The 144179-nt window shown below is 37.9% G+C and overlaps 6 protein-coding genes, 2 long non-coding RNA genes, 1 other non-coding gene and 1 pseudogene across 21 annotated transcripts; 5 read left to right on the top strand and 5 right to left on the bottom strand.

Moving 5' to 3' along the window:
• Window positions 1-14539: 14539 nt before the first annotated feature.
• On the top strand, window positions 14540-15666 carry LOC104094267 (ethylene-responsive transcription factor ERF010-like). The gene has a single exon (XM_009600148.4). It carries the CDS (start codon window positions 14594-14596, stop codon window positions 15449-15451), a length of 858 nt encoding a protein of 285 aa, XP_009598443.1. The 5' UTR covers window positions 14540-14593; the 3' UTR covers window positions 15452-15666.
• Window positions 15667-29345: 13679 nt separating this feature from the next.
• Window positions 29346-33267, top strand: LOC104094268 (serine/arginine-rich splicing factor RS41-like). Of its 2 annotated transcripts, XM_070182861.1 has the most exons (8): window positions 29372-29508; window positions 29613-29669; window positions 30334-30456; window positions 30848-31159; window positions 31291-31403; window positions 31534-31772; window positions 32512-32775; window positions 32921-33267. In XM_070182861.1, exons 4-8 carry the CDS (start codon window positions 30961-30963, stop codon window positions 32955-32957), a joined length of 852 nt encoding a protein of 283 aa, XP_070038962.1. In that variant the 5' UTR covers window positions 29372-29508; window positions 29613-29669; window positions 30334-30456; window positions 30848-30960; the 3' UTR covers window positions 32958-33267. The 2 variants fall into 2 exon arrangements, with proteins under 2 accessions (XP_009598445.1, XP_070038962.1); XM_009600150.4 differs by lacking the exon at window positions 30848-31159 and having other exon boundaries at window positions 29346-29508.
• A 9588-nt stretch (window positions 33268-42855) lies between these two features.
• Window positions 42856-46730, top strand: LOC104094269 (protein ARABIDILLO 2). Of its 10 annotated transcripts, none has more exons than XM_009600151.3 (3): window positions 42856-43346; window positions 43565-43643; window positions 44784-46730. In XM_009600151.3, exon 3 carries the CDS (start codon window positions 44835-44837, stop codon window positions 46512-46514), a length of 1680 nt encoding a protein of 559 aa, XP_009598446.1. In that variant the 5' UTR covers window positions 42856-43346; window positions 43565-43643; window positions 44784-44834; the 3' UTR covers window positions 46515-46730. The 10 variants fall into 10 exon arrangements, with proteins under 10 accessions (XP_009598446.1, XP_009598447.1, XP_033511530.1 ...); XM_009600152.3 differs by having other exon boundaries at window positions 43571-43643; XM_033655639.2 differs by having other exon boundaries at window positions 42856-43027.
• A 3659-nt stretch (window positions 46731-50389) lies between these two features.
• LOC104094270 (peroxisomal membrane protein 11D) lies at window positions 50390-54240 on the top strand. 2 transcript variants are annotated; one of them, XM_009600158.4, is made up of 8 exons: window positions 50390-50530; window positions 52560-52763; window positions 52880-52954; window positions 53032-53106; window positions 53203-53283; window positions 53386-53460; window positions 53550-53723; window positions 53977-54240. In XM_009600158.4, exons 2-8 carry the CDS (start codon window positions 52575-52577, stop codon window positions 54010-54012), a joined length of 705 nt encoding a protein of 234 aa, XP_009598453.1. In that variant the 5' UTR covers window positions 50390-50530; window positions 52560-52574; the 3' UTR covers window positions 54013-54240. The 2 variants fall into 2 exon arrangements, with proteins under 2 accessions (XP_009598453.1, XP_009598454.1); XM_009600159.4 differs by having other exon boundaries at window positions 50505-50653.
• A 3370-nt stretch (window positions 54241-57610) lies between these two features.
• Window positions 57611-57717, bottom strand: LOC117276280 (small nucleolar RNA R71). Its single transcript, XR_004506535.1, has one exon. It is a non-coding gene; the product is annotated as a small nucleolar RNA R71 (small nucleolar RNA).
• Window positions 57718-65381: 7664 nt separating this feature from the next.
• LOC104120538 (F-box protein At4g00755-like) lies at window positions 65382-73924 on the bottom strand (annotated as a pseudogene).
• Window positions 73925-79217: 5293 nt separating this feature from the next.
• Window positions 79218-85830, bottom strand: LOC104103175 (F-box protein At4g00755-like). Of its 2 annotated transcripts, none has more exons than XM_009611061.4 (6): window positions 85552-85830; window positions 84830-85003; window positions 82269-82688; window positions 81982-82151; window positions 81628-81746; window positions 79218-79798 (listed from the first exon to the last, which is right to left on the bottom strand). In XM_009611061.4, exons 1-6 carry the CDS (start codon window positions 85670-85672, stop codon window positions 79486-79488), a joined length of 1317 nt encoding a protein of 438 aa, XP_009609356.1. In that variant the 5' UTR covers window positions 85673-85830; the 3' UTR covers window positions 79218-79485. The 2 variants fall into 2 exon arrangements, with proteins under 2 accessions (XP_009609356.1, XP_009609355.1); XM_009611060.4 differs by having other exon boundaries at window positions 84830-85009; window positions 85552-85793.
• LOC108946322 (uncharacterized) lies at window positions 81087-81621 on the bottom strand. The gene is made up of 2 exons (XR_001970644.2): window positions 81367-81621; window positions 81087-81326 (listed from the first exon to the last, which is right to left on the bottom strand). It is a non-coding gene; the product is annotated as an uncharacterized lncRNA (long non-coding RNA).
• A 5490-nt stretch (window positions 85831-91320) lies between the features above and the next one.
• On the bottom strand, window positions 91321-93677 carry LOC104103173 (F-box protein PP2-A13). Its single transcript, XM_009611059.4, has 3 exons — window positions 93234-93677; window positions 92976-93094; window positions 91321-91980 (listed from the first exon to the last, which is right to left on the bottom strand). The coding sequence occupies exons 1-3, from the start codon at window positions 93555-93557 to the stop codon at window positions 91560-91562; spliced, it is 864 nt and encodes a 287-aa protein (XP_009609354.1). The 5' UTR covers window positions 93558-93677; the 3' UTR covers window positions 91321-91559.
• A 3556-nt stretch (window positions 93678-97233) lies between these two features.
• On the top strand, window positions 97234-98820 carry LOC138896990 (uncharacterized). The gene is made up of 2 exons (XR_011410703.1): window positions 97234-97635; window positions 98353-98820. It is a non-coding gene; the product is annotated as an uncharacterized lncRNA (long non-coding RNA).
• Window positions 98821-144179: the final 45359 nt, after the last annotated feature.

A 144179-nucleotide genomic window follows, 5' to 3' on the forward strand; every position in this document is an offset into this window, starting at 1 on the left:
GGGTGAAATATGATATGATACGTGGTCATCTAAAGGTAGGACACATGGAACCCAAGAAAAGGATGGCCGAAGACCGAACGCAGCCATTTCGGTTGTCACCGGAAAGGATAATGTTCATAAAAGTGTGTTAAATGCTTTGCGCCCGGTAGCATTTAATAGGGAATATTCTGGAGGATTAAGAGCGACGGTTTGTTATAGAGAATTTGACATTTATGTTCACCGTTACGTCTTCATCAATGACCCTCATAATTGGAATTAAAGGAAGGCACGATCCTATGACCTCATTCCCTAGACATAACTATAAATAATAAGTTCAGTTATCATTGTAAAGGACACGAATTTTCTGGCAAAACTTATACTATATTCTATACGAAGTTTAATACAATCTTACTTTCTTGCTTTTTGATCTCATCATTGCTGTGCCCGGAGACCTTGTTCCCGGAATCGTTATCTCTCCTGTTTCGTCTATATTTCAAGGTTAAGTATTGTACATTTCTTCAATTATTGTATTATTTCAGGATCAAATTAGTTCACTTGTCTAGAAACCACGTACAAATTTAACTATATCGTTTTACGGGTAAACAGTTTGGCACCTACCGTGGGGCCTAGACAGTCATGCTATTAAATTGGTCCTTGCCTTTTTTACTAACGCGAATTGATTATGTTGTCTTAGAAAAAATATAAAAAATGGTAGATAATACTGTTAATGATACGCACAACCTTGAAATTCGATGGGATCAGCCTCATTTCGAGCATTCAATCAGTGACACCTCCAACGAGGAGAATGACGCCACGTCAGTGCATGACATGCAGTACCCTCGACAGGTTCAGGATATAACTCCCGATGATGTTGATGAGGAACATGTCATGGATGCGATGAGGGTCCTGCGAGAACAACAAGCAATTATTCTTGGCCATCTCATGCGACATGACCAGGTTATGACGGAACTGAATCAGGCACTATCGAGGGCTTCAAATAACGAGATCCAATTCCTCCCGGTGTTCCCGCAAATCAAACAATGCAGAGAGTCGACAACAACACTTCCAGGGTCAAAGTTGGCTCCGACGAGGCTGGGGGAGCAGATCCGGTCTGAACAACGAGAACGACCAGTTCAAGAATGAACTTTTACGGTTTATAAGAGAAGTAAACACTCGCATGGACCAAAATTGAAAGGCCCGGACTCGAAAAAGTATACTCAATTGTCGTACAAGCTCAGTGCGGCACGAGAACTAATTCTGAAGCAGTTCAAAATGCCTGAAATGCCAAAGTATGATGGGACTTCAGACCCATAGGAGCATATTACCACCTATATAATGATGGTAAAAGGAAACGATTTAGCGCCTCACGAAATTGAATCTATGCTGCTAAAGAAATTTGGAGAAACTCCCACAAGGGGAGCCCAAACGTGGTATTCATTATTACTGGAGCATTCCATAGATTCCTTTGAGATGCTCGCGGATTCTTTCATCAAGGCTCATGTTGGTGCCAGAAAAGTATAATCCTGGAAGGCCGACATATTCAGGATCGTGCAGGGAGAATCCAAATTACTACGAGAATTCTTTACTCGATTCCATAAAGAAAGAATGTTATTTCTGGTTGTCCTGGGTGAATGGGCAACTGAAGCATTCACCAAAGGATTGAATTAGAGAAGTTCAGACGCTTCCCGGAAGCTGAAGATGACCAGGGCGGTTCCATATCATCGGCCAAAGGACGGGAGAAGAGCAGAGAAAAATCAAAGGATGACTACGACGCCGACAAACGAACTTCAAGGGGCCTGTTTCTGCCCTATGAACAGACCGAAGGCCGTGGTAGAAACTTTCGGGCAGCAAATAAGTTCAACGCTGACAGAGGGACTGATCATGATCGAAACAATAGATCACTTCAGGATAAAGAGACGTTGGAGTTTCGGGATCCTTTTTACCCCAAGTTATCGGAATATAAATTCAACGTCAGTGTAGTGGAGTTGATTTTAGCCATGAGAAACATTAAAGATGCATGATTCCCGAGACCTATGAGATACAACTTCGGCCAGAGAGATCCTAGTTTATGGTGCGAGTACCATGGGACAAACGGTCACTGGACAGGGGATTGCCGACACCTCCGAGTGGAGGTGGCAACATTATTGAAGAATGGTCACCTCAGAGAATTCTTGAGGGACCGAGCTAAAAACAATTATGGTCGTAACAAAGACAATGCGAAACTTCCGAAAACAGGAGAAGAACCCCTACACCCAACGATCAATATGATCTTCGGGGGGAATGAGATCAACGGGGTCACCTTTTCGGCAACGAAGAAGACGAAAGTATAAATAACTCATAGTAAAAGAATCCGGGAAGACGATATCACTTTCACGGAAGAGGACACAGACGGATTGCTGTTACCATACAACCACGCACTGGTAATTTATTTAAATGTGTTAGATTTTAAGATTACACGTGTTCTAGTGGATCCAAGAAGTTCGGCTAATGTCATACAATAGAGAGTATAGGATCAAACTAAACTCACCGGAAGCATTTTTCCGGTGACAAAACTCCTAGCTGGATTCAACCTTGCAAGTGTGATGACCCGGGGAGAGATTTTGCTGCTCATAAATGGTGAAAGAGTAATGAAAACAACTCTCTTCGAAGTATTATAGGGTGGCATGGGATACAACATTATCTAGGGAAGGCCATGGTTACACGAGATGAAAGCTGTACCATCAACATATCAATAATTGCTGAAGTTTCAATGCCTGAAGGAATCAAGCAGATAAGAGGTGATCAACCGGCAGCAAGGGAGATGAATGCAATCTCAGTTTCTAGTAGCAAAGGGAAGGAACACATGGCATAGCAATTACAGAAACCGGCACCAATTCCCGAACTAGAAGGAGTTAGCCCGGAAGCAGAGTTAACAGAACAATATCAGGTGCCAAGATATTTCCAAGTTCCAGAAGAGACGGACGCAACGAAGTCCACGACGGAGGAACTGGAGCAAGTTGCATTGTTCGAGGAATTCCTAGAAAGAAAATTCCATTTGGGGACAAGAATGCACCCAGAGCTCAAGTCTGGTTTTATTGAATTCCTTAAATTTAATGCTAATTGTTTTGCATGCTCGCATGAGGATATGACAGGTATCCCGACGGAAATAGCTGTGCACAAGCTGAGTTTGGATCCCAATATACCTCTGGTAAGGCAGAAGAAACACCCTATTGCCGAGGCGATGAATAAATTTGTCAAAGAAGAGGTAAACCGGTTGCTTAAAATCGATTCGGTCCGAGAGGTAAGATATCCGGACTGGCTAGCCAATGTAGTAGTAGTAGTTCCTAAGAAGAACAATAAATTTTGCATGAGTGTAGGCTATAAAGACCTTAATAAGGCGTGCCCAAAAGATTTGTTCCCACTGCTAACTATCGATCAAATGATTGATGCCACGGCCAGACATGAGTTGATGAGTTTCCTCGATACTTATTCCGAGTACAACCAAATTAAGATGAACCCAAAAGATCAAGAAAAAAATTCATTTATAACGAATTTCGGTACATATTGTTACAATGTAATTCCCTTCGGGTTGAAACACGCCGGAGCCACTTATCAACAGCTCATTAATAAGATGTTCAAAAAGCAAATAGAAAAGACTATGGAAGTTTATATAAACAATATGCTCGTTAAGTCTTTGAATGTATGTGACCATCTTAAGCATCTACAAGAAATATTCGACATCTTAAGGAAGCATAACATAAAACTTAATCCCGAGAAGTGCGCGTTCGGTGTTAGTTCTGGTAAATTTCTGAGATTTTTGGTCTCACAAAGGGGAATTGAGGTAAACCCCGACAAAATTAAGGCCATAGAGGATATCCCGGATCAATTGTCGAACGTAAAGGAAGTCCAAAGGCTCACAGGAAGATTTGCAGCTTTGAGCAGGTTCATTTCTCGGTCATAGGAAAAATGTCATCGCTTCTTCACACTGCTAAAAAATAAGAATAATTTCGACGGGACACTGGAGTGCCATCAGGCTCCGAGGGATCTGAAGAAGTACTTATCGAGCCCTCCATTGCTCTCAAAACCCAAAAGAAGGTGAAACATTGCTAGTCTACCTCTCTGTTTCAGAAGTTGCAGTAAGTGCGATTTTATTCCGGGAGGATGAAGATATGCAATTTTTCATTTATTATGTTATCAAAATTTTAACGGGAGCAGAAACTCGCTACCCACATTTGGAAAAACTGGCCTTAGCTCTCGTAGTCGCTGCTCGGAAGCTGAGGCCCTACTTCTAATGTCACCCGATAGTTGTGGTGACTACTTTCCCTTTACGGAAAATCCTCCATAAACCCGAGCTCTCAGGCAGATTGGCCAAATGGGTCGTCAAAATGAGTGAGTTTGACATATAATATAAACCAAGGACTGCAATTAAGTCACAAGTCTTGGCTGACTTCGTGGCCGATTTCAGTCCGGGACTATTGCCTCTGGTAACCAAGGAGGCAGTAATGGTATCAGAATCGACATCGGGGGTCTGGACCTTATTTACGAACGGAGCTTCCAACGTAAAGGGGTCTGGGCTCGGAATAGACTTAAGCACGCCTTCGGGGGAAACCCTAAGGCAAGCCATCATAACGATCCATTTAACTAACAATGAAGCAGAGTATGAAGCTTTGATTGCAGCGCTCGAATTGGCACGGGGACTTGATTATGAGGTTATTGAAATTAAATATGACTCGCGGCTGGTGTTAAATCATATTTACGAGATCTTTGATACCAAAGAAGAACATATACAACAATACGTGGTAAAGGTCCAGGCTCTTTTGGCACGATTCCGGGAGTGGTCAATCACTCACATCCCGAGGGAGGATAACGCAGAAGCAGATGCATTAGCAAACTTAGGATCATCGACAAAAATAAAGGGAGCGAAATCCGGGACAGTAGTACAATTGATGAGCTCAGTCCTGGATACATATGGTTACTATGAGGTAAATTCGACTAGCTTGGTCTAGGACTGGAGAAATGAAATAATCAAATATCTCGAGCACGGGAAGTTTCCCGAAGACACCAAAGCATCACGGGCGTTACGCACCAAAGATGCATGTTATAACTTCAAGAGAGGCCAATTGTATAGAAAATCCTTCCAAGACCCGCTGGCCCGATGCTTAGGAGTGTTAGAAGATAATTATGTCATGAGAGAAGTCCACGAAGGGATATGCGGCAATCAATTGGGCGCAGATCCTTTGCTGCTGAAGTTGGTACGGGCAGGATATTACTAGCCTCACATGGAATAAGACGCCAAAGACTTCGTACGAAAATGTGATAAGTGCCAACGCTACGCACCACTAGTACACTAATCGGTAGAGCCCTTATATTCAGTTCTGTCCCCATGGCCGTTCATGAAATAGGGGATGGACATCGTCGGACCGCTGCCACCAGCTCCCGAAAAGGTAAGTTTTCTTTTGATTTTGATTGACTATTTTTCTAAATGGGTGGAGGTCGGTCCTTATCAGAAGATCATAGAACGTGAAGTGGTCAATTTTATGTGGGAAAATATAATTTTAGGTTCGGAATACCAAAAGAGATATCATGCGATAATGGACCATAGTTTATCGGTGCAAAAGTCACAAAATCCTCAAAGTTTTGAAGATAAAAAGGATCACGTCTTCTGCTTATTATCCAAGCGCAAACAGTCAAGCGGAGTCAACAAACAAGGTGATTATTCAAAACCTCAAGAAAATGTTAGAAGTAGCAAAAGGCAAATGGCCCAAAAAATTACCCGGAGTTTTATGGGCCTACCAAACAATGACCAAATCGAGTACAAGAGAAACTCCTTTTTCCTTTGTGTACGCTGCTGAAGCCCTAATCCCGGTGGAAGTAGGTGAACCCACTTTGAGATATTTTTGAGCAAATGAAAAATCGAATAACGAAGTAATATTAATCAACTTGGAGTTGCTCGAGGAACGCAGGGACTTGGCGTATGTACGAATGGTAGCTCAAAAGCAGAGAATGGAGTGATATTATAATCGAAGAGCCAACTTCTGTTATTTCAAAGTAGGAAACTTGGTTTTGAGTAAAGTAACCCAAAATACCCGGGAGCTCAACGCGGGAAAGCTAGGTCCAACGTGGGAAGGTCCCTACCGGATTTCAGCTATCACTGGAAAGGTTCATACGAGTTGGAGAACCAGAATGGAGACAAGTTGCCAAGCAACTGGAACGTGGCACACCTCAAAAGATATTATTGCTGATGAACATTATTTAAGCGGAAAGTATGTGCTACGCTCTTTTTCCTTTCGTTTAGTTTTTGTCCCAATTGGGTTTTTCTCGCAAGGTTTTTAATGAGGCAGCAACAGAAAGCATACTACGAAGACAACAACAATAAGACCTTTGATAGTAAGGCAAACAAGCAAATTTACACTCGGGGATGGTTAGATAATCTTTGGTTCGATAGCAAACTCCCACTGGGAAGTTAAGTTTGCTACCAAACAAAGGTTATCCAACCGTTCACGATCACAAACCACTAGAGGGTTGTTAGATATTCCTTCGCTCGATAGCATAAATTCCTGAGGGGGAGTAAAGTTGTGTTACCACATTGAGGATTATCTAGCAATTCATTAGTGGATTTTTCGAAGATACAAGATTTTCAGTGTTCCAATTCGCACTCTTCGCATTCAAACACTGGGGGGAATGATATGAGGATACAGCAACAACAACCGCCACATCAACCATGGAACGAAAATCAAGAAACTAAACGCATCATCGGGATTGGGGACTGCGCAGCGAGCCCGTAGAAACAAGTTGTACAAGATAGCCACAAGTAATGGCAATTTCTTTTCAGCATAGCAAATGCTTATGTATTTTTTTAAAATAGAAGGAATAAAATGAATTCCTTTCATTTTTATCTTGTTTCTTGTCTGAACGATGAAAAAACTTTGTCATTTGAAAGTTAAACAAGTACTTCAAATATTTATGCCGTAATAAACATGAGACGTCCTCTTCAAGAGCACCGTAAACATAAGAAGGCCCTCTCTTATAAAAACCCTCACGCTAAAGGGCTGGTTCTGGAAGAATCTATGCACAAAATCAAAAATGCCTTCGGAGAAAAATACACTTGAAGCCACATATGAAAAGGACGCAAAAAGTAAACTTGTGCAAATACTTATAAAAACCCTCACGTTAAAAGGGTTGGTTCCGAAAGAATCTATGCCCGGAATAAAAAATGCCTTCGAGAAACATACACCCGAAGCCACATATAAAATGGACGAAAATATATAATAGCTACTAGGGGAATAACCTAGTAGTATATTTAGTTTTTTTTTAAAAAGGACACGAAAAGTAAACTTGCGCAAATACTTATACAAACCCTCACGAAAAAGGGATAATGTGCGGAACCAATGTGCTTCGAGGAAAATACATTCGAGACTACACATAGTAAAGAGCGAACAGGAAAACGTGCGCAGAACTCTCGAGCAAATGCAAAGACTAAAGACTTGCATGGATATTCAAATGAAAATAAGACTCAAACGATACTTGAGCAAAAATATGTCTTTATTTACAAAAACGTGCCAAAACGATAAAGTCTCAAAATGGGAAAAAGAAAAGAAAAGCTAAACTACAGCGCCTCCAGAACCAGGGGAAGAGAAGTGTCCGCATTCCCGAGAGAAGCAAGTGGGTCCACCGATGGCTCGACGTTTTACCCAGTTTGATCTTCAGCATCATCACCTTCTGATCCCTCTTCAATTTTCGAAAACTCTGAATCGGAGCCAGAAGAACCAAGGGCATCAGACTGCGTCGGGAGTCCATTTTTAGCAGCTAACTCAAGGTCTCGGGCCTTAGCAATTTCGGCATCAAAGTCGATAATACCAACCTTCACCAAAGTTTTTTTCCTCATGTTGTACATAACATAAGTTTTTTCAAAAATGAGGGAAGCCGCTCGGCGCTTAAGTTCTTCTTTGAGTCGGGCAACCTCGGCAGAAAGGCTTTCCCGGGCGGACCTAGCAAATTTGAGGATGACGTCGAGATCGCGGACAATTGAACTAAAGAGCCTATTATGCTCGATAGTTTTCTTATATTTCTCTTCTAGCTGGGCGTGTTTCGCCCCCACAACAGTAAGCTCTTCAAGTTTGGAGTTCAGGGCTGCTTCTAAGTTAGTCATTTTTTCAGCAGTAGCAGCCTCGCGCTCGGTTGCAGCAAGAACGACGTCCTGGAATTCAGCCCATTTGGCCTTAGCTTCATCAAAACTAACCCTCAGCGGGCCAATTTCTTGTCTAAGGGTTACCACTTCTTGGTTGCTTTGCTACAAACGAGCCTCCAAAACAACGACCTTAGTAGCTTTGTTTTCCAGTTCCGAGAGGCGGAGAACAGTTTGGTCTCGTTCCATAAAAAGTTGATTCCGTTCAGAAGTGAGTTCTTCCTTTTTACGAATCAACCTTTGAAGGCCTTCAGAAGCAATAAAGTTGGCCTACAAGACAAGAAGAAGTAAAACTTATAATACATTCATACAAAAGTAGAAAAGGTAATGAAGGAAGAGAAGGACGTACCGCTGTACCGTTGTGCATGGCATTGTTCAACAAATACTCTCCCGAGAGTGCCTGAATCTTTTCTCAGTCTTTTTCTGAAATCAAAGGCTTCAGATAATTAGTAAGCTCCACCGACCGGGATAGCAAGTTGCATCCGGTAGAGACCGAAAGAGTAACGTTCTTCCTCCTTTGTGGATCTTCAGAAGGGGCAACATAATTTTGCCCCAAATTCACATAAACTAGGGACTGTGGAAGAGGAACACCTTCTTCATGATCATATGCGGATGATGGAGGAGATATAACAATTGTTGATGAAAGAGTGGATGAAGATGGAAGTGATGCAGCAGTTGCTGGTGTTGGTGAAGGTGGAGATGAAGTTAAAGAGTGAGAAGCAGCTGCATCAAATGCAGTGCTGGCTGTTGGATGCTCGCCAATCAAAGATGGCAAGGACCCGGTACTCATCCCCGCAGCACCGGTTACAGCAATTGTGGCCTGAAAATGGGAGTTGGGATTTTCTACCAAATTAGATTCTCCCCAAAGTGCCGAGATATCGTCTTCAGCTGGTGTAACTATCTCAACAGGTCGAGCATCCTGTTGAGATGATGAGGATCGCCGCTTTCTATGTAAAGAAGCTCCCTCATCAACAACTTCTTCATCATCATCAATCATCACGGTGTCTATGACCGGCCCGGAAGGAGGACCAGTTATCATCGCCACCAAAAATGACTCGGGGGAATCAATCTTTGCCCTCTTATTCTTTTCCCCGTTCGTGGAGGAACATCTTCTTTTTGTTGCTTATCCTCCGGCCGGGGACTCCGTAAAGAAGTGTTTGCGCCAGAAACATGCCCGAAGATACTTGTTTGAGTAAGTGCTTCCTGAATCAGCCTCGCTGCATCAGCAGGATCAACCAAAACGTCCTCCTTGGGTACAGCAACAGAGCCCGCAGGTAGACCTAATTTCGTAAACAAGTCAGAAGGGTTCAACCAAGTTCTCCATATACAAAAAAAATGGAAGTTAGGTAAATTAAAATTACCATAATTTTTAGCCTTCCACCCCATATTTAAGAGCCAGTTCTTTCCACAAACGAGTTTTGGGCGTCGTGACGTCCAAGATCTTCTGAACCCACCGGTCCAAACCTTTCACTACCGGTGGGATCCATCAAGTTGCTGAAACATGCAAAGGGTGAAGAGTTGATACGGCCATAAAAGAATATCTAGTAGAAAGAAATACTAAACAAAGAACATACGAGTGCGGTTCCAATCAATCGGAAAGGATGAAGCCGTTGTCTGAATGATGTCGTTGGTGGCGACTGTAACGAACCGTTTTATCTACCCACGGTTGTTGTCATCATCCATGCTAGACAACAAAGTATGGTGGCCACACTTTCAGAGATTTATCATTCCCCGCGGAAGATTTTGGGGAATAAATGTTCATCATATGAGCTAAGGTTAGCTCCTCTCCAGTTTCCTGGCACAAGCGTCGAAGGCAGGCGACCGTCCTCTACACTTAAGGACTTACCTGTGCCAAACACACTTGGTAGCAAAGGCAAAACTCCGCAATCACGTAATCAAGCTTTCCACTCAAAGAAAACGTACCTAGAGTAAAGGGATATGTGTAAAAGTATGTAAAACCTTCCTTGGGAAGGATCACTCGCTCCGATATATCAGGAGCAATGATATCCAACTAATGGCAGTGGCAATCTTCCTTCACAGCAGAAATACTGGAAGGACGAATGGAAGAAGGATACTTACTAACAGCCCATGTACGAGGGTTAGCAGTAGGGAATTTCTCTTCAAGGTCCTTTGTGGTACTGAGTTTTTTTGGGATGATGGAACCCACCGTTGGAGGAACAGAGTCCTCGGTTTTGTTCTTGTTCTTTGTAGAACCAGCACGTTTGGAGGAAGAATCCATTGAAAAAGAAGAAGGAAAAGGTTTTTGTGTTTGAAGAGAATTAGAGGAAGGATGGAAAACAAAGATACAAATCAGAAGCTCAAGAAATTATGAAACACAAAGGAAAAGAATGTTGCGTATAAGCAAAATTTTGGCGGCTAAATTCATGGCCATGTTTACCTCGATAATCAGCAAAAGCTGTACTGAATCATGGGATGACGCGTATTCGGGATATTAAATGCGGAGAGACGTGCGTCTAATCAACTGTCAGGGACCTTCAGAGGGAGTTATAATAATTCCCGCCAAAAAGGTATTTCTACCAACTTTCTGGTAACACAAGGTTTGTCATCGGTAAGCAGGGGAGCTATCTGTATATGGTGAAATATGATATGACATGTGGTCATCTAAAGGGAGAACACGTGGAACCCAAGACAGGGATGGCCGAAGACCGAACGTAGCCATTCCGCTTGTCACCGGAAAGGATAACGTTCATATAGGTGTGTTAAATGCTCTGCGCCCGATAGCATTTAATAGGGAATATTTTGCAGTATTAAGAGCGACAGTCCGTTACAGAGAATTCGACATTTATGTTCACTGTTACGTCTTCATCAATGATCCTCATAATTGGTATTAAAGGAGGGCACGATCCTAGGACCTCCTTCCCTAGACATAGCTATAAATAGTGAGTTCAGTTGTCATTGTAAAGGACACGAATTTTCTGGCAAAACTTATACTATATTCTATACGAAACTTAATACAATCTTACTTTCTTGCTTTTTGATCTCATCATTGTTGTGCCCGAAAACCTTGTTCCCGGAATCGCCATCTATGTTGTTTCGTCTATTTTCAAGGCTAAGTATTGTACATTTCTTCAATTATTGCATTATTTCAGGATCAAATTAGTTCACTTGTCTAAAAACTACATAAATTCAACTGTACCGTTTTACGGGTACATAGGGTTATACCACATCAGTGCACCATCCATCCTAGATGTCGCATATTACTCATGCTCATCCCATCAGAACTCAACATTCTCGCTGATGAGGTTTGCCCCCACCTTCATACTATGGGAATACGACTCCAATGTGATCGATCTTATTTGAAACAGAGAATCATGTCCACGACACATTTATCCGCTTTGGACCAACAGAGTTTACATAATTTTCCCTTGGGTTGCACCAAATTGAGCCCAAGGAGCGACCATATAAACTTGTGCTCTGCTCTGTATTATGTAACACTCACTTTTTTCTTTATTTTGATGTGGTATTTGTCTGAAATATATATATGTACCCTTTATTTAGAAATTTGTTAGCGTAAAAGCATGTCAGTTTCTCCTTGGTTTAGGATTCTCCATTGCTGATAATTCACCAGGCGTTGATACCTTCATCAATGACAAACTGTCCTTTTGTGATCAAAAGAAAGAACGAATAATGCAGACGGATTATTGATAATTGATAAGTCCAACGTTTGCTTTTTCATCAAACTGCAGTCAAGTGGTCTCCACATATGTGACATAATATCTAGTTATATAAGTACTTATTTTATGGTGGAATTGCCAACAAAAAGCAAGTCAATTTATGCTTTGATTATGGCAAACCATAATTATATATGCACTATATCCCAAATACAATGATTGAGGAACTCATGATGTATGATGATAGAGACTTTTTAGGTTGTAAGTGAATTTTAAATTCTGCTAAGTACACTAGAGTTATAAAAGTTGACTCTATTCAAATGTCCTCTGAGAACGGCCAATTAAGTGTTATTTTAAGCTAGTGATATTATCAAAGAGAACGTAGAAAGACTAGTGTGTGCTAACAAACACTGATTTAAAGAAATATTTTTACATTTACTATGTTTAGCCAAAATGATAATAAGTTGAAACAGTACTGTTACATTACTCGCAAGCCACAAAAGGGAAGTGGTGCTAATGGGATTTGGGAACCTTTTCATAGCCGGACGGCAGTGAAAAGGCTAATCTAATTAAGTTAAACTACTAGAGCTTTCCTATTTTACTGCATCCTGGTCATGTTGTTTATGAAACAGATATGTTGGGGTCAATTGATTTTTTGGCCTTTTACAAATTTGTTTTTAGTTTTATGACCCTACCTCTTTTTTTTTTTTACACATGAGAGATTTACTTTTACACGTAAAAGATCTTTCTTTTACACGTAAGAGATCTAAAAAAGATATTTTCTTAAATTTAACATTGTAAAAGGCCTTGTAGGCCTAAAACCACCATATATAGAAAGTGCTAACAAACAAACATCAGGTTTCCTCTTAATGTTGAGTACTATAGATTTGAAATGGAAGGAATCAATGGCCGGTTTTAAGTGACGAGTCCTAATTCGAGGCGAATGAGACAAAAATCAATGTTCACTAAATACCCCATAAATCTAATTAATGTGTAGTTTCATTACCCAAATTATACATTATTAATCAATGAAGGAATGGGAATTCTGATCAATGGAGAAAAGGCCAGAAGATAAAGGACAGAAGATTAGGACTGGGGAGGGGGGGGGGGGGGGGTTCACTAATCAATTGGTTCCGGATACAACGTTCGGAAAACGTTCTCTCCTTTACAAGTAATCCACTTGAGAGCTCTAAAACCGCCCTTAGTTTGTCTCCTCTCATTATTGGGGAAACAATTATCCATAGTTAGTGTTTATATTAAATCACGGTACAATTAAGTGATAAATTGATGAGGAATATCTCTAATTATCATGGCCCTATACGTAATAATGATATATCATGAACAAATAAAATGTATTCATTATTTTATTAATTAGTTTGATATAAACATCATGGGAGATTGGGAGTGCAAGTATTTTTCTTTGATATTCTATCTTGTTTAAGCATAACTACAGGAAATAAAATTAAAAGTAGAGCTATATGTCGTTGTTTGGAGTAGCCAAGTAGATTATTCTTTAAGGTATTACTTTTCTCACAAAAAATATGGGCTAATTGAAATTATTTTTATTTTTATTTTGCATATAACTTTTGTGAATAATTTCTGCCAAAGATTGAACCAATTTTCAGGTGCATCCGCCCATATTGCATTGTTATTATTGTTTTATTATTAGATTTTGCGGCGATTAAGCTTGCAACAAAAAATAAAACTTCGTCACAAAATGAATTTTAGGTAGATCGCCATTATAAAAAGCGACCTATAACACTATTTTTGGTGCGACTAAAAGGGTCGCCACCAGAATGTGGTCACTAAAAACTTTATTTATTTTTTCTTTAAATACTTGATACTCAAAACTTAGCGACTGATTAATTTGTATTCGTGTCAAATAGGGTACTAAGAGAGATCATAAAATACTCTTTAAAAAAAATAATAGTGAAATTGAAGTACGTAGAAGTAAAGAGCCCTAAAACAATATACATATGACTATTTTGACCCTAATACTTCTGAAGGGAATTGGTACAGACACAGACCTATTAGAAATAAATATGGATATTGGTTAAGTCCTTTAGGATGCAACAATTCAAAATTAAACAATATCAGGCATTAATAATTAAAGAAACTAAGAGAAACACCGTTGAAAGAAGACAACAGATAGAAAGGTAATAAATACTGCGGTCTGGAAGCTAGCTAGCTTGGAATAATATTTCAGTTCCAAGTGTGAGAAGCAAGTTGCATCATTAATTACCACTTCACATTCCCCTTTGTTTACCCTACGTACATCCCGGCCGTTTAAGGTTATACTATATATAATTTATTTAGCTTAGCCACTTTCATGGATACCCAATTGCACGTCAAGTTGGTGCTTATACATGGATATGCTTCATCTTAATTTAAGAGTTTAATATAAGACTACATCTTTTCATGTCAAGCCAAGATACTTAATTCTACTAAGTATAATATATACAATGCAAAAGATTGATCACTAAAACTAATAGCAAAACAACAAACAAATAATTGAGAGAAAGGGTATATGCCTTAGCCTTCGGGCCCTCAATAGTTTAATATATGGGTAATTATATATATCTTGTGCACACCTTGACTATTTTACCAAATATTCACTACTTTTTTCCGATAAATAAGAATAAATCACCTAATATATATATTTTTTAATTTGTATTAGAATTTGAATAGCGATACTATTTAATTGAGCGTTGGATTACACCAAGTGCCCTTATTTATAGTCCAGATTGACAATACTACTGATTATAGAAGTATACTTTCTTCTCATTGTCATCTATACTATTTTATAACTTTGCCCTAAATGGCTGGTACAGAAACCACGAAAACCACCACAATCACCAACAGCAACACCACCAAATCATCACCACAACTAAACAAATCAATTTCAAGAAAATTTGTGGGTGTAAGACAAAGACCATCTGGAAGATGGGTTGCTGAGATTAAGGACTCATCTCAACGTGTGAGATTATGGCTAGGAACATATGATACTCCTGAAGAAGCTGCTCGTGCCTACGATGAAGCTGCTCGAGCCTTACGTGGGGAAAATGCACGAACAAATTTTGCTTCTACTCTCTCAAATCCCAACTCAGATCATGATCAATCAATAAATATGTTGCAATCAAATGATAGCAAACATGGTCTCAGTTTTTCTTCGCTAAAAGCTAAGCTAAGCAAGAATTTACAAAGTATCATGGCTAGGAACTCAGAGAATAAGTCAACATCCAAGAGTAGAGTAAGTGACCATTTCACATTTGCTAGAATTTTCCACTTCAAAAACAATTATCACCAATACCAAAGTCATCATATGGACATGAAAAAAATAGAGAAAGTTGTGCAGCCAAGTATTAGAGTACTTCCACAGGTAACTGATAATAACAATAATAATGATCTATCATCTTGGGAAAATTTAAGTGTGTCGGATTGTAGCAGTGAATGGGCAGCTTTTAGGCAACATGGGCTGGACTCAGATAATGGATCATCTGATGCAAGTGAATATTTTCTTGGTTCAGATTCAATGGCAGGGACGTGGGTTAGTAGTCCAGATATTATGAGCAGTAGCAGTGAAGGATCAAGAAGCAAGAGGTTTAAGGTTTCTTCTTCTGTAATGGTTCCTCCTACTTTTAGTGAATCTCCCTTACATGGTGATAACTACTACTAGTAGGTTTGATTTTCTTGTCTTTTTGGTTTTTTGTTTTTGATGTGTTTGTAACCTAATCAAGGGTTGGATCTTTAAGAGATTCCCTGTAGAGAGAAGAAACCAAAATAGTTTTACTGTTTTCTAGTGATGCAGTTTTAATTTGAAAGCTTGTACAGTGAAGAAATTAGAAAAAAGGGAACCCCATAAATAAGACCATTAAAGAAAATGTTTGGGTACACGTATTTTCGTAATTTGGTAAGAGTATTTTTTTTTATATAGTAATTATCAAATTTTATTACCAAAGCGGATATTTACAGCACAAGTTAACAAAAATTGCACTAAGGCTGGACATTCTTCCGAGTCCTTAGTTAACATCCTATACTACCTGTACTAACAACTAACTATCAATCACGGAAGCAGGTGTAGTTTGGTACCCAAAAAAAAGCCTATTTTCAGCTTCTTTCTCGCTATAGAAAATCAATTTTTTGCTAATATTTAAAAGTACTTATCTTTTAAAAAAAAAAAAACTTACATTTTGAAGGTGGATAATAACATGCAGTTAATTTACATATGTTACCCCTTATTACCTATAATTATAGTAATTTCTTTCATATGAATTTTTCATTAAGTGTAATGTTTTCTTTCATTTGCATGTGGTTGCTTAGTTTGCAGTATAGATCAACTGCGGATTTTAATAATTTTTCATTTCTAAAAAATCATGCGTAAGCTCATTTAAAATCAGTTTTATCTCGTTTTGGCGACATCACTGATTGCGTTACTGATCCGACATTTATATGCTAAAAAGCTAACTATTTAACCCAAAATCTTGAAGGGGGGCGAAAACTTTTACAAACAATTCTCAGATTTTTAGTCGTTCTTGGTCCTTCAAAGTTCATCTTAATTAATGTCTCGTCAATTAATTGACGAGGCTCCTTTCCTCAAATTATTTGGAAGTCACATAGTATTGTGTTTAAATTGAATATTTAACCTCATTGATAGGAGTACAAAGAAACATTGACCTGTAATTGGGCATTCACTAATTATTATGATTACTCGAAGATTCCGAAAATGGTCTATATACATTTTAGTTATTTGTATACGGTCGAAATAGATTTTGGCATTCGTACGTTTAATTGAGTTCGAATGATAGGTGACCGAAATGAGACTTCGAGACGAATTCCGAAGATAGTACAAACAAGCTTCGAGCTCCAGGACCGATCGAGGAATCGACTCGGTATCATTATCGAGCCCATGACCAAATCGAACCGCATAACAACGTGAAGGTTGTCGGAGACGCACGGACTGATAATGGCGAACTCGTATCAAGGCCGAGGGCTCGACCCAATACCGAGCTCGATCCAGTATCGAGCTCGCAGACAAGAGCCGTTGCAACCGCACTAGGGGAGAGAATTTTGGCCGGAATCGAGGAAGAGACAATTCATCATGAGTTCTCCACTATATATTTTTTATTATAAATAAAGTAAGATCCCTCTACTATAAAAGGGGGAATCCTTGTAAGCACAGAGGAGGTTCACACATTGTAAGAAAAGACTACTTTTCTTATTGAAGAATAAATCTCTTGAGCTTGTTTTACTCAGCATACTCACTCTTCTTGTTTAATAATTTATCTCCCGTTTTTATAGCGAAGAATCTAAACATTTTCACTTCTACATACGATTTATGTCAAGCTATATCACATATCCTTAGAACTACTTATAAATTTAACTATATCCAATTTTCCGGGTAAACAGTTTGGCGCCCACCGTGGGGCTAAGGGTAACAGTGGTTGTTTGATACAAATCTGCAATACACACCAGTTTACAACTTCAAATCAGCAATGGAAAACCCTCGATTGATGGCTTAACCTATCGACCACGAAGCCGACCTTCAAGATGAAACCAACAACTTGATACCCAGGGCCGGAAGGCCACTTAACGATGTCACTGAAGCTCGAGTCGAAGAACCTGAAATCCGAGTCGAAGTACCGCTAGATGTCAATTCACAAGTGGCTCTTGAGGCGAACCAACGTTCCGAACTGGAAAAAAGCATTCAGGGCGGTACTCAATCCGTAGCTCGAGACACCCATAATGTGGAGGAGATCGGAGTCAGCTTACGGATGATCTTCGAGATGTTACAAGCCCAGCAAATAGCGATAGCTCAGTTGTAGAGACAAACTCAGGTACAAAGCAGGCCAGAGCCCAATCCGCTTCGAGAAATCACCCACAGAACGAAGCCAGCCATAGTGAAGTCAAACGAGCAAGAATTGGGGACTACTCCCGAAATTACTAAATTACTAGAGGAACTCACAAAACGAGTCGAAGCCAACGATAAAAAAGTAAAAACATATAATTCAGGGTCGATTAGATCCCGGGAGCTCCACCAATGATAAAAGGGCTGGATTCGAAAAAATTTATACAAAAGCCTTTTCCCTCGAGTGCAGCCCCAAAACCAATCCCCAAAAAATTTTGTATGCCCGAAATTCCCAAATATAACAGTACGACCAATCCCAACGAACACGTCACTTCTTACACGTGTGCCATCAAGGGTAACGATTTGGAAGACGATGAGATTGAATCCGTGTTATTGAAAAAATTCGGAGAGACCCTCTCGAAGGGAGCGATGATTTGGTATCATAATCTGCCACCAAATTCCATTGATTCTTTTGCCATGTTAGCGGATTTGTTTGTAAAGGCACATGCTGGTTCCATAAAGGTTGCAACAAGGAAATCAGACCTCTTCAAAGTAAAACAAATGGGTAATGAAATGCTGAAGGAGTCCGTGTCCCGATATCAAATGGAACGCATAGAATTGCCACCGGTCACAGATGACTGAGCCGTCCAAGCTTTCACCCAAGGGTTGAACGAGCAAAGTTCAATAGCATCACATCGGCTGAAGCAAAATTTGATCGAGTATCCAGCGATAACTTGGGCGGATGTACACAACCGATATCAGTCAAAAATTAGGGTCGAAGACGACCAGTTGGGAGCTCCTTCCGGATCCATGCATCAGAACAGGACAGTTATTAAAAACCAGAGGGACATCGACAGATAGCAAAGGCCGAATAGAGACCGATATCAACCATACGTTGCAGATCGAATGAACAACGGTTCGACGCGCAATGCCGCTCGGAACAATCGAAGGAGTGATCGAGGACAAAATTCTCGGGGGCTTATGAGCAAGAGTGGCTTTGATAAATATGCCGATCCTATATAGGCACCTCGGTTATCGGAGTACAATTTCAGCATCGACGCATTGGGCATTGTATTGACAATCGGAAGAATCAAAGATACTAGGTGGCCCAGACTCATGCAAACCGACCATTCCCAAAGGAACCCGAATTCGATGTGCAGATAGCATGGTACGCATGGCCACAGAACCGAGGATTGCAGATAATTAAGAGAAGAGGTAGCCCGTCTATTCAATGAGGGCCACCTTCGGGAGTTCCTCAGTGACCGAGCCAAGAATCACTTCGGAGAAAGGAACGCCGGCAAAAAAGATAAACAAGAGGAACCTCTGCATATCATTCATATGATCATCGGTGGGGTCGATACTCCATAGGGACCCGTTCTCAAATACGGCAAGATACCGGCCACAGGGGAAAAACAAACTTGAGGTTATGTACCCGAGGGCACTTTATCATTCGGAATTGAAGAAGCCGAGGGCATCTCTCAACCTCATAACGATGCTCTGGTAATTTCTATTTTATTAAATAAAGTTCAAGTTAAGCGTGTCTTAGTGGATCCAGTTAGCTCTACGAATATCATCCGGTCTTGGGTAGTGGAGAAGCTCGATTTATGGAATCAAGTCATGCCCGCAGCTCGGGTCTTAAACGAATTCAATATGGCCAGTGAAACAACTAAATGGGAAATTATTCTGCCCGTAAATGTGGCTGGAACCATCCAAAACACCAAGTTCCACGTAATCGAAGGCGATATGAGGTACAATGCCCTACTCGGAAGACCATGGATCCACAATATGAGGGCAGTGCCTTTGACTCTACACCAAGTGATGAAATTCCCTACGTCGGACGGCGTGAAGACAGTATACGGGGAGCAACATACTGCGAAGGAAATGTTTGCGGTCGATGAGATAACATTGATACCAACGTTATCAGCCTCAGAAAAGTCAAGCACAAAAGATAGGCAAGAAACCAAATAGCAATCACAGCAACCAGTCTCGATCGAATCGATGAAGCAGGAAATAGAAGATTATGAGGAAGAGTTTCCGACACCTCGAGCTCTCATCGTCCCTAACGAATCCAATGCCACCAAGTCAACGATCGAAGAACTGGAGCAGCTTATATTAATTGAACGTCTGCCCGATAGAAAGGTATACCTGGGAACGGGGTTGACCCTCGAACTCAGGAAAAAACTTATTCAATTTCTTATTGATAACATAAATTGTTTTGCTTGGTCCCATATAGACATGGCAAGGATCCCACCATCGATAACAACGCACCAGCTGAGTTTGGACCCTAGGTTCAAACCGGTGAAGCAAAAAAGAAGACCTCAATCCGAGGTAAAGCACGCATTTGTAAGAGATGAGTTAACTAAACTTCTCAAAATAGGGTCAATTCGGGAAGTAAAATATCCCGAATGGTTAGCCAATGTGGTTGTAGTCCCCAAAAAAAGGAACAAACTTAGAATGTGTGTAGATTATAAAGATCTAAACAAAGCATGCCCCAAAGATTCTTTTCCACTGCCTAGCATCGATCGCTTGATCGATGCCACAGCCGGCCACGAGATCCTCACTTTTTTCGACACCTATTCCGGGTACAATCAAATTAGCATGAACCCTGAGAAACAAGAAAAAACTTCATTTGTCACTAAGTATGGAACCTATTGCTATAATGTAATGCCATTCGGGCTAAAAAATACAGGGGCTACGTACCAACGTCTAGTGAATAAAATGTTCAAAGAACAAATAGGTAAATCGATGGAAATTTACATTGATGACATGCTAGTTAAGTCCCTGCGCGCAGAGGACCATTTGACTCATTTGTAGGAAACGTTCAAATTTTTAAGGAAATACAACATGAAGCTCAACCATGAGAAATGTGCTTTCGGGGTTGGATCGGGCAAGTTCCCCGGGTTCATGGTGTCGGATCGGGGGATCGAGATCAACCCCAACAAAATCAAAGCCATCGAAGACATCACCGTCGTGGATATTGTGAAAGAAGTGCAAAGGCTAACTGGACGGATAGCTGCCTTAGACCGATTCATTTCAAGGTCGTCAGATCGAAGCCACAAATTCTTCTCTCTACTCAAAAAGAAAAGCGATTTCACCTGGACCCCAGAATGCCAACATGCACTAGAACAACTAAAGCGGTACCTATCGAGCCCGCCATTACTTCACACTCCGAAGACAGATGAGAAGCTTTACTTATACTTAGCGGTATCAAAAATCGCGGTAAGTGACGTCCTAGTTCGAGAAGAGCAAGGTACGCAGTTTCCTGTTTATTATGTAAGTCGGACCTTAGGAGAGGCGGAGACTAGATACCCACACTTAGAGAAATTGGCGCTTGCATTGATAAGCGCCTCTAGAAAGTTAAGACCATACTTTCAATGTCACCCCGTATATGTTTTAACAATTTTCCAATTTGAAACATTTTGCACAATCCCGAACTATCGGGCCGACTGGCCAAATGGGCTGTCGAACTCAGTGGGTACGATATTGAATATCAGCCTCGAACGACCATCAAGTCCCAAATTTTAGCAGACTTCGTGGCCGATTTCAAACCAACCCTTGTACCTGAAGTTGAAAAGGAACTCTTGTTAAAATCGGGTACATCGTCGGGGGTTTGGACCCTCTACACAGATGGTGCTTCAAATGTGAAGGGATCCGGGCTCCGCATCATATTAAAACCTCCTATATGTGGCATTATTAGGCAATCCATCAAAACTACTAGATTAACTAACAATGAGGCCGAGTACGAGGCCATGATTGCAGGTCTCGAGCTAGCTAAGAGTTTGGGAGCAGAAGTCATTGAAGCCAAATGTGACTCTTTGCTAGTGGTGAACCAAGTCAACAAAACCTTCGAAGTCTGAGAAGATAGGATGCAGGGGTATTTGGACAAACTACAGGTAACTCTACACTGTTTCAAAGAATGGACCCTACAACATATGCCTCGAGAACAAAACAGTAAGGCCGACGCACTCGCAAATCTGGGGTCGTCAGTCGAAGAAGATAAGATCGACTTGGGGACTGTCGTTCAACTTTCGAGATCTATAATCGAGGGAGGGAATACCGAGATAAATTCCACAGGCTTAACCTGAGATTGGAGGAATAAGTATATTAAATACTTAAAGAACGGAAAACTCCCATCGAACTCTAAAGAATCGAGGGTTCTACGAACCAAGGTTGCTCGGTTCACATTGGTTGAAGATGGAATATTGTACAGAAGGACGTTCGATGGACCACTGGCAGTATGCTTGGACCAGGGGGCACCGATTATGTTTTACGAAAGGTCCATGAAGGCACCTGTGGAAACCACTCCAGCGCCGAACCACTAATTCGCAAAATCATGAGAGCAGGATACTACTGGGATAGTATGGAAAAGGACACTAAAGAGTTCATTCGTAAATGCAATAAATGTCAAAGGTTTGCACCAATGATCCATCAACCCAGAGAGCAGCTTCATTCAGTCATTTCTCCATGGCCATTCATGAAATGGGGAATGGATATCGTCGGCCCTCTACCATCGGCCCCAGGTAAGGCTAAATTCATTTTGTTTATGACTGACTATTTCTCTAAATGGGTTGAAGCACATGTATTCGAAAAAGTAAGAGAGAAAGAGGTTATAGATTTTATCTCGAATCACATTGTGTGTAGATTTGGTATATCGGCAGAAGTAACATGTGACAATGGTAAGCAATTTATCCGCAGTAAAGTGACAAAATTTCTCGAAGATCATAAAATAAAAAAGATACTGTCAACACCATATCATCCTAGTGGAAACGGACATGCCGAATCAACGAACAAGATTATCATCCAAAACATAAAGAAAAGATTGAACGAAGCCAAAGGAAAGTGGAGAGAAATTTTGCCCGAAGTCCTTTGGGCATATCGGACAACATCTAAATCCAGTACAGGAGCGACTCCATTTTCCTTAGTGTATGGCTCCGAAGCTTTAATTCCGGTCGAAGTCGGGGAACCAAGTGCAAGGTTCCGATATACATCGGAAGAATCAAACTACGAGGCAATGAATACTAGCCTCGAATTATTAGATTAAAAACGAGAAGCGACACTGGTTCGAATGGCTGCACAAAAATAACGAATCGAAACGTACTACAACAGAAGAACCAACCTCCGCCATTTCAAGACCGGGGACTTAGTCCTAAGGAAGGTCACCGTCAACACTCGAAATCCTAATGAAGGGAAGCTTGGCCTAAATTGGGAAGGACCCTATCAAGTCCTCGATACAGTCGGGAAAGGGTCTTACAAACTTAGAGCAATGGATGGAAAACCATTACCAAATAATTGGAACATATCGCTTCTCAAACGATATTATTGTTAAGGTATGATTTTATCTTCTCTATCGTCTATATACGTATATTCGACACTAACTCATTGCAGGAATTCGACAAAAAATATCAAGACCTCTGGTTTCAAAGCACGCGTTGTACTCTTTTTCCCTTAGTTCGGCTTTTATCCCAAATGGGTTTTTCCCACAAGATTTTTAACGAGGCAACAACTATGTGCTACCCGAGGACAAGTCAATAGTATCCGAGGCCCCTTCGTAATCAACCTCGAATACTGGGGGGCTACCAATCGAATAAATCAAGTTTGGTACAAGAAAGTTGTTTCATATCATATTTATGTCGAATAGGGTCTCGATAGAGAAAAGTGTAAGGGCCAAATAGTCAAAACAAACCATGCCCACGTAGTTTTGCTCGAACTCTGGCACAAGATACAAACAAATGTATAATGACTTATAAAGGAGAACTTCTTTTTTCAGATATCTCACACTTTGAAAAGATCTTCCTGCTTCATGATTCAAACAGGCTTAACGGCCAACCACCAACAACAGAATTTTTGATACAAGCGGCCATAAAAAGCCTACGGGCTAATATACATTGAGTTGGAGTTTGAAACAATCACTCACTCAATTATTAAAGCCTAAGGGCTATCTTACTTCGAGTTCGACCAATCGCTCACTCGGTCATAAAAATCCTACGGGCTAAGATACTTTGAGTTCGAAACGATCACTTACTCAATTATTAAAGCTTAAGGGCTATCATACTTCGAGTTTGAGCAATCGCTCACTCGTTCATAAAAAGCCTACGGGCTAAGATATTTTGAGTTCGAGTTCAAAATAATCACTCACTCAATTATTAAAGCCTAAGGGCTAGCTTACTTCGAGTTCGAGCAATCACTCGCTCATAAAAAGCCTACGGGCTAAGATACATTGAGTTCGAGTTCGAAACAATCGCTCACTCAATTATTAAAGCCTAAGGGCTATCTTACTTCGAGTTCGAGCAATCACTCACTCGGTCATAAAAAGCCTACGGGCTAAGATACTTTGAGTTCGAGTTCGAAACGATCACTCACTCAATTATTAAAGCCTAAGGGCTATCTTACTTCGAGTTCGAGCAATCGCTCACTCGGTCATAAAAAGCCTACAGGCTAAGATACTCTGAGTTCGAGTTCGAAATGATCACTCACTCAATTATTAAAGCCTAAGGGCTATCTTACTTCGAGTTCGAGCAATCGCTCACTCGGTCATAAAAAGCCTACGGGCTAAGATACTTTGAGTTCGAGTTCGAAGCAATCACTCACTCAATTATTAAAGCCTAAGGGCTATCTTACTTCGAGTTCGAACAAGCACCCACTCGACCATTATGCCTACGGGCTACTTTACTTTGAGTTCGAAACTTTCACTCGACTACTAAGCCTGTGGCTACTTTTATTTCGAGTTCGAGCAAATACTCACTCGGCCATAAAGGATACGAAGGCCGAATTCGATGAAATCACCTAAATCCTTATGAAAACATTCGCAAGGCATGAATGAAATCTTTACAAGGCAAGAAAGCAGAATCAAGTCAGTAAAAGAAAAAGATATTAGTATAAATATACAAAGATTGTTTACATGAATAAATACAACATAGAAGCTAAGGGCTAAGCTTCTGGGTTATCATCGAGAGCGGTCTCTTCTCCACCGGGCTCTCCCCCCGTTATCGGACCCGCTCTTGCTACCATCATCATCATCGTCGTCGCCATCAGAAGCCAAGACTTCACCATTCAGCTTCGAGTTCTTTGGCCCTTTTTATCTCTTCAACAAGATCGAAACCTCGAGCGTGTATCTCCTCGAGGGTCTCCCTCCGAGATCGACACTTATCAAGTTTGGCAACCCAATGTGCTCGAGTGTCGGCAGTATCCGCTGCCTCTCTTGCCTCCATTTAAGCAGCCTCGGCATCGGCTCGATACACAGCAATAGACTTATCCGCCATGACTTTCTATAACTCAATCTCCGCCTTGGCCTCAGCAAGCCTTGTTTCAAGCTCCTAGATCCTCTTGGCCTGAACCGAACCCTTTTTCTTGACGCTTCGATGCTGAACATCGGCCGATGATAATTTGGCCAAGATAGTGTCTTTTCTGCAGCCAGGCGGTCGATAGTCTCCTTCCATCGATCACATTCGGCCTTGATTTGATCGACTTCTTCCCGAAGCAACCCGATCTTTTCAACCTTTTGCTGCAAGCTGAGCTAACGAAGGTTTAGCTTCCACAGTTGGGTCAAACCCATACTCTAACAGAACGAGGCTCACCTGCTTATCTAGTTCGGCATCTTCTTCATAAGCCTTAGCCAAATCTGCTTGGAGGCCCCTAATAACCTCGTCCTTTTGGCCGCAAAGAAGCCGCAGAGAATCTCTCTCCCCGGAGACCTTCTGAAGCTCGACCTCACAATGGCCTACACTAAAGGGAAAAAACACAAGTCAGGTTTAGAAAAGAATGAAGAAACCAAGTACAGTAAAATCATTACAAGAGAAATGAAACGCTGGGCCTCTTCTAGGAGAAGAGAAGCGTCACTAATATCGGAGGCATCACCGACTCCAGTAAAGCAATCCCAAAAAGGATCCCCTACACTAGAGCCTCCACCCATATCAGGGGTCTTCAATTCTCGAGCTTCCTTTAACGCCTCCTCAGAAAAGGTCGGAAGAAAAGGCAAATGACCCACTATCATGGTCCCGAGCGAATCACTCGGGATGCTCTGATCGAGACTCGGGGTATCGGAACTGGCCCCGACCGATGTAGCCGTCATCGGCTCAGAAGGTCTGGCGACCTCGATAGCTTTCGCAAATCGGACCACCAAAGCCAAAGCATCTTCTTCTTCTTCTTCTCTCAGTCGTTGGACCGAGTCCGTCGAAAGGGCGATTACCTTCCTCCTCACCCTTCGAGTTTTGGGCTTGAGATCCTCTAACCGAGAGACAACTTTTTGCCTTTTATCTTTCCCCGGTTTCGGGACCGGGGACTTGGTTCCTTTCTCATCACTCGAAGGCCTCAAAATGACATCCTTGGTTACGCCTGCATGAAAGGAAGTCAGTAACGAATGGAGCTTAAAAAACGTTTCGAAAAACATGAGAAGTGACCCTTACCGTGATTCTTGGCCTCCCACCTACCTTTCGCCAAATCATGCCAAGCGCGTTCGGTATAAGAGGAAGTCGAGGCTAACTTTCGAACCCAATCATCGAGGTCGGGTACCGCCTATGGCATCCAAGGGGCAGTTGTATATCGGAGGGAGATATCAGATAGAATCAGAGAAAGATACGAAAATCAACGCCTTATGAAAATCACTTACGGTCAAAATTCCATTCCTCGGGGAATGACATCTTCTCTTCCGATATAAGGTCACAGGTCCTCACCCGAATGTAACGGCCCATCCAACCCCGATCTTTGTCTTCGTCGATGCTCGACATTAAAGCTTTTGCTGCCCGACGATGGAGCCTGATTAGTCCTCGAAAGATTTGAGGCCGATACAATCGTATGAGGTGATTTAGGGTAAAATCCAGCCCCCCCGACCTTGTGGGAGAAGAAGCGAAGTAAGATTACTATGCACCATAGAGAAGGATGAATTTGACCGAGGGTGCCCCGATATCTTTTGCAAAAATCAATGATCACTGGGTCGATGGGACCCAACGTGAAGGGGTAAGTATAAACACTTAAAAACCTCTCCACATGAGTGATGATGCTCTCTTCGGGAGAGGGAATTTTCAACACAACCTCGGGACCCCAGTTGCAGTCTTTCCTCACAGCTTCGAGACGGCCCTCTGTTATCGAGCACATGTACATCGACACATGCTCACATCGACCCGGAACCGACGAAGGATTTTCAACCTTTAAATCGATCTTTAGAGTACACGGGCCAGGAACATACTCGTAGGGAGGCGGCTCCACCGGCGCCTTGTCGCCGGACGGCCGTGAACAGGAAGCTTTCTCCTTCTGAGGTACGGTTTTTAAAATTTTTGCCATTGATATAAGAAAAAGAAAAGCAAAGGAAGATGAAAGGTTGATGGTGCCAAACGCTGGTGAAGGTGGCTCTACAAGCGGCGAAATAGAGACAGAAAGAGTAAGAAAATTTGGGAGATTGAAAATGTAAAAGTGGTAAATGATAAATGAAAGGGTTATTTATAGGTTTATACCGTGGCGGTTCAGTATCAGCAGTGGCCGACCACCGTCTGACATGCATTAAATACCTTGAAAGACTAAATCAACGGGACATCTATCACGTACGTCATGATCGAGCCCAGTGAAAATGTCAGCTTATAATCCGATCGAGCCAATGAAAATCATATCGCTTCTCACCACATTCTTCCTGAGAAATGAGGGTACTATCTGTATACGGTCGAAATAGATTTCTGCCTTCATACGTTTAATCGAGTTCGAATGATAAGCGACCGAAGTGAGACTTCGAGACGAGTTCCGAAGATAGTACAAACAAGCTTCGAGCTCTAAGACCGATCGAGGAATCGGCTCGGTATCATTATCGAGCCCATGACCAAATCGAACCGCAAGGCAACGTGAAGGTTGCCGGAGACGCACGGACCAATTGACACATACCCTGAATGTCGAACTCGAATCAAGGTAGAGGGCTCGACCCAATACCGAGCTCGAGCCAGTATCGAGCTCGCAGACAAGAGCCGTTGCAACTGCACTAGGGGAGAGAATTTTGGCTGGAATCGAGGAAGAGACAATTCATCATGGGTTCTCCACTATATATTTTTTATTATAAATAAAGTAAGATCTCTCTACTATAAAAGGGAAATCCTTGTAAGCACAGAGGAGGTTCATACATTGTAAGAAAGGACTACTTCTCTTATTGAAGAATAAATCTCTTGAGCTTGTTTTACTCAGCATACTCACTCTTCTTGTTCAATAATTTATCTCCCGTTTTTATAGCCAAGAATCTAAGTATTTCCACTTCTACGTACGATTTATATCAAGCTATATCGCATATCCTTAGAACTATTTATAAATTCAACTATATCTGATTTTTCGGGTAAACATTATTCAAGTTTGATGACGAAAGTTTGATGTTTTGTTGATATACGGAACACGTCGTGGGGGATCAAGTTGGCATGACATGCAATTCTTATTAAATTTTGCCAACATAGGACTTTGATTTACATTTAAAGTTTTAAACAATAATTAAATCGATTTAGATGTTGGCATGTTGCAGATGGAATGACGTTTATAACATTTCCCATAAGCTAGCTAGTAGCTAGAGATAAAATTTAGCAAGTATTAACAATGAGATAAATAATTCAAGAAATGCTAAAATGCAGGCCCTTAATTCTTATATTAAGGAAAACGACTTAGAAAGTACGTAGAGTTAAAAATACCGTGTTGGCTCTTTTTGTGCACTTTGGAAGGTTAGATAGTGATTTATGCTATTCTTTTAGAGCATCCACTTTGTTGGAATTGCATCAGTCTTGATTAATTAAATATTCAACCCTCTTGTAATTCTAGGATGAAGCAAAAAAACTGGCTATCGAGATCCTGTGCATTCAGAAACTAATTATGAACGAACTTTTAAAAGGAAAAGTCGTTTAAACTGTTATAACTAGTCCTTGCTCCCTGATAAAGTTTTTTAGAATCAGAAAAAATATATGAATGCTCATGCTTACCAAGTAGATTCAATATTATAAAGTGTATTCATGCCATGGAAATAGAAAAAGTGTGATTGCAAGTAGGGGTGGCAAATTAAAATGGATAAAAAAAAATAGTTATTCATCCATATTATCCACTAAAAAGTGGGTTTGATAATGAATTTTAAAAAATGGGTCAAATATGAATAAGATTCATATTATCCACTTAAAAAATAAATAATCAATGAGTTTAACTTTTACACTTGTAGAGATTAAAATTGAGGTTCCTCAAGTTTGAGAGACTAGGAATTCTTCCAAGGGTTATCATATTCAAGAAACGATGGATAATATGGATATCATATTATCTGCCAGTTAACCCATTTTATATATATATATATATATATATCAAATATAGTTCGGATCGGATAGTTTATTTATTTTTTACTCGTCAATATCCGACTCATCCGTTTGCCACCCCTAATTGCAAGTTGGTTGCTGATTAAGCCTAATAAAATTTTTGCTTGAGTTCAAAGAAAAAGACCAAAGTATACAACAAATCGAAAAGAGTAACACATCTTAATTAGGAGAATTCAATTTTGAGATCCTTTCTAAGACCTTCCTCTATGTTTCAATTTGTAATACTAACATCCCTTATGGTTTATGATATTATTGTACTTGCCTCAATTAGGTTGATTTTAATAATAATTCTTTTAATATACTTATCATTAATTAAAGAAATATTATAGTATCTGATATACCCAGCATCTATGTTTGAAAGTGACCACCAAAATTACTCAAAACAATGGGCCGTAATCCTCGTGCTCGAGGGAAACGGACTAGGATGAAGGAATGAGCTTATGAGCAGCCCAGACCAAATACGAAACCCGTAATTCAACAAACCAACGACATCCTTTGACATCTTGCTTCCCTATTGATCTGAAATCTCGTAATCTGCTTTAGTTTCCTTTACTTTGGCTGCGGAAAAAAGCTTCAAATGTACGATTTTTCGAATCTCTCCTCTCCGTTTATTGGGACTTTACAGTACAATTTCGTTAGATCTCTTTGCTTATTAATTTCTCTTCATTTTTATCTATCTTCAGATTCTTTTTTTTGAGCAAAATTTTATATTTCACCAAAAGCAGAGGTTGCATTTTCAGGTAATATTTCCATTGCTGTTCGTCTATATTACAGATCCATTACATTTTGCTCTCTATGAATTTTGTGTATGCATTTTGTAACTTGATTTTTTGAACACTGTTAAGAGTGTTTTGTGATTTTTCCTTTTTTGTTTTAACTCTTTTGCTTCTTAATGTAAGGGATCTTCCAGGCTGAGTGGGAAATATCTTAAATGTCGCAAAATAAGAAAGTGTCATATAAAAAGTGGTATCTAGGGAATATAAGAAAAACGATAATTTCTGAAAAATGATCAGTTTTAAGATGAATTCAACAACAACATCAATCATGCTGATTAACTATAATTACAATAACCTGAAAGTGTTAGTGTTTTGATGTCTTTATAGTCTGAAGAATGGTCTAGTCCATGTACAATATTTGCAACTGAATTATAGGTAGTCATATTAGCTTTATTGAGTTGAACTCTGTCGAAGTGGTGAATGCATAAATTGGCTGAGTTTATTACAGAAAGGGATAAGGAAAGACACACATAAAATGTCGTGGGTTGCTGAAGTTAAAAATAACAATCTTGTCTCGAAATACTTTAGCATGATGGGGGTTTTTGTTGCATGTTAAAGGAATTATGTATGGCTGTCCATATTTCTCTTTGCCTCGAGTGGTTGTCTTACACTATCTGTTTCACTGAAGGGGAAAAATTGCCTGACATGAGGGCCATATTTTGTGGCAATCTGGAGTTTGAGGCCCGCCAGTCCGATGTTGAGCGGCTTTTCAGAAGATATGGGAAGGTTGATAGGGTGGATATGAAATCCGGTAAACCTACCATTCTCTTGACTTAATTCGTTTTCTGGTTATTCTTTGAAAGGAAGTAATATCTTAGAGATAGAAACCTAAAGGGTTAAGGTAAACTGTGTGTATCATGTCTGATGAAGGACTAGTCCACGATTATGTGGAGAAGTTCTTGGCTAATTTTAAAATTAATCTATTCTTGTCTTTTTTAAGTTCTCTGCATTATACGTGTAAGTATTTTTCCCATGGAATTGTTCCGATAAATGACTTATGTTTATTGAATTGCATCAAATGAAAATGCAGATGTTGTCTTCTTTCTGCTTGATGGAAATGTTCTTTCTAAATTGTTTTATCTGGAGAAAAAACAAGTTATTGTGTAGTTGAAGTCCCAATCTCAATAATTTCTTTCGCGCAGGATACTTGGAATTCCTAGATCATCCTGGATGAAGGGTTCTCTGCGTTTCTTTTTTGGCTTGTGCCCAAGATACATACTCTTATGTTTATCTATAAGAACCAATGTGATCTGCCATGGTTCTACAATCCTACAGTTTACTGAGACCATTGCCTTTTGCATTCCTCATGACCTTGCTCAGTCCTCATTACCTGACATGTTTCAACATAGATAGCATGATCATCTCGGATCCAGTGGCTGCTGTTGAGTTCCTTCCTACAGATTTTTCTTTCCCCTTCCCCCCCTCCCCCCCTCATTCATGGGGGGTTTTGGGTGGTAAGTTTGATCTAGTCGCATTCTGTAGTGTGCTGACATATATTGGCAGGAGGCATCTTAGCTGACCTTTATGTATGAAAAATATAACTGAATTTTCCTGGTTTGATTTCATGGCGCTTTTGCTTTTCTAGGATTTGCTTTCGTTTATATGGAGGACGAGCGTGATGCTGATGATGCAATTAGAAGACTTGACAGGATAGAATTTGGTAAAAAGGGACGCAGGCTTCGTGTAGAATGGACTAAGGTATGATGTTGTTTAATCGCGGAGTTGCAGCACCATGGCAGAGAGTATTTATAGCATCAGTTTGGTGTGGAAATGTGCACTTCCTTTTGATGTTATATGCGGAACTGACCTGACTAAGATTATGTTGCAGGAGGATCGTGGTGGTAGTAGGAGGCCTGACAGCTCCAGGAAACCTGCTGCAAATACTAAACCTTCCAAGACTTTATTTGTCATCAACTTTGATCCAGTTCATACTCGGACAAGGGACATAGAGAGGTATTTTGAGCCTTATGGTAGAATATCAAATGTTCGAATCAGAAGGAATTTCGCGTTTGTTCAGTACGAGTCTGAGGATGATGCTAGCAGAGCATTAGAAGCAACAAACATGAGGTTAGCAGTTTAAAAGGACCTTTGATGAGTATTCTGCTTTACTTTCTTATGGCTAGAATCATACATATCATTGTTGCTGGATAATTTGATTACCTGTGCTAAGCGAGTGCTCCATTTCACAAGACCATAATTAACCTCTGCGAATTCGACAGGGAAATACTAAGTGTATGCACAAAATGTTGAAGGGTCAATTTTTCCTTCACTATGAGGATGATAATTATATCTGGAGTTAAATTGCAGATATTCTTTTCCATCTAGGGAGATATTATTGAAAATCAGTAGAAAAGCAGCTTTTTTCTTCTCTTTTTTCTGTTTCTCCTTCCTCAACGTCCTCTTTCTTTCCACTCTCTTTTCCTTGGGATTAAGGTAGTGTTTGGATTAGCTTGTGCACCTCGACTATTCCGCCGGGTACCTGGATCCTCCCACCAGTACTGGTACTAGGTAACTCTATCCCACCAAGGCTCGTGCAAATGTGAAAAAATCGCCTAACTTTTTGTCCCTGTTGGGATTTGAACTTTGGTCTCTCATGGTCTTCCACTTCTTCGGCCATTGGACTACTCTGGTGCCTCTTTCTTTCCGTTCTTGCTGCCTATTTGTTTCACACAAGTGCCTTGAAGCTGTCTTAATACCATTACTACATTTCTCTTTTTTGTGGCTGCTGCAGTTTTATATTATAATTCATTTAAGTGTCTCAAACTGTATATTTTACTAAATTGAGGTTTTTTATTAAATTTGACAGCAAGTTCATGGATCGAGTTATTTCTGTAGAATTTGCAATTCGAGACGATGATGACAGGAGAAATGGTCGCAGTCCTGACAGAAGAGGTCGTGACATGTCACCTGGCAGAAGAGGTTATGTCCGTCGGCGTTCGCCTAGCCCATATAGAAGGGATAGGGGTAGTCCTGACTATGGGCATGGAGCACTTCTAAACTCAAGGCCTCGCACCAGGGGAAGTCCTGAGTATCGTCGAGCAGAAAGCCCTGTCAATGAGAGATATCACAGGTCCCTTCACAATCTTTTCTGTTTTCATTCTTTCGTCTCACCCCCCACCCCGAAGGTTTTGTAGATTGTGTGGGTTTATTCATGCTGTTTTCAAAGTCCTAAGTTTTCAATTACACTAATTTTGTTATGATCTTTACCAATGCAGTCGTTCACCGCCGCCACGTGAGAGGTCTCGATCTTGAGGAGAAAACTTCCGAGCAAGATTTCATCACCCCGAAAAGAAAAAGAAAAAGAAAACCTTCCAAACAAGAAGCTAGTTTAGAAGTTGTTCATGTTGTCTGTAGGTCACGTTGTCGTCTGGAATTTGTAGCTTTACCTTAGTTAACCTGCAGATGTATAATGTCTTTGTACCATTGTGTATGTTAGTTTGATGTTGATTTCCGTAATGAGTATGTTGTGTGCACAAATATTGAAAATACTACTCATTGCAGTCGCATTACCTGAGGTGTATTTGGCAAACGAAGAATGGCTCTAAAAAACTCCTTGATTCTATTTTTCTGCACTTTAAGCCATGTACAAATTGTGAATATCGGAGCCCATGTTACCGATCTTGCTAAGTGGAGGTGCTTATGCACGCACTAATGAACCAGACTCGAATAAAGTGGAATCACTATACGATGTATTGTCTTAATTCATTGGACCCGTACAAATATGTACGCACTAATTAAACGAACTTGAATATAGTGGAACGACTTGACTAATTAGTGTTTAGAGTAGATGATTATGTATGTAATGTGGTGGGGGTTTATGAATGAGTGGTTGATTGTGTATGTAATGTTGCGGATTCATTGTTTATTGTTTACGTGCCATTGCCTAATTAAGAATTGAAATATTGACGGTTGATTACGAGTTAAGTGAGAAAGAAAAGTACATAAAATTTGAAAGGTGTGTGTATTGTAGAAAGTGAAATAGAGAGGACAAAAGAAGCATTAGCATTGAATAATGTGACCGACAAAAGACAGCGTTCCGTCCAGGCTACGCCAAGCCAAATTGGCGCACGCGTCTTGGTTGACTCCATACATTGGTCTTTCTAGGCCTTTGTTTCACTCTTCCTTAGAATTTGAATTGCAACTGCAACAGCGAACTGTTGCTTTCCTTTTTTACTTTTTGTTTTGTCGCATTTAATTGGAGTAATTTTAAAATACTTACATTTTAATGGTGGAGTTGCCCTCAGCCCTTCTCAAAATGAAAACAATATCTAGGTAGAGTTGAACTATTTGCACGCTCTATCTTCGGGGAAAAAATCTCGTACTTTATATATAAGGGTTAAATTATCTAATTCTCAATCGTGATTTGATTATTCAAAAGTATTTTGAAAAAGAAATTGTAGTCAACATGTATTTGACTCTCCAAAAGTAATGTCGTATAAAATAAGACAACGAGAGTATTAGGTTGATGTCAAATCTTTTTGTACTATCTTTTTGATGAGTTACAATTAGAAACTATAGTACAAACAAACTAAACCAAACATTCACTATTAAACTGATAATCATAGGATTCCCAGCTAGTCAAAAGCTTGATGCTTAAAATTTTGATTCGTTAGATCTTAGTGGATATTTGAAAAACTGATTTACCATAAATGGAACCCTGGGGTAAGAGAGATTTGAATTAGTAATTGACTAGTTGTCACGGACATGTGAGCTAGGAAAGAAAGTGATGGAGAAGTTGTTCACAAGTCGTCGAGTTGACCATTGCTATAAGAGGAGTGGGGGTGGGGTGGGGTGGGGTGGGGGTTTAAGTTTCAAGTGAGTAATATCTTTTGTATTCAGACATCATATATTAGCAATCATGTGAGTTCATGGTTACCTATATTTTTGTAGCACTTGATTTGGTTCTAATTTAAATGATTGAGGAACTTGTTTTCATCATTACCCCTCTTTTCAAATTTTGAACTCCTATACTGTTGAAAAAAATAAAATTGAACTCCTATAGAACAGAGTTGACAGATAGAGCAATACATAAATAGATGAATAAAATCTTTTGCTTAACTATTACACATATTATTTGTTTAATAAGATCTTAATATATATAGCGCGACATATACTCCACCTACTAGTTATAAAAAGTTGTTTTGGTGGATCTTTTGACATGTTTAGCTTTCTTTCTTTCTCGGTATTAGTTCTCTTCCCTTAATTTGAACTTTTAACAACTTAATTCCTATGATCCTATTTATTTTTTATTTTTTATTTTTTACCGCTGTCACACAAGTTAAGAAATTTATCTTTTATTATTAATTAACAATAAAAATAATTATATTAATCTTAATTTATTTATTAAAAATATAATAAATATTCCTACACTATTTATTTCAAGAATAACTTTAAAAAAAAGAAATTAATTCATTATTGATATCTGAAAAAATTAAATATTACGAACTAAAAAAGATCAAAAAAATTATTTAGATTGGACCGGATGGAATAATTTTTAACAAAAAATTCTCGACAGCTGTCTATAATCTTATTGAAAATAGATATTGTTTCAAGAAAAAACTAGTGGCTTCTTTTAAGTGCTATTTTAGGTAGATTTTCTTTTTCCCTTTTTATTTATATGATAATGAAAATTGAATTCCATTTTCCACTATTATATCAGTGAAAGTACCTCGTCTTGGACTTGGCCGTGGCCTTTGGGTCGGCCATGCTCATGCGGTGCCGACGTCAATGAGGAATGCTACCTGGTTGATCCTGCCAGTAGTCATATGCTTGTCTCAAAGATTAAGCCATGCATGTGTAATGTCATGGGCGGCTTTCCAGCCATGCCCCATGATCCCTTGGACGCGCCCCGTGGCGTCCTGGCCAGCCTCCCAACGCCCGTCGCCACGGTCGGCCCCGTGGTCTCGGCAGCTCCAAGTGACAAGCGCGCATGTGCCTCTGTCGCCCCACCGATAGCCATCGCCAGCGCCCAGCCACAGGCAAAAGCCGACAGCGCCGCGCGCGCAGACAATGCCGCGCGCGCAGACCCTGATGCTAAAGACAAAGTTGCTGCCAACGGACTTGCTGCTGCTTTGTAGAAGACTAAGTCCTTTTCATTGTAAATATAGAGTAGTTTTGCTGCATTTTCTTTAAGTGTGATTTTCCAGCTTTCATAGGTCTAGTCATGTAACTTTGGTTTATTTTTTTAAGCATTATTAAGGGGGACCAAGCAATCAAAACTTTCAAGCAAGCAAACAATTCTCTGTACTGGTGTCTCTCCCCCCCGACACCGTCTTGTTTTCTGTAATAGCTTTCATTCAATGCAATCAAGCTTTCTTTCATTCTCAATTCTCTTTTCTGCTCTCTTTCAATTGCTCATGACATTGGTTTTCCCGTACGGCACTGACAATCTAGTCTAGCGTACGGAGGGGACCTCAGTTGGCGGACAGCAACCGTACTGACATCGGTTGCCTAGCCTTACGTCGCCCTTCCAAGGAACTTCAGGAAGGCGCCGCGTAACAGTTGGTATCAGAGCCTAGGCTCGACATCGGACGAGGGATCACATTGCAATTACCACCATTTCTGACCATGGTGAATTATGGGGATCGCATCGCGACCCTTGAGGGAACGGTTGACGCATTACGGCCCATCGTGGAAATGGTGCCCGATCTAAAAACCAGCCTAGTGCAAAGGTTGGACGACCTGGACCGCAGACTCATCCAGGCCGAAGTTGACATAGAAAACATCAGCCGCGACTCTGAAGGAGACCGGCAAACAGCAGCCACAGAGGCAGCTGAAATTTTTGGTAAATTTGAGGTCCTCCAGCAGGAGCGTGCCGAGGATTTAGCCAACAGGGAACAAGAGGCAGACAGGGTGACTGCCATGCAACAAACCATTGACAACTTGACAGGCCAGCTCAATGTTGTCAATGCTGCTTTACAAGGCCTACTTCGAGGAGGCGGAAACCAATTTGGGGGTGGTGTGAACCTCGCCCCCATGGCACAAAAGCTGAAAATTCCTGAGCCAAAGCCATACAGTGGAGCTCGAAATGCCAAAGAAGTGGAAAATTTCATTTTCGACATCGAGCAATACTTCGATGCCGTGGGAAGCCTGGAAGAAGCTAAGAAGGTAGCAACTGCTGCCATGTATCTTCAGGGTGATGCCAAACTCTGGTGGCGGGTGAAGTACGAAGCCATCAAGGCAGGTGAAGATGCCCTCGACACATGGGCGGAACTGAAGGCAGCCATACGCCTACAGTTCTTCCCCGAAAATGTTGAGTACAATGCCAGGAGAAAGTTGCGGGAGCTCCGCCAGACCAAATCAGTGCGAGATTACGTGCGGGAATTCTCCGCGCTCATGCTGAACATCCGGGACATGGGGGACAAAGACAAACTCTTCACCTTCCTGGAAGGGTTGAAACCTTATGCCCGGATGGAGTTGCAGAGACAAAGGGTAGACACGTTGCCTAAGGCAATCCAAGCAGCAGAGTGCCTTGGGGATTACCAAGTGGAAGCCCGGAAGGATAGGCCTCAACAGCCTGTCCGAGGAGGATACAAAGGGGGCCAACCAAACACTAGTGGCCCTAGCAGAAGTGGAGGAGACCGGAGTGCACCCAAATCCAAGACTCCCTCTTCCGGCAGTACTAGTGCTGCATCTAACAACAATGATCGGGGGAGGAAGCCCCCCTCAGGATGTCGCCATTGCGGCGGACCACATTGGAATAATGAATGTCCACATGCACAGATGAATGCCCATCAAGCTTTTGAGGATGGGACGGATGACGACGCCGATGATGCGGACCAGACCGAGCCAGTAGGTGCATTCAATGCAATTGTTGGCTCCATTTCTGAGCCCTTAGCGGGTACCAGTGCCGGTATCCGCAAGAAGAAGGACCCCTGTCCAATTGCCAGGAAAGGAAATAAGAAGGCGAATTTGAGGACTCCTCCTCATCAAGAGAGGACCCTAATGTTCGTTGACATGAAGGTAAATGGCAAGCCCATTCGGGCAATGATAGACACAGGTGCCACCCACAACTACTTAGCCTCGACTCAGGTGGAGCGTCTTGGACTAGTCGTAGGAAAGGGCAAAGGTCGTGTGAAGGCTATCAACTCACCACCTCAACCAGTGGGTGGAATAGCCAAAGAAGTACCAGTGAAGCTTGGCCCTTATGAAGGAAAGTTCAACCTGCGCGTAGTGATCATAGATGACTTTGAGTTAATCGTGGGGTTGGAATTCCTGAGACAGACCAATACCATGCCCGCACCGTATGCAGACATGCTGCTGATGATGGGGGCAAATGGGGCCAAGCCCTGCATTATTCCGTGCATTCCCATGAAGATGGCAGCCGAGAACATCTCGGCCTTGCAGTTGAAGAAGGGGGTAAAAAGACATGAACCCACGTTCCTGGCTACCCTCTGCATGGAAGATATAGAACGCTCCTCGGGTCCCATTCCTGCACCCGTGAAGGAGTTACTTCTGGAATTTGAAGACATCATGCCACAAGACATGCCAAAGCGTCTTCCGCCTAGGCGAACTGTGGACCATGAGATTGAGTTGGTGCCGGGTGCGAAGCCACCTGCCCGGGCGCCATACAGAATGTCACAACCCGAACTCGCCGAGCTTCGGAGACAATTGACGGAAATGCTAGACACAGGGATCATTGTGCCCTCTAAGTCCCCATACGGGTCCCCTGTGCTATTCCAAAAGAAACATGATGGTAGTTTGCGACTCTGCGTGGATTACCGGGCTCTAAACAAAATCACCGTGAAAAACAAGTACCCTATTCCGCTAATGGCAGACTTGTTTGATAGACTGGGTGGTGCGACGGTATTCACCAAAATAGACCTGAGGACAGGTTATTGGCAAGTTCGGATTGCCGATGGTGATGAGCACAAGACGACCTGTGTGACAAGATATGGGTCGTACGACTTCCTGGTTATGCCCTTTGGCCTGACTAACGCGCCAGCCACATTTTGCACCTTGATGAACCAAGTCTTCCGAGAATACATTGACGAATTCGTCGTGGTTTATTTGGATGACATTGTGGTATATAGCCAGACACTAGAAGAACACCTGGAGCATTTGCGGAAGGTCCTAGCCCGATTGCGGGAGCACGAACTATATGCGAAGCTATCCAAGTGCTCCTTTGCTCAGAAACAAATTGACTTCCTCGGACATGTCATCGAGGAAGGGAGGATCAAGATGGACCAGCAGAAGATTCAGGCCATTACAGAATGGCCGCCTCCTAAGGATATACATGCCTTGAGGTCGTTCCTTGGCCTATGCAACTTCTATCGGCGGTTTGTGAAAAGTTACTCCCTCATTGCAGTGCCGCTGACAGAACTTCTCAAGAAGGCCACCCCGTGGGATTGGGGCCCCAAGCGGGCAAAGGCCTTCGACGCATTGAAGATGGCTATGTCCAGTAGCCCAGTCTTGGCCCTCCCTGACTTGGCCAAGCCATTCGAAGTGCAAACGGATGCCTCCGACTATGCACTTGGTGGAGTATTGCTACAAGAAGGGCATCCCGTAGCGTACGAGAGCCGGAAACTGAAGGATGCAGAGCGACGCTATGCCGCCCATGAGAAAGAATTATTGGCTGTCGTTCATTGCTTACGCCTTTGGAGGCATTATCTACTGGGAGCCCCATTCGTGGTCAAGACAGACAATACAGCCGTTAGCCATTTCATGACCCAGCCAAAGCTGAATGGACGACAGGCTAGGTGGCAGGAACTCCTAGCGGAATTTCACTTCAACCTGGAGTACCGAAGTGGAAAGACCAATCATGTTGCTGATGCACTCAGTCGGAGAGCTGATCTAGCATCGATGTGTGTTCTCGCCGCCCTAAAGGGAAGCGAAGTAACCACCACCATAAAAGACCAGATACAGGATCTACTCATCAAGGATCCTGCTGCACAGTATTTGGTTGATTTGGTAGGACAGGGCAAGACTCGCCAGTTCTACACCGAAGATGGGTTCCTGAAGGTGAAAGGGAACCGACTTTATGTTCCTAAAGGAGGAGATCTACGACGGACTCTTCTTGCAGAATGCCACGATACTTTGTGGGCCGGTCATCCCGGCGAGGAACGCACCATGGCATTGCTTCGCCGTGCATATTATTGGCCTCAAATGGTCGATGACGTCGCTCAGTATGTGAAGACTTGTCTAGTATGCCAAAAAGATAAGTCAGACCGCTTGACGCAGGCAGGGCTCTTGGAACCACTAGCTGTACCAAAAAGACCTTGGGAAAGCGTTTCCCTGGACTTCATCACCGGATTGCCCAAGGTCGGAGATCTCACAACTATCTTGGTTGTGGTGGATCGGTTTTCCAAGTATGCTACCTTTATAGCAGCCCCACAATATATATCAGCAGAAGATACAGCTCGACTATTCTTCTCTCATGTCGTCAAGTATTGGGGCTTACCTAAAGACATTGTTAGTGATCGCGACTCACGCTTCACTAGCAATTTTTGGACCCAACTCTTTAAGTGCCTCGGGTCAAAATTGAGTCATAGCTCAAGTTTTCATCCGCAATCTGATGGCCAGACGGAGCGATTCAATGGCATGCTAGAGGAATATCTCCGGCACTTTGTGACCGGATCGCAGAAGAATTGGGTGAAGCTTCTGGATGCTGCTCAACTGTGTTTCAATTCACAAAAGAGCTCAAGTACCAACAAAAGCGCTTTTGAAATTGTTACCGGACAGCAACCGCTACTCCCACACACAGTGAACGCACCAAACATGTCAAAATCTCCTCGGGCTGCCAGCTTCTCAAAAGAATGGAAGCAAAATTTGGAGATAGTGCGGAGCTATCTTGTCAAAGCCCAAAAGCGGATGAAGAGGCATGCTGATCAGAATCGCCGCTTTGTGGAATACCAGGTGGGAGACAAAGTGATGGTCAAAATCCCAAAGCGGTACTTGTTTGCAGGGGTCCATGACCCTCGCCTATTGCAAAAATATATTGGACCCTTGTCCATTGAAAGGCGCATTGGGAAAGTTGCATACCGGGTGGATACCCCAGCTTGGTGGAAAATCCATCCTGTTTTCCATGTCAGTCTCCTGAAACCTTTTCGGGAAGATGTGGAGGATCCTTCACGAAGCCAACTCACAATACCAAGTATTCGAGGCCCCAATTCAACCGGAAAAAGGCGTGCTGAAGCTATTCTTGATGATCGAGTGATTCACGCCTCAAGAAAAGATCACCAGGAGTTCTTGGTGAAATGGCAGGGATGTGATGCAGAGGAGAATACTTGGGAGAGGGGAACAAACCTCAAAGCCTACAAGAGCCTGATTGATGATTACCTTGCAAGGAAGGCGCCGAGGACGTCGCCAACTCAGGTGGGGGAGAATGTCATGGGCGGCTTTCCAGCCATGCCCCATGATCCCTTGGACGCGCCCCGTGGCGTCCTGGCCAGCCTCCCAACGCCCGTCGCCACGGTCGGCCCCGTGGTCTCGGCAGCTCCAAGTGACAAGCGCGCATGTGCCTCTGTCGCCCCACCGATAGCCATCGCCAGCGCCCAGCCACAGGCAAAAGCCGACAGCGCCGCGCGCGCAGACAATGCCGCGCGCGCAGACCCTGATGCTAAAGACAAAGTTGCTGCCAACGGACTTGCTGCTGCTTTGTAGAAGACTAAGTCCTTTTCATTGTAAATATAGAGTAGTTTTGCTGCATTTTCTTTAAGTGTGATTTTCCAGCTTTCATAGGTCTAGTCATGTAACTTTGGTTTATTTTTTTAAGCATTATTAAGGGGGACCAAGCAATCAAAACTTTCAAGCAAGCAAACAATTCTCTGTACTGGTGTCTCTCCCCCCCGACACCGTCTTGTTTTCTGTAATAGCTTTCATTCAATGCAATCAAGCTTTCTTTCATTCTCAATTCTCTTTTCTGCTCTCTTTCAATTGCTCATGACATTGGTTTTCCCGTACGGCACTGACAATCTAGTCTAGCGTACGGAGGGGACCTCAGTTGGCGGACAGCAACCGTACTGACATCGGTTGCCTAGCCTTACGTCGCCCTTCCAAGGAACTTCAGGAAGGCGCCGCGTAACAGAGTTCATGGTTACCTATATTTTTGTAGCACTTGATTTGGTTCTAATTTAAATGATTGAGGAACTTGTTTTCATCATTACCCCTCTTTTCAAATTTTGAACTCCTATACTGTTGAAAAAAATAAAATTGAACTCCTATAGAACAGAGTTGACAGATAGAGCAATACATAAATAGATGAATAAAATCTTTTGCTTAACTATTACACATATTATTTGTTTAATAAGATCTTAATATATATAGCGCGACATATACTCCACCTACTAGTTATAAAAAGTTGTTTTGGTGGATCTTTTGACATGTTTAGCTTTCTTTCTTTCTCGGTATTAGTTCTCTTCCCTTAATTTGAACTTTTAACAACTTAATTCCTATGATCCTATTTATTTTTTATTTTTTATTTTTTACCGCTGTCACACAAGTTAAGAAATTTATCTTTTATTATTAATTAACAATAAAAATAATTATATTAATCTTAATTTATTTATTAAAAATATAATAAATATTCCTACACTATTTATTTCAAGAATAACTTTAAAAAAAAGAAATTAATTCATTATTGATATCTGAAAAAATTAAATATTACGAACTAAAAAAGATCAAAAAAATTATTTAGATTGGACCGGATGGAATAATTTTTAACAAAAAATTCTCGACAGCTGTCTATAATCTTATTGAAAATAGATATTGTTTCAAGAAAAAACTAGTGGCTTCTTTTAAGTGCTATTTTAGGTAGATTTTCTTTTTCCCTTTTTATTTATATGATAATGAAAATTGAATTCCATTTTCCACTATTATATCAGTGAAAGTACCACTATTTAATATAAAAGTGCCACTAAGCAGAACAATGTCAGCAACACGTGCTACTAGTAGTAGATCACCCACCGTAAAGCTTTTCAAAAAGCAAATATTTCTCTTGGTCCCACCGCACACGTGGCAAATTCAATCTGACACATCAGCTCCTTGGTAAAATAAAACAATTCTTGTAATAACGCTTTCAAATTTCAACCAAAATACCAACGGTCTGATTCACTATTTTAATCCTTCAATCACAACCGTCCATTCCTCAACATGCTATCCTAGCTGTAATATATTGGGGAAAGAATCTAGGTGACAAGAAGTACAGGTCTGAATCTGACATTTTCTTCTTCTTATAGAGAGAGAAATCTCTGATTTTGATTTTTGAATGGAGATTTTGTTGTTTCTCTCTCTGTGTGTTCTGTCTTCTTCCGTTAAAGCTCCAGTACTTTAACTGGTAAGCTATTTTCAAACTAGGTGCTGTGTAACAGCTACATTTAGCTCAGGTACTTCCCCAGTTCAAAATTCTACTCATTTTCTAACCTTTTTCTTTCATAAAAATAAAAAAGACCCAATTTTCTTTTAGAAGAAGGGAAAATAAATGGAAAAGGTTTTTTGGGGTACATGCAATTTTCTGGTTTGTGGTCAGCATTGAGATTTGAGGGTCTTTTGATCCAAAAGTTTCAATCTTTTTACCAAAGGGAAGGCTTTTTTTAGAAGAAGAGCTCCAGCTTGAGAAGGGGATGGAAGGATTTTAGGATCAAGCTATTTTTTGTTCTTTTCAGCTGAGTAAAAAGGGCGCTTCTTTGTTTCTGAGTTTTAAAGGTTGGTTCTTTAGCTTTTTCTTCATTTGATCTAAAGATTAGACAGAGTGAGAATGAGAATGAAAAGGTGCAAAAAGGGAAAAAAAAAGGAAAGAAAAGAAAAAATGGTCTATTTCTTAGGTAAGCTTTGATTTTCCAAATCTTGGAAAAATCTAGGTGATTAGTGAGTGATTATTGTTTTGGGGATTTATTTTTTCTGATTGTGATATTTGCTTGTAGTAACAGTATTGGAAGTCTTTAAGTGGCTGATAAAGCTTTGAGTGACTTGGATGACAGCCAAAAGACTAGTCAATTAGAGGTATACAATTTAATTCTCTTGTTATTTATTGCAGAAAATTTGGTGAACAATCTTATAGTGGGAGCTTGGTCCCATTTATAAAATTTTAGACACAAAGCCATGTATGTACAACTGGAGATGAAAAAAAAATCCTATCTTTTCTTCAAAGCAAAGAGTCTTTCTTTTTCAATACCATATCTGCTATGGTATCCATGTATATATGGGGATAAAGTTGGAATTAAGTTACAAATAGAACTTGTGGACCTGTCCTTTCTTGGAATTTTGGCCATTAAAATTCAGATCTACTCCATGTTATGCCTTTTGTTTTGTAGTAGTTGAAGATTTTTCTAATCATCTAGAATCAATGTCCTATTCCGTAGCTGAAAGGTAAAGTTATGAAGTTTCATTTTTCTTTACAAACTTGCCCCTTACTTTTTCCCCAAAATGCCCCCACTACATCTGTTGATAACCCTAAGACTGTATGTCACATATATGGGGCATTTTGGTCATGGCAAAAAACATCAACCGACATTCTTTAATGGCTAGTTGTGGTGTATTTGTTGAAGAGTTGCTTCATTTCACTTTCTTTAGCTGTCAATGAATCTGTAAACTTGGTTTTACTTTGAGATTTCCATACTGATTTGTTTACTTTGCTTGAAAAAACTTTTGAGTAAACTCGTGTGGCGGCTGCTTTATTAGGTGCTTAGTAATTATCTGTGGGCACCAGCCTTCTGAGATCATGCAAGATTCTCGAACCCTCTAATCTTAGGCCTGCCCATTATTTATATATTGATGTTTTTCTTTTAATGCCCTATAGTTTAATGTTTTATGATTGCAACTGCTCCCAACACTTTTAACTTTTCTAGGAGAAAAGATGGTATTTTTTATAATTTTCTGAAACCACTTGATGGGGTTTGGGTTGTCTGAAGATTACTTTCCCATTTGTAACTGAAAGACATCTTGGTGCATAGCTGACTCATTTTCTTCCTTAAAAATCATTTCTTCGTGGATTCTCTTCTCCTTTGATACCAAACTCTCAAAGTGGGTTGCTGTCAAGGAACTTGATCCATGTTTAGATCAGTTCATGTAAAAGATTGAATCTTTTCCTGTAAATCTTATCTGTGTCATTGTTGTTGAGGTTCTTGGTTTTCTGAATTGCAGTTCTATTCAGCAGCAGTGTAGAATCTGATCCTTCGCCTCTTACTTCATATCATGGTGGATGATAGCGGAACAAATATGGTCGATATCTTGTCGGTCGAAGAGTGGCTCTCCCGTGCACAAGCCCTTGTGCCTGTGGCACTTGAGAAGGCAAGAAAGGTTAAAGGATTCCCTGGTAGATGGAGGATTATTATTTCAAAATTGGAACAGATCCCAAACCGACTGTCTGATTTATCTAGTCATCCTTTCTTCTCAAAGAATGCTCTTTGTAAGGAGCAGTTACAGACTGTATCGAAGACGTTAAATGAAGCTGTTGAATTGGCGGAGAAGTGCGTGAAAGAGAAGTACGAGGGAAAACTTCGGATGCAAAGTGATTTAGATGCATTGTCAGGGAGATTGGATTTGAATTTGCGCGATTGTGGGCTCTTGATCAAGTCTGGAGTGCTTGGTGAGGTTACTTTCCCATCAGCTGTAGCAAGCACATCTGCGCCCCCTGAGGCAGCAGTTCATGGGAATTTACGAGAATTGCTTGCTCGGCTTCAGATTGGTCACTTGGAGGCTAAACATAAGGCTCTTGATAACCTTCTTGAAGTCATGAAAGAAGATGAGAAAAATGTTTTGGCTGTCCTAGGTCGAAGCAATATTGCGGCGCTAGTCCAATTATTAACTGCTACTTCTCCTCGAATGAGGGAGAAGACAGTAACTGTAATTTGCTCGCTTGCAGAATCTGGAAGTTGTGAGAATTGGCTTGTTTCAGAAGGTGTTCTCCCTCCTCTCATTCGTCTCGTTGAATCTGGTTCAACTGTGAGCAAAGAGAAGGCTACCATTTCTCTCCAGAGATTGTCAATGACAGCAGAAACAGCTCGTTCTATTGTTGGACATGGTGGGATTAGGCCTCTAATCGAGATTTGCCGAACTGGTGATTCTGTTTCACAGGCGGCGGCTGCTTGTACCTTAAAAAATATATCTGCTGTGCCAGAAGTTCGACAAGCTCTAGCTGAAGAAGGAATCATAAAAGTTATGATAAATCTCCTTGATTGTGGAATACTGTTGGGATCTAAAGAGTATGCAGCTGAATGCTTGCAAAATCTAACTTCGGGGAATGATGATCTTCGACGATCAGTGGTGTCAGAGGGTGGAATCAGAAGCCTGTTGGCATACTTAGACGGTCCACTGCCCCAAGAATCAGCTGTAGGGGCCTTGAGAAATTTGGTTGGCTCTGTGTCAATGGAGGTTTTAATCTCGCTTGGTCTCCTTCCGAGGTTGGTTCATGTCCTCAAGTCAGGATCACTTGGTGCACAACAGGCTGCAGCATCAGCAGTCTGTCGAATTTGTGCCTCAACTGAGATGAAGAGACTATTGGGTGAAGCTGGATGCATTCCTCTCCTTATCAAGATGCTGGAGGCTAAAGCGAATGGGGTGAGGGAGGTTGCTGCTCAGGCAATCGCTAGCCTAATGTCTCTTGCACATAATTGCAGGGAAGTCAAGAGGGACGATAAGAGCGTGCCAAATTTGGTACAGCTGCTTGATCCAGCTCCTCAAAACACTGCTAAGAAGTATGCTGTTGCTTCCCTTTCCTTGCTTTCCCCGAGCAAGAAATGCAAGAAACTGATGATTTCATATGGAGCAATTGGATATCTAAAGAAGCTAACTGAGATGGATATTCCAGGTGCGAAAAAGCTACTCGAACGCTTAGAAAGAGGGAAATTGAGAAGCTTGTTTAGCAGAAAATAGGTAGGCCAAAGTGTCGCTGTCCTTGTACAATGAAATCTTTACAGATCTATGATCATAATGTCAAATGTTGCTTAAGGGGAGGAATTTGGGTTGCAAAAGCCTGTTGATCTATGCTTTCATTGGTTTAAATAAAACCTCCTGAACAATATATAACTAATCTCAAGTTATATTTATCAGTTTCTTATCTGCTAAAAGGAAAGGGTTCTATTATCATCCTTTTACTTATCTATTTGTCTTGGTTTATCTCCTGATTTTTTAAGGGGATCTGCAAGCCAAAAATGGTATCCAATTGTGAAGTTGAGATAACTCGCTTGAATCCTGTTGATAAAAGACCTGTTCCAAAGTGGAACCAAGACAATAATTTTTCACCTTTTTATCCTGAATGAGAAACCTACAAATTATTTCCTTTTTGTAAGTTTGAACTAAGGCTGCCCAAAGGGGGACGTCCGCCCACTTAAAACTAAACGGGACGGGCTATCATAAACGGTACACGAGATGCCCATTTAGTCCCGTGTGTTTTTTTAATATTTTTTTTAAAATATAGTCGTTGGGCAACGACCTCCATTGCAAATTTAGCCGTTCCCAACGGCTATAAACGGCCATATTTGCTCCCCCCAACCAAAACACATCCTACCTCTCAAACTTTTAATATAATCCCTAAGTTTATTAAATTACACTTTGACCCTATTTTTAACTATAAATATCCCATCCTTCTTTATTTTTTCCCACAAAAATCAATCATTCTCTCTCAAATCTCTTACATTCTATCTATATTATTCTCTCAATTTTCTCACAATCAAGTAATCAACTAAATTTCAAGTATTTGGGCAAATTTTGGAGCAACTTTCAAGCTTCAAATTAATTCGTATTTGGAGCAATATTTTGGACAATTTCTTCAAGTTTCAATATTTAATCACGGTGCACTCGTTCCATCTCCTAATTTTAACATATAATTTTTGCGTATCATTTTAGTGTTTAATTTTTGTATTTACTTTACGTATTATATTTTCGTATTTCATTTGTGTGTTTAATTTTTGTGTTAACTTTTTAAATTTAATTTCGTATTTAAATTAAGGCATCTAAAAATGTATATGGCCTATTTTAAAAAAAGTAGTAAAGGTAATAGTAGTAGTAATCATAATCCTAGTCCTAATTCTAATCCTTCTCCTAGAATTAGAGAACATATAGATGAAATGACTCATGTTGATGAAAATTCATTTTCCCAACTCCGCATGTTATAATATTAATTTCGGAGAACAACTAGATCATGAAACTTTAAAAAGACAATTTGGCAATGATATTTTTATTGAGAACGAAGAAAATGAGGAAGAAGAATTAGATGAAACACCCACTAGTCCCGCAACATAAGCTCCAACTCAGAGTCAATCTCGGTTTGGAGCTATACCCCCTTGTACCTCCCGTAAAGGGTAAGCCTAAGGGTGAACGTGCTAAAACATCACTTGTATGGAATTTTTTTAAACATGATAAAGTCAATTAACGTGCTATATGTGAAAAATATAAGCAACGATTTGTACACAAGACTAGTGGTGGGACGGAGGGTTGCCAATTTCAGAACAATGGGAGCGATAACAACATGGAACTCATGGAACATCAATCAATATTGCCAATTCCAGAATAATGTCCGAGAGAAATTATAGATAAGTTACAACGAAACTATATAGGAGCTTACAAATATTAGTATGATAATTTGTAATTGGCTACTAAGAGGCCTAGTTCAAAGTTCAAACAAAACCCTTCCTAGAAGGTGGTTGTGTAGATTAGGTGCTTTTCAAAAGAATTATATTTGTATGTGAAATTTGAAAGTTGTATAAATAAAATAAAAGGCTCTAAGCATTAGATTTTATTTTTATGAATTGTCTTACACTCTTACTTAGTTACTTAATTGTTTGAAATTATATTAAATAAATTACAACTCTATTATAATTACTAAAATATTTCATTACAAGTCTTTTGTTTTAATATTTTATAAATCTTTGATTAGTTTCCTAATTTTCTTATAATTTATTAAGTTTTAAGTTTATTAAATAAGTCAAAAAACTAGCCGTTGCAAACTTTAAAAACTTAGTCATTATCAAAAAACTAGTCGTTGTCAAATTTAATGCTTAAATAATTAATTTTTTTAAAAAAATAGCCCACTTAAGGCCCGCGAAACCATCCCGTCTCATCCCGTTAACAAACGGGATGACGGGATGGGATGGACCTACCGTTTCGTCCAGTTTAGGCCCATCCCGGCACTGTTCCGGCTAAATGTCGTCCCGTCCCGTCCCGTCCCGTCCGGTTGGACAGCCTTATTTGAACCATAGGCTCCTATTAAATTTTGTTCTCTTCAAAGTCATGCACATTTGGGAGGTACTTTAATTTGGGTGCTTAGATTGGAGAGAAGACTCTAATACCAACTTCTACACTAAGTTTGGGAATACTAAAATTTGACATCTTAGGAACCAGTAGGTACAAAACTACATATATATTCATTTAGGAGAACTTTGACAAGGTTGAAAGTCAAGCCAGTTTCTTAATGTATGTTTTGATTTGTATCATCTTTTATAGTTATAGTTATTACATACTGAGGTTTATCTTTCCTTCTCTTGTCGACAAGCCAGTTATGGTTGCTTCAGAAATATTGGAAAGTGCATCACATGAAGTCGTCACCAGAAGATTTACAGTTTGTTGTGCATCAGTATCAGCACATTGAGGGGTTGGCCAGTAGCCCCCATCAAAATTTGGCTTTGCTTTGACATTTAAGTAACCATCAATATCAAGATTCAAGTAATACAACCATGAAAGTGAACTATGGAAATGAACATATATATCTTGAACCTAGAATGAGATGAGCTATTCCCATTTCCCACCCAGTTATTAATAGAATAAGTTATACCAAAATTTTGGTATATAAATAATATCAATTTTAACTAATACCTCCAACTAAATATAATTTATTCTCAAAATTTATATTGGGATAATCCACCTAATCCCTTGAACCAAACTTGAGGATTGCTGCCATCTGGTTACAAAAATTTCTCTCGATATGGTTATAGGTTTGACGCTTTAATTTGAACCTAACCTATGTCAGGACGCTCAATTTTTAAATTATCAGTAGACCTTACTACTTACTGAACATAAATATATCCTTTAGAATTAATTCATAAATTACCCGTTCAATTAATTTGATATGCCATCGGTAACTCTTTCCTTTTTACGTACAAAATACCAAATCAGATTATGTATTATTACACAACATGTAATTGTACTCAACTTTTATTTTATCAAAAAAAAGTTGTTAGTAATAGTAGAGCTCACCAGAGAAAGACCTAAGCGCTAAGCCTATCACAAAAACACTCATCTTTGCGGTGCACTGCAATTCGCAATTATCCACTTATAAAAATAGAAACCCAACTCATGGTACAACTTCTATTTTATACGGTAAAACAAAATATATAAAAAGACTTTAGAACTTATAATATATGCAGTAGTAATTTTTTATAATTATAAGAATACATTTTTATGATAAATATTGTTTAGTAATTCAATAAAAACAATACTGACTAATTTATTACGGGGATAGATCACCAAAATTATTTACATTCGATAGCTTAAAAAATAAATAAATTTATATATTTATATATATACACACACAAAAGATACACAAAAATATATATTTTTTATCTATTATTTTGATAGGGGCATTTTCTCATTCGTTAAAGTGGGCTTGCTGATGTTTTGTGAAAAATCTATCTACAACCTTTTTTTTTTGGGTGGGTTAAAGTTTAGAGAAAAAACGAGTCCTACCAAAAAAAACAAAAAAAGAGAAAAAAAGAGAGGACCAAGCAAGCCCTTAGCATTATCAACAAAGCGCAATTTAGTCTCTATCATCTTAACCGAGATTACAAGATTGAGGCAACAGTTCAGACACAGCTCTCTCCTCTATTATTTCCTTTCCTTTTTTTATTCCTTAGCTGTTGTGGCTTTCGAGGCAAAATACCGTGGCACAAATCCCGGTAAGCCAACTCTCACTTTTTTTATATGTGTTATATATATAAACTTTCTTGCTTAAAATGGTATTTCTCTTTTTGTTCAATTCACGAACCCTATCTCTTGCTTTGGAGTAATCCCTTCAGCAGGTATCAAATTTTTTTATTCTAATTTCTTTGTTAATCAGAATTCTCTTTTTCTTGAGTTTGTTTGGTCCCAATACGGGATTCTTGTTTATTGGTGAACATTCTTTCTGGTTTTATTGAATCTTTAACTACTGGCTCTTAGTTTAATAGTTTTTCTGATTCTATTGAATCTTTAATTGCTGGCCTTTTAGTTTACCTCTACAAAAAGGTTGAATCTTTTACTACGGATTAGTTCAAATTGCTGGCTTTTAGTTTAATATTCTTTCTAATTTTAATGAATCTTCAATTACTGGGTTGTACTTCACTTCTACAAAAAGATTGAATCTTTAGTTAATTATTAGTTCCATTTGTTGTATTAACTTTATGCATTTCTGTTGATCCCCTTGTAATAAAGAATACGTTTTTATTCTTTGTTGTTGATTGGAAGTCAATTACGGTTGAGTCTAGGATTTTCCAGTTTAACTTTTGTTTTGAGTATCTTTGAGCTGAACTTGGAATGATATCGAATGTCTGAAAAGCATGTGAGCTGGTGAAAATTGATAAGGACCAAGATTTCGGAGGAGGTTAAGGGTTTGGGTTGTGCTCCTGAATAGTTTGATGGTTCCTTTTTTTTTTTTGGATCTTGCGAAGTATGTGCTCTTTTGCCATCCTTTCTGGTTGCGTTTATGTAGCCTGAGTAGTTTATTTGTATACAATGATTATGACCATGGGAACTTGGAGGCATGTAAAATTGTGGCGAAGAGTTTGCAGTTCATCGCTTTTGCCAAACCAGTAAAAGTTTTTTGTGATACTGAGAAAAAGTATTTGGATGGTAATGGAGGGATGATCAATGAGATATATTAAAAAATGGCTTGTGAAAGTTTGGGTAGAGCCTATATTTAGAGGATGAGAGAGTGCTACAAGCTATAATCGATTTTTTGGAACAAATTAATGAGTTGAGAAATGAGAACTGCAAAAGAAAATCTTGGAAACACAAATTTGTTTTGAGTTTTAATTAGAAATAAGAACATGAAACCTTATTGCTATGAACAAATGCAATGTGTGAGTTGATAAAAAAGACTGCAATGAACAACCTTCTACATAACTGCCCCATTATCTAAATCAACTTTGTTCATACATTCATATTGTCTTAAGGGCCATGGGACATAGACTTAAGCCCTCTCCCATTTCTGCCAAGCTTTCACCTCCACGTTTAGGAAAGGTAGACTTACTGAACTACTTATGCACTAAGCACAGAAATCATGCTTTGGGCACTAAAATAATGATTGAATGAGGGTAATTCTCAACTCGAGATATTCAAACTAAAAAGATCACCGGGAGATGGTATTCATTGTTAAATTTGCTAATAAACGCAATCTCCTTCCAGCATAGTTTTATGGAATAACGTCAATTTGCTTAGCTCATAGAATGTGCTTTTTCTTCTTTTACCATGAGTGATGAGACTCTTATGAAGAAAATTGAGATGTGCATCCAACAGTAATTAGTTTCGTAGTTCTCTTCCTTTTGAATCATCATCATCATCATTATCGTTTGATGCTACTTTTTTGGTTATCAGATTCTTTTGATTGCTCATGTTGCTTTTGAACTCTTATTAGTTCTCCTGTATTTGAGATATCAAGTCAGTTCTCCGACTAGAAACTTTTCTCCAAAACTGCGACTGGTTCCTCCGCAACCCCCCCCCCCACCGAAAGGGAAACCTGCAAGCAATGGACATACGCATGCTTAGAGTAGTCTAGACTCTACACATCCGGATTTGTAGGCACGCTCTAGGGATTCATCATAGTTTGTTATGTTTCTTGGGAAAACCTACAAAAGAGTAGTCGATTAGAGAAGTAATCAGTTTGGCTAGTGCTGTATCTTGTCTATCACATATCCAGTTCTCTTATTCTGTTAACCTTTTATTTTGCAGTTTTCATAGGGTAAAATGAGCCTAGATGCTGCCAGAGCAGAGCTTGCCCTTGCAGTCTTGTACTTGAACAAAGCGGAGGCAAGGGACAAGATATGCAGGGCTATACAATATGGTTCAAAATTCCTGAGTAATGGAGAGCCTGGTACTGCACAAAATGTTGACAAATCAACTAGCTTAGCAAGGAAAGTGTTCCGTCTTTTCAAGGTTAGGACAATTCATGTCAACCCATTAATTTCTATTATTTTAAAGAGTGGTACTAATAATAATAATAGCATTTATGTTCAACATTATCTATTGTGTGTTAACCGTTTCTGCTGCAGTTTATCAATGATCTGCATGGTCTTATTAGCCCAACTGCCCCAGGAACCCCACTTCCTCTCGTCTTGTTGGGAAAGGTAAACACCGACTCTCTTCTTTTGGTCTCTTCGTTATTCTTGTATTACCTGCCTAACAATGCTGCTGGTTATTTCAGTCAAAAAATGCATTGCTGTCAACTTTCTTGTTTCTGGATCAAATTGTGTGGCTTGGAAGGACAGGCATTTACAAGGTAATGATTTTTTTTCGTATTGTGTAGTCATTCAGTTTCTCTAGAGATAAGATAGTGAAGGGAAATGTTCTAACATTCTTGTTTTGTTTTACACAGAACAAAGAACGCCACGAGTTAATTGGCAGGATCTCTCTCTTTTGTTGGATGGGTTCCTCGATATGTACTACCTTAGTGGAGGTTATTTCTTACCTTACTATTTGGCATGTGAAATTAGGCTTAATCATTGCTCCTAGTGTTTGCTTTATGCCAATAGCTTGTCTTACACTTCTGTTGCCCCAGATTGGGGAGCTCGGAAGGCTTTCAGCATCAATGAAAAAGCTGGAGAAGGAACTTAAGAATAACGACAAATATAAGGTTTGCCAATATGTTTATTTGGTATCACTGTGGAATTTCCTTTTGAAGATTATTCTACATTTCTGATGTTTGTGAATCTTGCATTGTAGAATGAGCAATACCGGAGTAAGCTTCAGAGGTCAAATGAGAGGTCTCTAGCCCTGATTAAAGCAGGCATGGATATAGTAGTTGCTGCTGGGTTGCTGCAATTGGCACCTAAGAAAGTCACTCCTCGTGTAACAGGAGCCTTTGGATTTATTACCTCGTTGATATCATGTTATCAGGTATATATCAATTTTCTCTGTCAAGTTATGTTTTCATTTTCTCCTGGTCTACTTAAGCTATAAGTGATACTATCAACTAAAGTGGAAATAATCTATTACTTATCAAAAATAAAATAAAATGTGGAATGCCGAAATAAGGAGTAGTTTTGGATGCCTTAGATTAACCTAACTTCAAGAAGTCTTTTCAAAAGGAGCAAAGGTTATCAAAACTTCTGATGTAAGTGCATTGAGATGTCTTATTTTCCTTGTGCAGTTGCTTCCAGCACCGGCAAAGGCCAAGACATCGTAAAAAGGCTTTGATGCCGTTGAAGAATTCCCAAGATCACTAGAATAATTATTTATGATATGCATACTGCTTTGAATTTCAGCAGTTTGTCTACATGTTGCAGTGTACATGTTACAGTGGAAGTCTTAGCAGTTTGTTTACATGTTACAGTGAAAATTTACCTTGTTTACTGCATCTTTCTTTTTGGTACAGAACTTTAATAATGATATGCTACGTCTTAGATTTACTACATTTTGAATGTATGGCATTTGAAGGCAACATATCGTACTTCAAGAAGATCTCCAGTTCATAGTTTACTAATAAAAAATTAACCTCCAGATCATAGTCAACAGTAAATCGAAGCGTCTCTAGTTGTGAGGACTAGAGATTTGTTTTACTCCAATGCTGATGAACTTTCAATGCGCAGGAGTGCAACTCTACACTGAAATATTTTTTTCCTCAGTCATACCACCTTACGATTAGGTTTAACTTTGTGATAAAAGAAAAATACAGAAGCACTGGTGCGAGACTATGTAGTAACAAACCATCAAAGAGAATGGACAGTTTTTACTTGCAAAGTAATGTAGAAAACTAAAACGAAAGAAAATCATAACGTAAAGTTTCAAAATTTCAGTTTAATCGATTTAATAATTGTAACGACCCGACCGGTTGTTTTGCTTTCTAGAATCCCGTCCCCCTAAATAAGACTCCCCGTATGTGCTTTTACTGTTTTATGACTTGTGGGGATGGTTAGTTCGGGTTTGGAAGGGCTCGGGTTGAAATCGGAACATTTAGTTCCTTAATATTGGCTTTAAAGGATTAAGTTTGACTTCGGTCAACATTTCTAGCAAACGACCTCGAAACCGGGATTTGATGGTCCCAATAGATTTGTATGATGATTTCGGACTTGGGCATGAGTTCGGATCGGGTTTTGGATGGCCGGGAGCGTTTCGGCGCCTAAAGTTGAAAGTTGGCTTATTGAAGGTTTAATAGTCCTTTAAATTTGGTTTGCAGTAGGTTTTGGTGTTATCGAGGTCCGTTTGGGATTTCGAGCCTAGGAATAGTTCCGTACGGTGATTTAAGACTTGCACGCAAAATTTGGTGTCGTTCCGAGTAGTTTAAGTATGATTCGGCGCGTTCGGAGCGAGTTGGAAGAACTTGAAGTTCATAAGTTGATTCGATTTGGTTTGGGGTGTGATTCTTAGTTTTGGTGTTGTTTTTTGCGTTCCGAGGGTTCGAGCGAGTCCGTCTCATGATTACAAACTTGTTGGTATGTTTGGACGGGGCCTCGGGGGCCCCGGATGCCAGTCGGACGATGCGCAGAAGTCGTTTGGAGGAGAAATGGCTGAAGTAGCAAAGCTTCTGGTGCGATTGCACCTACGAGGAGCTAGATGCAGGTGCGAGCTCGCAGGTGCGGGCGTGTGGCCACAGAAGCGATTTTAGGAGAGTTGACTGTGGCCCGCAGAAGCGGAGAGAGTTCCGTAGAAGCAGCCTCACTCCTGCGAAGGAAGCGCCGCAGGTGTGAAGAGGGCCGGCCAGGCCTGGGTCGCAGATGTGAGAGGCGAGCTGCAGAAGCGGGCTCACAGATGCGGTGTCTTTCCGCAGGTGCACCCAATGCTGGGCTTGGAGCGTTCCGCAGATGCGGCCCATGGTCCGCAAAAGCAAAAATGCTGGAGGCAGTGAGGTTCATTTAATACGAGACTTAGGCCATTTTGGCTCATTTACTTCATTTCTTGGGCGATTTTTGGAGCTTCTTAGAGAGGGGTTTTCACCTAGCTATTGAAGGTAAGTAATTTCTATCCAATGTAAGTTAAATACATAGATTATGGGTAGATTTTAACAGGAAAATATTGTGAAAATTATGGGTTTAGTTGAAAAACCTAGGTTTTGATAAAAATGAGATTTAACTACAAAAATAATTATGGAATTGGGTAAAAATTATATATTTAAGTTCGTGAGATTATGGGTAACAATTATCTTCGAAAATTTCCGGAATTCGGGCCCGTGGGGTAAATTTTAGGAATCTTCTAATTTGGGTTGGGTAATTACTCTAATAGTTAAATTATGAACTTTTGAACATGTATTGATTAATTTATATAACATTTGACTAGTTTCGAGTCGTTTGGCACCGAGTTGAGGATTTAAAGCATAATTGTAGATCGGAAGTGAGCTTGAAAACGAGGTAAGTCTCTTGCCTAACCTTGTACGAGGGAACTCTTCCCCTTACGTGTATTCCTTTTTGTGAATTACTTGTGTGGGGTGCTACGTACGCACTAGGTGACGACAGTCCGTGCGTAGCTATATTTCATGAGATGTCTGGGTAGTCTTAGATTTACACCATGCCTTGATTGTACTATCATGTTTGTTATGCATATTAAATGTCTTAATTAAAGCTAAGATTTGGGATTTTGAGGTTGAAACTCTCTAATTTAGATTTCATATTTTTGGGGGAAAATGAGGAATATATAATAATTCTGAGAAATCCATGTCCACTCGCGTCGCAAGTATTCCGCGAGCGAGGTAAACTTCTCTACTCTCATGGGAGCAGGTCGTTCGCCTCCGCAGGTTAATAGATGCATCTATGGTTCGTGTGGTTCGACCCTCGGCAGTGCACACAATATATTTTTAATAGATGCATCTATGGTTCGTGTGGTTCGACCCTCGGCAGTGCACACAATATATTTTTGGATCGGGCCGTACGACCTCGGCATAAATCATGCGTAATAATACTCGGAGCCAAATTATACTTGACATTATTTTATGGCTTGAGAGGTTATAATTATTAATGACGGAATTTGACCTGGAAATTTGCTAGTAGTGAAGGAATTATGTAATTACTGCGTGTTATTTAGTTATTATTATTGTTTATATAACCCATGCTTATGTAGAATTTCTGAATTTTATTGTTAGCCCATAGTAAGTGTCGAAGTCGACCCATCGTCACTACTTCTTCGAGGTTAGATTAGATACTTACTGGGTACATATTTATGTACTCGTGATGGTAGGCTATAATTACATGTTCTGGTCGTTTATTTTGCTCTAATTTACTGCACTTTAATTGAGTTTGAGCTTTAATCGCTAGTGTTTTGCACTTATTGTGTATTTTATGCCTTGTAGGAGTAATTCCGAGTGATGTAACTGTTATGGAACCCATAGAGCTGCTGAGGAAACTGTCGAAGATAATAGGGGTCGAAGATTCAATCTAAATCGACCCTTGATTGAATACCAGTTCGAGAATGCGGTACCAAGGCTTAGTAGAGTATTGGGTGACAATGCCAGGCCAGTCTACAATCAAGGATTGTCAAGTGTTAAACCACATCCAATTTCAGCCAATAATTTCGAGTTGAAGAAAGTTTTGCTTCAAACCATTCAAAATAGCTGCGTTTTCAGAGGGAAGATGAATGAAGATCCAAACACGCATCTGATGGACTTCGAGGAGATTATGAACACCTTTCAATACACTGGGGTGTCACAAGATGCAGTGTATTTAAGGGCATTTTTCTTTTCACTTAAAGATGATGCGAAGCACTAGCTTCGAATTTTGCCAAATGGATCAATTAGAACATGGGAAGAAATGACCAGACAATTTCTTGATAAATATTTCTCCTCAGCTAAGACAGGCAAGTTTAGAAGAGAAATCCATAACTTCTGCCAGAAAGAGAATGAAATTGTTTTTGAAGCATGGGAGAGGTTTAAGGAGATAGTTAGAAGGTGTCAACATAGCGGAATTGAATTCTGGATGCAACTCCAGGATTTTTGGGATGGATTGACACCGACCTCGCGTAGAACATTGAGCAATGCAGTTGGAGTCCTATTTATGAAGAATACTCCAGAGGAGATAGTTATAATTCTTGATGAGTTATCCGAAGATGCTAATTAGTGGCCCTTTGATAGTGTGAAAAGAAGAAAATCAACTGGTGTTCACCAAGTTAAATCTACTACATCTGCGCAAGTACAACTTGATGCTATGGCTAAAGAAATACGAAAGCTAACTGTAGCTTCGATGCAAAATGTACACCATGCAGCTTGTGATATATGTGTAAGAGGACACCCTACTCATGAGTGTCAAGCTTTAACTGAGGAAGTGAATGTTGTAGGGAACTATAATTTAATTCAATGGGTCAGAGGCACCCCGATTTTTCATGTAGTTCACCTGGGGGTACTGCAAATGCATAAAAACAAAACAACCCCAGATTCCAAGAACAAGGAGCTCCAGGTTTTCAAAATCAGCAGAGGCAGCAGTATCAACCTCCACAGTCGAATCAACCCAGCATGGAAGATCTTATGAAGACCTTCATTATCAAGACGGATGAGAGGCTTGATGCCCATGATGCAGCTATCAAAGAATTGGGTACATTTTTTCGAAGCCTGAAAAGACAGGTTGGGCACTTAGCTACTCTAATATCTGAGAGAGCCCCAGGAACACTCCCGGCTGATACAGAAAAAAATCCCAAAGAAACAGTGAATGTTGTAACTTTGAGAAGTGGGCAAGTGTTGAAAGATCTCACCCCAATCCACAAAGATATGAGACATGAAAAATAAAACAGGGAGCAGCTGAAAAGTGGTGTCGAAAAGAAGAAGGAAGAAAACTCAAGAAGGGAGGAACTTGAGGCGAGCAAGCATATGCCTGTGCTGCCTTTTCCCCAAAAGCTAAGCAGAGAAAAGCTGGACAAGCAGTTCGAGAGATTTTTAGATATGCTGAAACAGGTTAATGTAAACCTACCATTCACAGAAGTGCTCTCATAAATGCCGGCTTATGCGAAGTTCTTGAAGGAGATCCTGACAAAGAAGAGGAAAATAGAAGAGACCTCAGTGGTCAAGCTCACAGAGCATTGCAGTGCAATATTGCAAAACAAACTCTCACAAAAGTGTGAAGATCCAGAGAGTTTTACCATACCTTGCCCTTTAGGCACTCTTAATTTTGATAAGTCTCTATATGATTCTGGTGCCTCAATTAATTAAATGCCTCTATCTATTTACAGAAAACTGGAGAAGGAGATTGGAGAGATAAGGTCTGCACCAATATCTTTGCAGCTGGCAGACCAAACGACTCTAATACCCGAGGGAATAGTTGAAGATGTCTTAGTTCGGGTAGATAAGTTTGTATTTCATGTGGATTTCATAGTGGTTAATATGGAAGAGAACAAGGAGGTCCCCCTCATCCTAGGAAGACCATTCCTAACAACGGGTAAAGCAGCATTAGATATACATGAAAGAAAACTCATGTTTGAGTGGGCGATGAGACTATGACTTTTGAGATGGATATAGAAAGGGGGTAAAAAAGGAGAAGCTAGTTGCTAGTGTTGTGTGGAAAGTTAAGAGCAAGAAAGAGAAGGATGCAGTGAGTGAGAAAGAAAAGTGTGGGGTGTACCCCAAGAAAGTCGAGAAAAGCTATATGCATGGATGAGTGCACTAGTTCAGGCGCGAGGGATGAAGCCCAACTTCGACTCAAAGCCCGACTAGATATTCAGGGAAGGTTTTCTTACCTCTTGCCTTTATTTATGTGTCATAGGGACATGACACAATTTAAAGTGTGGGGTGGAGATGTATATATGTATAGACTGTATAAATGTTTATGTGTATGTGTGTTTTTGTAATTCATTTGATTGAAAATTTTATATTTTTTATTTCTCCCGACGATGGATGTCATTCAACAGGTTTCTTGAGGGGTTAAGTCGAAAGAAAAAGACAAAAGATTTTTTAGGTAAGCGTCTGAATTCCCCCTTAGTTTATCTTTGTGTCGCGGTTCTTTTCCAAGGGTTTTGTTTGAACCAGATGTAGTTAGTTTTTATTTTTTTTGAGTAGGAAACCTTGTGTTGTGATTTGAAATGAAAGCAATATCTCTTGACTGTATTATGCCTTGAGGATAGTAAGTGTTTTAGTTGTGACGCTTAGGTTTAGTTTTTGACCCTTGTATAAGCACCTTAAATTGTATGATCTTAACTTTGCTTAACTACTTTGACTAGAATGTCTTGATGAGCACGGTCCTGAGTGAGTTTTGTGCCATGTGTGTGTGAGATTTTGGTCATTTTGTGCATTGCATTTGATGTCTATAACTTGCCCCGTGTGTTTGCAAAGTGAAATAATAGTTTTATTCAGTCTTGGAAGTAATATAAGCGTTTCTTTGTTGAACCAGTTATATGTTGCTACCCACCTAATTGTTATATATCTTAGTTAACCCCTTTAAGCTTGTGATCTTTTTTCTTTGGCAACCACATTACAAGCCTTACCCATTTGTTTGAATTGACCATCTAGTTGAACCTTTAACCTCTTGTGAGCACTTGAATGTATTATGAACTTTGTAAAGGTTTAAGTGTGGGGTGTTGGGTTGGATTTTGAGTAGAACAATTGAAATAAGGATAAAGGTGCGTTGTTTTGAAAAAGTAAGAGCCACTTGAATTGAATAAGAAAAGAAAAAAAAAGTTAATTGTATGATTGTGTAAAATATTCCATGATAGTGGTAACTCTTGATGTAATTGTGCTTAAAGAATTTGGAAGTTAATGTATATTGATGTGAAGGTGGAGTTATGGTTTGACATAAGTGTGGGGTTTTGAACAATGAAATATATGTATTAAAGTACTTAGGGAGGTGTAGTCACTCTTATATCTAAATATATCATACTCGTACCGCAGCCTACATTACAATCAATTAAAGTCCTACTTGATCCTTGACTGAATGAGCTCGATTAGTTGAGTAGTACACTATGGGCAAGCCTATGGTTCATCTTTTGTGGCATATGAATGTTATTTCTGAGAGTGACTGAATTCTTTCTATATTGAGTTCCTGATTGTTGTTAAATTTAATGGTGTGTGGAACTACTCTCTATTGTTGTAAGGGCACTTGATTCATTAAAGAAAGGTAATGTCGTTGACCTTTGTGTTAGAGTAAGTGAGCGGGTTATAAATAATGTGTGGTGCTTTTGAGTCAAATCTTGAGGCTAGGATGTTACGGTGTTGTGCTTAATCTATTTTAATTATTCTTGGAGTGATGAGTTATGAGAGTTGTTTAAAAATATCGTGTCTATGTGAAGTGTAGTTTGATTGCTCGAGGACAAGCAATGGTTTAACTGTCGGGTGTTGATGGTAGGCTATAATTACATGTTTTAGTCTCTTATTTCACTCTAATTTACTGCACTTTAATTGAGTTTGAGCTTTAATCGCTAGTGTTTTGCACTTATTGTGTGTTTTATGCCTTGTAGGAGTGATTTCGAGTGATGTAGATGTTATGGAGCTAATTCGAGTGATTTGGAGCTTTGAAGTCTGAGTAAAAGCCCAAGGGATTAAGCCGGGATCGTGTTCGGGGGTTGAGGACCAATTCTGAGCAAAATCTGTACTCTGAGAAATTTGCACTAGCGCGTCGCACAGTGCATCGCATAGTGCGTCTCATTAGTGCAAAGGTGCCCATAAATTGTTTTGTGAAGTGTTCTGAAAATTGTCACAAGCGCGCCACATGGTGCGGCATGGCATGCGGCACGGTAGCCCAAAAATGTTAGAGTGACTTCCCATTTCCGCTAAAAAGGGTAGTTTCGTCCAGGGTTTATTTTGGCGATGGCTTAAATACACCAAAACATCATTTTAGAAGGATTTTTTTGGACATATTTTCGACCTAAGGAGGCCAAGGAGGCTAAAGAGGAGTTGGAAGAACACAAGCACAGGGATTTCATCATTCCTTCCTCACTCAAGATCCGGGTTTGAATTGAATTTATATTTTCTATACTTTAGTTACATTTATGAAGAACTTCTCCATGGTTATGGAGTAGATCCTTTTGGGTTTTGATGGATTTGGTGTATTGATGATTGTTTGTGGATTATTACTCTATTTTTATGTATTTGAATCGTTTTTGGAAGATTAATTATTGTATCTATATTCACTTGTTCTTGTAATCGAAAGAGGCATAACTTATGATATCTTTGCATTATATTGTTGGTTGAGTTTATAGATTCTTCTAAGTAATCGAAAGAGGCTAGTTGATTAAACCTAGTTAGGAGAATAATCGAGAGAGGTTCTCCTAAAGACCAATCCAATATGTATTCTTGCATATCTTCACAGAGCTTAAATTGGTTCATATTGAAAGGTTGAGACTTAATGGGGAGATGAGTTTTTACTAAACAATTATACTAATAATTAAGTGAATTCGAGAGACTCGCTTGAAAATTAGAAGTGAATTATCAAGAGTTAAATCCCATACAATTATCTTGCACCTATCCTATCAAAACCCAATTTTCTCTTGTTGATATCTTCCTTTGCTTAGGCCTTGTTTTGATTGTCATTAGTTAAGTAGCTCTAGATTCTTAATTAATTTTAGTATTAACCACATAAATCTAAATTGTTGATTATATTGGATAGCAATCTAGCTACAATCTATGATAATACTATTTAAATCTAATCTTTGTGGACACAATATTATACTATATTATCTTTGACTAGCGAGCACAGATTTAAATGTGTGTTTTGCGCTCGTCAACTCACGCTACACTTCTGCACTAACCGTGCAGGATATGAGGCAGGTGCATCTAGCAGTCATACTGGCGCGCATCCCCGTTACCCCAAGGCCTAGTGGTGAGCTGCTCTCTGAGCCGTTCTGCAGCACCTGGAGTCTCTCTTTTGTATTTAATTTCTGTCTACTTTATTTCAGACAATAGTTAGAGTTTTGTATATTCTACTAGTTGCTCATACACTTGCGACATCGGGTCTTGGCATACATACAGAAGCCGGATACTCTCATATACAAGTGGTTTATGCAGCTCAAAAACTAAAAAGAACTGGTGGGAGACTGTAGTAACAAACCATCAAAGAGAATGGACGGTTTTTACTTGCAAAGTAATGTAGAAAACTTAAACGAAAGAAAATCATAACGTAAAGTTTCAAAATTTCAGTTTAATCGATTTAATAATCGTCATTGTTCAAAACCGGCAGGTAATCAATCCTCTAATAAATACTTCAATAGAGCAGCATGTACTTCTTCTAATGTTGTTGGAGGTACACTTGAGTCCTGAAGACATAGATTATTTTTTAGAAAACATTATCTCTGTTGTACTCGAGCACAAAGTCTCCAGACGGTCGAATGATATGTGCGTCTAAGGCAGGAGTGAATGGCCGCCCTCTAACTTTCACATGACGAATGCTGCACATATGATTCAACTGTATTCAAGATCACTTGACGAATAATATGTGCTTTTCCTAATTAGGAAGTTTTCTTAGTTCCGTAATTTTGGTTGTAAATACACTGAAATGTATGTATTAAAGTGCTTAGGGAGGTGTAGTCACTCTTATATCTAAATGTATCATACTCGTACCGCAGCCTACATTACAACCAATTAAAGTCCTACTTGATCCTTGACTGAATGAGCTCGATTAGTTGAGTATTACACTATGGGCAAGCCTATGCTTCATCTTTTGTGGCATATGAATGTTATTTCTGAGAGTGACTGAATTCTTTCTATATTGAGTTCCTGATTGTTGTTAAATTTAATGGTGTGTGGAACTACTCTCTATTGTTGTGAGGGCACTTGATTCATTAAGGAAAGGTAATATCGTTGACCTCTGTATTAGAGTAAGTGAGCGGGTTATAAATAATGTGTGGTGCTTTTGAGTCAAATTTTGAGGCTAGGATGTTACGGTGTTGTGCTTAATCAATTTTAATTATTCTTGGAGTTATGAGTTATGAGAGTTGTTTAAAAATATCGTGTCTATGTGAAGTGTAGTTTGATTGCTCGAGGACAAGCAATGGTTTAACTGTCGGGTGCTGATGGTAGGCTATAATTACATGTTTTAGTCTCTTATTTCACTCTAATTTACTGCACTTTAATTGAGTTTGAGCTTTAATCGCTAGTGTTTTGCACTTATTGTGTGTTTTATGCCTTGTAGGAGTGATTTCGAGTGATGTAGATGTTATGGAGTTAATTCGAGTGATTTGGAGCTTTGAAGTCTGAGTAAAAGCCCAAGGGATTAAGCCGGGATCGTGTTCGGGGGTTGAGGACCAATTCTGGATGTCAAAATCGAAGCAAAATCTATACTCTGAGAAATTTGCACTAGCGCGTCGCACAGTGCATCGCATAGTGCGTCTCATTAGTGCAAAGGTGCCCATAAATTGTTTTGTGAAGTGTTCTGAAAATTGCCACAAGCGCGCCGCATGGTGCGGCGTGGCATGCGGCACGGTAGCCCAAAAATGTTAGAGTGACTTCCCATTTCCGCTAAAAAGGGCAGTTTCGTTCAGGGTTTGTTTTGGCGATGGCTTAAATACACCAAAACACCATTTTAAAAGGATTTTTTTGGATATATTTTCGACCTAAGGAGGCCAAGGAGGCTAAAGAGGAGTTGGAAGAACACAAGCACAGGAATTTCATCATTCCTTCCTCATTCAAGATCCGGGTTTGAATTGAATTTATATTTTTCTATACTTTAGTTACATTTATGAAGAACTTCTCCATGGTTATGGAGTAGATCCTTTTGGGTTTTGATGGATTTGGTGTATTGATGATTGTTTGTGGATTATAACTCTATTGTTATGTATTTGAATCGTTTTTGGAAGATTAATTGTTGCATCTATATTCACTTGTTCTTGTAATCGAAAAAGGCATAACTTGTGATATCTTTGCATTATATTGTTGGTTGAGTTTATAGATTTTTCTAAGTAATCGAAAGAGGCTAGTTGATTAAACCTAGTTAGGAGAATAATCGAGAGAGGTTCTCCTAAAGACCAATCCAATATGCATTCTTGCATATCTTCACAGAGCTTAAATTGGTTCATATTGAAAGGTTGAGACTTAATGGGGAGATGAGTTTTTACTAAACAATTATACTGATAATTAAGTGAATTCGAGAGACTCGCTTGAAAATTAGAAGTGAATTATCTAGAGTTAAATCCCAGACAATTATCTTGCACCTATCCTATCAAAACTCAATTTTCTCTCGTTGATATCTTCCTTTGCTTAGGCCTTGTTTTGATTGTCATTAGTTAAGTAGCTCTAGATTCTTAATTAATTTTAGTATTAACCACATAAATCTAAATTGTTGATTATATTGGATAGCAATCTAGCTACAATCTATGATAATACTATTTAAATCCAATCTTTGTGGACACAATATTATACTATACTATCTTTGACTAGCGAGCACAGATTTAAGTGTGTGTTTTGCGCTCGTCAACTCACGCTACACTTCTGCACTAACCGTGCAGGGTATGAGACAGGTGCATCTAGCAGTCATACTGGCGCGCATCCCCGTTACCCCAAGGCCTAGTGGTGAGCTGCTCTCTGAGCCGTTCTGCAGCACTTGGAGTCTATCTTTTGTATTTAATTTCTGTCTACTTTATTTCAGACAATAGTTAGAGTTTTGTATATTCTACTAGTTGCTCATACACTTGCGACACCGGGCCTTGGCACACATACAGAAGCCGGATACTCTCATATACAAGTGGTTTATGCAGCTCAAAAACTAAAAAGAACTGGTGGGAGACTGTAGTAACATACCATCAAAGAGAATGGACGGTTTTTACTTGCAAAGTAATGTAGAAAACTTAAACGAAAGAAAATCATAACGTAAAGTTTCAAAATTTCAGTTTAATCGATTTAATAATCGTCATTGTTCAAAACCGGCAGGTAATCAATCCTCTAATAAATACTTCAATAGAGCAGCATGTACTTCTTCTAATGTTGTTGGAGGTACACTTGAGTCCTGAAGACAGAGATTATTTTTTAGAAAACATTATCTCTGTTGTACTCGAGCACAAAGTCTCCAGACGGTCGAATGATATGTGCGTCTAAGGCAGGAGTGAATGGCCGCCCTCTAACTTTCACATGACGAATGCTGCACATATGATTCAACTGTATTCAAGATCACTTGACGAATAATATGTGCTTTTCCTAATTAGGAAGTTTTCTTAGTTCCGTAATTTTGGTTGTAAATACACTGAGAAGGTAGTGAATATTGACGTCACTATGGAAAACAAAATTCATCCACATTCCTCCACAATGCCATTCAGAAGAATGACAATAAAACCGAAAAGGATGAATGTTTTGTCTAAAAGAAATTAGTGAGTGGTAAACATGGACTTAGATTAAAAACGGAGTGGAAAAGGAACATTTCTGAGTATAGATCAATATTTTGTTAGTATAATTGGCAACTGTATATATAATGACGTTACATTGTTCTCTAGTTCGAGTAGAATTCTTTCAACATTGCCGTAACTTACAAACTTAGGCGTCATTTTTTGAGTTAGAAATGTATGTATTGAAGAGCAAATATATGGGTTTCAACTTCTTTGATAGGATATTAATTGCTTGAGGTATCTCAAGACTTATTAGTAGTATGTCCAGCTACAACATCTTGCTGATGGATTGACCAATAAATACAGCACAGAACTTTCAATTAAGACAGAGAAGTGATGAACACTAACCATATGTAAAACAAGCCGTCGATAAACAAGTCGTCAATATCACATCTCAGAGCTCTGCCCAACAGTTCAATTTGAAGATATCCACCAATACAAAGCACCGGTTCTGGTAGCTTGAACGGCTGCAACCGGGTTTCCTGGCCATCAAAGTTTGATCTGTTAATTTTCCTATGCAAATTACTCTATGTCACTTCTTTAAAAGGCCAGGAGATGATGTTTAACCTAGTATACCTTTTACTTATGACAAGATTCAGAAACCTTGGCCAGAGTAATGCCTACTAGTGCTCCCCATCAGCGGAGAACTATTCCACCTACTTAGGACAAGACTTTGCGCCTTGAGAACAAGCTTATTCGTGCCTCCACCAGTGGAGATTACTCCACCAACAAAAAGAAAGACAATTTCTAGTAAATAAGATCGTCTGCGTTTGGGAAAAAGTAAAGTTAATAACCGCACCTGTCTCATAAGGAATTCTTCCGAGGTATAAGTCCATATAAACTTGTCATCAGCAGGTTGATCAGGGTGCCAGTGCAGGAGACGCCTCTTATCTCTTGAGGATTTGGGGTGTCCTAATCGAAATCGAACAGATTTTGGGCAGCATATGGCCCTGCCTGGATGGGAATACACTGATTTGGAAACATTTGCATATTAGCAAAAGAGCAGCAAAAAAAGCTTTGTAAGTCTGATCGTGAATAGTCGAGCGGGTATCTAATGTCCCGAGGTAATGATAAGAGAGACTGAAAGAAACTGAACAATCACCTTCCAAAGGTTGTATATTAATTTCAGTGATGACGCAAAGATCAGCTTTCAATTTGTAAATTAGCGTCTCCGGGGCATTGGGATCACTGTCCCCTGTGCTTGACCAGTATGAAGGTTGATCTTGGTTTCTATCTGTTGGAACCAGAGTATTCCAAACACTTACTGGATAATCGTCCGTACTTGAAGCGCTGACTTCATAATCTATGCAATCACTTGGGCATGAGTTTGATGTTTCAATAGCTTGAAGTAAAGAAGCATAAACATTATGGTCTATTTTTAGAGTCTCCCAAGTGGAATTGCTAAATTTTACATCTTTTCCTTCTGCAATTCCCAAATCTGGTTCTCTTATACGTGAAATTCTAGAAAGCTGCGGAAACTTTCTCAGACACAGTTGCTTGGAAAGTCGCAACCACTGCAAGTAAATAAGTAAACCATCAATATATTTGTTCAAGTAGAAAACAATGGCATCCAAGCTTACTATAGCATCAACTTTCTGGATCAAAGATTGTGAAATCCAAGGAAATTGATGCCACATCATAAAGCCAGAAGATGCTGATGAAGCTTGGACCGCCGACAGTCCAAAGTACAGTCATTAAGTTTCCACCTGCTACCAAAGGAAAATATGATATGTAGTGTCTCAAATTACTTCTCTTTTTAGCCTGTCCCACAAAGAATGTGTCTTTTTAGAAACTATTTAATCTTACAACCCCCATTTTATTCTTAATGACCTGTTGAGACTTGGGACCCACTTTATATAAAAGTTCATTCTTTTAAAAGAAGAGAGAAAATAAATGACAAGTGTAACTCTTACCACCACCCGCTTAAAAGTATAATTATGGTACTTTGCATATATTTGGCTTATATGTCAAAAGTCTTCTTAATTTCTTAAACTTCGTGCCTAGTCAAACACTTCACGTAAAAAGGGTCGGAGGGAGTAGTAATTTATCAAAAATAGTTCAAAAAACACTACAAATTAATTTATTATTCAAGATGAAACTGAGCAAGCTACAGTCAACTAGATAGATCAGGTTACATTCAAGGATAAGCTTAAACTCCGTTATTGCCCAATGCCCGGTTAAGGAGTTAAGGATGTAACCTTACACCAAAAAGCTAAAAGAGTATATTACATCTATGCTTCAATCTGTGTATGCTCTATGTCGTCCATCATAATATATCTCTGATATCTCTCCTTCCATATCACCAACCATATTGTCTGTTTTCTTGCCTCCTCCATTCAGCACTTCAATAGCTCCTAAGTTTCATGTCTTCAGAGCTCTCCCTGCATAAAATACATCTGCTGCATGTATGCATACCTCTCTGCAGATTTTGTTTTTTTTTCAAGCATGCATTCCTTGCTACTGACCATGTAAATCATTCTATTTCGAGAGGAGCTCTATTCATCCAAATTTGAATCGAAGGCCACCTACTCTGACCATTCTCTCCAGTCAAAAGTCTTGCAGCATTCCTTTACTAAAAAGCAGCCATTTTGTTATATTTCACTCCAATTTGTCATCTTGCCAAACGAGAATTTCCCTTCCATTCCTTAACTTGAACCTAATTGCTCAGAAGATTGATCCCACATCCTTCTGATGTACTTCCCATTGCTTATACTATAAGAATGATTCGGGTTTTTAGTGATACAGTGATCCTCCATACCAAACTTCTCTTTAATGGTCTTTCTCCAAATGGCATTTTCTTCTCTATTAAATCTCCATAGCCATTTAAAAATAAGGCTATTATTCTGAGTCCTAATCTGCGTCTTAAGATTTCTTACTCCTACCCCCTTGCCTTATGAACGTGGTGACCAAATTCCATTTCACCAGGCTAATCCTATTTTATCTGTTTTCATGCCAAAGGAAATCCCTCCTTCACTTATCTATTCTTCTTCCCACTTTCTTGGCATTGGAAAGAGGGACTTGGTATATGTGGGAAGGGCATCCAACACTCTGTTTATGAGGACCAATCTTCCACCTAAGTATAAATATTGTTTCTTCCAGTTTGCTAATCTCTTCCCGCACTTCTCTAACTCCCGTTGCCCACATCATCTCTGCCTTGTGATTTGCCCCTAAAGGGGTCCCCAAACTCATGCCAAACATTTGCATTAATGCATCTCACACAAATTGGAAGTGCGTGAAAGAAGGAAACAGTACAATACCATATTGTCACGAATTTACAAAGGAAAATATTTGACACCCTATCGTTTTTCCCATTGGAACAGTGATTCTCATAACTAACGTCAAGACATCTATAGCATGGTGGAATCAATTCACTGCCACACCAGATCTCAGAAAACTAGCAAATTGAGAGGATGAAAGTTCATCAACTGGTACTCTCAAATTTTAACGAAAGTCTTAGGCGGATCACCTAAATCATTGCAGAATTCTAATACCAGCAGATCGTACTTGAATTTCTCAAACTTGGATTAACCAAGAAACATGGAAAAGACAAAATAGCAGAGACCGTTGCTATGTAGTACTGTAGAAAATATTGTTAATGCAGAAAGGCCATTTACTTAGATATCTATAACAATTTGAAGAATATAAAGAAAGAGCAGCTATGAGCTTTTAGCCACATTAAGTATAGCAAGCATAGGACGGAGAGTAGAAGAGTGTCACAATGGAAACAGGAAAATGCAGCCTATGACCTATCATTTGTGATACATAACATCATTAGGAGTGTAGTATTATGATGAAAAGAGAACAGTTTTTCAGTCTCACACTCACTGCCTAAGCAAGTGCACTAAACAATGCTATAACTACTTCAAAGAAAAAATTGAAAGCTTGAACGACTCACCAAATTGGAGCCAAAGGTGTGAAACAGAGCCAGCACGGACCACATCAGCTGGATCATTCAAAGCATCAGAATGTTCAGAGATACGTCAATTTCAAGCCATTGCACAAAATCGACAAGTGTCTCCATACAAAAGCAAATTTACTCAAAGTTCCAAAGCCTGAATCATCACAAAACACCTAATTCATGCAAAAGCAAAAGAAGGATTATTTTGAAAAAGTCTCAGAGTGAAGTAAAATATACAAAAATGAATTTAAATGCCAGTTTATGTTTGCGCTCGAGGTAACGGAAAGGCTCATGAGAATGGTTTCTCTTAAGCTGCTTTCAAAAAATGAAACTTTCTCATCAAGTCAATACTCGCATAAAAAAAAAGAAGGATTATTTTGAAAAAGTCTCAGAGTGAAGTAAAATATACAAAAATGAATTTAAATGCCAGTTTATGTTTGCGCTCGAGGTAACGGAAAGGCTCATGAGAATGGTTTCTCTTAAGCTGCTTTCAAAAAATGAAACTTTCTCATCAAGTCAATACTCGCATAAAAATCTCATCCTTCATAACTTTAACCAATTTTTCAATTCACAAGCACCAAGAAGAAAAACTGGAATACCATCCAACCAAAGAAATGAAAAGCAAAAAATGAGGAATAACAGCAAATGATGATACACCAAAAAAAATAAAAAAAAGGAATCACAGGAGGGGTCACTGCAACTGTGGGATAACAACATATAGTTAACCAAGAGTACAGAGGATGGGGTTTTATGGTGCATGCTATTTGTAGATAGATTTTGTGTTACCTGAAAAAACTAACAAGAGACTCAATCAAAAGTTAAACTATAGGGTAGCATTAACGAGGGTAAAAGTTTTAGGATTGATAGAAATAAGTTAGGACAAATGTGTTATAATTTTAGACTCCTCAAGAAGAACGGAGTGAAATTAGACATGATTATGGTGTTGTGTCTGAATGTAACAATTTAAGTATTTAGTCTTAGTCCTCTAAGAGAAAGACATGATTGATGGAGACATAACACATAAAATCAAATATGATGATTGAAATGGATATTATAAGTGTATTGTGCGAAATGGTTAACAGAAACAGGGGCAGATGCAGCATGAAGGTACCGGGTTCATTTGAACCCAGCACTTTTGACGCGGAGCATAAATTTATGTGTAAAAATTATTATAATTGCAGCAAATAGTAGATATGAACCCATAACTGGGAAAAGAAATTTTGTAGGTTCAACGTTAAGAATCTTAAGATTGAACCCATAGACCTCAAATCTTGTACACGCCTCTAAACAGAAGATACCTAACAAATGAAATGTACATATCGAAGGGTTGCGAGACTAACAATGTTGTATGAGAGCGAGTGTTGGGATATCTAAGACCCAGCATATAAACAAGATGAGTATCGAAAATTTAGAGATATTCAGATAGAATGCAATCATATAGTGTTAGACAAGTTTAGAATTGATCACATCGAACAAAGGGTGCAGTAGCACACATAAAAAATAAATAATTGTCTGAGATTGTTTTTACCATGTTCTACGTAGACATCCAAATGCAGTAAATGAGTAAGTGCAACACTGTAATGATTGAATGTGCTAAAAGAAGATGAAATAAACCTAAAATCACATAGAAAAATTGTTCCAAAAGACTTAAATTCTCTGTAAATCAATAAAGATTTAGCTAAGAATAGAATAAACTAGAAACAAAGGAACCATATAAGAAATGACACCTAATTAGAACTAAATTTTAGCTATTCTTGTTAACCTTAGGTCCAGCGATCTGCCGAAAATCTTTGTAGTCTGGCTAGAGCTTCGTACACCAGTGTTAACCGTTCGGACAAGTGTTATATAAAAAAACCTGATTTGGGAAAACCCCTAATTGACTTAAAAGACAACTAGTATGGAAATAAAATAAACTCAAATAGAGCAGAATGGATTTAGAAGATTCCTATAACTGATTTTAACAAATTTGGGATTGAAACGTAGTGGATTGACAGATAAGATCAAATTCAAGACGGTTCCTGGGCCGGACCTATAACTCGTAGATCGATCATATCAATTAGGCCTGTCTAAAAACAAGCATGCTCAAAGTTCTGGCCTCTTTGATAGCAAGAAATAAAAGAACAATATATTGGTACAATAATAAGCAATAAAATTGAATACGCTTAAGCTCCCTTTAGTTCAATGAACTTAAATAAGAGTTCTTCTGAATTTAAAATAGAAAAAATTTCTCCTTTTTAAGACATTAATGTTTGGATATGCTAGTGTTTCACTAAATGTACATAAGCAATTGTCTAGTGCTCGGACAAATTTGGATGGTCACACCCTAGAACTCAGTAAAATTCAACCTCTATGAGCCACTTATTGGTTATTACGACATACCAAACCAGCAGCACATTTGTGGCTAGAGCCCAGAAATTTGCTCAAATAGGCAATAAACAAGACACATATTAGCAGACTTCTCCGTAAGTTACCAGAAAACTTTTAGAACCTGCCCCGGAAGAACCATTAGTTTCATTTCTTGTTTCTTTTAAATCAAAATGTTAAACCATTTAGCATTATAATAACTCATTCCTTGGATATGTGAAGTTGTAGCCACTACTCTTAACACGATATAATATTGTCGGCTCAGGGCTTGGCCCGTACGATTTTTCCTAAAAGACCCGGCACCATTAAGAGTATTCTAACTCTTTACGAGTAGAATCTTTTTTTTCCACTTTTCATGTGGGACTTTGTGTCTACACACTCAACGATCTCCATCTTAAACAAAGTTATACAAGACACATCACCATTTATTGGCTAATTTAGATATTAACTGTGTGCCACCGACATCATCCGAGTATTTATGGTCACCGAAGCCCAAAAAAGAGGTTGTGTATGGTCACTGAAGCCCAAGGACGAGGCTTAAAACTACAGGTAAAGGTCATAAATCAGCTTGTAGACAGGCAAGGCACTAAGCCGGGCCCCACGCTACACTCCACCATCTCCATACTCGTCCTGCCAAATTATTGGCTTTGATACCAGTTTTTTGGGCTAAAACGGCCCAAATATACTCTTAGACGGTATGTTATTATGTGCTTTGAGCCAAGCACACACGATTTTCCAAAAGGCCTCACACCGTATCCAACTACTTACAAGTAGTTCTTTTTCTTTCTACTTTCCCGGTGATTGATCACACACACCAAACACTAACCACAATTATGCAAGTCGAATATACATACTCTATATTGCGATCATGCTCATAAACTGAGGCAGAGGTAGTAACATTTAAAAAAAAAAACAAAAAAAAAACAGTTGTACAAGAAACTATAAGCTGGCAAAGAATGAAGCAGGGGAATTACAGAAATATAAGAATGAAATAGCTTTACATAGAGTATCTTGTTTCCGACTTTAACAGGCAAAACCCAGATGGAGAAAGAGAAGAAACGTAGGCTGCCCAGTGCCCACAGAAAGGAAAGAGTTTACCTGCCGCATAACAATTCATTCTTGCGTGTAGCGCGTTGCGCTCGTTGCGGGACTTAACCCAACACCTTCTGCTGTTCAATCCGTCCCGAAGTGTGAGAGGAGTCGAAGGGGGTGAGCGGAACAGGGAGCATACTGGACGCAGAAACGAAGCACTTCATCTACGGGCAATGTAGGAACTAGGAAGGGTAGAATATGAGACTAATGTTCTTCTCAAATCGCTCAAGTACGATGGAACGGGGAGTCCGCCAGAGAAAATGCAACACGATAGAAGAGTTCACTCCACAGCGTAATCATCCACAACTACTACCATAATTAGGAGGGAGAAAGAGCTTTTCCAAAGGAACCTTTTGGGGTTGGGGGCCGCTCTCTTCCTTTTGATTATGGTAAGGTTTTATTCAACAAGTGAGTATCTTGACTGATTCTAGAGAAGGGCCGAAGGGGTTTCTCCTCGTCAGGCGCTCTTGATTCCCAACTACCGACTACTACTCCCGGAATTGCGTAGGTCTACTACTCAAAAAAGAAAGAATGTGACTTGGACACATGTAGCTTTGTCGTTTGGACAAGTATAGTAGTAGTATAAGTATTTGCAAAAGGTTGACTTGGACACTAGTTTGAATTTGTTGTTGTTGTACTATGTGCGTTTTGGACATGTCAAATGCGACTACGTCAATTAAGGGTGTCAAGTTGGCCGGTCCCGAGCCTAAGTGGGCCGGGTCCAAATGGTCTCGGTCCCGGATCGGTCTCAATTTAAACGGGTCAAACGGTCCCGGTACTCGTGATCTTTTTGTAGGAACCGGCCTGGGACCAGGCCCACGAACTAATAGTCCCGGGCTAAACGGTCCCGGGCCGCGGTCTAAGTGGGCCCAACTGATACTTTTTTTAAAAAACTTTTATAGGAATTAGAGAAAAAAAGATGTTAATACAAATATCTTAGGCAATTCCTTGTAAATTTTATTATAGAATTGTGACCTAAATTTTTTAATTCAAATTTAAAGATAAAAATATTGTAAAGAGATATTCAAAGCAATGCGTTATAATTTTATTATAGCATTAAAAAGATAAGGCAATATCATTTTTAGTCTTCCTCCCCCTATGGAATGAGCACAACAAGGTGCTAGAAAAAGAAACTAATCAAGAGGTGCCAAAATACAAGTTACATAATATATATTAATTTTTGTTCATACAAGTTACATGGTATCTCTTACAAACTTCATAAATCCATCAAGGTCCGGAGAAATTTTCATTGGTGGTGGTGGAAAAGAAGCTTGGCCATCACCGCTTCCGGACGAAGCAGTATCCTCCGCAAGTTCAGCTAGCATTTCTTCGTAAGCTTCGTCTACCTCTAGTTGTGATTCAGCAAGTCCAAAATTTCTTCTTTACGAATGAATCCAATCTCTGAAAAGTACTGATTTTTCCAAGCTCTCCCTCATAGACGCTTTATAATCACTGAGTTGAAGTCTTGCTTGACTAAAAGCGCTCTCTGATGCCACTGTTGAAGCTTGAATAGTTAAAATGTCTCGGGCCATCCTTGAAAGAACCGGAAAGTATTTTTCTTTGTCCTTCCACCATTCCAAAAAATTAAAGGAGCCGTCGGGATTCACTTCCTCAATTCCCTGTGATAAATAAACTTCAAGCTCATTTAGTTGTGAAAAATCACTACTACTAGAACCTTGAGAATCTCTAAACCCTGCCCAAGCACTAAGTGCTCTTACTCCCGCAGTTCTTTTAGATGATTGAGAATTAGAAGAAGAAGGAGTTGGAACATTTGGTCTAGCATGATCTAATGCAATTTGATAAGCATTATAAATAGTTTGAGCATTTATTCTAATTGAGACTATTGCTTCCGAAAGTTTAGACAACTCCTCATCTCCAAGTGTTAAACCTTTATAAACAGTTTTATACCAAAATTGAGGACCTCCTAATTTCATATAAAGATTTAACAAAGCAGCAACACCATAAATAGGGGAAATAGGGAAAAAAATATTTTTAAAACTTTTTTCTCATAGAATTAATAGAAAGTTTATAAATTTCTCCACCCTCTGAAAAATGAGCAAACAAATTTGCAAGTTCTGCAATATAAACTAAACAGTTAGAAATAGTAGGATAATATTGCCCAGAAAATTTATTTTTAGCAATATGAAATTTTTCTAAAAAATCTACAAGAATTTTAATATTAGCCCAATCCGTATTTGTATGGTGTTCATCATCATCACTTACATGAGTATTAAACGTTGAGTTTATCGGGTTTCTATATTCATATGCAATAACTAAACTTTCATACATGTAATTCCATCTAGTTGGACAAGGTTTAGGAACCTTTCTTTCTCTTAGGTCAAATTCATCCCATCTTTTAAAATATTCTCTAATTGTGAAGTTGGTGAATTGAAGTCTTCAAGTCTTCAACGATAATCAATTTTTAACAAGTTGTTCGTCAATTCGATAAACTCGTTCCAACTCATAATTTTTAATATTATAGTTTTGTTTGTTTTATTTATGTTCTATTATTTGATTAATTAAAATTGCTTCCTTAAAAAAACTTTTTGGTAAAAATAAGGGAAAATCCAAGATTGGCGAATCTAGTGGCCAATCTGTTCCTCTTCCACTGCCCCCGGTTCCCTGACCCAAACCCCATATCCATCTTACACCCGTTATTCTTAATAGCGATAACAGTTTATTATAATTTACTTAGAGTCAATTTTGCCATAGCGTTGGAGCTGGTGAACAATTAAACCATGAATTAATGAAACTCAACCGGATGACGATACACACACTAGTCTTGCTCCTGAAGTTAATCCAACTAGTGATAATCCATGATGCCCCGTGTGATACTCTTGTTAATGCCCCTACTTTGTCTAGACAACGTACCAAACGGACGGAAACATCTCTTGTTTGGCCATTTTTTACTCAACTAATTTCACAAAATAAGGCTAGGTGTAAAACTTGTGGCAAGGAGTTAGCTTTTAAATATTTTGGATCGCGGGGGAGGGGGGGGGGGGGGGACTTTGGCTAGACACATATTGATACACTCTCAAGATAAAGTCAAATATCTTCATTCCAAAGCTTTGGCCGAGGGGACAAGTGTACATATTCCTAGTCAGGCTGACCCTAATACCGGGTCAAATCAATTTCAATCGAAAATTAACACTGTTACCGGTGGTATTTTATATTATGATCCAAAAAAAATCGGGAAGAATTGACAAAAATGATTACTGTTATGTGTTTACCCTATAGTTTCCTTCTGACCCTAACTTTGTGTATTATATTAGAAATTTTTTTAATCCTACTTATAAAGGTTTTCCTCGCACAACCGTAAAGAGCGATATTTATAAATATAAACATGAATATGAATAATATTCGTGCTATTTATTTACTCATATATATTATCGTGTTGCTATTATAACTGATATTGGTAGAAGTGGTAACGACTATGATTACCTTACTGTTACCAGTCATTGGATTGATAAGGATTGGATAATGCAAAAGCACATTATTGCTTATAGAATAACGTCACACATGGCAGTTTATTGCTAGCACAATTACAGATATTTGTAGATATTTTTGTATTAGCGATAAAATAATGTCAGTTTTAATGGATAATGCTACTAGTAACACAAATGCTATAGCCTTGCTTACCACTACACTAAGTCCTGCATTTAGTAACATTTTTCATGTTAGATGTATTTATCATATTTACCATTTAATTATCGATGATGGTATGAGAATTTTAAATATTGAAATTGAAAAGGTTAAAATGGCTCTTAACTGACTTTTTTAATTCAAACAGTAGAAGTAGACTTAGAGAATATTTTAAAAGATGTGATGAATTTGGCCTAAGAGAAAGAAAGGTTCCTAAACCTTGTCCAACTAGATGGAATTACATGTATGAAAGTTTAGTTGTTGCATATGAATATAGAAACCCCATAAACTCAACGTTTAATGCTCATGTAAGTGATGATGATGAGCACCTTACAAATGCGGATTGGGCTAATATTAAAATGCTTGTAGATTTTTTAGAAAAATTTCATATTGCTACAAATGAATTTTCTAGGCAATATTATCCTACTATTTCTAACTGTTTAGTTTATATTGCAGAACTTGCAAATTTGTTTGCTCATTTTTCAGAGGGTGGGGAAATTTACAAACTTGCTATTGATTCTATGAGAAAAAAGTTTTAAAAATATTTTTTCCCTATTCCCCCTATTTATGGTGTTGGTGCTTTGTTAAATCCTTGTATGAAATTAGGAAGTCCTCAATTTTGGTATGAAACTATTTATAAAGGTTTAGCACTTGAAGATGAGGAGTTGTCTAAACTTCCGGAAGCACTAGCCTCAATTAGAATAAATGCTCAAACTATTTATAATGCTTATCAAGTTGCATTAGATCATGCTAGACCAAATATTCCAACTCTTTCTTGTTCTGATTCTCAATCACCTAAAAGAACTGCGGGAGTAAGAGCACTTAGTGCTTGGGCAGGGTTTATGGATTCTCAAGATTCTAGTAGTAGTGATTTTTCACAACTAAATGAGCTTGAAGTTTATTTGTCACAGGGAATTGAGGAAGTGAATCCCGACGGCTCTTTTAATCTTTTGGAATGGTGGAAGGACAAAGAAAAATATTTTCCGGTTCTTTCAAGGATGGTTCGAGACATTTTAACTATTCAAGCTTCAACAGTGGCATCGGAGAGCGCTTTCAATCAAGCAAGACTTCAACTCGGTGATTATAGAGCGTCTATGAGCGAGAGCTTGGAGAAATCAGTACTTTTCAGAGATTGGATCCGTTTGGTAAGAAGAAATTTTGGACTTGCTGAATCACAACCAGAGGTAGACGAAGCTTACGAAGAAATGCTAGCTGAACTTGCGGAGGATGCTGCTTCGCCCGGAAGCGGTGATGACCAAGCTTCTTTTCCGCCACCACCAACGGAAATTCCTCCGGACCTTGATGGATTTATGAAGTTTGTAAGAGATACCATGTAACTTGTATGAACAAAAATTAGTATGTATTATGTAACTTATATTTTGGCACATCTTGATTAGTTTCTTTTTCTTCTCAATGGTGGTATTAGCACCTTGTTGTGCTCATTCCATAGGGAGGGGAAGACTAAGAAAGATATTGCCATATTTTTTTTAATGCTATAATAAAATTATAACACATTTCTTTGAATATCTCTTTACAATATTTTTGTCTTTAAATTTGAATTAAAAAATTTAGGTCATAATTCTAAAATAAAATTTATAAGGAATTGCCTTAGATATTTTTATTAACATCTTTTTTTCTCTAATTTCTATAAATAAATAAAAATTTTAAAAAATTATACGTTGGGCCCACTTAGACCACGACCCGGGACCGTTTAGCCCGGGACTATTAGTTCGCGGGCCCAGTCCCGGGCCGATTCCTACAAAAAGACCACCAGGAACGGGATCGTTTAAATTGGGATCGGCCCAGGACCGTTTGGACCGGCCTAATTAGGCCCGGGCCATTGCCCACTTGCCACCCTTAAATTCAAATCTATCAAGTTAAATCCTTCCACCACTGCACAAGTTATCTAGCGAATTTATATACTACATTATTTATATGAGTTAGAATATAGATTAATTCATATTCTTACAAGTTCAAGATAGTTTTAACTCGAACATGAAGCGCTGAGAATATTTGAGTTTTCCAATTTATTATTATTAATGGTTCATCATGATTTAAAATCAATATGATTAGCAGTAAACAATCAGATGATTTAAGAAATTGAGTACCGCATTCGATTCTGGACACTCAATCCAATGAAAACAGGAAACAAACGAAATACAGTGATATCTTTTAACAAAAAGTTCAAGCCCGCTAACGAAAATGTCATTCATGCACAATAGTGCAACTCTTCTTTGATATATGTTTGTGATAGAAAAAATGCATAAGCCCAATACAAGCATCTACAACGGATCATCAGTAATACAGTCTCATCTACAAGGGCTTATGCACCTCTAAAGCTTTGAGTACACAAAGAACTGCAAAACTGCGTAATAAAGGACAATCAAAGAGAGTGGACATAAATTATTTGGAAAGAAATGTAAGAACTAAAAAGAAAATTGCGATGCTAAATTACAAAATTCCCACTTCATCCATTTCATCATCATCATCATCATCGTCGTCGTCGTCGTCGTCCCATTCCATGGGTTCGACACCCGGCTGGTAACCCTGTAATAAATACTCCAGAAGGCCTGCATCAAGCACAAATCCTTCTGATGGTGTTGGAGGCATATTTGATTCTTGATGACCTCCATTACTCATGCTCTGCAACATGCAATCGAAAACATCTCGATTGTACTTCAACACAAATTCTCGAGACGGTTCTAGGACCTCTATGTCGAATGCAGGGCTGAGTGGTCGCCCTACAACTTTCACATGACAAAGACTGCACATAGGAATGAAATATTGTCAAGATCACATTAATGATAACTAACCAGCAGCCTTCTTATAGAGCATCTACACTATGCTTTTTCCCTGTCAGTTTATTAATAACTATTTGAAAAGTCAAATAATTGCATTGATATACCAAGCAGAAAAAGTAAATATGGTACATGTACTTGGCATACCAACAATAAACCATCTATCAGAAACAGTATTTCCTGTTATACCACAGAAACAAATGAAATAAGAGAACATTCATGATTGCTATAGAATTATCAAGTCTTTCAACTTTGCACTCTCTGAAGAACACCAAGTTCCTGGGAGCCTTCAATTCCCATATTGACTTCCAAAAGGGTCGTGATTAAGAAATTATAATATAATTTACTGAAAAATATTTCAAGGCCTCCCCAAAAACTATGAAAAGCTGCAAAGCCAGGCTAACACTACAGTACAGAAATAGTTCCCAGCTCTCTTTTCAATCTCAAGAAGGCCCCGTTTCTACCATTCCCAGAACAGAGGCAACAACACTTGGGCATCTATCTTCAGATGAAACTTCCAAGACTGGGAATTGGAAGAGTTGACTAGCATGCTTACTAGATTGGGGAGTCACACAATCAATGAGCAGGCTGCTGACAGAATCAGATGGGAAGGAAAGACAGATGGACAGTACACAGTGAAGGCAGGATATTAATCATTATGTGCGCAGAATCAAATGCTGGATACTTGACCTTGGAACATATTTGGAGAACTAAGAAGGTGATAAGCTTCAGCTGGATAACATAACATGAGGCCACCCCCCCACTGTTAACCGATGTTATACGTGCGCAACAGAATATAGAGACTAACAGACACCTCCTTCTACATTGCACAGTAGCTACTGATATTTGTTCATCACAGTTTTTGGTTTAAGATGGGTCATGCCTAACAGTATCAAGGATACCTACACAGTTGGTTCTCTTGGAAAGTTGATAAATCCATCAGACAAGTCTGGAAAATGGTTCCTTGTATTTTTTGATGTGTTTGGAAGGAGAGGAACAAAAGATGTTTTGATGGAAATACCAACTCCAAACCACGCCCTTAAGGCTAGTTGTCTTTTAAATTTATGTAGCTGGTATAATTTTTCCTCTGTAGATTCTCATGTCAATCTTTTGGAGTTTGGTAGCTCTTTATCCTTAGCATAGGTCATTGCTGTAATAAAGCTAACAAACTCTCACTTTTGAACTTCTGCTATTATGCATCTACTTGATGCCATTTATAATACCAATTCATCAACAAAATTGACACACAATTCCTTTGTGCATCATGTGGGCTAGGGAGGAGAGGAACCGGTGCTTAGAAGATGAAAGAATATCAATGCACCCTTTACACTCTTCTTGTTCACATTTTTTTTTTGGGTGTAGAACTGATCTGTGAATAATAAGATGCATTTACAGAGTTTATCAATTCCTTAAAAGCTATTAACAATACTTTAGTGAGTCATGTACTTTGTAAAGAAGCACGATCTCAGTTCTACAGTATGAATAAAATTAAACCTAGCACGATCTTGGTTCTATAGTATGAATAAAATTAAACTTTTCCTTTCTCACAACATTATTTTATTATAAATGTGTAATTGAATAGCAAAATATCAGTTTCAACATTATTTTATTATAAATGTGTAATTGAATAGCAAAATATCAGTTTCATCTTCTTCCCCTGATGCATTAGTAAGTCTAGGCATCAAGAGCATTATTAGTAGTGCACATGCAAGTCCACTACAACAACTCGCTGATAAATAGAGCAGCAAATATGAAGCAGACCTTTCAATCAAAGAGAGAAAAGATGAACACGAACCATATGTAAAACAAGTCGTCCATTTCTTGTCTCTGAACTCTGCCCAAAAGCTGAATCTGCAGATATCCACCAATGCAAAGCACAGGCTCGGGTAGATTGAACCGCTGAAAGCAATTTTCCTGGCCATTGAAGTTTGATCTGTTAATTCTCCTTCTCATGCAAATTAGTCTATGACACTCCTTTCAAAGACTTGGAGAAAAATTCTGGCTAGTTTTTACATATAACAAGACTTAAACAGAACAAATATTATGACTGCTCCCACCATCAAGAAACTACTCTACCAAAAACATAGACAACTGAGTAAATAAGAGTATCTTCTTAAGGAGAAAACTAAAGGAAGTTATAAAACAAGACCTGTGTCATAGGGAATTCTTCAGAAGTATATGTCCATATAAACTTGTCATCAGCAGGCTGTTGCTGGGGCAATTGCAGGAGATCACTCTCATCTCTCGCAGATTTGGGATACCCTAACCGAAATCGAACAGATTTTGCAGAGTATATGGGCTTGCCGGGCTGGAAATAAGCTGAATTGGAAAATTACATATTAGACAAGAGAACCAAATAAAGCTTCGGAAGTCTGTGAAACTCAGATTATAAATTTGAGGGGGCATCTAATGCCCCAAAGAAAGATTAACAAACACCTTCAAAAGGTTGTATATCAACTTCGTTGATCACACACATATCAGCTTTCAACTTGTAAATTAGCGTCTCAGAGGTGTTGGGGTCACTGTGTCCTTTACTTGACCAGTATGAAGGTCTATTCAGATATCTGTCCCTTGGAATTAAAGTATTGACAATACTTTCATCTGGATAATTATCCGTGCTTGAAGCACTGACTGCATAACCTATGCAATCACTTCGACATGACTTTGATGTTTCAATAGCTTGAAGTAGAGAAGCGTAAACTTCATGGTCTCTTTTTAGAGTCTCCCAGTTGGAATTGCTAGACCCAACATCTTTTGGTGCTGCTGCACTCGCATCTAATTCTGTTATACGGGCAATCCTAGAAAGCTGCGGAAACCTTCCAACACACAGTTGCTTGGAGAGTCCATTGGTAACCACTGCAAATAAACAAGTAAATCATCAACCTGTTTTCTTCTTCCAAATGGTAATAAACCTTCAATGACAGAAACTGGCATGATTTCTCGAAGAAAGGCTTAATATAGCAATTTTTTCCTTATGAAAAAGATTGGAAAATCCTTAGAAGTGATGCACATTGTCAAGCCCAAAAGGCAGTAAAGTCTGATTGCGGCAGCGCAAAGTACAGAAAATAAGCTTCCAGCTTCAAAATAAACAAATTGCATTGCATACCACTTGCACAAGAAAAGAGTATGATTTTTCCATTAGTAACTTACAAAAGAGTTCAAGAAACCAACAATTAATTAACTGCTTTACTGAATGCAACTTGGCAAGCTACACTAACAAGATAGTTCAGGTACAATATTCAAGGATAAGCGCAAAGGTCAAGTATGGTACTCCTAAAGGGCAAAAAGCCAGGTGGTTCTTGTGTCCAAAGTCAAATCACTTGCCTTTTTTTTTTTTTTTGGGGGGGGGGGGGGGGGGGGGTTTAAAAAGATAACTAATGTTTCTTTTTAGTGTTGGGGAACAAACAATTGGCCCCAGGCATGCCCAAAGTTGAACCTACCCTCTTTCAGCTTTTGAAAAAATGCACTGTCCCCAAAAGGTTTTATTTTACAATTTTGAATTGTGAAATATCTATTTTCCTTCTGCAAAAAGAAAAATTGGTATATTTTTCATAGCACCTAAAGATGTATGTACAATCGGGTTAAAGCTTAGTTCACCATCTGAAAGCCTCAAAAATGTTTAGAGCTTTGGTGAAACTTCTCCCATCACGACACAACCACAGAAAACAAATTCTCCTAAAACCAAATCCAAACAAGTCATCATTTCATACTTTCATCTTCTAACCTAAGTCTTGACGCAAATTCACCTAGACCATCCCAAAATTCTCGTACCAGCACAATGTACTTGAACTAGTCAAACTTGGACCAACCAAGAAATATGGAAAAGACAAGGGCAACAGGCAACAACATTATGTAGTCAAAGTTATTTCCTAGAACAATTACTTCCTAAGACTTCCATCAAGTCCATAGAGTTGAGATGAATATATTTTTTTTTTTTTGTATAATTACTTACAGAAGGAAGATCTTTACTGTTCCAATCTTTTTCTGAAATGCAGAGACAAGTCTCTCGAATGTACAGTACAAAAGACAACAAGGTACACTGTAGACTGTACATATGTGAGAAACATACAACTAGCTCCACGCTGCCAGGGTTAAAATGTATCATAATCAGCTTATTCTCTGTTTCGAGGTGTGCCTTTGACACCATAACCACGAGAAGGAACAACAATCAGCATAAAGAGTGATTAATTTGGTCTTATGTGATATTTATCTCAACTCTTTCCTGACTTACCCACTTAGACATCAGGTTGTTAGAAATCTGAACATATGAAAATTTCTTTTAAAGATCAAGATAAAGATTCTAAAATCTAAAAGAGTAGGGACACAAGTGAGAAAAAGAGGCATATTAGGGAACTTCACAGCCAAGTTTGGAAATATATCATATTATCACACCACTTGTATAACATTTTAGGGGTGACATCAACATCATAATCGTAAATATTTGGTAGAAACCAAAAGCACTAATTGACTTAGTCATAGCTTAACCTTAATTTTTGAACCTCAAGAGATCGTACAGAGTGTTTCTCCTCTCAGACATCAATTCATTTTGCATCATTGGTCATTCGTAACTTTTTCTTGAAATCAAAGAAATTTGATTATGATTCGGATTCTTGTACTCTTTGGACGATCCGTCTCTCCTTTCTTCTTTCCAAGGCTTCACTTATTTTTTACACATTCAGAATCATTTCTCAAGGCATAAATTGAAGATAGATCCTCATTGCTTAAAATAGCTCTAGATGCAAATAAAGTAGTAATGAGTCTTTAGGCACAGTAATCACATAATGTAACGGGATGAAGTACACCAAGTATATAAAACAAGAGTAGAAAAGCATCATAATGGAAACAGGAAAACTGAATCTGTGGTTTTTGAAACTTAACAACACTAGAAATGATGTAATATAATGATGAAAAAAGTAAGAATGCCAGTTCGGTCTCACATCCTAAACACAATGCTAACGGGCTGCTTTTAAGGAAGAACGAAAGCTTGAATAGCTTACCAAATTCGTGCCAAAGGCGCGAAACAGAGCCGGCACGGACCACATCAGCTGGATCATTCAAACACATCAGGATGTTCAGAGACACGTCAGTGTCAAGCCATTGCACAAAATCAATATGTGTCTCCATGGAACGACCACAGCGTAATCCCCTAGATCTATTCAATGTTCCAAAACCTGAGTCTCCAGCAAACACAAAAAATGATGCGATGAGAAAAAACCTTCAAAAAGAGAGAGAAGTAAACGACAAGGTTATCCCCTAATCTAGGGAATTCAGGGTTAAATCAGCAAACATACCCAAAATAGATCAAATGCATGAACTTAACTACCAGCTTATATTTGTGCAATGGGTTAAAAATGGGTCATGAAAATGTAATCTCTTAAGAGGCTTCCAAAGATTGAAACTTTCACATTAAGTCCATCATTCAACTCCGCCTCAATATCATTAAGTCGGCTACATGAATCTTCTATATCCATTCCGCTAAGTCAATATTCAGATAAAAATCTCATCTTTCACAAAATTAACCATTTCTTTCCTAACGCAATTACCAAAAAGAACTAAAAAATGAAAAAATCCACCTACCCGAGAGGCAAGAAAGATAAGCATATAAAAGATTTAAATATAACAATCTAAAATACGGGATTAACCCAACAAATTCAAGAAGGCTAATTGAAAAAAAAATAACAGCCAATAAGAAAGAGTATAAAAGGAAGAGATGTTGTACCTTTTGGATTGAAGAAAGAGAAGAAAACCCTAGAGAGAAATAGCACAACTGCATAAATAGAAAAATCTAGAAAAGGAAACTGTTTCCAAAGATAAGCTATTTTGGATATGGATTTGGTCATTATATTCACCCATACATTTTTCTGAAGCTTCCAAATTTTATTGGTTGGATAAAATTATTTCTCAAGTTTTCTTTGAAGCACTGAAGAAGAATCACTAGAATTTTGCTCTGCATTTAATTAATTAATTTATTTATTTATTTTCCCGTTTTAATTTCTTTGATCTGGACATCTGGTTCGTGGGCCGGACCTATTACGTAGATGTATCTTTTTTCGCGAATTGTAGTGGTACTCTATATTTGTGTCACCTTTTAATATGTACCCTATTTTTAAAAATTATTAATTTAGTAGTAAGATGACAACAAATCCGTAATAATATGACAATTACACCCATGATAGTATTAGCATTAGCATGCTACTTTGGAGATGACCTCATTCGCATTAGCATGCATACCGTAAAACAAGCCCCGATAAACGTAGCAGCATGCTAGCGTTTGGAGATGACGTTGTTTTACAGTACCAGGGGTTATTCATTAGCATGCGAGATGGTGTAAAACTTCAGCCAATTACAGTAGCAGCTGAAGTTGTTTTACATTGAAGTTAAAACTTCATGCTAATGCATGCCGAAGTTATTTATCCTACGGTCAACAATTTTGTCATGAGTTTTATCCAAAACATTAGTCTAAATATGCTGAAGTTATTTAGTTCATTTGCTAAAATTTCAGACTAAACATGCTGGAGTTATTTAGTTCATTTGCTAAAACTTCAGTTTAAACATGCTGAAATTATTTAGTTCATTTGCGAAAACTCCAGACTAAACATGCTTAAGTTTTTGTCTTGCAATATGTAATTTTCTACTGAATTTTTGCTAATGTATGCTGAAGTTATTTAGTTCATTTGCTAAAAATTCAGACTAAACATGCTTAAGTTATTTAGTTCATTTGCTAAAACTTCATGCCAAAACATGCTGAAGTGTTGTCCTGCAATCTACAGTTTTGTCAATAGTCCTGAAGGGCAAAATCGTCTTTTTAAAACGCTTTTAACAAAAAAAGGGGTACGGATACAAACGGAAAAACAAAACGGGTATAAGTTAAAAGGGGGCGACCAAATAAGTCGCCCCATGCAATTTTTACTCTTTTTTCACGTACATTTAATTTCTTTTTCTTTTTAATTTATATTTTGACCAATAGTGAAATGATGGAAAAGAATAAAAAGAGATGATTGGATTAAGAATCTGTTTGTGCACCTCCAGATTCTTTTTTTTCTCTTCACCTTTTCAAGTCTGGGAATCCAAAAGAATTGAATAAACAGGGAATTTAGGAATGGTAGGAAATTTCCCTCGACAACAACGTGACTAGGAAATTTGGTTGGTGAAGATGATCATGGACCCTCCATATTTTTTTGGATATTGAGCTATATATGAAAAGAATAATTATCTCAAATAGAGATCCATCCACTTAAACTAGAAAGAGTCGTTGGAGATATAATATGTGCATAATTTATGTATATATATATATATATATATATATATATATATATATATATATATATATAATTTATGCATATAACTAGCGTTTGGAGATGACGTTGTTTTACAGTATCAGGGGTTATTCATTAGCATGCGAGATGGTGTAAAACTTCAGCCAATTACAGTAGCAGCTGAAGTTGTTTTACATTGAAGTTAAAACTTCATGCTAATGCATGCTGAAATTATTTATCCTACGGTCAACAGTTTTGTCATGAGTTTTATCCAAAACTTTAGTCTAAACATGTTTAAGTTATTTAGTTTATTTGCGAAAATTTCAGACTAAACATGCTTAAATTATTTAGTTCATTTCCTAAAATTTCAGACTAAACATGCTGAAGTTATTTAGTTCATTTGCGAAAATTTCAGACTAAACATGCTTAAGTTTTTATCTTGCAATATGTAATTTTCTAATGAGTTTTTGCTAATGCATGTTGAAGTTATTTAGTTCATTTGCTAAAATTTCAGACTAAACATGCTTAAGTTATTTAGTTCATTTGCTAAAATTTCAGACTTATCATGCTTAAGTTATTTAGTTCATTTGCTAAAATTTTAGACTAAACATGCTTAAGTTATTTAGTTCATTTGCTAAAACTTCATGCCAAAATATGCTAAAGTGTTGTCATGCAGTCTACAGTTTTGTCAATAGTCCTGAAGGGCAAAATCGTCTTTTTAAAATATTTTAACAAAAAAAGGAGTACAGATGCAAACGGAAAAATAAAACGGGTATAAGTTAAAAGGGGGCGACCAAATAAGGCGTCCCATGCAATTTTTACTCTTTTTTCACGTATATTTATTTTCTTTTTCTTTTTAATTTATATTTTGACCTATAGTGAAATGATGGAAAAGAATAAAAAGAGATGATTGGATTAAGAATCTGTTTGTGCACCTCCAGATTCTTTTTTTTCTCTTCACCTTTTCAAGTCGGAATCCAAAAGAATTGAATAAACAGGGAATTTAGGAATGGTAGGAAATTTCCCTCGACAACAACATGACTAGGAAATTTGGTTGGTGAAGATGATCATGGACCCTCCATATTTTTTTGGATATTAAGCTATATATGAAAAGAATAATTATCTCAAATAGAGATCCATCCAATCACTTAAACTAGAAAAAGTCATTAGAGATATAATATATGTATAATTTATGTATTATATATATATATATATATATATATATAATCTATTCATATGATTAGAAAAAATAAACAATGAATATAAGCTCACTATTTGTATGAAGATTACATATGGAAACTCATGATATTTTGATGTTTGGTCCATATCTAACAGTTGTAAACATCTATATCACTTTTTTAGTCCCATTGAAATTAGACAGAAATTGAGAAAAAATCATCATTTGCATTTCCCTTCCACCAAAACCTTGTAGTACCCCTATAGGGATGGTTGTCATTCTAGCTATCCACCCTCCAATTTTCTTGAAATTGTTGCCTAATTAATGTATTTAGTATGTGTCACATTGCCTTTTAGGACTCGACTCAGACGAAACAAAAACAAAAGAAATATGATGAACTTTTTCTTTAAACTATTTTATATCTTATTAGTAAAGAAGATGTTTCTTTGCTCTATCTTATGTTTACTGAAGTGAGGTTGATGCTTTATCTCACCGTCTATGAATTAGAGTCGTCTTTCTTTTCATTTAGAAGAAATGTTAGTCTTGATTTTATAATAGAAACATGGCGTTCTAGCAGAATTTTATGTAAATTAATGTTTATACATTATACTAAGAGTCAAAAATTACAAGTCTATCTTCATGAATTAGGTGAGCCCATATATATATATATATATATATATATATATATATATATATGTAAAATCACATTTCCTGTCCACCTTGGTGTTCTTCATTCAGCTCTGGAGAAAAACTTAAAGCTACAATTTTTTTCTTTTGTGTCCACTCTATTTTCTATCTAGACCATCATGTAGCTGTAGATATTTAATAAAAAATAAACGAAGGTGCTTGATTTGAATTTATAGTAACATATTGTATATATGATAAAATATATTCATCGGTCCATATTATCAATCTTTTAAAAATTTATATGCATCTTAAGAAAGATATTTAGCTAGCGTTTGGCCATAAATTTTCAAATTTATTCTGAAAATTCTGATTTGGGTGAAGTTTGGTTTGAAGATGAAAATGTGTTTGAACATCTCTTTTGGGTGAAGTTTGGTTTGGAAAAATATGAAACATGACTTATACCCACAAGTTATAAAAACTATCACAAATACCAACAATACCATTATCAATAGCATTCATTATATTATCGCAAACCATAGTCCTGAACATAAATAAATTTGATACAAAATTATCATTTTTATAATGAACTACATGATATCGCATGACCGAAAAGACGAAACAACATCATTACAAAATAATAAATGGTGTGCTCTTTTATAAAATACAAAAGTTTGAGCCCATTTTTAAAAAATATAATAGGTGATATTTTGGCCCAAAATTAGCTATTGGGATTTGGCCAAAATATAGGCAAAATCTATGGCCAAACATGTGTTTGCCAAATAAAACCAAGTTTATTTTGGGTTTTGGGATTTGAAATTTGACCAAAATGTAAGCTAAATCTATGGCCAGACATGTGTTTGCCAAATAAAACCCAAGTTTATTTTGGCAAAATCTATGGCCAAACGAGTCCTAAAATATTGAGCTGGTTTTGGGATTTGGCCAAAATGTAGGCAAAATCTATGGCCAAACATATGTTTGCCAAATAAAATCCAAGTTTATTTTAGGTTTTGGGATTTGGAATTTGACCAAAATGTAAGCAAAATCTATGGCCAAACATGTGTTTGCCAAATAAAACCCAAGTTTATTTTGACAAAATCTATGGCCAAACGGGTCCTTAGTATGCGTTTGGCCATAAGTTTTGGTAATTTATTTTTCAAAAAATAAAATAAAATCAAATATGTGTTTGTTTATAGAACTAATCTAGTTTTGGGGAGATTTTGAAAATCAAAACTTCAAATCTCAAATATAGCTTAAAACCTCTTTTTGGGCCAAATCATGACCATTTGGGATATTTTAGCTGTAAAAAAAAAAAGGACCTTTTAATATGTCAAAACTTATCCCAAAATTCATGTCCAAATACATTTTCAATTTCACATCAAACTTCACCCAAATCAGCTTTTTCAAGAAAAAATTTGCGAATCTATATCCAAACAGGTCCTTAATAGTTTTAATCATAAAAATATTTGTCCAGACAATTTTTTTTCTTTCCTTTAACGCCCTACTTAATTACCACTACACTAATTGAAAATAGAAGAATAAATTTGAGAAGATAATCCTGTTTTTCTAAAATGTTAATTTTGTTTGGTAATCGACTATGTTGTCCTTCTTTTTCGCTTACACAAGCCTCCCACCTCAAAAGGATAAAACTGGAATTGGAATTAGGGATTTTCCTTTGACAACAACATAATTCGGATAATAAAAAACTCGACGTAGGTTGATAGAGATGGACTATTGACCCTCCACTATTTGGATCTTGGTATTAAGAGTTCAGATATTTTGCGGTTATGATGTTATCAGATATTTTGACAACAATAATAATGTTCTTTTCCATCTGATTATTTATTTAATGTATAATTGACTACTCCAAACTTTTAATTGTTTCTGTTATTAAGCAAACTTTATCATAAATACTATAAGTCACAATCTCAGAAATAAGAAACACTATAATATTTTTATTTTTTTTAAGAGGGGAAATCGATGCCGCTATAATCTCTGCCAAAACCTTTGCCCTTCGATGAACACTATGTGGTGAGCAATTCGTGCGCACTGGGTAAACCCCCTGTGTAATAGTCTGCAAATCACACAGGGGATGCAAATCACCTAGGCAAGCTCTGTGCGACAAGCTCAACCCATAAGGCTCATAAGGCATTGAGAGGGGAATCGATCCAGTCCATCCATCCGTCAAACCCCAAAACACTATAATATTCTTCAAACCTTCTGATAACTTTCTTTACCATCAAGTTAATGACCTTATCCAAATAGGGCTTTTGAGTCTTTGACTAATCTGAACAACCAAAAGTACTATGAAAGTCTCGCTCAATTTTCTAAAATTTTCCAACCAATCTATAACCCCAAAGAATAAGAGCTTTACAAAAACATCAAAAAGAGAAAATTCAAAGAGTGAATATTGAAGCAAAATAAAAAATAAAAAATAACAACAACAGTATATACTCGAAATCAACTACCATATTCATTTCTTGGACTAATGTACAAAAACCTGAACTTTGAGGACCCAATTGTAATTACTAGAAAAACAGGAGGGACTTTTGGGGAGAAACCAAACTATATAGTACGAAGTACAAACTAATTCCTCCCCCCCAGGCTGAAAAAAGAAGAAGAAGAAGAAAACATTCTGGCCGCCTAAGAAGATTTTGGGCTGTAAAGCTATCAACAAGACCTCAATTGTTTTGCTAAGCTACTAGGGCATATTAACACAGAATCAACACACAGACCACCTTTTGTATGTGTGCAATCTATCTGTGTCAATGAATATTTGATCTTTGTTGGAACAGTCGCATCCTTAACAACAAAATCTCCCGCATGGTGGTGTACCCAACTTCCTACATTGTTCAGGTAACACCGGGATCTGGCACGATCACCATCTGGTGTCGCTAACTGAAACTGTACGGGTTTCAAGTCCCAGCCATGAATGTGCTCGTAGTTACAGACTCGACGATTGTGCCTCTTTGTAACCTTGCCGAGCTTAAGTCTGAAGAACAAGCTATATATCCCCGCTGGGAATTGGAACTCGAGGTCCCCATCGACTTCAAGCCACCAGATTTGCTGAAGATAAGCTACAGTTTGGAATCTGAATGAAGAATGATAATGTCAGTATTGATCAGCCTATTCCTTATACATGAGGAAGTATGAATTAACTTTAAAGGTCTAAATTGCAGGACAAGGGAAAAATGCAAGCAGATCATGAAATGTATGAAATGAATGGAAAGAATCTCTAACTTAACACATGTACAAAGCCAACGCGCTAGCTAGCTAGCTCAACTTTGTGCGTAAAGCTTTACCAAAGACAACATAAACCTTTCACACCACCCCCACAATAGCATTTAATTATGTTACGATGTCTCATTCATTAGTCACCCTGACTTATCATCTGGCTAGCTAGATCATGAGGATTCACGCACTAGGAATTAGATCACCAGGCTCAACATCACTTGAACAATCCCCTATGCGAGGATTTACACTGATCATGGTTTAAGAAGTGTTCTTGCATAGTTGCTTTTTGTTAGAACTGCCAATACCTCTGTCTTCTATCAACCTCTCATTATATTGCTAAATTTGGAGTTTACAAATTGGGATGGACTTACAAATTATTCTATGAAAAGGGTTTAATTTCATATGCTAATAACATTTACGCTATTAGGTTACTTAAAAGGTTGTAGTATGCGTGGGTTGGTAACATAAAAAGAGGGTAAATAATACACTATTAACGGTTCTTTACACTGACAATGTCTAAAGACTTGCTCCAAATAAAAAATAATACCACAATAAAATCTAGTAAAAGATTTGGTGGCCTTATTAGGAATTTTCATTCATGTTATGTGAGAATCACTTGAAATTCAGAGGTGGAGTCAGGGATCAGCCTGCAAAATGCAAGGCATGTCTATCATCCCTGCTCCCCCCCCCCCCCCCCATCTACCTATTGAAAAGGAAAACAAAAAAAAATCGTGCTAAAGTGAAGATTTATAATTTTTTCGACCTAAACTGAAGATTCATTCATGACTAAGTTTCAGCATAAACAGGTCCTTAATAGTCAAAAAGAAAGAACACATAAAAAATACTACCCACCTTGATTCATCCGTCGGAATGTGATTCCAATATCGGCGATCATCAATACCGGTAATTGCCATTCCTTTAGATGAAATTGCCAAACAAACCCCTCCATTATTCTTATCAATCCATACTTCCTGTCCCCCAAAAAATCATCAACTCCAAAATTCAAAACTCATACTCACATAACACTATATAAAAAAACAAAAAAGAGCACAGAAAAAGAAGAAGAATAACAAAGTTAGCATTTTGAATATAAAATGTTAAAGAACAGACCTTTGTGCCACCATCAAAGGAGCTGGGACGAGAAAGCTTAGCAAAAATGTCCCTTTTACCCACGCCAGCAACTTTGAGGCCGAGCAATTCTTGAAGAATAAACTTGTAATTGGAGGGCAATTTGGGTTCCCATATAAAATCAGCAGATGAAGCAGCACGAAAGGCCCTGTTAATACGTGCCAATTTGCAGATCTGAGGTGGATCAAGGTATGAGAGTACAAGAGCAATACAAGCCTCTGGTATATCATCTAGTTTGGACTTTAATGGAACAAAATTCAACCCATCACCAGATTTGGAGTCAATGGAAGATGCATTAGCACCCATTTCAGAAAAAACAATAAACAGAAACGGAGAGATGAAAATGGTGGAAGTGTTTTTTAAGTGTGTTTATGTATATGTCTCTGTCCGGTGGAACAAGGAAGGAAATTGTGGATTTTGTATGTTTTTTTTTGAGAGAAAAGAGAGAAGAGTTTCGACTGTACCATTAACGAGAGAGGGGATTCTTATCCACTATACTGTGAGTACTTTACGCGCTCACTTCAAGCGTCATTTACACGTACACGTACTTTAAGGACGAGCTGACTGAAGATTTCGAGACGCTACTTCACTTATCAGGTGTGCTGTTGTACTTGTAAATAGAGATTTAAGCCTGTGTTGCACACTGTCTTATCAAGGGCACTGAAGTTTGCCAAATACTCCGTTTAGCTTTTTGCCAAGTTGGCTTGAATTCCACTAAGTTGCCACTTGGCAAAATAAATTAATCTAAAGAAAATGATGTTCTGGATAATGCATAAATTTTTATTCAAAAAGTGCCATCAATGGTCAATTCGATCACTTTTGTTCAATTTTTTTCCCTTATAATTTATGTAAAAATCTGTGACTAAATTCGTGCTGAAAGTCGACCAACTAATAGCCGACCAAATTTTTTATTTATTTTTTTCAAAAGTGATTTTGGCCAAAAATTGAGGTGTTTGACCAAGTTTTTAGTAGGAAAAAAAGTGCTTTTGAGGAGAAAGCAGAAATAAATTTTGAGAAGCAGAAAAATATAGCTTCTTTCCAAAAGCACTTTTCTGAGAAGCAATTTTGAGACAAATACACTTAGAAGCAGTTTTCAAAAGTTTGGTCAAACAATAATTACTGCTCAAAAGTACTTTTCAAATTAATTAGCCAAACACAAACTCATTCTCACAAAAAGTACTTTTTTGAAAAGTACTTTTTAAAAAAATACTTTTCAAAATAAGCAGATTTTAGAAATTTGGTCAAACAGATTATAACTTCCTGCCATGAGTCATGTAACTCACCAAATACAGGTCCTATAGTGACAATGGATATTGTGACGAATTCAAAATTTAAATGAGTATTCACATAGTGTATAAGTTGAGTTTTTATAACAGTATGAGCCTTCCCAACTACAAGAAGTTCATGTTGAAACCAACAATGAAAAAGAAAAACCAACAATGGATATTCATGGACTAGTTATTATATTCTTTAATTGTCTCCTAGAGCAGAAATTTTTGAAAGCACTCCACTTTTTGTGGTCTATGAGTTAGAATGTTTTAGATAATCAATTTAAATGTCTTTGAATCAATGATTAACTAGTCTTTGTTTTTTTCTTTATCATCACTTCCAAATTATGATACATTTTAGTTTTCCTTTTCTTCACAAATTTTTAACTTTATTACTCCCCTAAAAATGGCTAACTAAATATTATACACAACCACTTAAATTCTTGATTGTACCTTACTATCTTGCATATTTTTATCAGTATTTTAAAAGGCGTGGGCGTAAGGCGAAGCGATTTACATATACATTAGCGAGGCGTATGCCCCATAGGTATTTAGAGCTCGTTTGGATTAGCTGATTTGAAGTAGCTGATAAGCATTAGGTGCTGAAAAGCACTTTTAAGTGCTGAAACTGATTTAATAAATAACCAGTTATGTGTTTGGATACAAGTGCTGAAATTGATAATAAGTTGCTGCAGTATTTGATAAAAAAGTACTGATAAGCTATTTTTCTGTTAAAATGACTTAAATAACCTTATAATTGTTTACACTTATAAAGGCGTAATTTCTTCAAAATTTTAGATTTTAGATCGATTCAAATACAAAATATTCTATTTGTCATTTTATTTTAAATACAACTGTACTTAGATAAAATAATTTTTATGATAAATATAATTTATTTTATGATAAGCATATAATCATATAATCACAAGCTATAATAATTAATAAATTGACAAAAGTTTCTCAGTAAAAAATAAACCTAAATAGGACAAAATATTTGAAGAGAAACAAACATTGTCTTCATCACCACAACACTTAGAAAGCAATATACTAAAAAATTGATATGTCCTCATCTATTACATACAGTTCAAAGATTAATACACAATTACATTGATACAAATATGCAAAGGAATAGAGGATTCACTTATCTTAAATAGTCAATGAGAATTGCAGACTTGAAGAGGCGGGGGGAGGGGTTAGGTTGAAAAATTACTTGAGGCAATGACTATCGATGTAGGAGTTTTGTTCTAAAAAAGAATATTTTAAGGATAAAATAGTAAAAGTCTTGGTCAAACTTAAAGTGCTTATAAGCTAAAAATTCATAAGCTGGGGGTGACCAGCTTATGGCTTATTTTTGACTTATAAGCACTTGGCTTATAAGTACTTTTAACTTTACCAAACGCGTAGATAAGCCGAAAAGCGCTTATAAGCTAGTTTGACCAGTTTATCAGCTTAGCTAAACATCCTCTTAATTTTTAATATTTTATAAAATAATATAATTACAGTAAATATTTATAAAACAGGTAAAATTGCATAAAAATTATATATATATGTGTGCGCGCGGGGGGGGGGGGGGGAGGGAGGGAGGAGATTAGGTTGAAAAAATACTTGAGGCAATGACTATCGATGTATGAGTTTTGTTTTAAAAAAGAATATTTTAAGGATAAAATAGTAAAAGGCTTGGTCAAACTTAAAGTGCTTATAAGCTAAAAATTCATAAGCTGGGGGTGACCAGCTTATGTCTTTTGGCTTATTTTTCTTATAAGCACTTTTAACTTTACCAAACGCGTAGATAAGCCGAAAAACGCTTATAAGCTAGTTTGACCAACTTATAAGCTTAGCCAAACACCCTCTTAATTTTTAATATTTTATAAAATAATATAATTACAGTAAATATTTACAAAACAGATAAAATTGCATAAAAATTATATATATGTGTGTGCGCGCGCGCGCTCTATCCCACCAAAAAACTAGTCAAAACAATCTATTATACGCTGCTTACAAGCACAAGTAACTTGAGTTTAAAAGAATAAAATTTTCTACACGGAGGAACAAAAATGATGACTAACCTGCAATTTGAACTTTGAACGTGCTGCTATGAAGGAGAATGAAGTTCTCTTTATATTTGTAAAAAATATAATTGAATATTTGTTGCTTTTGGGCGGACAAGATAAAAAATTGGGAAAGACCATATAAAGAATTGAGAAAGACCATGAATCAGGGCTTCAATCAATAAAAAAGTTCTTGACTTTTAAATTTAATATATTTCAGTTCCTTTTTAAAACTTTTGAGTAATTACCAAAATGACTTTTGAGAATTTGGGTATTATATGAAGGACTTATATAATAAATTTTATTTTAATTTGAAAAAGTCTGTGGGGCTTACGCCTTACTAAAAGAATGCGCCTCAAACTCCCGGGCGTACGTCTTCTGAGACTTTCGCCCCACACAGCCCACACCATCGCCTTGAAGCGTTTTTGGTGCGCCTCGCCCCGAAAACGTCTTTTAAAACACTGATTTTTATAAGTCCATTGAAATGCGTACAATTCTTTCTCTATTGTTTATCCCTAGCAAACCTTAATTAATATGGCTACTGAGAGTGAAAAGAAGCACAAAATGATCAATCAAGGTTAAGTCCGGCTATAAATTCAACCTTCGGAAGGATATCGACTTCTTATTCAAATCAGTAGAATCATTCTTATGCTGGCCGGTTAACTATCTATCAATGAAAACAATAAGTACAATATACGGTCTATCTTTCTCTTTCACCATTGCACGTTTGTTTCAAATCTTTCACCATTACCTTTCAATCGCTCTCATAACCACAAGTTTCAAGATTAAATTAATGAAAAAGCAACAAAGTAGTTCAATATTTTAGAAGCCCCACCCCACCTCTCCTTTGCACCTAGTTTGTGTCATATTTTTTCTATTATATAGAAAAGATAAGTTGGTCGACCAAGGATAGTTTCAAAATTCCGCATATATTGAGGGATAAATTGGTAATTCTGCCACTTAAGCCATAGATACATCTTTGCATACCGTAGCTATCAATGTCTCTCTCTTTAAGAAGCACTCCCCCAGTTTCTCTCTTCATAAGCAAACATACATCTTCATCATAAGGTACTTCTTTTCTTTTTTCAATGATTGTTATGTTTTTGTCTGCTTCGTATTCTCTATCTATGTTTCACAAGCAATATATGTAGGTCATAGTTTTCCAAGTACTCCTCTTCCCCCCCCCCCCCCCCCCCCCCCAATTTCGTTTTTTTTTTTGAACAACCAAAAAAGGATCTTTCTGATGAGGAATATAGAACTTCACAAACAAATTTGAATTACAGATTCCCTGCTACAACAATTTGCGGAATAGCCGCCCCAATATTTTTTAATTATTTGTATACCTATCCCAATCAGATAGTAAGAAAGGGCAACAATGCAGACGAAGAAGATAAATTTGTCAGAAATTGAGTATACTAAAGGAGCCAATCTTCCCTATATCGTAACAAAGAAACAACAAATATTGAAGTAGACTATGCACATATGGTATTTGATGATATGCCTTACCCATCTAATGTTGTTGTGCGCTTACTAATTCCTAAGAGCATTTGCTTTCACTATTTTGTTTCTTTTTTTGATGTTGTTATTTATTTACATTTTTTATACATCGAATCTAAAAAATGATGCACTTTTTATCGAAACAGTTTGTGTACTTACCTTTTGATCTTTAATGGTGTCGTTGAGACAAATATTTTCATGGTATTGATTCGAAATTTCTTCGGTCTCTTTGGAAACGCGGAAGGTGATGCCTCCACTAATAGCTACTTCCTAACTGATGTTTGATAGGATGGAACAAGAGAAAGCTCCAAAGAAGAGACCAAACCCAGCATATGGTCATTTGTTCACATAAACGTAACAAAATTGAAAAAGAGGAAGTATAAAATAGGAGTATCGGAGAGAGGTAAGTGACATAAAGATACTCTTTCAAAGCCGGGATGAACCTTTAAAATAATTCTTTGTACTTGAAAGCAAAAAGGGTACAATAATTTATTTTTACAGTGTTGCCGTTTAGTAATTCTGATGGTGTGCAAATGTGAAATCTTTCCAAAATTCTGTTGTTAGATTATGATGGTCCTATAGAAGTTTAGGTACATAGTATATTCAACAGTCTCCTCTTACACAACAGGAAATTCTAAGAAGAAATGTTAAGAAAAGCAAAGGTCATGTCTTTGGCCACTCTTTCTTTAGTTCATCGTCAAGACAAAGCCAAGTTGGTTGCATATTTAAATGAAATGAAAGAAGTGAAAGTTGGGATGCTTGTAGTGTTAAATTATGATGCTTAAGATTAAGGTAATGGACCAACATTTTAGGATATTCATATGGAGAACATTAATCTGTCTTTGATGATTTGTGATACTTTCATCTAGAAGGCACTATGCATGGTGAGCTTGATGTTTTTTTTTTTGTATTAAAAAAAGGGACTCAGTCCTGTTCTTTATAGGATGTTGTATACCTTTTCAACGCCAGGTACTCTATAATTGCAGTGTGTCATGGATTGTAGAGTCTTTTCTTCCTAATCTTCTTTGTAGGTGTTTTCTTTTAATATAATATGTGTTTTCTAAGTGAACTTCTCTAAATGAAACATATCTAATACCAATGCCTATGCACTTAGCATTACTCAAACACACTGAATGATGTTTTTTCTCCTTTCCTTCTTGTGTAGCACTTACATTGTAGGTAGTATTATTGTCTATATTTCAACATATCGCAGATACATGTATGTAGTATTATTTCCTATATCGACCAGTCTCTTTATTAGCTTATTCATCTGACTACCCAACTTTGTTCTGGCAAACCAATTAATTTTTCATGTTTATGTGTGGTTCTTGCCTTGGTCATAAACATAAATATGAACAATCTGACCATACTTTTTCTTTTGTAGAGAAAGAATACTTTATCATCAATAGTTGTTTATGAAATAAGAACCTTCTATAATATTTATCAGAGACATAGTTGCACTAATAACATGTAGTACTACTCACTATAAAACTATTTATGTGCAGCTCTTGCCTTGGTCGTGAACAGAAGTATGAACAATCTGACCATACTTTTTCTTTTGTTGAGAAAGTGTCACGCCCCAATCTCGAGGAGCGCGACCGGCGCTCAACCGAGTGAACCCGGTCGAGCAAGCCTAGCAAACCTTTCCTACCCGGCTCATTCATGATCCAAAAAGGGAACGCTTCACTATTTATAAAATAGGGGAGAGGTCAGTTATATACATATATAAACGTTGCTAGTTCATTTTTCATTATATACATTATGTCGTAGTTAAGTTCCCAAAATACAACTCGATCCAACGACACCCCAACATACGTACATGACCCACATAAACGTCTATGGAGCCTCTAAGGGTACAAAAGAGTAACATGACAATACCGGCAACAAGGCCCCGGCTATACCTCAAAATATGAAAACTTATACAAAGAAGGACTACATGACCCCAGGAAGAAATGGGGCTCACCAAGGCTGCTGTGATGAGTGTGAGGGAGAACACCACTATCTGCGATCAGCGCTATCTGCGATAGAATCACCTACATCCATTAAAAGATATAGCGCCCCCGGCAAAAGGGACGTTAGTACTGTCGAATAGTACTAGTATGTAAGGCAAACACCAATCTCAGTAGAATGAACAGTGAAACAAAGAGAAGACAGTCACAATAATCAATAAGTACTTCATGAAAATACAAGAAAACACCAAATAAGGATTACACAATTCCCAATTCAATCTTTTCATCTTTTTAGGTTAATAATCTTTGGTGCCAAAGCAACAACTCATAATGCCACCGTGTTTTTTCACAGAGTCCGGTCTCGGCCCGACCGGCTAAGCCATACCAAGTGAGACATATCCATATCCACAATGTAAATCAATAGTTCCAACACAAATGTCACCATGTGTACGGCATGACGTCCGATCTCGGCCCGATCGGCTAAGCCATCTCACTTGAGACATAACCTCTTCCAATTGTTCACTCAATTCACATCTCTTTCCCATCTTTCATTAGATGGAACAAATAGCCTCATTTATTAAATAGTTCTTGGCACTTGGACACATTTTACAATTCAAGTCTTTCCCTTTTTATTCAATCAAATAACGTCAGCATTCGTATCGATAAGTACCGTCATATAAGGCATTGCACACATAAGGGAAGGAACTTGAAAAATCATAGATACGTCCTCAAATAGCATAATGACATGGTAAATATCTAAAACAATGAGGGAACATAAATCTTTCAACCTAACACACTAAGGCAAATAATTCTAGTAAGATCAAGTCGGAACTTACACCAATCATTCGGACACCAGGAGTTCGATTCTAGGAAGAAAAGAGTTAGCCATACATACCTCAATTATGCTTCTTTAGAATCTACAATTTTCCGGAACCCTTAGCAACCTCAATCTATTTAAGCAATATACAAATTGAACCCAAAATTAGGAAAACATTCATGGTTCTAGTTCACTTCTTATTTTTCCCACACTCTTTATTACATGCATGCAAGATAAACAACCCTCATTCCCACAGACCATCTTATTAATACCCCATTATAGCTATGTTTGAAATTAAGAGCTGGGGTGATGAAGTTTTACCTTTTTGGATGAAGAAATTCAGTGCTCTACTTGAGTATTTCCAAGCTTTGAGTGATGGATGAAGATTGATTGATGAAAATTAGTTCCTCCCTCTAGAACCCTCTCTCTCTCTCACACTAGAAATATCATAAATGAGCTCAAAATAGACTAAATGGGTGTTTTAACGGAATGGGGGTTGGGTTTTAAATTAAGAAAAATGGTGCCCCGACACAGGTCTGCGGTCGCATATGCGACCGCATAATGGTTATGCGGTTCGCAAAGTGACCGCATAAATAGCCCTTAGGGGCCTGAACTTACGGCCTAGGTATGCGACCAGTATGCGGTCCGCATACTCGTTCTGCGGTCGCATAATGCACCGCAGAACTCCCTCCGCAAAAACTCAAGAGGGATTATGTGATCGATATGCGGTCCGCATATCAATTATGCGGTCGCATAATCGGCCGCAAAAATGACCTCAAGTTGGCCAAACTTACTGCTTCAGTCTGCGGCCATTATGCGGTCTGCAGAGTGATTATGCGGCAGCATAATGGGCCGTAAAAATGCGTTCTTCTGCGAAATATTTTCCTCTCAGTCCGTAGGGTACTGTTCAATCCAAAAAAGTCCGAACCACGCAGGAATCTAACTTGGCACCACGAAACCCCAAGTTTTTGGTTTAAATTTTTACGGGTCCTTATAGAAAGATTACTCAAGATCATTCGTCCTCGAATGAGGATCAAGGTTTGCTTAACACAGTTTCAGTTGCACCACATAACATCAGCCCCAGATTTGCCTAACTTCCTAACTTTCTGAAAATTTCGCCAGAGTTTCCTTTGTATTTAGACCTATCCACCTGCCAGAGAGCCCCCGAAACACACCTTAGCAACATATATAGAATTAAATGACACAGTAGAATGCAAAATAACCTCAACGGAAGCCTCATAGGGGACATATAACTAGAAAGGAGTGTCTTTATATTAGCCGAGCAAGTGATACAAAACTTAAGGGGAACAATTTTATAGAGCTATTACATGGCTATTCAAATAAATGAGGGTACTTCTTTTTCATTTCATTCTCGGCTTCCCAAGTAGCTTCTTCGACTTGCTGGTTTCGCCATAATACCTTTACGGATGCAATTTCTTTGTTCTTCAACTTCCGGACCTGTCTATCAAGGATAGCAACCAGAATCTCTTCATATGACAGTTCTTCACTGATCTCGATGGTCTCAACCGGCACAATAGCGGACGGATCTCCAACTACCTTCTTCAACATGGACACATGGAATACCGGGTGCACTAATGACAGCTCAGGTGGTAGCTCAAGCTTGTACGCCACCTGACCTATCCTTTGAATGATTTTATATGGCCCGACATACCTCGGACTTAATTTCCCTTTCTTTCCAAACCGCATGATCCCCTTCATGGGAGATACCTTCAAGAACACCCAATCATTTTCCTTGAATTCTAAGTCTCTGCGACGAACATCCGAATAGAATTTTTGACGACTTTGAGCAGTTTTCAACCGCTCTTTTATGATCTTAACCTTTTTCATAGCCTGATGCACAAGGTCTGGTCCTATTAGTTCAGCTTCTCTAATCTCGAACCACCCAATCGACGATCTACATCTTCTACCATACAAGGCCTCAAACGGCGCCATTTGAATACTGGCATGGAAGCTGTTGTTATAAGCAAATTCTATGAGCGGCAAATGATCATCCCAGCTACCCTTGAAGTCAAGCACACACGCACGCAACATGTCCTCAAGCGTCTGAATAGTTCGCTCTGCTTGCCCTTCAGTTTTGTGGATGAATAGCCGTGCTAAGATTTACCTGCGTACCCAAACCTTGCTGAAATTTCTTCCAGAAATTAGCTGTGAACTGGGCCCCTCGATCGAAAATGATGGAAACTAGAGTGCCATGAAGCCTGATTATTTCTTTGATATACAATTGAGCATATTGTTCCGCAGTGTCGGTGGATTTAACTGGCAAGAAGTGTGCTGATTTCGTGAGTCGATCCACGATCACCCAAATTGAGTCAAACTTACGCAGAGTGCGCGGTAACCCTACCACAAAATCCATATTGATCATTTCCCATTTCCACATTGGAATTTCCATACTCTGTGCTAACCCACCGGGCCTTTGATGCTCGGCCTTCACTTGTTGACAGTTTGAACATTGTGCCACAAAGTCCGCCACACCCCTCTTCATGTCATTCCACCAGTAAACTTCCTTGAGATCATGATACATTTTTGTAGAACCTGGGTGCACGGAATATCTAGAAGTATGAGCTTCTGCCATGATTCTTTCCCGAAGACCATCTACGTTTGGAACACATAGTCGTCCTTGGTACCGTAATGTACCGTCATTCGTGCCAAGAGAAAAAGCCGTAGTCCTGTGTTTATGAATCCCCTCCTTCAGTTGCACCAACATTGGATCATTGTATTGCTTCTCCTTGACCTCCGTCACAAGCAATGATTCCGCCCTATTCCGCACAATCACTCCCCCTTTATTGGAGTCCACAAGACGAACTCCCAAACTGGCCAACTGGTGAACCTCCCGGGCCAAGGGCCTTTGACATGCCTCCAAGTGAACCAAACTACCCATAGACTTCCGAATAAAAGCATTCGCCACCACATTAGCTTTCCCCGGATGATACAAAATGTCGATGTCATAATCTTTGAGCAATTCGAGCCACCTTCTCTGCCTTAAGTTCAATTCCTTCTGCTTGAAAATGTATTGAAGACTCTTGTGATCCGTGAATACATCTACATGGACTCCATACAAATAATGACGCCAAATTTTTAATGCAAAAACCATCGCCGCAAGCTCTAAGTCATGAGTTGGATAGTTCTTTTCATGATTCTTAAGTTGCCTTGAAGCATATGCTATTACCTTACCATGTTGCATTAATACACACCCAAGACCGATCCTTGAAGCATCGCAATATACCACAAACCCCTCGGTACCCTCTGGCAGGGTCAATACCAGTGCCGAAGTCAATCTTGATTTCAATTCCTGGAAGCTTCTTTCACAAGTATCGGACCACTGGAACTTAACCGCCTTCTGCGTCAATTTGGTTAATGGAGAGGCAAGAGTGGAGAACCCCTCCACGAACCTCCTATAATACCCGACCAAACCCTAGAAACTGCGAATCTCTGTTGGATTAGTAGGTCTAGGCCAATTCTTCACCGCTGCAATCTTTTGAGGATCAACCTTAATTCCTTCTCTGGAGACGACATGACCCAGGAATGTAACAGATTCGAGCCAAAATTCACATTTCGAAAACTTTGCATACAATTGGTATTGATGAAGAGTCTAGAGAACTGCCCTGAGGTGATCGGCGTGATCCTCACGACTTCGTGAATACCCAAGGATGTCGTCAATGAATACTATCACAAAGGAGTCGAGGAACGGCTTGAAGACTCGATTCATAAGATCCATGAAAGATGTTGAGGCATTTGTTAGCCCGAAAGACATTACCAAAAATTCAAAGTGCCCATACCGGGTTCTAAAAGCTGTTTTCGGAATATCCTGCTCTCTTACCTTCAATTGATGGTACCCGGACCGCAAATCAATTTTGGAGAAGAACTTAGCACCTTGTAATTGATCAAACAAATCATCTATTCTAGGCAATGAGTATTTGTTTTTGATTGTGACTTTTTTGAGTTGCCGGTAATCAATACACATCCGCAGCGATCCATCTTTCTTTCTGACAAAGAGAACCGGTGCGTCCCAAGGTGACACACTCGGTCGGATGAAACCTTTCTCTAGCAAATCCCTTAGTTGTTCCTTTAGCTCTTTTATTTCCGCCGGCGCAATTCTATAAGGTGGAATGGATATAGGCTGCGTGCCCAGCATCACATCAATCCCAAAATCAATCTCCCTGTCTGGAGGAATTCCAGGGAGCTCATCCGGAAATACATCGGGGAATTCATTCACAGTTGATACAGATTCAAGTGTAGGCACCTCAGTAGTGGTGTCCGTAACTCGGACCAAATGATAAATACACCCCTTCCTGATCATCTTCGTAGCCTTAAGGTGAGAAATAAACCTACCTTTTGGCATAACATTATTCCCCTCCCACTCAACGGCTGGCTCGTTAGGAAACTCAAGCCTCATGATTCTGGCTCGACAATCGAGTTTGGCAAAACATGAATAAAGCCAATCCATTCCCATTATTACGTCAAAATCAATCATCCCTAGTTTAATAAGATCGGCCATGGTATCCCGACCACGCATCGTGACAACACAATCCCTATAAACTCGTGCGGCCATAATAGACTCGCCAACTGGAGTAGATACAGAGAACGGCTCATGAAGCTGTTTCGATTCTATTCCGAAGCTCGTAGCAACATAAGGAGTAACATAGGACAAAGAAGATCCGGGATCAATAAGAGCATACACATCATGAGATTGAACAGTGACGATATCTGATGTAGCCTTTGCACTCTGTCGACCACTCATAGCATAGAATCGGCTGGGTCCTCCCGAACTCTGTGCACCACCCCTAGTTGCACTACGCCCTGTGGGTGCTGGAGAGCTCCGAACTGGAGGGGGTGCTGAAGATGTAACGGTTGTAGGACCGGATGACTGAGCTGTGCCCCTGCCTGCACCCTGACGGGATGCACGACACTCCCTCTGAATATGACCTCTCATTCCGCATCCATAACATACTGGCATGTCCAAGTAGCAGACTCCCGAATGTATCCTCCCACACTTAGGGCATGAGACCCTCTGCTGCTGCTGCTGGAATCTCCCTCTTGATCGACCATGATGGTGGGACCCTCTGCTTCCCTGACCGGGCCTAAAGCGACTCCCCTGCTGCTGACCGTGCCCTGATGGCGGGGCACTAGCTGAAGACTTAGCATAAGACTGGGATGGCCCTGATGATCCTCCCCGAAAGGCTGATCTCCCACCTCCGAATGCATCCCCAAGGTTGCCCGCTGATCGAGCCCTACTACTACTTTCCCATTCCATCCTGAACTTTAACTTTCGAGCCTCCGTAGCTTGGGCAAATGCCACCATCTTTTCATAGTTCATGTCAGAATTTAGAGCAGCTGTGGCAGCCTCATTAATAACTAAAGGGCTAAGGCCCCGCACAAATCGACGCACCCTAGTCTCCATAGTCGGCATCATATGAGCAACATACTTTGACAGGCGCACAAACTCCATGTGATATTCCCACACACTCTTACTACCCTGTTTAAGGGTCTCAAACTCCACAACACGGGCTACCTTAGTCTCGGCAGGCAAGAAATGGTCTATGAAGGCATCCGCAAGCTCACTCCATCCCGCCGGAGGGCTCCCCTCCTCACGGGAATCCTCCTACATCTCAAACCAGGAATATGCCACCCCTTTCAGACGATAGAAGGCCAATTCTACTCCCTCTGTCTCCGTAACACGCATAACTCGGAGAGTCTTATGCATCTCATCAATAAAATCCTGAGGGTCTGCCGCGGGATCAGTACCAGTGAACACTGGAGGGTCTAACTGAATGAACCTGTTAACCCTGGAACCGGAAGAATCTCCTTGCAAGCTAAATGAGGTGGGTATAACATTTGACCTCTGATCCTGGGAAGCTACTAACTGAGTCAGCATCTGAATAGCTTCCCTAAGATCCCCATCGGAAATACCGGGACTAGGAGCTGAGGCTGGAGGCGGAACAGGTATATCGGCGGGAGGGATTGTGGCACCCTCTGCGGGTGTAGGAACTGGGATAGTCTGTTCTGGAGTAGACGAATCAGGCAGTGTGATAGTAGGGGGATTATCCTCACCCGCATTATCAAGCAAGGGATCAATAAGCACTCCTGGGATGGTATTGGCTTCTTGGCCAATTCTCGCTCTCTTCTTAGGTGCCATTTACTGAAAGTTAGAACAATGCACGAGTTAGGGAAAAACAACCTCACGTTCCGCTCTATCGCACGATATAGAACAACAATGAAGGGTATCATTCTTAAATGTCAAAGTAGCCCCCTAATTATAGATGTGGTCGACAACACACCGATAAAAAGGGCTCTACTAGACACGACTCCGAGACATCCTAGGATACTTTAAAATCTTAGGCTCTGATACCAAGTTTGTCACGCCCCAACCTCGAGGAGCACGACCGGCGCTCAACCGAGTGAACCCGGTCGAGCAAGCCTAGTAAACCTTTCCTACCCGGCTCATTCATGATCCAAAAAGGGAACGCGTCACCATTTGTAAAACAGGAGAGAGGTCAGTTATATAAATATATAAACGTTGCTAGTTTATTTTTCATTATATACATTATGTCGTAGTTAAGTTCCCAAAATACAACTCGATCCAACGACACCCCAACATATGTACATGACCCACATAAACGTCTACGGAGCCTCTAAGGGTACAAAAGATCAACATGACAATACTGGCAACAAGGCCCCAGCTATACCTCAAAATATGAAAACTTATACAAAGAAGGACTACATGACCCCGGGAAAAAATGGGGCTCACCAAGGCTACTGTGATGAGTGTGAGGGAGAACACCACTATCTGCGATCAGCGCTATCTACGATAAAACCACCTACATCCATTAAAAGATGTAGCGCCCCCGGCAAAAGGGACGTTAGTACTGTCGAATAGTACTAGTATGTAAGGCAAACACCAATCTCAGTAGAATGAACAGTGAAACAAAGAGAAGGCAGTCACAATAATCAATAAGTACTTCATGAAAATACAAGAAAACACCAAATAAGGATTACACAATTCCCAATTCAATCTTTTCATCTTTTTAGGTTAATAATCTTTAGTGCCAAAGCCACAACTCATAATGCCACTGTGTTTTTACACGGAGTCCGGTATCGGCCCGACTGGCTAAGCTATCCTAAGTGAGACATATCCATATCCACAATGTAAATCAATAGTTCCAACACAAATGCCACCATGTGTACGGCATGGCGTCCGATCTCGGCCCGATCGGCTAAGTCATCTCACTTGAGACATAACCTCTTCCAATTATTCACTCAATTCACATCTCTTTCCCATCTTTCATTACATGGCACAAACAACCTCATTTATTAAATAATTCTTGGCACTTGGGCACATTTTACAATTCAAGTCTTTCCCTTTTTATTCAATCAAATAACATCATCATTCGTGTCGATAAGTGCTATCATATAAGGCATTGCACACATAAGGGAAGGAACTTGAAAAATCGTAGATACGTCCTCAAATAGCATAATGACATGGTAAATATCTAAAACAATGAGGGAACATAAATCTTTCAACCTAACACACTAAGGCAAATAATTCTAGTAAGATCAAGTCGGAACTTACACCAATTATTCGGACACCAGAAGTTCGATTCTAGGAAGAAAAGAGTTAGCCATACATACCTCAATTGCGCTTCTTTAGACTCTACAATTTTCCGGAACCCTTAGCAACCTCAATCTATTTAAGCAATATACAAATTGAACCCAAAATTAGGAAAACATTCATGGTTCTAGTTCACTTCTTATTTTTCCCACACTCTTTATCACATGCATGCAAGATAAACAACCCTCACACCCACGGACCATCTTATTAATACCCCATTATAGCTATGTTTGAAATTAAGAGCTGGGGTGATGAAGTCTTACCTTTTTGGATGAAGAAATTGAGTGCTCTACTTGAGTATTTCCAAGCTTTGAGTGATGGATGAAGATTTATTGATGAAAATTAGTTCCTCCCTCTATAGAACCCCCTCTCTCTCTCACACTAGAAATATCAGAAATGAGCTCAAAATAGATTAAATGGGGTGTTTTAACGGAATGGGGGTCGGGTTATAAATTAAGAAAAATGGTGTCCCGACACAGGTCTGCGGTCGCATATGCGACCGCATAATGGTTATGCGGTCCGCAAAGTGACCGCATAAATGGCCCTCAGGGGCCTGAACTTACGGCCTAGGTATGCGACCAGTATGTTGTCCGCATACTCGTTCTGCGGTCGCATAATGCACCGCAGAACTCCCTCCGCAAAAACTCAAGAGGGATTATGTGATCGATATGCGGTCCGCATATCAATTATGCGGTCGCATAATCGGCCGCAAAAATGACCTCAAGTTGGCCAAACTTACTGCTTCACTCTGCGGCCATTATGCGGTCCGCAGAGTGATTATGCGGACGCATAATGGGCAGCAAAAATGCGTTCTTCTGCGAAATATTTTCCTCTCAGTCCGTATGGTACTGTTTAATCCAAAAAAGTCCGAACCACGCAGAAATCTAACTTGGCACCATAAAACCCCAAGTTTTTAATTTAAATTTTTACGGGTCCTTACAGAAAGATTACTTAATCATCAATTTTTGTATATCAAATAAGAACCTTCTATAATATTTAACAGATACATGGTTACACTGACAACATATAGTACTACTCACTATAAAACTAAATTTCTACTAAACTTATGTATTTCTGTAAACTAAGTTACTAGAATAACTTTTCTATTATATAAAAAAGATAAGTTGGTCGACCAAGGGTAGTTTCGAAATTCCGCATATATTGAGGGATAAATTGGTAATTCTGCCACTTAAGCCATAGATACATCTTTGCATACCGTAGCTATCAATGTCTCTCTCTTTAAGAAGCACTCCCTCAGTTTCTCTCTTCATAAGCAAACATACTTCTTCATCATAAGGTACTTCTTTTCTTTTTTCAATGATTGTTATGTTTTTGTCTGCTTCGTATTCTCTATCTATGTTTCACAAGCAATATATGTAGGTCATAGTTTCCCAAGTACTCCCCCCCCCCCCCCCCCCCCCACCACCACCAATTTTGTTTTTTTTTTGAACAACTGAAAAAGGATCTTTCTGATGAGGAGTATAAAACTTCACAAACAAACTTGAATTACAGATTCCCTGCTACAACAATTTGCGGAATAGCCGCCCCAATATTTTTTAATTATTTGTATACCTATCCCCATCAGATAGTAAGAAAGGGCAACAATGCAGACGAAGAAGATAAATTTGTCAGAAATTGAGTATACTAAATGAGCTAATCTTCCCTATATCGTGACAAAGAAACAACAAATATTGAAGTAGGCTATGCACATATGGTATTTGATGATATGCCTTATCCATCTAATGTTGTTGTGCGCTTACTAATTCCTAAGAGCATTTGCTTTCACTATTTTGTTTCTTTTTTGATGTTGTTATTTATTTATACTTTTTATACATCGAATCTAAAAAATGTTGCACTTTTTATCGAAACAGTTTGGTCATTTGTTCACATAAACGTAACAAAATTGAAAAAGAGGAAGTATAAAATAGGAGTATCGGAGAGAGGTAAGTGACATAAAGATACTCTTTCAAAGTCGGGATGAACCTTTAAAATAATTCTTTGTACTTGAAAGCAAAAAGGGTACAATAATTTATTTTTACAGTGTTGCCGTTTAGTAATTCTGATGGTGTGCGAATGTGAAATCTTTTCAAAATTCTGTTGTTAGATTGTGATGGTCCTATTGAAGTTTAGGTACATAGTATATTCAACAGTCTCCTCTTACACAACAAGATATTCTAAGAAGAAATGTTAAGAAAAACAAAGGTCATGTCTTTGGCCACCCTTTCTTTAGTTCATCATCAAGACAAAGCCAAGTTGGTTGCATATTTAAATGAAATGAAAGAAGTGAAAGTTAGGATGCTTGTAGTGTTAAATTATGATGCTTAAGGTTAAGGTAATGGACCAACATTTTAGGATATTCATATGGAGAACATTAATCTGTCTTTGATGATTTTGTGATACTTTCATCTAGAAGGCACTATGCATGGTGAGCTTGATATTTTTTTTTGTATTAAAAAAAGGGACTCAGTCCTATTCTTTATAGGATGTTGTATACCTTTTCAACGCCAGGTACTCTATAATTGCAGTGTGTCATGGATTGTAGAGTCTTTTCTTCCTAATCTTCTTTGTAGATATTTTCTTTTAATATAATATGTGTTTTCTAAGTGAACTTCTCTAAATGAAACATATCTAATACCAATGCCTATGCACTTAGCATTACTCAAACACACTGAATGATGTTTTTTCTCCTTTCCTTCTTGTGTAGCACTTACATTGTAGGTAGTATTATTGTCTATATTTCAACCTATGCAGATACATGTATGTAGTATTATTTCCTATATCGACCAGTCTCTTTATTAACTTATTCATCTGACTACCCAACTTTGTTCTGGCAAACTAATTAATTTTTCATGTTTATGTGTGGTTCTTGCCTTGGTCATAAACATAAATATGAACAATCTGACCATACTTTTTCTTTTGTTGAGAAAGAATACTTTATCATCAATAGTTGTTTATGAAATAAGAACCCTCTATAATATTTATCAGAGACATAGTTGCACTAATAACATGTAGTACTACTCACTATAAAACTATTTATGTGCAGCTCTTGCCTTGGTCGTGAACAGAAGTATGAACAATCTGACCATACTTTTTCTTTTGTTGAGAAAGATTACTTAATCATCAATTTTTGTATATCAAATAAGAACCTTCTATAATATTTAACAGATACATGGTTACACTGACAACATATAGTACTACTCACTATAAAACTAAATTTCTACTAAACTTATGTATTTCTGTAAACTAAGTTACTGGAATAACTGGTGAAGACATATTTCGTGCATTGCTGATAAAATGTTGCATATTGTATGTAATTCCTCTTCCTACAACAGAACTTTACAGAATGATCCGGAAAAAGGATAATAATGGCAACTATTCTGTCAGCTCTTAACATTAAGCCTTCCTTTCACACAACTGGCAATTGAACTTATATGAAAATGTATATAGGCTCTGTACCTCTAGCCCTCCTCTCCATAGTCATTAGTTTTGTTTGAACAACTTTGCACAATGGTTATCTGACAAAAGAGGTTACACCTTATGTAATACATATTAACTTTGCTCCAGTAACTAAGAAGACATGAGTTTTTCTTAGCATTGTCTCATAGCTACTTAACTATGTAAGTGTTCTATCTATGTTCGAAGTTGAATTGGATCATGCATGGTGATCTAAGAGGCGCTATCAGCAGTTGTTTAAGAAGGAAGATAGGAACACAAGACCGCTTTTGACACAGTACCTGCTTGTATACTATGGACTAGATGAAACGAAAGTAACTACCATTGTTTTAATTTGTGATATACACACAAAAAGACAAGTGTATGCACCTGTTAGCTTTTGGACTAACTTGCAAAATGTATATAATTTAATGTATACTACTTGGTGTTAATTAATAAAGTTGATCACTTATCTAGGATTCTGTTATTGAAGCGTTGGCCGTTGGGCCGGTGCTCTGCACGGGCAGCAACCGTCTAGTACAAATATACAAATCAAAATCATTGTTCCCCTTGAAAGGATCAATAAGCTAATTAATTAAAGAGCCATTCACAGACATAAAATAGCGAAATTCATTACTTTACATGTGGAATTGAGTCAGCAAATAGATGTAGGCCACAAATTGGCTTCCGTTCCATACACTAACACGTACCCAACCTGCTGGAACTTGCACATTCTATTAATTTTCTGAGAGGCAGAGTTGTTAATAAGTTTCTTCTAATATTTATTTTTTTGACAGTATAGCACAATCTGATTAGTATATATTCTTGAGATATCCAATCTTAGCTAAGGTTTCGTCAATTATTTTCAATTTTAATGTTGAAAAAATACTTTTAACTGACAATTGGCTCATTAATACATTCATTTGCGTTTCGAAGTACGTAATTACAAGTTTACAACCATGTGTGTGGTTTGTGTTATAAGGACATTAAACACATCAACTAATTACAATTATTGGAGCATGCTGCGATCTAATTTGCTTAAAGCGTGAGTCTTTAGAAGTCTTGAAAGAAGAAATCACATAAAGACAGAATTGTAATAAAAATGATTCAGAACATGCTGCGACTAGTTTTACTGATGTATACGGTCGAAATAGATTTCGGCCTTGGCACGTCCGATCGAGTTCGAACGATGATCTATCGAAGTTAGATCCTGAAGGTGGAACAAACTAACCTCGAACCCGGGGAGGCCGATCCGTGTCGAGTTCGATATCATTATCAAGCTCGAATCGAAATAGAACCATGAGGCAGAGTAGATCTATTATGCTGATAATCCATAGACCAACCAACATTGATCTCGAATCAATTCGAGGGCTCGAGTCAGGATCGGGCTCGAACCAAGATCAAGAGCTCGAGTCGAAATCAAGCTCAAACCAAAATCGAGGGTTCTAAGCAATATCGAGCTCGCAGACAAAAGCCGTTGCAATCCCACTAGAGAGAATCTTGGCAGAAATTGTGAAAAAACTGACTTATCATGGGTCTCCCACTGAATGTTTATTTTATTATGCTTAGAGCCAAATCCCTCCACTATAAAAGGGTTTGGTTACCATTTCTATAGAACAAGGTTTTCAGGCTTACATTGTAATAAAAGCGTTATATTCTTCTACAGTAAAGAATCGTTCTTTCAGATTTCTTAGATTGATTCTCTTTGTTGAATCTTAAGATTCATTGTTCCTAACAACCTTATCTATTTCGCATTCTCTGCAATCTATATTTACATTTCTATTTATCCTTACATTTTGTGTTAAGTTACGCCACATATCCTCGGAACTATGTATAAATTCAACTCTATCCATTTTTCGGGTAAACAGTTTGGCGCCTACCGTGGGGCCGAGGATAACAGTAGTTATTTGATACAAATCTGAAAAAACACGCCATTGTGCTTTGCGCTTATTTCCGAAAACATCTTGAATTTCGGATCAGCTACGAATAACCACCAATCAAATGGCTTCACCGATCGATAACGAAGCCGGCCTTCAAGATGAAACCAACAACTTGGCACTCGGGGCCGGAAGGCCAATTAACGATGGCACCGAGGCTCGAATCGAAGTACCCGAAATTCGGGCCGAAATACCATTGGATGTCAATTTACAAATAGCTTTGGAGGCGAATCATCGTTCCGAACCGGAAAGAAGCATTCAGGGCGGTACTCGATCCGTAGCCCGAGACATCCAAAATGCGGGGGAAATCGGGGCCAGCTTACGTATGATCTTCGAGATGCTACAAGCCCAACAAGTAGCTATAGCTCAGCTACAGAGCCAAACTCGCGCACAAAGTAGGCCGGATTCCAATTCACTTCAAGAAGTCACCCCCAGAACAGAGCCCGCCATAGTGAAATCTAACGAGCAAGAATCGGGGACTACTCCCGGAATTACTAAATTGCTCGAAGAACTCACAAAACGAGTCGAAGCCAACGACAAGAGGGTGGAAACGTACAATGCCAGGGTCGATCAAATCCCGGGGGCTCCATCAATGATAAAGGGGCTTGATTCGAAAAAATTCATACAAAAGCCTTTTCCGTCGAGTGCGGCGCCGAAGCCAATCCCCAAAAAATTCCGTATGCCAGAAATTCCCAAATATAACGGTACGACCGATCCCAACGAACATGTCACCTCTTACACATGTGCCATAAAAGGCAACGATTTGGAGGACGATGAGATCGAATCTGTGTTGTTGAAAAAGTTCGGGGAAACCCTCTCGAAGGGAGCGATGATCTGGTACCACAATTTACCGCCGAATTCCATCGATTCTTTTGCCATGTTAGCAGATTCGTTCATAAAGGCACATGCTGGTGCCATAAAGGTTGCAACAAGGAAATCAGACCTCTTCAAAGTAAAGCAAATGGAGAATGAAATGCTGAGGGAATTCGTATCCCGATTTCAAATGGAACGCATGGAATTACCCCCGTTCACAGACAATTGGGCCGTACAAGCTTTCACCCAAGGGTTGAACGAGCTAAGTTCGACAGCATCACATCGGCTGAAATAAAATTTGATCGAGTATCCAGCGATAACTTGGGCAGATGTACACAACCGATACCAATCGAAAATTAGGGTCGAGGATGATCAGTTGGGAGCTCTGTACGGACCCGTTCATCAGAACATGATAGTTACTAAAAACCAAAAGGAGATCGACAAAGAACAAAGGTCGAACAGAGACCGATATCGACCGTACATCGCAGATCGGGTGAACAACGGTTCAACACGTAATGAGTTTGGAACAATCGAAGGATTGATCGGGGGCAAAATTCTCTGGGGCTTATGAGTAAGAGCGGCTTCGATAAATATGCCGATCCTATAGAAGCACCTCGATTATCAGAATATAACTTCAGCGTTGATGCATCCGCTATTGTATCAGCCATCGGACGCATCAAAGACACTAAATGGCCTCGACCCATGCAGACCGATCCTGCCCGAAGAAATCCCAATCAAACGTGCGAATATCATGGTACCCATGGTCACAGAACGGAAGATTGCAAGCAGCTAAGAGAGGAAATAGCTCGCTTATTTAACAAAGGGCACCTTCGGGAATTTCTAAGTGATAGGGCGAAGAACCATTTTAAAAACAGGGATTTCAGCAAGCAAAACGAGCAAGAAGAACCGCAGCACGTCATCCACATGATCATCGGCAACATCGATACCCCTCAGGGACCAGTGCTTAAACACACTAAAACATCGATGGTGAGGGAAAAGCGATCTCGGACTCAAGATTATGCACCCATGGGGACTTTGTCCTTTGATGATGAAGATGAAGAAGGGGTCATCCAACCTCATAACGACGCAGTGGTAATATCCGTACTCATGAATAAAACTAAAATTAAGCGTGTGTTAATCGATCCAGGTAGCTCGGCCAACATCATCCGATTGAAGGTAGTAGAGCAGCTCGGCCTACAGGATCAGATCGTACCCGCGACTCTGTTTCTAAACGGGTTCAATATGGCATGTGAAACCACCAAAGGTGAGATAATCCTACCAATAAACGTGACTGGAACCATCCAGGAAACAAAGTTTCACGTGATCGAAGGCGATATGAGATACAACGCCCTTTTCGGAAGGCCAAGGATCCACAACATGAGAGTTGTACCTTCGACCCTACACCAGGACCTCAAATTCCCGACATCGAGAGGTGTCAAAATGGTGTACGGAGAATAACTAGCCGTAAAGGAAATGTTCGCCGTCGACGAAGCTAAACCAATGTCCTCACTTTCGCCGATAAACCCGGAAGGAGAACGGGACACCAAATAGCAATCACAGACATCGGCTTCAACCCAGCCAGACAACCAGAAAATCGAAGAGGATGATGATCAAAGGGTACCTCGATCTTTCATGATTCCCGAAGGCTCCGATGCCACCAAATCAACAATCGAGGAGCTAAAGCAAGTCACATTAATCGAGCACTGGCCCGAGCGAAAGGTATACTTGGGAACGGGGTTGAGCCCCGAACTCAGGAAGAAACTTGTTCAATTTCTTATCGATAACATCGATTGTTTTGCCTGGTCCCATTTAGATATAACAGGGATCCCGCCGGACATAACGACGCATCGGCTAAGTTTGGACCCCAGGTTCAGACCGGTGAAGCAAAAGAGAAGACCCCAGTTCGAGAGAAAGCACGCATTCATAAAGGACGAGGTAACCAAGCTTCTCAAAGTAGGGTCCATTCGGGAGATAAAATATCCCGAATGGCTAGCCAACGTAGTTGTAGTCCCTAAAAAAGGGAATAAACTTAGAATGTGTGTGGAATATAAGGATTTGAACAAAGCATGCCCCAAAGATTCCTTTCCGCTGCCCAACATCGATCGCATGATCGATGCCACGGCCGGCCAGGAGATCCTCACTTTTCTCGATGCCTATTCCGGGTATAATCAAATCCAGATGAACCCGGAAGACCAGGAAAAGACTTCATTTGTCACCAAATATGGAATGTATTGTTATAATGTGATGCCCTTCGGGCTAAAAAATGCAGGGGCTACTTACCAACGCCTAGTAAATAAAATGTTCGAAAAAAAAATAGGAAAATCAATGGAAGTTTATATTGATGACATGCTAGTTAAATCCCTGCGCGCAGAGGACCATTTGACCCATTTCCAGGAAACGTTCGAAATTTTGAGGAAATACAACATAAAGCTCAATCCCGAAAAATGTGCTTTCGGGGTCGGTTCGGGCAAGTTCCTCGGCTTCATGGTGTCACATCGAGGAATAGAGATTAACCCCGATAAAATCAAGGCCATCGAAGACATCATCGTTATGGACAGCGTGAAGGCCGTACAAAGGCTAACGGGACGGATTGTAGCCTTAGCCCGGTTCATTTCTAGATCATCTGACCGAAGTCACAAATTTTTCTCTCTGCTAAAAAAGAAGAACGATTTTGCTTGGACCCCGGAGTGCCAACAAGCATTAGAGGGACTAAAGAGATATCTATCAAGCCCACCACTACTTCACACTCCAAAAACAGACGAAAAACTTTGTTTGTACTTGGCAGTATCGGAAGTCGCCGTAAGCGGTGTCCTAGTTCGAGAAGAGCAAGGTACGCAATCTCCCGTTTATTATACGAGTCGAACCTTAGAAGAAGCAGAAACTAGATATCCGCTCCTAGAAAAATTGGCACTTGCACTGATAAGCGCCTCAAGAAAGTTAACCACTTACCCGTTTCGTAATATTTTGCACAAACCCGAGTTATCAGGCCGACTGGCCAAATGGGTTGTCGAACTCAGTGGGTACGATATCGAATATCAACCCCGTACGACCATCAAGTCTCAAATTTTAGCAGACTTCGTGGCCGATTTTACGCCAACCCTCGTACCCGAAGTCGAAAAAGAACTCCTGTTGAAATCGGGTACATCATCAGGGGTATGGATCCTTTTTACGGACGGGTCTTCGAACGTGAAAGGGTCTGGGCTGGGCATAGTTTTGAAACTACCAACGGGTAACACTATTAGGCAATCTATTAAAACTATCAGGTTGACTAACAACGAGGCCGAGTATGAAGCCATGATTGCAGGTCTCGAGCTAGCTAGAAACTTGGGAGCAGAAGTCATTGAAGCCAATTGCGACTCCTTGCTGGTGGTGAGTCAAGTAAACAAAACCTTCGAAGTTCGAGAAGGTAGAATGCAAAGGTATTTAGATAAACTGCTTATCTTTGGTCGTCGGTCGAGGTAGATGGCTCGGGCTTGGGGAATGTTGTTCAACTTTTGAGATCGGTAATCGAAGAAGGTCACGCCGAAATAAATTCTACAAGCTTAACCTGGGATTGGAGAAACAAGTATATTGAATACTTGAAGAGCGGGAAACTCCCATCGGACCCTAAAGATTCCAGAACCCTACGGACTAAAGCTGCTCGATTCACGTTGGCTTCGGACGGAACGCTGTACCGAAGAACATTCGATGGACCGTTGGCAGTATGCTTGGGTCCGAGAGATACCAATTACATCCTACGGGAAGTGCACGAGGGTACTTGCGGGAATCACTCTGGAGCCGATACATTAGTTCGAAAAATAATCAGAGCAGGGTATTATTGGATCGATATGGGCAAAGATGCGAAGGAATTTATTTGTATATGTGACAAATGTCAAAGGTTTGCACCGATGATCCACCAAACCCGGAGAGCAACTCCACTCAGTCCTATCCCCATGGCCGTTCATGAAGTGGGGGAATGGATATTGCCGACCCTCTGCTATCGACCCCAGGTAAAGCCAAATTCATTTTATTTATGACTGATTATTTTTCTAAATGGGTTGAAGCACTGGAGTTCGAGAAAATAAGAGAGAAAGAAGTTATAGACTTTATTTGGGATCATATCATATGCTGATTCAGGATACCCGCCGAAATAGTGTGAGATAATGGAAAACAATTCGTTGGCAGCAAAGTAACAAGATTCCTCGAAGACCACAAGATAAGAAGGATACTATCGACGCCATACCACCCTAGTGGGAATGGACATGCCGAATCAATGAACAAAACTGTCATTCAAAACTTATAGAAAAGGTTGAACGACGCTAAAGTAAAATGTAGAGAAATCCTGCCCGAAGTCCTTTGGGCATATCGGACGACGTCAAAATCCAGTACGGGGGCGACCCCATTCTCCTTAGTATATGAGTCCGAAGCAGTGATACCAGTCGAAATTGGTGAACCCAATGCCAGATTTTGATTCGCGATGGAAGAATCAAATAACGAGGCGATGAATACCAGCCTCGAACTATCTGACGAAAGACGAGAAGCTGCTATCGTCCAATTGGCCGCCCAAAAGCAGCGGATCGAAAGATATTATAATCGAAGAACCAAGCTCCGCCATTTCAAGCCTATGGACTTAGTGTTAAGAAAAATTACCATCAATACCCGAAATCCAAACGAAGGAAAACTAGGACCGAATTGGGAAGGACCATATCAGGTGCTCGAGAACATCGGGAAGGGATCGTACATGCTCGGCATTATAAACGGCAAACAGCTATCAAGCAGCTGGAATGTATCACATCTAAAACGATACTACTGCTAAGGTATGACCTTTCCATATTCGTTTATATTTCAAAACTGAACCCTGCAGAAGTCCGAACAAGGGCTAAGATGGATCTCTCGCTTGAAAGCACGCGTTACACTCTTTTTCTCTTAGACCGATTTTATCCCAAATAGGTTTTTCAGCAAGGTTTTTAATGAGGCAACCATTGATCGTGCAGAATTTACAACAATATCCGAGGCCTCGCAAGAGAGTTATTTCATAACAACAGGGTTCCAATAGGAAAAATTGTAAGAGCCAAATGGTCGAAGCAAACCATGCTCATATAGACTGGCCCGAACCCAGGCGTGTAATAACGTGCGAAGAAAGTTCTCTTCTTTATCGGCATCTTATATCCAAGGAAACTTCCTCTATTTTGAGATTTATTATGCAATTAGAATTAAGATAAACTCGACCACTAAGCCTACGAGCTACTTTTATTTCGAGTTCGAGCAAACACTCACTCGACCATCACGCCTACGGGCTACATTACTTCGAGTTCGAATCATTCACTCGACTAAGCCTACATGCTACTTTTATTTTGAGTTCGAGCAAACACTCACTCGACCATTATGCCTACGGGCTACATTACTTCGAGTTCGAATCATTCATTCGACTAAGCCTACGGGCTACTTTTATTTTGAGTTCGAACAAACACTCACTCGACCAATATGTCTACGGGCTACATTAGTTCGAATCATTCACTCGACTAAGCCTACGGGCTACTTTTATTTCGAGTTCGAGCAAACACTCACTCGACCATTACGCCTACGGGCTACATTACTTCGAGTTCGAATCATTCACTCGACTAAGCCTACAGGCTACTTTTATTTCGAGTTCGAGCAAACACTCACTCGACCATTATGCCTACGGGCTACATTACTTCGAGTTCGAATCATTCACTCGACTAAGCCTACGGGCTACTTTTATTTCGAGTTCGAGCAAACACTCACTCGACCATTGCGCCTACGGGCTACATTACTTCGAGCTCGAATCATTCACTCGACTAAGCCTACGGGCTACTTTTATTTCGAGTTCGAGCAAACACTCACTCGACCATTACGCCTACGGCTACATTACTTCGAGTTCGAATCATTCACTCGACTAAGCCTACGGGCTACTTTTATTTCGAGTTCGAGCAAACACTCACTCGACCATTACACCTACGGGTTACATTACTTCGAGTTCGAATCATTCACTCGACTAAGCCTACGGGCTACTTTTATTTTGAGTTCGAGCAAACACTCACTTGACCATTACGCCTACGGGCTACATTACTTCGAGTTCGAATCATTCACTCGAATAAGCCTATGGGCTACTTTTATTTCGAGTTCGAGAAAACACTCACTCGTCCATTACGCCTACGGGCTATATTTCTTCAAGCTCGAATCATTGACTCAACTAATAAGCCTAAGGGCTACATCGCTCCAAGTTTGAGTAAGCGCTCGCTCGGTTACAGAAGCTACGAAATCCAAATTTTATTAAGCTGTTTAAATCATTGTGAAAACATTCATAAGGCGTGAATAAAGTCCTCACAAGACACGAAACAAAACACAAAAGCAAGTCGGCAAAAAAGGGGATATATCTATATACAAATTTATTTGCATGGGTGATTATAACGTAAAAACTAAGAACTAAACTTCTCGGTCAGGAGCGGTCTCTTCTTTATCAGGCTCCCTCCCGTTCTCGGATCCGCTCTTTCTCCCATCATCATCATTATTGTCATCATCATCGCCATCAGAAACCATAGCTTTAGCATCGGCTTCGAGTTCTTTGGCCCTTTTTATCTCTTCAGCGAGATCGAAATCACGAGCATGGATCTTCTCGAGAGTTTTCCTTCGGGATTGGCACTTAGCAAGATCGGCGACCCAACGTGAAAGGATAAGAGTACACATTCAAAAACCCTCTCACGTGCGAAGTGATATCTTCGTCAGAAGAAGGTATCATTATTTCTTTTTTATCCCAATTGCAATCTTTATTTAGCTGTTAGAGGTGCTTCTCGATTATTGAACATATATACCTCGATACCGGTTCACATCGACCAGGCACCGATGATCCTTTATCGATCTTGAAATCAGAAGTAAGGACGCACACCCCAGGAACGCACTCCTCATGTTGTGGTTCTCCCGGCGTATCATCGGCGGCACACTGTGAAGATGAAGTTTTCTCTTTCGGAGGGATGGTTTGTGACGTTTACGCCATTTTCGAGTTCAGAATAAGGAATAGAGAAAAATGACAAAGATTTGGTAAAATTGAGAAGGGGCTTTCGCAGAAAGAAATCACAGATTTACTGGTAAGTTGGAGAGTACGAAGAAGAACTTGGAAAATTTGGAAGATAGAAGATGTAAAAGTGGTAAAAGATAAAAAGAAAGGGTTATTTATAGGTTCAAGCGATGGTGGTTCGGTATCAGCGGTGGCCGACCACCGCCTGACATGCATTAAATGCCTTGAAAGACTAAACTGACGGGACAACTACCAGATGCGTCATGGTCAAACCCGATGGAAACGTCAGGTTATAATCCGATCGAGCCGTTAAAAAATCATATCGTTTCTCGCCACATTCTTTCTGAGAAACAAGGGGACTATCTGTATACGGTCGAAATAGATTTCAGCCTTAGCACGTCCGATCGAGTTCGAACGATGATCTATCGAAGTAAGATTCCGAAGGTGGAACAAACTAACCACGAACCCGGGGAGGCCGATCCGTGTCGAGTTCGATATCATTATCAAGCTCGAATCGAAATCGAACCATGAGGCAGAGTAGATCTATCATGCTGATAATCCAGAGACCAACCAACATTGATCTCGAATCAATTCGAGGGCTCGAGTCAGGATCGGGCTCGAACCAAGATCAAGAGCTTGAGTCGAAATCAAGCTCAAACCAAAATCGAGGGTTCTAAGCAAGATCCAGCTCGCAGACAAAAGCCGTTGCAATCCCACTAGCGAGAATCTTGGCAGAAATTGTGGAAAAGCTGACTTATCATGGGTCTCCCACTGAATGTTTATTTTATTATGCTTAGAGCCAAATCCCTCCACTATAAAAGGACTTGGTTACCATTTCTATAGAACAAGTTTTTCAGGCTTACATTGTAATAAAAACGCTATATTCTTCTACAGTAAAGAATCGTTCTTTCAGATTTCTTAGATTGATTCTATTTGTTAAATCCTAAGATTCATTGTTCCTGACAACCTTATCTATTTCGCATTCTCTGTAATCTATATTTACATTTCTATTTATCCTTACATTTTGTGTTAAGTTACGCCACATATCCTCGGAACTACGTATAAATTCAATTCTATCCATTTTTCGGGTAAACAACTAATAACAAGGAGGATCTGGTTTCGCTATCCTATATGAACAATTAATATTTACAACTAATAATCAATTATTTTTTTATGGAATCGGTTATTTTACAACCTCACCGTTACTTGTTTCAGTATTAAACCTCTCTCACAAGCTTAACGAAGACCCTATAAGTTGTACAAGTATTAACCATACTTATATTTATCATTCATCTGTTAGGTGGTACAAAAAAAGGGGGGGGGGGAGAGAAGAAAAGGCAAAAATATCATTGATATCTTTTATTCTGGTTAAGTTGATTTGACGAAGAAGAAGAAGAAAGAAGCAAAAGTATTATGTAGAAGATAGAATCAAGCAAAAAAAAACATAAAGACATCGAATGCACGAAGTCGTTATTCCTTGTTGTCTTTGCGTATAAGAATGTTTTTCTTACATCCAACCATGTGAAACTACGTACAATAACATGCAGTTGTCCATGTCCGAGCAGACAGCAAATTCTTAAAACTAAAATTGGGTGACACCAAATCTTGTAAACTCACAAGTTTTAGCATAAAGTAATTTAAATTTAAAATAATTAATTCATGCTAATAATACAATTGATATTTAACTTTTCTAAAAAGCAAGCCAACTTATTTTTGTCATTTAAGTGCGCTTATCAGTATATTATTATTGTTAGGCAGAGACAAAATTTTCGCTAAAGGGTTAAGAAAAAGAAAAAGTTAAAAAATTAAAAGATATTGTGACTAGTGAGAATTAAACCAGCTATCTCACAAAGGTTTTGAAGCCCCTAGGCCACTAAGTAATGATTTTGGGTTGTATCAAGGAGATTCAAAATATAATATATAGAGTCACAAAACAGATTTTATCTTATACGTACAGTGTGATTTTCCGGTGAAGGGAGTGAACTTCCACCCCTAAATTCACCCCTGATTGTTAGTAGGGGTGTACAAAGAAAACCGACAAACCGCACCAAAGTATTAATCCGAGTCAAATCGAAAAAAATCCGACTATGGTTTGGTTTGGTCTTGGAAAAAATAAATCCGACCATATAATTGGTTTGGTTTGATTTGGTTTTGACTAAAAAAACACTACTAAAAAATTTAGTTTTAGCGACGGACAAATTCTGTAGCTAAACAGAAACATTCGTCGCTAATCTCATTTAGCGATGGATTATCAAGAAATTCTGCTGGCGACTGGCGATTTAGCGACGATGTTCGTAGCTAATTCCAGTTTTTTTTATAGTGAAAGTCAAACCGAAACAAAACCAATCCGACATTACATGTATAGAAGTTTAAAATATATTTCATACATACAAATATTTATTGTTGTGTAGTTTATAAATATTTCTTAATTTTTTTTTTTTTTATAATTTTATCTTTACACATTATTTTAAGCTTGGACTTAATAATTTTTGAATGCTCCAATAAGTTTTATAGTCCATAATTCAAATAAATCCCAAACCAAAATCAAATCAATATTAATGCTAACAAAAGATATTCAATTCAATTGTACTAGGAACAATATTAGTGTTGGATATCTATTTTTTTAGTTTTTCTATAGTTTAGATAAAATGCATAACTTATTTTTTTTAGTGTTTAATCAATGTAAATAATATAGCACTTATTAGTTGTACTTATTTTAGCAACTCGGTAATTTTACATTATGTTTATTTTCATTATGGCTTATTATAATATTTATTTTATGCGATTTTATTATCTTTATTGTTGAATATTTTAGTATAATGCCTGACTCATCTCATATTTTATATTATTTTCTTGAAAAAAAATACCTTATATAGTTATGTCTTAATAGGATTAAAGAAATATTTGGAGCACAAATTTTATGTTTTGTGCTATGAAGACTTTATAAAAAAAACAAAACCCGAAAAAATCCAGATTAAAAAACCCGATTTTGTTTTATTTGGTTTGGTTTTTAGATTTAATAGCCCGACATAATTGGTTTGGTTTAGTAATTGAAAACCCGAGCCAATCCGACCTATATACACCCTTAATTGTTAGTAACATGTATTCTGTTTCAAGACTGTATTCTGCATTAAATAATACATGAACCGTCTCTTAAGTCTTAAGTGATGAGAAATCAAAAATGATAACCAGAAGTTGTACTAGTAATTCGTAATTTTCTGCCGGCAATAATATTTCTTACTTGGGATGCCAAACGAGGCATTATTATCTTGAATAAAATGCTGTGTAATTAGGGATTCAGGAAAAGCTTTAACCTTTAGCTAGCTTGTTTGAGAAACGAACAAGTAAACGTGGAATGAAATAAGAACTTTAGCTATAGTACTTGTTAAAGTGGAACATGCGTGAGGTCGTAATAATCTTACAAAAAAGAAAGTTTAGTTTAAACCCGCGGCTTATATATGTACTTCTCAGAATCTCGAGGAGTTGTATGAAAACTGGATAACAATTATAGTTTTATATACATGGATAATTATAACACAGAGATTGTTTATGCAACGTAATAAAGGATTAATGTGATGCGAAAATAACTTACTTTAAGAGTTTTATGGTCTTTAGTTACTCTGATATATTCATATTTTAATAATAACTTAATAATTTTATTGTACATTCTATCTTGCATAAAATAAAACACATAGATTATTGTACTCATGTCTTTTGTAAGAATCTTAATTACTAGCTTCAACTTTCACTGGGACACTCTAAGGTTCCATATATATAATCCCATTAACTTAATTACTGATCCCTTATGATCAGCACTTGAACTTACAGCTTAATCTCTCAGTTTGTGAATTTTTTTGGTTTATTTCTTCCTTGATTTCAGCGCTTCGGATGTGACAAGACAGTTTCACGGAATAAACCTAAGATCGACCTGCGTACTTGTTACCAGGGATATATCAGCTTATGTAGATTTGTTTGTAAGGTGTATAGTATATATGCAGAAGAAGAAATTAAGAAGAAAAAAACTTATAAAAAATCCATAAAAACAATCGAATGCATGAACTTTTTTCCATGGTTGTACATTTGTTTAAGAATATTGATTGTTTTCAAAGTTTAACGGTTTATCCATGTGATGCTAAGAATTATATTAGTACTACATACAATGCAGCAGTCCATGTCCTAAGTCCTAACTAAACTTGATTTTATTTTATTTAATAACTAAACCTTGCTCTTCTCGCTTTCCAATTGATAAATAGGATAAAAATTGCAAGTCGATGAAGTGATTGCTTAAATTAACAGATAGGGTGCAGCTATAAAGCGATTCAATAGTGATTTTTATTATATGGGGGATTATGTTAGATTACAAGTTTAAAACACTGCTTATAAAAGTACTGAAATGCAGCATTAGTAGTGTGCCGCGATGTGAAAGCAATAAAAGTATAATATTGATTGGTGGATGACTTGGGCCATACATTTTTTCTCTTAGGTTAATACATTTTCAAGAATTTCACCATTTGCAGCCGTTGTCTGAGGTACAAGTCTCTAAAGCTGGCTGGGGTAGCCCATTAAAAGAATTTGGGCTCTAAATCTTCGTTAGCTTAGGGAATGTTACCGGGAATAGCCCGAAGTACTTCCCATCTCTCGCGGGCTAAATTAGGCACCTGACTAAAATAATGGGAAAGTTTCATAAGTGGGCAATATTTAAGAAATAATTATACCAACCTAGCAGGTTACTTAATAAACAAAGATGACAGTAAAATAATTATAAAATTAGCAGAAACGTATCCGCATATCTCGCCCACTCAACCCCATTAACTATTTTCCTATTTTATCGATAAATATCCAACAAAAAGGACTAGATCCCCTTGTTGCCTTTGGCACAGTACATCACAATGGACACTTGCATATGATTGTAATATTTGTCTAAGTTTATATGTGTTATCCACTATTGCATCTATTAACTGTATTATGTGTTATGTTATATACACTATATAAATAGTAATATAATGTGTATTTAAGTGTGAATATAAAGATATATAAATTAAAAATACATGATATATAAATTGTATAATAATGGTATAATCATATTTATAATGTGTATATAAATGTGAATCAAAGTATATAAATTAAACGTACTTGTTATTTAAGTTAAAATATCACTTCCTACAATGTAAAAATACACTGTATATATATTAGGAAAAATATACGGTATATAATATGAATTATAATATGATTTATACAACTATAATTTCTTAAAAATTATTATAAATTATACTAGATATATACATGGTATATAATATGTCAATTTTGTATTCTTTAATTCATCACTTTTAGCAAAACTATAATGAATGAATACTTGGTAAAAAAGTAAAAGATGAACAATAAAAGGCAGCTACTGGAATGTTCACATGAGAATAGCAGCTATTCAAATTTGTTCCTTCCCTATTTCTTATGAGAATAGCTCTATTTTCCTTGCATTTTTTTCTTCTTATTTTCCTTTTTTCTTTTCTTTTTTCCAAAAAATGCCTCTTGCTATAATAATACTATCATTAGCAACTGCGATATTCTGATGGTTATACATTGTATAATTATGGTATCATATGTATTTAAGTGTGAATCAAGATAAATATAAATTAACAATATCAAATCCTAAAATTCACAAAAGCTACATGGTATATATATATATGAACTATAATTATGATTTATACAGCAAACAAGATTTAAAAAACATTAATAATTATACAAGAAATATTTATGGTATATAATATATTCATTATATATTTATGAAATAATTTTGGCATATAGCATATCTAATTAAAAATATAAATGATATGTTAATGGTATAATATATATGTGTTTGCGCATGTTTGTTTTAGCTAGAACATATTCTTGTATATTTATGGGATAAATAAAAATACATAGCATAATATTCATTATATATTTATGAACAATGAAAGAGTCATTATGGTCCGGTAAAAAGTTAAAGATGTAAGATGAGAGGGGTGAGAGAGAATGGAGTGGTCTGTATGAAGGGAAGAGAGAGATTAGGTTTTGAGGGGGATAAATTAATGAGAACAAATTAGTAATCCATCCCTTAATTAGTGATTCCTTAATTAATGAATCTTTTAAAATATATAGGCAAAAAAACGTATGAGATTTTAAAACATACCATAATTGTAAATCAATTTGCTATTTTTGGAATAAAGCAAAAGTAATACCATTTATATTATTAACTATAATGAAAATATATCAATGTTACACTTACGCAGGCCCAAACTCAGCATATCGTGCAATGCTTGACTACATTTTCTTCTTCTCATTATATATTTTTTTAATGGCATAATCTACGGTAGATTATAGGTAATTCATTATTATTATTATTAGTCTTAGTGTACGTACTTTGCGCGTGTACCCTATTTTAATGAGTAAAAATTTATTTAAAATTTATCTTTGTGTTATAAAATAAAAGTATAAGTTCTTGAAAATGATGAATGTTGGTCGTGTATACTTAACTCTATAATGACAGAAATTATTCAACATAATTACTCAATTATTGGTCAATAATTCAACCTAAAATTTATTTCAATGACTGAAATTGAAATTGGAAGTGTGTATTTGATTTTGAAGTTTCATTATTCAAATCAGATTAGTATTTCAATAGTATTACCTAATACCAGATTTTAAATATTTAACTATAGTTATATTCTTATTCAATAAGAATTCTTTTTCAAATAGCAAACAATCCATTAGGTAAAACATTATCCACGAATGACATGTTCCCGAAAAAAAACACAAATGAAAATACTTTGTAAATCTCAAATAATTAAGAATCACTATATACCATAAATAAATTTTAAATCAAAATGCAAAGCCATAATTGTAGTCAAGAAACGTACTTATATTCAGCTAAATTTAACCTCATTTAAAAATGCTAAAATATCTCATAAATTATTTTGTTGGAATAATTGATAAATGTTTCATATAAATCAGATTGTATATAAAACGACTTTGACCACCTCCGTTATTATTCAAAACCTCATACTTCCTCTTTCTTTGATCTTTTTAAATTTTTTTTTTGTTTATAATCTATATATAGTTTAAGTGTTTAACGTAAGATTTTTATAATGTAAATTTTTTAATGATTTTAAAGTTTTACATATGAGGACTTTCAATATAGTTCAAACAAGGAAAGATTTAATATGTAAAGTTTTAGTTGATTTTAAATTTCTAAGTATTTAGATAATTAATTGAATGATTGTTCTTAAATAGTAAAAAAATAATAAATTACTATTTTTCTTAGAGTGAACTGTATTTTAAAGGGTAAAAAATGTGAAGAACATTTCGCTATGGGACCTCGTATTTTTAATATAGTACAAAATATTGGATAATAACTATTTTAAAATAACATAAAATAATTTTCAAAGTGTATTTATATTATAAAATAAAGATTAACAGACAATTATATGCTCCTAAAAATGATAAGTAGTGATCATGGATAGGGAATTGTACCCATTTTAAAGGATACAAAGAGGATCAACTAACTGATAAAAGACGTCTCCTTTTATTTTTCCCGCAACGAAAATGCAAATTGTTCAATTTATTTAATCAATAAGAAATAATATAGAAATTATTTTCAATGGATTAGAAAAGAATAAATCACTACTTTTGTCGTCTTGGAGAAAACTTTCTTTTCTTTGTCCAATTATATAACCATGTGTTTATTTTAGATGCATCCAAATGTTATCTTTTTATGGAGTAAGCGTCAATAGTTAAAATTAAATTACTTGCCGTGACGGGTTCTGAAAGGACTATATTAACACTATTCTAGAAGGTGTAAAAATATAAAATTTATGTTAAAATCATAATTACAATTTATTTTTTCAACCAAATCTCATGAATTTAGTTTTAGTTTTGTTGTTTCTGTATAATCAGTTCTCATCTAAATTGGGACTTTTTAAAAGTAAGCCTGATTTAATTAAAAGAATCTTTTGATTTTTTTATATTATATAAAAATATTTTTATGAGAAATAAGTTACAAAAATAATTTGCATGTTTATTTTCTAAAAATGTTTTTATATGAATTCTTTTTATTTTATTGATATGAGTTAGAATATCTAACCAATTTTCTGTTAGGGAATGGAATGATCCAAACAATATGTATAAAATTTGTAAATATGTCATTTTAAACTAATAATCATACGTGAGATATAGTAAACAAAAATCATAACTGACATTCTTTTAATTTGCAATTGTCTATCAAACATCCACATTATTAATTTGCTTATACTTTATTTAAACATAGAAAATATTCCTAAGATAACCTACATATCAATAGTATATTTTTTGTAATGTCGATTATAATATAAACATAATCATTATCAAATAAAAAAAAAGTAATTTCTTTTTTCCCCCTGGAAAAAGAAAGGAGACAAGCATTCAAAGATTGTGATGTCAAGTTCACAAATATGACGTCTTTTTGTATTTAGATAGCTAAAAGAGACAATTTTTTCTCATGCGGGAAAAAAGGACTCCTAAATCTTTAAAAAAAAATAATTGTAAGTGGGCTAAATGTTTACATGTAATCAGTTAAAAAAAAAAGGAATGCGTAAACAATTTAACTATGAGAGAAAAAAGGACTTCAAAACCTAAAAGGAAAGGAATTATAAATATTAGGGAAGTAATTAATTATCTATTCCTAAATATAAGAAAAATAATTAAATATTTACTCCTAAATATTAGGAATTGTTAAATGACTATTTCGTCTAATATTAAATCAAATGTTAATTAAGAATTAAAAAATGCGAACGATATTTCGTTAAGATCCTTCGTGCTTTTAATATAATATAGATTATTATTATTATTATTATTATTATTATTATTATTATTTGGCCTCTTTCACCATTTCCAAATTAGTAGCTAATGAAAATAGTTTGGTGGTTAACAAGTCAAGATGAGATCAAGAAGTCTCAGCTCAAATAACGTTAGAACATAGGTTTTTTTTCTCAACTTGCAGGTGTCCTATTTACCAGTGTCCTTTAGAGAGTGTTAATTATCACTTATTCATAATTAAGTATAATATTTATTTTCACTTTAATTTGCAACTGTTAAGGTCATGTGATTATTGTAAATATCATATTACCCTATTTATCCAATTAATCATTTGTCTGCGGGCTCAAGAAAATTGAAATAATTGAATTACCTATTGATCCTAGCTAGTGGATGAATAAATCCCCCCAAGGTTTCACAAAGTCAAACATTAAAGTTGCTCTTGCTAAGTTTTATGAAGAAATTTAATGCTTACATATTTAATGAAATTCCTTTTACATGGTTATCTCTTTTATTCTTTGTTGGTTTCATATGACTTTAACAAATGTACTCAACCAATTAGGCTGACTTCAGATCACACTGGGGAAATACTCACCCAAAATGTACAAAACTAAGTTTAATCATTATACTTGGAAGAATTAATTTGGAAATGCCTAGAATATAGTGCACTACTATAATGCATTATTATTATTATAGCATTATCATCTTAGAAAGTAATTCATCCCATCCATTTTATCCTACGAGGGCAGGGGCCGCCCGATGAGTTTTGTGACCTAAAGCCAAACTTTATGAGGGGTTTTAACTTTTTTTTTTTTAAAAATTATTTATTTATTTGAAGTCTATTTTTCTAGCGTTTCTTAGATACACAGTTATTAATATTTTTCTTATAATCAATAACTCCTAATAAGTCTTTCTTAATTGACAATATAGTTAATCCATTTAATCTTTATTGAGACATTATTTATATTAGGTGAGATTTTATCAATTTTAATTTTGAAAATTTCTTTCCGCTAAAACGGAAACAAAAGTTATTACCATTATTCCATAAGTAATATAGGCATTGGAAAAAGAATCAATTTTTTTTATTTGACGAGTGTATCAATTAAACTATTATCTTCTAATTATACTATTTTTCTTAATATTTTTAATTTCGAAAATAAATCTAAACCATCAATATCGAATTGATTATTATGCTTTAAGCAACATTCAAGATTAAGGCAAATTTTTTTTAAATTTTCATCATCTAGTGATCTTAATTTTTACCGCTAAATAGAAAACCAAATATATTTTCATATGCTTCGAATTGTTTAAATCTATTTTGAAGTGAAAAAAAATAGCCTTGTCTATTATGTATAAAGTAATCAATTCCAAAGGACTCTTCAAAAGATTTTGAGATTTTATTATCAACATTCTCATCAAATTGTTACTTCCTATATATCATACGTTTCTTACGAAATTCGAGTTCAATATTCATTTCAAGTGCAATTTTCTTGGCAGAAATCTTGGCAGTTGCATATCCTTCTTCTCTATGCTTGTTAAAGAAAGAAATCAAACTTTTTCACTTCATAGAACATTTAAACTTATATATAGCCTATGAGGTGTAACAAAAAATGGGCCTCCTCATAAATGTGGGGCCTAAAGCAGTTGCTGTACTTGCTTTATGGAAGGGCCGCCCTTGTTTGAGGGTAAATTTCAAGGCTTTTTTACACGCTTCATTTGTTTTAACTATTATTTAAAAAAAATAGCATCATTTATTGTTTATTCCATAAAGAGTACTTTTTTTTCATTATTAGCATATTATAAAAATCAAGCTCAATATTTAATAAATTAACTGACTCACTAATCATATGAAGTACTTTTTTTGTCCATCTCTATTCTCCCTTTCCAACATTCATCTTCTTCACTCCATTATTGAAAATATGATGCATATGTGGATGCCACCTAAATTCAAGATATATTAATTTATACGTCTTTTATACTTTGTATATCAAGTATCACTTTAATTCAGAATGTATTTATATGTATATAATTATTGTGTATTTATTTGTGAAGTGCCATCTTATTTTAAAATGTATTTTTAATGTATATTTTAAATATATTTTATATGTCAAGTGCCATTTTAATTCAGGATGTATTTTTTATGTATATTTATATGCCATCTTAATTAAATTTAAGATATATTTTTTATGTATATTTCACATGTCTAAGTGTCATCTTAATTGAAGATGTATTTTTTATGTATATTTTTTGTATATTTTATATGTGTTAATTCAATGTATATCTTTTTATATATATATTTTGTATATATTAACATATATTATTATCGAAGTAAGATCTTTATGTTAATAGAGGAAGAAAGAAGGAAGAGAAAAACTTAAGAAAGATAATTAAAAAGAAAACGAATGGAACAAATTTAGAAAATATATTGGATTCGGAAGAAAACAAAATTAAGAAGATGAAGAAAAAGAAGGAAAGCTAATAGATAAAGAAAAAAAAAGGCATGATTTTTGTATAAAGAATTATTGACTTTTCATTCAAATTGCTTATGTTTAGGGATCAATAAGTAATATTCCTATTTTAATGGAACTGTGTGCTACAAATATAAATATTTTCCTACCACAACTGTAATATTGGGTTTTATGCTAAGAATTTGTTATATTTCTTTTAATATGTGATATTTTTGTAAAGTTCTCAAATTTTAATTTATTTTAAATATCAGATAATATTACGATCCTAAATGATGACTTCACTCGAGTTGATATTCTTTTTTTTTTTTTGGTTTTCCAGCGGATGTTCAGTAGAGTTAATATTTAAAATCATTAAGTGAGTGATTACAAAATATTTTTGTCACGACCCAAAATCCCACCACAAACGTCATGATGGCACCTAGTCTCCAAGACTAAGTAAACCGATTTCCATTAAATTTCGAAGCCATTTTTTTTATAAACGAAACCAACAACGGAAATAATTAGAACAACCTCCCAAGACTGGTAGTACTGAGTCACGAACTCTAACATAATACATGAAATGATCTCAATGATCGAATACTCAATACTGTTTGATTAAAAATTAACAGTACAATAAAATGAACAGACTCCAAGGGACTGCGACGATCAAGCAGCTCTACCTTGAATCTTTGCGATCACACTCTAACTATGTCCAGGTCCGATGCCTCCAATACACGGCTCTGCACAAAAATATGCAGAAGTATAGTATGAGTACACCAAGGTCGGTACCCAATAAGTATCAAGACTAACCTCAGTGGAGTAGAGACGAGGTACAGTCAAGATACTCACTAGTCAAATAACCTGTACAATATAGCAGTATACAATAGTACTGGAAAATAACTAGCAATGATAACAACAAACTCAACCAGTGACATAACAACAAGGCAATAAGAACATCATAATTATTACTCAGGCGAATAAGGAATACAAGTACAATCAACAAGTCAAGTTCTTCAAATATAAATCCTTCACATATTATTCTTTAAGATAAATATCTTTCGAATATACTTCTTTTGAATAATTATCTTTCAAATATAATTCTTTTCAATAAATATATTTTCAAGTAAAAGTCACCATGTGACACCTCATTTCACAATCATAAAAATTACGGGTCTCAGCCCACTTTCATATTTTTTACAGAACCTCGTGCCCATATTTCTATCACCATCACACCGACAACTCACGTGTCAATAATAAAATTATCATATTTTTCTCTGGCACCTCATGCTCATATTATTTTCATAACTACACGGATAACTCACGTACCAAAATATCAATGTATATAAGATCCGTATGATCAATTTATTTTCAATAAAGTAAGGTTAAAAATCTTTAAATCAAGTAAGAAATCAACAAAAAGATAAGTTTATTTTAGAAATCGTTTGAGTGAGAAAAAATGACATTTCCATTAAAATAAAGCATCAGCTAAACTACTGATTTGGATATAGAATTTATTAAATTAAATATACTAGAAATTTTTCTTTTATTTAAAACAATTCAATCATCAAAAACAAGTACAACTGAAAAATACAAATCCTCAAAGTCTTGTACGAAAAAGTCAAGGTCAATACAATACACCAAAAAATACAAAACACTTAATATTAAGTCAAATAATACATCACGAAAAATACAAGAATTTACAAATTACGGAAAAACAAAATAACCAAAGGCAAGTGCATCCATAAAAAATATCAACAAAAGGGTACTCCCGAAGTACCGCCTCGTAGCCCCAAAAGTAAATATGCAAGACAGGGGGAATCTCCCGAGGTACCGCCTCGTAGTCCCAAAAGTAATTATGTAGGAAAATCTCCCGGAATACCGTTCTGTAATCCCAAAATAAATGTGCAGGGGAATCTCCCGGAATACCGTTCCGTAGTCCCAAAGTAAACGTGCAGGGGAATCTCCCGAAATACTGTTCTGTAGTCCCAAAGTAAAGTGTAGGGGAATCTCCCGGAATACCGTTCTGTAGTCCCAAAGTAAATGTGCAGGGCAGGGAGATCTCCTGGAATACCGTTCCGTAGTCTCAAAGTAAATATGATTTCAACAACTGCACATCAAGCGCTCACATATCACAACTTACCACAGAAATTAACAATACATCATTTTCCACAATAAGGAGCCCATGACTCGACCATAATGTGTACAAAATCTTAACAAAATATATTTCACATAAATTCAAGGTGAAAATCACACCAAATCATCATATAGAAACAATTTCAACAAACAAGGATCTAGGCATGACAAATAGAGGATTTAATAAGTGCCAATAATTTTTAATTTAATACATAAGGGCATCTAAGAATTTTTAATCAATGAAATTTGCACATATAAACCAAGTACGTACTCGTCACCTCGCGTACATGGTTTTCAATTACACAATTTGTACATAAAAATCAATGCCTAAGGGAAAATTCCCCCACTCGAGGTTAAGCAAGACACTTACCTTTTTGAAGTTAGGCCGATATTCCAAAATCGCCTTCTTGCTTGAATTGACCTCCGGACGGCTCCAATCTTTCTTGAGCCTTCCTTACATACTACGAGGTTCCGAAAATTCTAGCAACTTCAATCTATTTAGAAGCATAAAAAAAGTGAACCATAATTAGGAAGATTTTCATGGTTTCAGCTCATTTGAGCATTTTATCAAACACTAAGTGTGCAAATTTGGTTACAAGGTTCTTCTACAAGATTTCTTTCATTCCACAACCCAATCTTTACTTATTTGATGTCAACAATCTTCCTACAAATCTTATTGGTACAATCATATATACATAATACCCTTACACCCAAGAATCATACTCCCAATCACCAATCTTTTACCCCAAACTCGAAATTGAAGACTAGGGGTTGAATCTTACCTCTTTGATGAAGATCTTGTGATTAGCTTCCTTGATTCTTGAAGATTGGATGATTAGAATATTAGGTTCCCTCCTTCTCTCTCTAAAATGCTCTTACCTCTCTCTAAAACCCTCAGAAAAACACCCCAAAATAAGCCCCAAAGCCTATTTATCAAAATGGGGTCGGGTTATAAAAATAAAAAAATTAACCCTCCGAAAGCAGGTCTGTGGTCGCATAATGGACCGCAGAATGGGTATGCGGGCCGCAAAACTGATCACAAAATCGGTGCCCAGAACTGGGCTCTTCTGGTCCATTCTGCGACCAGTTTGCGGTCGCAGAAGTAGTTTTGCGATCGCATAACTGTTTTGCGATCGCATAATTAGTCGCAGAATTGTATTTTTCTAGCCTTTGGTAATTTGGTCATAACGTCTTGTAGGAATGTCTGAATGATGAACGGTTTAAAGAGTTGAAAACTAGACACATAGACCTTTCTTTTGATAGGTAATACACTATATAACTCTTCATATCAAGAGAGGTATGCTCATTTGAAATTAGGTCTTGTGCGAACACACTTGAAACTTAGTCTATTATGAAATTTCCAACTTCAACATTCGATGCCGAAACCTATCGAATCAAGTCCGATTGACCTCAAATTTTGCACACAAGTCATAAGTGACATAACGGACCAATTCCAATTTCCAGAATTAGATTCCGACTTCGTTATCAAAAATTCAACCTTCGATCAAACTTTGCAAAAATCGTCTATTTTTCAACTTTTGCCAAAATGCGTCGAATTGTCCTACGGACTTCCAAATCCAAATACGAATACGCGCCTAAGTCCAAAATTACCATACAAAGCTATTGACATAATCAAAATTCTATTCCGAGGTCGTTTGCTCAAAAGTCAACTCTTTGGTCAACTCCTTCCATTTAAGCTTCAAAATGAGAATTTCTCTTTCAATTAAATTCTAAATCTTCCGAAAATCAAACTCAACCACACCCACGGGTCATAATACATATTATGAAGTTGCCCGGGACCTTAAGTCATTGAACGGGGTATTAATACTTAAAACGACAAGTCGGGTCGTTATAATTTTCTGTAATGGATAGAATCCAAGTAAGAAGAATAATCTTAGTCCAAATGATGTTTTGTTATTAAACCATTGTTGATAGATTTGTTATCTTGCATCATGCGTAATACGAGAATAGAGAGTAAATTAAACTCTAAATGAATATCAATGCATAATGGTGTGATGGAATATGCATATGTTTGGTTCCTAGAAAAGAAATATAAGGAAAAATATGACGCTCTCATCACCTAATCTTTGCCAACTACTACTACCAGAAATTCGCTAAAATCCGACCAAAGTTGGTGGGTTATGGCCAATTACCGACAAAAACGCGACTATTAGGGTGTGGATGACGTTTTGATGGTCGGAATGGCTTACCGACCAAAGTTTGTCGGAAATTACCGACCAACTTTGGTCGGTAGCTTAAAACGACCATCTGACAAGTTTAAGTACTTGCCGACCAACTTTGGTCGGAAACATATTTTATTAATTTAATTTTACCGACCAAAGTTGGTCGGTTTAACTAAATTATATTTTTTATTAATTATTAAAATTTAAAAAAACCGACCAACTTTGGTCGGTAATTGAAAATATATATATTTTTAAAATAATTAAAATTAAACATTACCGACCAACTATGGTCGGTAACCTCAACAGTGCAGGCAAAATACCGATCAAAGTTGGTCGGTAATATTGAATTCTGGGAATTCAATGTTCATTAACCGACCAACTTTGGTCGGTATTTTGGAATAATTTTTTTTTATTAAATACAGACCAACTTTGGTTGGTTTTTCTGGGTTTAATTTTGGGATAAAATGCCTGTTTTGGCAGCTATACCACCTGCCAGCATACCAATACACCTAATAACAATAACAATAATACAACAATAACAACAACAACAACAACAACACAACAACAACCAAAACATTCAATAAATACTTTAAAACTAACAAATTAAAGTTCAATTGAACATAAAAATCCAAAACCAGATTAAAACTAATTACAACTAGTTCAAAACTGATTCTATTTGTCTAGTTCAAAGTATATAAAAGTCAAGGGGCGTTTTCTACAATATCATCATCACCGTCTGATGAACTTTCATTTACAAGACGGTATAGAGAACGGTCTTGTGGAGGACGGGAAGAACGATCACTGGGAGGACGGGAGGAACGATCACGAGCAGGACGGGAGGAACGATCATGTGGAGGTCGACCCTCTGGAGATGACTCACGAGATCGGGGCAACGAAAAAGCTCCACTAGATAGGAGAGTTCTGATCTGAGCTTGCATGCTAAGGAATTGAGCATCTCCAAGCCTTTCTCTTTCCTTGGCCGCTTCTAGCTCGGATGTGAGCTTTGTCACTGTCTCCCGCATAGCGGAGAGGCTCTCCCTATTAAGTTGCTCGCCTTGCGAGGAAGTCCCTATTCATCGCATTCCACACTTATAGCGATGGAAGTTTTTAGTAGGAAGCCCGTATACCTTCCCTCATTTTGGACCGCCAACAGACTCCAACCATATTCTTTCAGCATCCTCGTCCGAAGGTTGGGTTGGCTCACCCGATTCACTAACTGGATGACTATGGATGAATTCCTCCACGTTACTTTGGTAGCGACCCTATATTATTTTAAATTAAATCAGTATTTCAAAATTTTTATAAAAGTAAATTATAATACTTAAAGAAAATTGAAAGCTTACATATGCAGCCGAGGCCCGGTCCTCGACCCACCTATCTTGATCCCCCTCTTTCTTCTTCTTCTTCTTCTTCTTCTTCTTCACAATATGCATCTCTTTGAATAGCTCATCATGACTCATTGGACGCCCATACTTCTTTTCCTAAAAATAAATTAATTTAGTTAATAAACAAAATAGATATACTTAGAAAAGTAAAATAATTTAAGCAATTACGTACCAATCTTCTTTTTATTATTCCTAGGCTGATCGCACCTCCAGTGTGCAAGGAGCCTCCTTTCTCGGATGCGCGAGCTTTCTTTCCTTTTTCGCTCCTCTCTAAGAACTCCGCGGTAAGCCATTGCCTTTGCAAATCATTCCACAAATTCTCAAGTAACCAGCCGGGCCTCTTGTTCTTCTTTCTAGCATCCGAGAATCCATCCGCCATTCTCTTGCGAGCTTTATGATGAAAATTTGCAGCCACTTCCGCGCTATAGCGGTCTTCCTATACACACTTGCTCTGTATTTCAAAAGTTAAATATTAGATGGAAACATCATAAATATAAATTATTAAACTGTTTAAAAGAACATTTATACCTTAAATTGATTGAAAATTTGCTCCTTCAGCGAGAATGGGCAATCAGTCCAAGTCACATAAGGGCCATCATAAAGCTTTCTGATGGTCCAGACAATATTCCATACGCAGGAAAATCATTAATAATCCATATTAAATTAGCACGCAAATTGAAATTCTACTTGGTTGATATGTCATATGTTTCAACACCATCATACCACAATTGTTTTAGCTCATCAATCAAAGGTTGCAAATATACATCAATTAAACTTTTCGGATTACATGGACCGGGGATAATATAATTTAAGAATATATATATGGACTAGTCATACACAACTCAGGTGGTAGATTATAAGGTGTAAGAAAGACAGGCCAACATGAATATAGTGTCACAGATATAGAAAAAGGCGTGAAGCCATCCGCACACAGACCTAACCGAATGTTCCTTGGTTCACTAGCAAAATCTGGATATGTCCTATCAAAGTGCTTCCAAGTTTCTCCATCTGAAGGATGACACATAACACCAGGTGGTCTTCTATTTTTAAAGTGCCATCTCATATGAGTAGCAGAACTCATCGACGCATATAACCTCTTTAACGTAGGTATAAGAGGTAAATAATGCATCGCCTTACCCAAAATATTATTTTTAAATTTAATAAGTAATTCTGTGTTCTAAGACCTCGAAAAGCACCATTTATCATTCCTCGACTTGCGTGCGCAGTCCGTAAAATTTTCCGGAAAGTTTTCATGTGAAAAATGGATTAAAATGGAAAATAGAGCTTTAAAACTTAACTAAGTTGACTTTGGTCAACATTTTGAGCAAACGGATCCAGATCAGTATATTGAAAATTTCGGTAGCTCCGTATCGTGATTTGGTACTTGGGCGTATACCCGGAATTTAATTTGGAGGTCCCTAGCTCAAGTTATGACCATTTAACGGAACTAGCAATTTAAAGGCTAAATATTTCAAGTTTGACCACGGGGTTGACTTTTTGATATCGGAGCAGAAATCCGATTCTGGAAATTTGAACAGTTGTGTTATGTCATTTATGACTTGTGTGCCAAATTTGAAGTCATTACGGATTCATTTAATATGTTTTGGCACGAGATTTGCAAATTAAAAGTTTAAATCTCAAAGTTTGAATCGGGGTGTGAATTGTAATTTCAGTGTTGTTTGATGTGATTTTAGACCCCGAGTCAGTCCGTATTATGTTACAGGACTTGTTGGTATATTCGAGCGGGGTCCCGAGTACCCCGAGAGTGAAACAGATTGAAATCGGAACAAGAATTGGACTTAAGCAAAAATCTGAAATTTGGGTTCTGGTATAATCGCACCTGCGGAATTTTGACTGCAGGTCCGAGCTCGCAGAAGCGAGACTTCCATCGCAGATGCGGCCTTCGCAGGTGCGGCCCTTTTGTGCAGAAGCGGACGTTGCAGGTGCGACATTTTGTCCGCAGATGCGGAACCTCGCCTGGCAGCCCCTTTTCGCAGATGCGAGCTCGCATGTGCGAGCCCAGGCACCGCATATGCGAAAATGCTGGACAAAATACTTAAAATCGGGTCTTAGCCATTTTTACTCATTTTTGAGTTTTGAGTCTCGGATTTGGGCGATTTCAAGGAGGATTTTCACGACTTTGAACTGGGTAAGTATTCTTTATCATAAAGTGATTATATTTCAAAAATCCATATCTATATTCATCATTTATTTCGGATTTAGATGGAAGAAATTTGAATTTTTGTAAAACTTTCCAAAAACGAAAAATTTAGATTTGAAGGTCCATTTGATATCGGAATTGGACAAATTTGGTATGGCTGAACTCGTATCGGAACGGGTATTCGGATTTCATGAGTTTTTTCGGGATTTGAGATATAGGTCCCACTGTCGAATATTTTAATAAATTTCGGATTTTTTTTCGGAAAATTTGTAAATTCATATGGAATTAATTTCTATGATTAGTATTGAATATATTGAATTGTTTGTGAATAGATTTGAAGCTTTCGGAGGCAAATTTAAAAAGAAAAGCTGTGGTTGAATAATTGACTGAAATTTTTAAAGCGAGGTAAGTGCCGGGGTTAACCTTGACTTGAGGAAATAGAACCCTTAAATTATTTATTATGTGAGTTGCATGTGAACGACGTATAGGCGAGGTGACGAGTGTCTATACGTCATCAAATTATTTATTTGCTTGCTTACTTGAAACATCATAAATTATTTTTAATCATAAATTAAATATTATAATAATTATTTCTCCCTTATTCTTTGTCAAATATTAATTCTTGAATTTCTGCATTAATTGTTACATGTTATTTGAATTATGTGCCTTAATTGTTATTTGACATTTAGCATATTAAATATTAAACTGCCTATTTGCTCCCTGATTTCCATAATAAATTGCTATTTGTCATTGTTTGCTTCATAATTAAATCATAATTATTGTATACTTGTTGTCTTATGATTTTATGTTAATTGTTGCATTTATTGGAAAATTTCTTCTATAAGAATTGATTGGTAAATGAATATGTTGGAGGAGCGGGTTGCACGCTGCAACAGAACTGAATGTGAATATATTGTGAGAGCGGGTTGCATGCTGCAACAGAATTGAATGTGTATATATTGTGACAGTGGGTTGCACGCTGTAACAGAATTGGTTGAAATAATAATGGATTATGACTGCTGGGTTGGTTTCAATTATTATAAATGAGTTACCTATTTTATTTATATTATTCGTTGTTATTATCAATATTGCGTACAGGTTAATGTAAGTGAACCGCCTTAGCCTCGTCACTACTTTGTCGAGGTTAGGCTCAACACTTATCAGTACATGAGGTCGGTTGTACTGATACTACACTCTGCACTTCTTGTGCAGATTTTGGAATTGGTCCCAGCGGCGTACCATAGATTGCTCGGATTTTAGCTATCAGAGGAGACTTGAGGTATAACTGCATGACGTCCGCAGTTCTGAAGTCCCCGTCTTTTGTACTTTAGCTGTGTGTCTATTTCCAGATAGCTTTATATTATTCAGACCTTTATTTATATTTATTCTAGAAGCTCGTGTACTTGTGACACCAATTCTGGAATGGTATTTAGACATCGTTATTATTATGGATTATTTCAAAATTGCTTCCGCATTTGCTTCCTTGTTATTAATAAACTTAAAATTGTTTTAAAATTGGATAATGTTATTCTAACATTGGTTTGCCTAGCAAGTGAAATATTAGGCGCCATCACGGTCCGAAGGTGGGAATTTCGGGCCGTGACAGTTGGTATCAGAGCACTAGGTTACATAGGTCTCACGAGTCACGAGCAAGCTTAGTATAGTCTGGAGGATCGGTACGAAGACGTCTGTGCTTATCTTCCAGAGGCTATGAAGTTTAGGAACAAGTTTCACTTCTATTCTACTCTATCGTGCGATTTATTTCTATCATTGAAGATTGAACTCTTCTATTCTTGTCCTCTCGCAAATGGCGAGAACACGCACTGCGTCTACAACTGGACAGGAGCCAGATCCCCTAGTGACAGCTACGATTAGGGGCAAAGGCCGAGGCCGAAGTCGCGCCAGAGGCCGAGGTAGAAGCAGAGGTAGAGCTCAGTCCAGAGCTCGAGCATCCGCACCTATTGTAGAACCTTGGGTGGATCTTCAGGAGGAGGTTGCAGTTCAAAATGTACCAATTGGACTAGTTCAGGTCCCGGAAGGTTCATAGCCACTCCAGCAGCCCTGCCAGTTTGGGTAGTTCAGCCAGTTATTGCAGCACAGACCGGTGATAGGCCCGCCATGTCTTTTGAGGCCTTATTGAGGCTGGATAAGTTCACTAAGCTCTTTCCAGTTCACTTCAGTGGTACACCTTCTGAGGACCCACATGATTATCTTGAACGCTGCCATGAGGTGCTACGAAACATGGGTATAGTTGAGACCAATGGAGTTGATTTTGCGGTATTCCAAATGACGGGTTCCGCCAAGAGGTGGTGGAGATATTACACATTGACTAGACTAGTTGGATCGCCTGCACTTACCTGGGAGCAGTTCTCTCAGCTATTTCTAGAGAAGTTCCTTCCTATCACACTGAGGGAGGATTACCGAAAGCAATTTGAGCGTCTACAGCAGGGCAGTATGACTGCTACTCAGTATGAGTCCCGTTTAGTGGATTTGGCCCGTCATGCTCTCCTTTTACTACCTACTGAGGGAGAGAGACTGAGGAGGTTTATGGAAGGACTCACTCATCCTATCAAACTTAAGATGGCCAAGGAGACCGGGAGTGAGATTTCTTTTCAGGCGACTGCTAATGTCGCGAAAAAGATCGAGATGGTTCTTGCATATGAGGGAGGACAGAGGTCTGATAAGAGGCCTCGTCAGTTCGGTAGTTTCAGTGGTGCCTTGTCTGGAGGCAGGGGTACTTATGCCAGGGGTCAGGTACCTAGAGGTGGAGGTCAGACCGTTAGAAGTGGAGGACAAGCGGGTAGAAGGCGTCCTAGAGGTGGAGGACAAGCGGGTAGAAGTATTTGTTTTATTGTATGACGGAGGTCGTTACATCAGGTGGTGTCGTTATGGGTACGACCTCAATTTAAAATATAGGAATAATTTCCTTAACTTGATTCGATTCTGAGTGTCAAGACGAGTCCTTCTATTGTGCTCCACGTATGTGAAAGCTTCGTAATTCTATAATCTACTTATGTGTTTACTCCTGTTGGGAGATTCTATGGAGATAACTACGCCTATCATTCCATGTTGGTCACTAATAAGAGCTGTAAGGCTAAATGTGGCTTTTTGTTGCTCATTTCGGTAGTTTTGATATGATTTACGGATAATTAATTACAAATTATGAATTATATGCCCTATCGGTGTGGGGTTCATTATTTGTTTTGATTTTGTGTAACCGAAATTATTTAAAAGGAAAAAAATGAAATTTTTTGATTGGCACGATATGCATATTACTTGTGATTCAGAACTATGGGTTGAATTTCTTTAGTTTAGTTAGTTTATGTTTAAACTCGTAGGATATGAATTGAAATTTTAGTTTTTAGGATTTGTTCTTGTGAATTGAACTTTTAG

This window comes from Nicotiana tomentosiformis, chromosome 1 (assembly GCF_000390325.3).
Source record: "Nicotiana tomentosiformis chromosome 1, ASM39032v3, whole genome shotgun sequence".
Taxonomy (NCBI): domain Eukaryota; kingdom Viridiplantae; phylum Streptophyta; class Magnoliopsida; order Solanales; family Solanaceae; genus Nicotiana; species Nicotiana tomentosiformis.

Excerpts from the sequence above, each read along its gene's own strand:
- LOC104094267 (XM_009600148.4), top strand. The coding sequence starts at position 14,594 with ATGGCTGGTACAGAAACCACGAAAACCACCACAATCACCAACAGCAAC.
- LOC104094268 (XM_070182861.1), top strand. The coding sequence starts at position 30,961 with ATGGTTCTACAATCCTACAGTTTACTGAGACCATTGCCTTTTGCATTC. Across the intron at positions 31,160-31,290 it reads TTCATGGGGGGTTTTGGGTG|GATTTGCTTTCGTTTATATG; the intron begins GTAAGTTTGATC and ends TTGCTTTTCTAG. Across the intron at positions 31,773-32,511 it reads TTAGAAGCAACAAACATGAG|CAAGTTCATGGATCGAGTTA; the intron begins GTTAGCAGTTTA and ends TAAATTTGACAG.
- LOC104094269 (XM_009600151.3), top strand. The coding sequence starts at position 44,835 with ATGGTGGATGATAGCGGAACAAATATGGTCGATATCTTGTCGGTCGAA.
- LOC104094270 (XM_009600158.4), top strand. The coding sequence starts at position 52,575 with ATGAGCCTAGATGCTGCCAGAGCAGAGCTTGCCCTTGCAGTCTTGTAC. Across the intron at positions 53,461-53,549 it reads AGAATAACGACAAATATAAG|AATGAGCAATACCGGAGTAA; the intron begins GTTTGCCAATAT and ends CTTGCATTGTAG. Across the intron at positions 53,724-53,976 it reads CGTTGATATCATGTTATCAG|TTGCTTCCAGCACCGGCAAA; the intron begins GTATATATCAAT and ends TTCCTTGTGCAG.
- LOC104103175 (XM_009611060.4), bottom strand. The coding sequence starts at position 85,672 with ATGACCAAATCCATATCCAAAATAGCTTATCTTTGGAAACAGTTTCCT. Across the intron at positions 85,010-85,551 it reads CTCTTTCTTCAATCCAAAAG|ACTCAGGTTTTGGAACATTG; the intron begins GTACAACATCTC and ends TGTTTGCTGGAG. Across the intron at positions 81,747-81,981 it reads AAGAATTCCCTATGACACAG|GAAAATTGCTTTCAGCGGTT; the intron begins GTCTTGTTTTAT and ends TTCAATGGCCAG.
- LOC104103173 (XM_009611059.4), bottom strand. The coding sequence starts at position 93,557 with ATGGGTGCTAATGCATCTTCCATTGACTCCAAATCTGGTGATGGGTTG. Across the intron at positions 93,095-93,233 it reads CCTTTGATGGTGGCACAAAG|GAAGTATGGATTGATAAGAA; the intron begins GTCTGTTCTTTA and ends TTTGGGGGACAG. Across the intron at positions 91,981-92,975 it reads ATTCCGACGGATGAATCAAG|ATTCCAAACTGTAGCTTATC; the intron begins GTGGGTAGTATT and ends TTCTTCATTCAG.